Genomic DNA, 121,896 nt, shown 5'->3' on the forward strand with positions numbered 1-121,896 from the left:
AGTTTAGAATAATCATATCCAAGGAGCAGTGGTGGGTTTCAAAAATGTTTGGAACCTCTTCTGTAGGTGTGGCCTGCTTTCCGGGTCCACTGGTGGAACCTCTTCTAACCGGTTCGGTAGATTTGACGAACCCGTTCTACCGAATAGGTGCGAACTGGTAGGAACCCACCTCTGTTCTGTACCTTTTACCAGATGGCAGGAGAATAAAGAGTATGTATGGTGGTGGGGGTGTCAGCCAATATTGTGCCCCATTCTACTACTAGACTAAAATGGGGAGCCCTGGCTAGATTAAGTCAATGCAACAGATAAGCCCGACCCATTGCCAGCAGAAATAAAATGCCCATTTGGCTGAAGAATTACCATATAGGTGCTACAAATACAAAAAGAGGCAGTGTTGTGTAGTAGTTAAGGCAGAGAAACTGGAGAGATTGTGAGTTCTAATGCTGCTTTAGGCAGTAGCTGACCTTGGGCCGGTCACTCTCTCTCAGAAAACAGGCTATGGCAAAGGCACCCACAAAATAAATAAATTTAAAAATCTGCATAAAGATATTAACAGCACAATCCAATGCAGTTTCTACTGAGGAACAAGTCCCTTAACTCAATGACGCTTAACTCAATGAACTTAGGCTAACTCACTAGGTAAGCATTGCAAGAGAGCCGTACTAGTTTTATGGTAGCCAAAAGTCAGGAAAAGTCTAAGGCTAACAATTTTATTATATGGCATAAGCTTTTGTGAGCTTTGGCGTATAATAAAAGTTGTTAGTCTTGAAAAGGTGCTGCATTCTTTTTCTGATTTTTAACTAGATAGAGGTTGTTTATCTGCTTGCCACGTAACCTATCACACAGAATTGCAAAGATTCAGTGAGGGATGGGAAACACTTGTATGCTGTAATAAAACCCTTGGGAGAAAAGATGGCATGTAAATGGAATCAATGCAGAAAAGAACATTTAGATGTGCTGTTCAGAGAACCCCATGCTGGTACTCATCCAGAGCTCTTGTATTTGTAGATAAGCTACTTCTGTATAACAAGTAATACGAATAAAAGCCATGCAAGGCAATGGCATAGAATATTTAAGGTATAAACTAGATTATGTATAATGTATATTAATCTACGTAGGGACAAGGTGGCTCAGTGGCTAAGACGCTCAGCTTGTCGATCAGAAAGGTCAGCAGTTTGGCAGTTCAAATCCCTAGCACCGCATAATGGAGTGAGCTCCCGTTACTTGTTCCAGCTTCTGCCAACCTAGCAGATTGAAAGCATGTAAAAAAAGCACGAAAAATAGGAACCACCTTTGGTGGGAAGGTAACAGTGTTCCGTGTGCCTTCGGAGTTTAGTCATGCCAGCCACATGACCATGGAGATGTCTTAGGACAGCGCTGGCTCTTCGGCTTTGAAATGAGATGACCACCACCCTTTAGGGTCGGGAACGACTAGCACATATGTGCGAGGGGAACCTTTACCTTTACTTATATTAATCTACACATGAAGAGGCATAAAAAGTATGTCTAAAGTGAAAAGTTCTTTGAAAACTGTTCCCTTTTCCATTTTTATCATGCTTAATTACTGTTTATAGCAATATCAATAGCACTGAGACTTATACATCACTTCACAATCCTTTACTTCCCTCTCTAAGTGGTTTACAGAGTCAGCCTATTGCCCCTAACAATCGGAGTTCTCATTTTACCAACTTCAGAAGGATAGAAAGCTGAGTCAACCTTGAGATGGTCAGAATTGAACTCCTGGGAGTAAGCAGTGAGGTAGCCCGCAGTGCTGCATTTTAACCAGTGTGCCACCATGGCGCATGAGTTTATCATCATGGTGGCCACTGTATTCCCTATTTTTACCGAACATCTTTTCTTTTCCAAAACTGACTGGGCAATAAAAGCATTGCCCTTGTTTTTATTTGGCTTCATGATCTCATGTATATAGTTATAAAGCACCAATTTATTTATTTGTTCAGTGTAAATTCTATCTTACCCTGAGGAGCAAAAGAGTCAGAGAGTCAACAGCTGTATTCCTTCTTCTGTAAGTATCTGTAGTCAGGGTTAACATGATTATCCATGAAAATTTCAGAGATAGTGATTCAAGTGATACTCTCTGGGACAGGGGTGTCATACTCAAGATCCACTGGCTGGATCTGGCCTGCAGGATGCTTAGATCTGGCTTACATCTGGAAACAGTGAAGGACCAGCTTACGATGCCCCTATCAGGGAAAATGGAGGTCCATTTTCCCTGGCAGATGGTTGCAGGAGGCTGTCGCAGCCAAAAATGGAGTTCAGCAATCCGTTTTCGCTGGCAGAGCACACGGGCTGCCACAGGGGCCCCTGACATGAGAGACATCGAGCTGGCCATGTTTCCCTGGCCACGCTCCCCCATAAGGTCAAACACAACTCTGCTGTGGCCCTTAATGAAATTGAGTTTGACACCCCTGCTCTAGGACAATGCTGCAAAAGGATACCTAAGAATGGATGAATTTTCATCAACACTTAGCATGATAGACTAGAGCATCTTCTGCAAATCTTGATGGTCTGGCAAAGTGACAATCCAATCTTAAGCAATTCAGGGTCTGAGCCGCAAGACCCTCCCACTCCTCAAATTGGCAGATGATACAGACATTGTGTGACATCCTGATAAGCCACATTAGTTAATTTTACTGCCGTATTTAGCAGTAATGGAAATTTAGGGGCATTTCTCAAGGATAACTTAACAAAACACCGATAGTCAAGATATACCCAATGCTTAGATGAACTCCTGTCAGAGAGAATGTAAGTTCTTGCCTTCATTCATGTAGCAATAGCAATAGCAGTTAGACTTATATACCGCTTCATAGGGCTTTCAGCCCTCTCTAAGCAGTTTACAGAGTCAGCATATTGCCCCCAACAACAATCCGGGTCCTCATTTTACCCACCTTGGAAGGATGGAAGTCAACCCTGAGCCGGTGAGATTTGAACAGCCGAACTGCAGAACTGCAGTCAGCTGAAGTAGCCTGCAGTGCTGCATTTAACCACTGTGCCACCTTGGCTCTCTGTGTCCATGTTATTCATCAGAAAGAAAGAAAAATGGCTAAATAATAATACAGGTAGTCTTCACATTATGACCACAATGGGGTCAGAATTTCCATTGCTAAGCAAAGCACATTGAGTAAGTCACTTCAAAGTTTACAACTTTTTCTCCATGGATGTTAAGCAAACCACTGCAGTTGTTTAGTGAATCATGCAGTTGGGAAGTGAATGCGGCGTCCCCCGATTGATTTCACTTGTTGTAAGCTGGCTGCAAATGATGACCAAAGGACCCTGGGATGCGGCAAACATCATACATACATAATGATTGCCAAGTGCCTGGATTTTGATCACATGACTATGGAAATGGTGGAACGGTCATAAGTGTGAGAACCAGGCATAAATGCCGTTTCTCAGCACCCTTGTAACTTTGAACAGTTGCTAAACGAATGGAAAGAAACCAAGGACTACTTGTAGGGAGCAATGAGTCACTGCCTATTCAGGACATGTGCAGAAAAGCCAGGGTGCTCCAAATTTAGTGTAGGTCCATAACTTGATACATGCTATTTTTTACCTTCTCTGCGACTTCAAAGTGGGTGGGCCCAGGGGAGGGCTTCAAATTTTTTTAGCAAGGGGTTCTCTGCTTGGTTGCTGAGTGGGCATGGCCATGGTGGGCATGGCCTAGTTGGGCTAGTTGGCCTTCTGCACCATGGCGGATGGGTTTTTTTGCCCTCCCTGGACTCCAGAGGCTTTTTTTTTAGCCTCCCGGAGGATGAAAACCACCTCCCCAGGTTCCAGAGGCCCTCTGGAGGCTGGAAATGGGGCCACTTCTGGCCTTTCCGAACTTCCGGTAGGCCCGTTTTTCACCCTCCCCGAGCCTCCACGCATGCCCTGCACTTACCTGCATCCAAAATGGGCTGTGTGGGGACTCCTGGGGAGGGGTGGGCAGGGAAGTGGAAAGTGGAAATGGAATTTGGGGGTTCTCTGAACTGCACAGAATCTTAGCTAGAGGTTTTCCCGAACCCCTGTGAACCCCCAGCAGTCCAGCCCTGGGTGAGTCCCTCCCAGATCTATTTTGTAATCACTCCATCCTCAGATAGAAAGTGGTTTCTAGGACCTGCACATTCAACTCTATCGACTCCATTCCAAGTTCATTGGAGTCTCTCCCATTGATGAGGCAGTCCTTCATGTTCAGCAACAAACTACAGGATTAGAATATCTATATAAGAAAGATATTTCACAGTTTATAGCAGTGGTTCTTAACCTGGGCGACATCGCCCCCCAGGGGGTGATTTCAATTTTCAGGGGGGCGATGGAACGAAAAGGGACGACGCAGGGGTGAAGGAACAGAAGGGGGGGCGATATGGAGGCGATGGAGTGAGAGGTTTTGGGGACACTTTTGAGATTTTTTTCGTACAGTGAACCGCTGTATATCTGCTGTACAAAAACATCAGATCGCTCACTATTAGTGGATTGAACTGTGTTTTAAAATGTTCCTCTAGCTAGCTTCAGTACAGAACGCCGTACATATGTGAATACGCATCGCTCATCTTCATGCGTGTTGCGCAGCAGCCTCTATCACTCTACCCATACAGTGGCGCGCCATTGGCCAGAATGGCCAGTGATGGAGGGGTGAGCGCTTCTTTTGAAACATTGCATGCTGAGTGGCTACCCCCTGTGATGTCAGCTGTTATGTCAACGTAACTGTTGCAACTTGGTTTATCGACGTCCACGTGTGTTTTATAGGGTTCCACAGCAGTCGAAAATTTAATTAGTGCCTTTCGTTTCGAAGACCATTTTTTTTGGCCATTTCATTTTCTTGCAATTGAATTTTGTTTTCAATGGTCATTGCATTTAAGTGTCTTGAATAAATAAGATAATAATGAAATACATGTATCACAAAGTTTGGGAGTAAAGTGATCAGAGTAAAGCATCAGAATTTTTCACACAGTTGAGATATGGGGAAAAGACTTGAAATAAATTATTTGCATCGATATGTCCTGATGACAATTTTAAAGAAAACCAAAAATGGGTTTGCATAAATTGAAGAATTATTTCCGTGTGTTTTTTTTAAAAAAGAATTATTTCCCTGTGTTGTGATTGTGAGGTTATGTTGGGGGAGGGGGCGATGATAACTTCCTCAATGGTTCAAGGGGGCGATTCTTTCAAAAAGGTTATAGGATGGAAGGCAATGCTCAGAATAAACAAGAGTGAAAGGGGTGATTTGATGGGCGCAGCCTGAAGGTTATTTGCTGAGTCTCATAAAAATACAGGAAAGGACATAATACAGAAGTTATGAAAAAGTTGGAGAAAATAATGTGTTACCCCCATTCCAGGGTATTTACAAAGCAATCACATATGCATACGGTATGCTATACACCTTTTCTTGATGTGTATGGCTTGTTCCATTTACAATAAAGCATACAGTGGAAATTTCCACTGTTACTCTCTAGCCAACTCTAGCTTTTAACCCTAAATATCCCGAGCTTCTGTGATTCTTTGTTGCACCGCAAAATGTATTCTCTTCAATAATGATAATGACTTACAATGGGCTTCATTTGTTTCCTGCAGATGGCTAATCATAAGATAATCTTTTCCACAACTTTTAAAAACTGAAATGGGCTCAGCTGCAAAAATCGGAACCAGTTTATCTACTTTTTGCATTTCTGTCGTTGCTGTTTTGTGGTTTTCACACCCACTGAAGGATACTTTATCTAAATCTTGCCCCCCAGGAAAGGCTGGTTGGAATAAATGCAGCAAAAACCTTAGTCAGGTTGCCTCCTAAACAAGAATGCTGCTGTATTATTCACAGATGTTACAATACAATTACTGTATTTTTTTAAATAGGACTAAGTGGGATTTTATATGAATAGTACATATAAGACTTAGTAAGACTGATCAAAAACTGTAAAAAGCTTTATATTCAGAGGCAATATGCTATAGATTACTACGTGATGGGAAAGAATAACAGAATAATTGAGTTGGAAGGGACCTTAGAGGTCTTCTAATCTAACCCCCCACTCAAGCAGGAAACTCTATACCAGGGGTATCAAATTCGATCCCATTGCAGGCTGTATTAGGATTTTGTTTGCCAGAGTGGGTGGAGCCTGGGTGACCGGGGCCGGGGTGGCACGGGGTAGTCCCTTGCCATCTCTGGGATGGCCCTATGGGAAACTCTGGGCCTATTGTAGCCCGGATCAGGCCCGTGAGCTGTGTGTTTGACATGTCTGCTCCATACCATTTCAGATAAATCTCTTCTTAAAACCTCCAGTGTTGGAGCACTCACAACCTCTGGAGGCAAGTCATTCCACTGATTAATTGTTCCAACTGTCAGGAAGTTTTGTTCTTGATTCTAAGTTGGATCTCTTCTTGATTAATTTTCATCCATTGATTCTTGTCCTGCCTTCCAGCGCTTTGGAGAATAGGTTGACCCCCATCTTCTTCACTGTGGCAGCCCCTCAAATATTGGAATACTGGTATCATGTCACCCCTAGTCCTTATTTTCATTAGATATACTTAATTCCTGCAACCATTTTTCATCTGTTTTATTCTCTAGTACCTTCATTATCTTTGTTGCTCTTCTTTCCCAATGGAAAGGGAGCTATTGAATTGATTCCACTTGTACAGTACTTCATCCCTACATCCCTATAGGGATTAAAGCTTGTTTGCCTTACTGTTAAATTGACATTAGGATGGTTGGATGACTCTAGAATATGCTCTAAGTTGCCACTACAAAAATGACCTTTGGCACTAATGTTGTGCTGTTGGGTAGCAGAATATGGATTAAAAGAATTTCTCCTCTGATTCAGACTTCTTAACTATCACGTTTTTCCTAAGTTCTTTCTTAGAAAATAAAAATGCAAACGAATGAGAATGAGGATCGAGGGGAGTCCCATTGTGATCCTGACCTCAGATCAGGAGGTGGAGGTAGAATTTGAAACAGAGCTAGTTCTTCTAACTTCTTCGGCCACAAACTCAAATTGCCTTTCCTTGAGCCCTAAGCAGTCCTGTTGATGCCAACTATGGACATAAAGAGCTGAATGGTGAAGGGGACTCAGATTGCAGGGTTAGGCTCCCAAATTCCCTAGACTAAACTTATTTATCATAGTCTTTTAGATGAGCCTGAGAAATTATTGAAAGTTATACTCTACTTTGAGAAAGTGACCTGTTCCCTAGATATATTAACCTCAGTCTGGACCACACTTGACTTACCAGACTCTTCTTGTATCTAGTGTAGCATTTATTGGTTTTGAATTACTGGATTGGTCCATACTTTGATTATAATATCACAGGAGGGCTGAATTACAAGCTTTCAACCTTGAGAAGGGCTATCTGCATCCTCAATTTCTCCCTGCATCTCCACAGAACACACGACAAAGCAGGTGTCCTCCAGTAGTGGGATTCCAGTTTTTTACTACTGGTTCGTGCACGCGTGACGCTTCTGCGCATGCACAGAAATGTCTGGGCAGGTGGGCGGAGCCTGTCAACAGCCACTCCCAGTTCACCCCATCCGGGTTGAACTGGCAGAAACCCATCTCTCGTGACCTCCATTTATAATGCATTCCAATTATCATAAGCAAAGAATCCTGGAAGGTAAGAGAGAAATGTGTTTCTTTTCTCCTTCAATTCTACCTAAAATATCTCTTTAACAATTGTAAGAAAAGAGTAAAAGTCCTTAACTCTTTTTCTTTTAACCTCTTCCCCATATCAAAGTAGTTTCACATCATTCTTTTTTAAACAACAAAGATTCACAGTGGTCTGGTTGTGACTTTAAACATCATGCAGGGGGTTGCTGAAAAGTTAAATGTTATCCATGTGTCTTTGTTCATTCAGAAATCCTTCCCCACATCCTAGTGTTCAAAACACAACTGTGATGCTGCTATGCAACCAGTCTTCCATGTAGCTCTGTCTGCAAAGATTGGCAGGAAATATTAATCACTTGTTTGCATTCTGATGACACACAGAGCCATAATTCACTACATAAGCTATGGTTTCAACAATGGTTAGGACTCTCCAGATTAACCAGACTCATTATGTATGTTACGTATAGACGTACGTCAGAAATCTACATCAGTTTTCATGCTCGCCACAGATTGGCTAGAATCTACATAAGTTTTCATGCTCACCGCAGATTGGTTAGACTCTACATAAGTTGTCATTCTCGCCGTGGATTGGCTGTCCCAACTGCAGGGAATTTAAACTGCTGTCATTGGCTGGCTGGAGCTCCTTAAAGGGCAAGCTCCGGCAGCCCATCCAGTAGAGCGCAATCACATTTTGCTGGAAATAAAAAAGTGCTGAAATCACCAGCGACTCTCGCCTGCTGCAATCACACCGATCTAACACCAGAGATGAAGGACAAAGGGACCTGAGAACCTCCTCGTGAACCACACAGCTAACTTGCAACAAGGACCTCTGACCACCTGCACGAATGGCATCGCAAGTATCGCCTGCTCCAGTGATCTTCGACCTGCAGATGGAAGACTGGCACACATACATGGGCCATTTCAGAATGTTCCTGGAGGCCAACAATTACCAGGAGAGGCCGGACAACAGAAAGCGAGCATTATTCCTGATCTACTGCAGCACCAAGATTTACAAAATGGCACAGATGCTGATCGCCCCAGCAGATGTGGAGACCAACGCCTGGGCCACCCTGCAACGCGCCCTGGAAGACCACTAAGTACCATCCGCCGCTCCATGGTCAGCCAGAATGAATTTTACCACCGCCGCTAACGAGAGGGAGAAACCATCAATGATTTTGTGGCCAGCCTCTGGGAGATTGCTACCAGTTTATAAATCCCGAAGAAATGATGAAGGACCAGATCATCCTAGGGATGAAAGACCTCTCTTTACAAAAGAAACTGTTGATATGGAGAGGGGTCTCATTCAAGGACATTGTCAAGGAGACCAGGGCTGCGGAATCATCAGACAACTCAGCGACAAACATGAGGAAGACCAGCAGGGTGCACCACACATACCGGGAGCCCGACTGGTCAACCGAAGTCCCTGAGTACGATGATGACTGGGACGATGCAGACCACACCATCCACCGCGTGTACCCAATAAGGCAGCAGAACCCCAGGGAGGTGGAGAGCAGGCAGCCACGTTGCCCGGGCTGCATGGGCTTCCACACAAGAGCGGCTTGCCATTTCCGAGATGCGACATGCCGCCAATGCCAGAAAAAGGGCCACATTGCCGAAGCCTTCAAAGCGCCCCAACCCATTTCTTTTCAGCCAAAGCCTATAGCCCCATCAGGAAGACCAGGGAACCCAAGAGCCGGCCAACAACGGAGCAGACGAAGAGAGGACCAATACCAAGCTCCCAGAGAAATCCATCACACAACCATGGGACACACAGATGCATATGAGCAGGAGAAATATCACACAATATCGTGACCATTGAAGGGGATCCATGCAAAATGGAGCTGGACACAGGGTCGTATTTCACAATAGTATTGTGGCAAACAATCAAGAAGTTGAACCCAGCCGCAAGCAGAAATTTCTTCCTGAGGGCTTACAGATGGATTCCTAGTTAGACGCCAATACATTGAGATGTGATCTCTATAATTGAAATAGAAAGTCAATATACTCCATTAATACACCCAGCTTTTCCCATGCAGTTGCTTTCTTATCTATTGGTTCATACAGTCCCAGAGTTCTCAACCAACCATGAGAAATACTCATTTTCTCTTTTCCCTGAAAAGGAGGACATCAGTACAGGAGGCCTGTACTGTCTGGAGCCATGTGTCTTCCCTCAAATCTGTTTAGAATAGGGATGTCAAATTCAATTTCATTGAGAGCTGCATCTGGACTGTGTTTGACCTCGGGAGGGCATGGGGGCATGGCCAGCTTGACATCACTTGTGTTGGAGGGCACCTGTGGTCGTCCGAGTGGTCTGTCAGTGAAAATGGGTTCCCGAGCTCTGTTTTACGCCACGATAGCCTCCTGCAGCCCTCCGCCAGTGAAAATGGAGCTTGGGGGGGGGGGAGTGCTCCCCCGAGCTCTGTTTTCTCTGGCAGAGAGCTGCAGAAGACCATTGCAGGTGAAAATGGAGTCTGGGAGAGATGTGCGCAGCCCTCCCGAGCTCCGTTTTCGCTGGCAGTGGCATTGTGGGTCGGTCCTTCTTTGTTTCCAAGGTGGCCCTGTGGACCAGATCTAAAAACCCTGCGGGCTGAATCCGGCCTGTGGGCCTTGAGTGTGACACCCCTGGTCTAGAAAGTTGAAGAGTTTCTGGAGCAGATTCAATTGGGTGAAAGAGGACATACAAGGTTCGTGGAGAGTAAAGTTCTACCTGGCGAATTGAAATTTTGGGCAAGCCACCCAGTTTCTTGTCGTTTTCTATTCCTTATGATAATTTGGTTTATCAACCTGTGAACATAGCTTTCTTTTGGGATCATTTCATATTATGCATGTTTACAGTGGTGTTTCGCTTTTTTCAAAGAGTTTTTTTTATTTCTTTCTCCCCATCACACTTCCCTCCCCCCTTTCTGTGCTGTGTCTTTAACATGCGCAGCGGTCTTCTCTACTAGGTAGAAATTGGAACAGAATGTTTCCCTTCAACAATGAGTTGCCCAACAGATTCAGCTGAACGGCTGTGATCTGCAAATGGGTGTGGTTATAATAATCTCCAAAACATGTTTGTTTCTCACCTGTCTTACTTTTCCCTTCTCTTTTCCTTCCAGAAATCAAAGAGTCAAATACAGTATGAGAATGTAAACTGGCCGTTTTTTCTCTCTCTTAATCCTTCCCTGTTTCTTAAATATCTTTTTTTAAAACAAAAATACTTTATTTCTGGGTTATAGAGGCTATTTTTATCATGGGCTCCATTCCCAGCACTGGTAAAAACCACAGCATTTGACCCTCTGAGTTCTCACCCGAGGCCTTTTTTGGGGTTTCCTTTTCCCACCCACCTACTACTTGGTATGTTACAATTTCATGCTCTATTTGTACCTAAATAGACTTTCTTTTTAGGTGTTGTTATAAGCTGTATTTATATTACAGACTAGACCAGAATGCGCTTGTGTCAAATGCGCATAAACAAATACAAATGCTAAATTTAATTATTAGTAATCCTCTTCTGTCTTGACTTTATTGTGCTTATGATCTTAAACTGTCAAAATTTCTAGTGCTTTAGCTGCAGAAACTGACGGATATGAAAATGTAGTGCACACATACAACTGTTTAAATACTTGCCAGACTGGTGAATTGCCAAGCTGAATTTGAAAGGAGAAAGAGAGAAAGGGAGAGAGGGAGAGGGGGGGGGGGAGAGAGAGGAATGCAGTGCTTTTACTCAAAGGACATGATTAAATTTTTAATGAAGCAAAATCTGTTTGTTTATTGTATAACAATTCTGTGCTACCAATTAAGACTTTTAACAAATTTTGTAGACTCTGAAGGTAAGTGCTGACATCTTCTGGCTACTGAGGGTTGGAAAACAAAACCATTGTTGTCAATCCTACACAGTTATGGCTTTGGTTTTGAAAAGTAGATATAAGCTTTGAGTGTGAGTAAAATGCCTGTCACGAGCATTTCTATAAAATGTGGCTAATATATACAACCTAACCATCCCGTTCACACATCCCAGGTGAAAAAAGCTGAAGTTTCCCATGAAATGTACAGGGAGAGGTCCTTCTTAGTACCCAACATTTGAGATCACATCATCCTAGAAATGCATACAGTGTGCCCCTCTCCCCATTATTATTTAAGAAGATGGGGAAAAGAGAGTTCCAGGTAACATCCCCAACTAAAGAAAACTCCGAGGGTTGAGTTTCCTCAAAGTTCCATTTTATTAGAGATGTCCTATTGGCACATCTGGGAAAACCCGAATCTGAAAGTTTCCAAGTTTTCCCCACCCAAATGAAAGTTCATCACATGGCCCAATCAGGCACTGTCCCAACTGGAGAGGCCTCCCAGTCACACCATCGCAGCTGCAGGGCAAAGTGTCCTTGACTCTCTGAGAAAGGAATGTTATTTAGACTATGTATCTCCCATACTCCATATAATCCCCTCTCCCATTTTCCCACAGTAGAAAATGTGGCAGGCCTGAAGGCCCAATGCAAAAGATGGCTCCCAGGCCTGATAGAGAGCTGTCCAGGAAAGCTTTTGTTGTTTAGGTTGGGAGCAGGGGTGGGATTCAAATAATTTAACAACTGGTTCTCTGCCCTAATGACCATTTGGGTAGGCATGGCTCGGTGGTCATGTGACTGGGTGGGTGTGGCCAACTCAACGTCACTTATGTCAATGGGCGCTTCGCATCAACTGTTACAATGTAATAAGGGTTAACCGGAGGCAGTTTCTGTAATCAGGGCAATAAAGATTAGGCTAGAAACAACACCAGAATGTTTCCTTCCTGCCTTCCTTTACAGGGATCAGCCCTGTAAAGTGGAAAAAAAACAAAAGGAGATTTCTTCCATCAACTGGTTCTCCGAACTGCTTAGAAATTTAACAACCGGTTCTCCCGAATAGGTGCGAACTGGCTGAATCCCATCACTGGTTGGGAGATATATTAATGCAATCCTGGTAACTTAGCAATGTACACAGTATGTAATTGTCAACCGCACCAGGTAGGCCAGGCCAGGAAATCAGCTCCACAGGAAGGCTAAAAGTACTTATTGAAATGTGTTACAATAACATAATTTGCAAATCTGATTGTGCCTCAATTCTTTCTTCTTTTACTCCAGCAAACCCACTCAACATCTGTCTGAGTCACTTCCAAATGCTGTTTTGTCTCTCTGGAGTTAAAAAAAAATGCCTTAAACCTTTTCCCCTAAGTATTTTGTACTAATTCTTGCCTATTTCTGTCAAGCCATGTTGCTTACTCTGCCGACTGTACAGTAATTTTACTATATTTTACTATATGTTGGTGGGGGAGGGCAGAGGTGGGTTCCTACTGGTTCGGACCGGTTCAGCCGAGTAGGTAGTAACTCGGCCTACCATGCCCCCGAACCGGTTCTCTTGATGGCACCATTTTTTTTTAGTACTGTGCATGCACGCATAGTGCAAATCAAGCACACACGTTGCATCCTTGAACAAACTGGCAGTAGCAGCAGCCAGAACCCACCATTGGGGGAAGGGTGTCCATGACTTAGAAGTTAAAGACACTGAGTTTGTCAGCTGCAAAACTTAATAGCTTGGGTTCAAGACCTGAGCACCATGCAACATGGTGAGCTCCTATTACTTACCCCAGCTCCTGCCTACCTAGCAGTTCGAAAGCAGGCAAATGAAAGTAGATCAATAGGTACCACTTTGATTTGGAAAGTAACAGTATTCTGTGCACTTTTAGTGTATAGTCATGCTGGCCGACATGATCATAGAAACGTCTTCAGAAATCGCTGGCTCCCTTGGCTAAGAAACAGAGATAAGCATCACCCCCATGAAGTCAGACATGACTGGACAGGGGGACTGTTACCTTTACCATATGTTTTATTTTGTTTGATACACACTTGGAGGTGTCACAGTATAAAATAAACAAGCTATTTGCATTTTTATCTGACACAGAAAGGATAGGGAAATCCTGGTCTACGGTCCAGATTGGGACAACTACCGTATTTTTTGGAGTATATGGCACACCAGAATATAAGATACACCATGATTTTGAAGAGGTAAATTTAAAAAAAAGTTTTTTGCAGGCCTCCCAAACCCTCTGCATGCCTCATTTTTTGCAAAATAATGCTCCTGGGAGTGGGGGAAAAAAAGCAAAAACGGCCCATTTTTTGCTCATTTTGCCCTGCCCAACCCTCAGGAGCACTTTGCAGGCCTCCCAAACCCTCTGCACATCCATTTTTGCAAAGGGGGTGGGGTTTCGGTAGGCCAAAAATGCTGTATTCAGTGTATAAGATGCATCCAGATTTTCACCCTCTTTTTTTGGGGGGGTGCGTCTTATACTTCGAAAAATACAGTAGTTTTCTTCATTCAATATACAAGTGAGGTCTAAATCTTTTCTTGATCAATGGGAAAGCTGAAGTCTGAGCAATCTATTTTCCAGGAGCTGTCACTTAAAGCATTTTGATGTACAATCTTCCAGGCTTTTAAATCCTTACAAACAAGTATAATAAACACATAATAAACACTTTGTCTTATGACGGTTAATGTCAGCTTTCAAAAGACTCTTAGGAAGCCTCCAGATATCAAAGGACTGAAGAAAAGTTTTTGCGGAAGGAACCATCCGATTTACTGACCTCAATCACTGCAAATTCAACAGTTTACTTTGAGCGAAACAAAACAAATATATTAATTTAAGGGAAAGGGGGAGAAAAGACTGTCCTAACTATTTTAGCAAAAAAGGGCTCATCTTTCAATATAAATGCACTGGTTCTTTTTTTTGTATAAGTTACACAAATAGCTCAGGGACAGAAAGTGCTTTCTGCACCCAAAAGAATGGAGTCTATCACACTCAAATCATTCCTTTTTCTGGACATGCAGAAAAGAACTGGCTATGTTTTATAGGAAGTTAGCACCCACCCCTCTCCTAGAAAAATGAAATATTCTAGGAAATATTAAAAAGGCAGAATATTATATTTCCCTGGATGAGAAATGGAGAAACATGTTTTTAGGCAGGAAGCAGACTCACTCCTAATAGCCCCCACCATCCTCAATAGTCCACAGCAGATGTCCACACTTAAGAGATAAAGGGGTAGCTAGGTCTATTCATAGGCAAATGCCCTCACTTACAATCCAACAAAGGTAGGATTAGCCCTCTACCCATCTCACCACATGGCAGCTGGGAAGATTACATCACCCAGCAAGGCTCAACCAAGCCTGGGGCTCAGGACAGCCTACAGAGTTGTCCCTGCATGGCCCCATGGGAGTCTGACAACCAATCAGAATACAAGCTCAAATTCAAAAGCCCAGAGAGGGTATAAAACTCAGGCACTCTCAGCATCTCTTCCCTTTTTCTTTTTTTTTCTTTCTTTCTTTCTTTCTTTCTTTCTTTCTTTCTTTCTTTCTTTCTTTCTTTCTTTCTTTCTTTCTTCAGCCAACATCTTCAAGGCATAGGATCCTGTCCACCATTAAAACCATCTTTCCAAACAGCCACCATGTTACCAGTGTTTTTCCCCCACTTGGAACTGAACCCAGAAGGACATTTCTTCCAACAGAAACAAAATCAAAGACACGTAAAAAAGAGAAAGAGAGAGAGAGACAGACAGAGAGAGAGAGAGAGACAGAGACAGAGACAGAGAGAGACAGATGGGAGAGGAATCCTATGAAAGAAAATTCAGAAAACAAATTAGCTGATATAACTCATGCAAGAAGAACCGGCAGTCTAGGTATTGTTGAGTCTATTGCAGGGAGGAGCTGGTTAGGCACTAAATGGGAGACACATGGGAAATCAACAAAAGTTGCGCTGAGATTTCCCCGGGGGGAAAAAAAGAATTTATCAGCACAAAAAGAATAGGGAGCAATGATGTCAGTCAAGATCGTTGCAGATGACACAATTGATGAATCCTCATTATCGCATACAAGATCACTCAATAATGCTTTCTTGAAATATATATTCAACGGACTTACCAATTTTACTCAAAAAAAAAAACCATAATTTTTTTTCTTAACTCAGTCTGGAAACCTTGCTTATTTTCGTCCACCTGCGAAAGCATGAATAACAAAAGGGGTGCCCTGCTGATTCGAAGCAGCTGCTCTTTGCAGGCCAAAAGTATGGAATGAAAAGAAACATTTCTCATAAAAAAAATATCATGGTGGCTCTTGGGGTGTTTTGGATGGAGGCGACCTAGTTGCCTGCTTCATTAATGGCTGTTGTTTTTCAGACTCTGCACCCTGTTGTGTGTCTGTTTGCTGAAATATGTACAGTCTCTTTTGTTTTGCCAAGTGTACTTCGCTTGTTCACAGTTCAAAGACAGGGCGCAGCATGACACAGTATTTGGTAAGCAATTATAATGGCGTACTATTCTGTATTCCCAAGTCAGAGAAAATTCTACTGAAAATACATCTTTGAAATATGGAGTGTTTGCTTTAGTAGAGTTAACTCTCTTTTTTTTTTCCCCCTGGTCTCAGCATGGTCAGAATTGTAGGCTCATATCGTCACCAGGGAGATGAAGATGCAGATTTCTACAAGACCAAAACAGAAAAGAATAAGCTTCCCGCTGCTGAACTTTATCGGAAATAATGAAAGCTTTCGTGTTTGCATGGGAAAATATGAAGCACGCTGGGCGTTCAGACATATTGGTGGAGCCATCACTGAACCAATAGGCCAGCATTTCTCAACTGTAGTAACTTAAAGATATGTGGACTTCAACTCCCAGAATTCCCCAGGCAGCTCGCCAGCATCTTCAAGTTACCAAGGTTAGAAATACTGGCCTTGGCATAGCTCATTTCTGGCTCTTTTATAAAGAGCATTGAATAATAGGACTGCTTCACAGTAGTTTCCCAGGTACATCCAGAGTAAGTGTCAGGACAGAATGAGTACTGAAAGATAGATTTCTGGTTTCCATTTCCCAAATTCTGCCCATAAAATCCTCCGGTCTTAAAATTATATTTAAACTTATTATCTTCTACCTAAAGGTGGCACTAATGTGCTGCTAAACTAATCCTATTTACCATCCTGCTGGACAAAAATAAAATTATTATCAGGCTGAAGAGCCTTTAAAATAATAATAATAAACACCTGCTATAATTATTGTACTGGCTGCTCCCTTAGGGAAGGCAGCCTTTGACCCTGGGCAATAAAAGAAGTGATTGATGTGTTTCCTACATAAAAATAAGAGATGTTTGGACACCAGAATCCGATTTTTCAAAATGGAAGCCAGCCAGTTTTGTCTGAAGATCCATAGCAAAATAAAATGCCTGGTAGGATGCTGCCAACATGCATACGTGTGAATAAGCACACATTTGTACTTCATGTACAAAAGATCAGAACTATTGAAAACTAAGTGATGAGACATTTCATGCTATAGCCTAAATCCAACAATTGGTTCACATTACTGGAGTTCCCATGTTATTTCAGGATGCCGTGTCAATCTTTTGTTTACTCTTTGTTGTTGTTGTTAGTTGCAAAGTCGTATCCAACCCATCGTGATCCCATGGACAACGTTCCTCTAGGCCTTCCTGTCCTCTACCATCCTCTGGAGTCCATTTAAGCTCACGCCTACTGCTTCGGTGACTCCATCCAGCCACCTCATTCTCTGTCGTCCCTTCTTCTTTTGCCCTCCATCGTTCCCAGCATTAGGCTCTTCTCCAGTGAGTCCTTCCTTCCTCATTAGGTGGCCAAAGTATTTGAGTTTCATCTTCAGGATCTGGCCTTCTAAAGAGCAGTCAGGGTTGATCTCCTCTAGTTCTGACCGATTTGATCACCTTGCAGTCCAAGGGACTTGCAGGAGTCTTCTCCAGCACTCTCCTGTCTGCATTTTAATGCCAGATATTTTTTTCTCATCTTCTACCTCTAATTTTCTTCCTTTTATGTTAGACCTGGCATTTGGACTCTTCGTGTACACACAATCCATGCTGGAGTGCTTTCCACATGCATGTTTTTTGATAATTCTGTTTTTGCTGAGCACGGATGACAAGCAAACAACACAAACAAAACTGCTGTTTGTTGATGTCACCAAAGATGTTGAACTGAAGAAGCCAATGAAAATAAATATTGGCCCCCAGAATTAAAGCCAATCTCAGGGAAAGTGCATACAAATGTTATTTTTAAAGGCAAGCAATTATATTTTCTAGCCATTGTGGATCAGAAATAAGGAACAGTTCTAAAAAGAAAACAGATCATCTTGGACAGGTTTTATTTGCGCATTCCAATGTTTCCTAGTTTTGTAACGGAATATGGCAACTTGCACAATGGGCAGATTTTCAGAGAATCCTGATTCCAGAGAAAAAAATGAAGTTATTATTATTATTTTTGCTTATCAGATTATCTTAATAAGCAGCAATTTACTTGTCACTTGTTTTACCTTCAAACACTGAAAGTAAAATAACACTGTAAATCTCCTTTAATCCTTCTAATTAATCATTTATGAATTCACTGTGTGATTACTGAAAGATGCAACAATATTAGTGGATAATACTTTGAAGAGATATTATCTAGGCAGAGATACTATTATGCATACATTTAAATTGTGTCCCTGACATCTTAAACATGTTGCTATTCAGCTGTTTCTTGTTCGGTCCTATTTCTAGATGCCACTCATTCTTATTTTTTTCCTTCTTCCATAATAGAGGAAGCAACAATTATTTTGGAAAGAGACGATATTTTGAGTTGTTCAAACAGCCTACAAAGGTTGATTGGCACAAGTTATGACTCTGAGGAAATTACTTGGGTGTTATGACGTAGATCAGTGATGGCTAATCTTTTTGTCCTCACGTGCCAAAAGCGTGCATGTGTGCTCACACCCATAATGCAATGTGTGCATGACAAAAAAAACCTCATGCTCCCTGTGCATGCGCACACCTCCTCACGCCCCATTTTGGGCCTAGCAGGCCTCCCCTGCACTCCCCCTGTGCATGCGTACACCCTCCCTTGCCTCCCCATGCATCTCCCGCATGGAGGGCAGAGACCCAAAAATCAGCTGACCGGTGGGAAGCGCGCACACATGCGTGATGTAGCTGAGCTAATTGATGGCTCACGTGCCCATAGAGAGGGCTCAGTGTGCCACCTATGGCACGCGTGCCATAGGTTCACCATCACGGATGTAGGCTATGAGACTTAAATATCAAATGGCTAGAGCCTGAGGTTTGAACCTCTATTGGAATAATGGAGGAAATAGCCTTTGAACAACTCTTGTGATTCCCTTCAGATAAAGTTAGGTTCTCCATTCAAGAAAATTGAATGACCAACTCACCAAACAGAGCAATTGAATTGGCTGAAAATTATATCGACTGGCAGAGAAGATGGAGCACACAGAGGCATTCCTGAATGGCTATTCCTCCTAAACATTGGTGAGCTGGAGAGCTAAACCAGATAGCAAGTTTGAACCCTTTGGTGTGGCAGACTTTATACGCAGGGGTGGGTTCCTGCTGGTATTACTACCAATTTGGTGGTTGAAAAAGTTTGTGCGCGCGTGCACATTTGCACCTAAAAAGTTCTGCACATGTGCACAACATTTTAAAAGGGGAAAAATTACATTTTTTCAATGAAGATTGTTCTGCGCATGTGCAGAACAGAAAATCAAGATGGCGGTACCGAAGATAGAACCGGTTCGGGCGCGTGCTTAGCCGAATTATTAATCTACTCGGCCGAACCGGGCCAAACCGATAGGAACCCACCTCTGTTCATATGGGAAATAACCAGGCTGACCTTTCCCTCAGGCTCAGTCTGGTAATCTCCTATACTTTAGTTCAATTATAACAGTTATTCTTCTCCCCCTTATCCTGGCCACTCTCCTTTGTCATCTCTTAAGCTGCAGGATTCTTTCCCCCTGATTCTAGCACTGCCACTAGCCCTAATTCTAACCTTGCGGTTTTTTAAATCAGGCTCCGTTGTAGAAAGTCTATACAGTAGAATGAATACTAAATTCAGAAACCTGGTTGAAAATGATGTTGATGTTGAAAAATATCTATTTTGATATCATTGGATCATAAGTCCCATCAGCCCCATCCAACATGACCGGTTGGGAATAGGATAGGATAGGATGGGATGGGATGGGATGGGATGGGATGGGATGGGATGGGATGGGATGGAATGGAATGGAATGGAATAGAATAGAATAGAATAGAATGGAATGGAATGGAATAGAATAGAATTCTTTATTGGCCAAGTGTGGTTGGACACACAAGGAATTTGTCTTTGGTGCATATGCTATCAGTGTACATAAACAAAAATAAAATACATTCATAAAGAATCATAAGATGCAACACTTAGTGTAACTACTCATAGTCTTCTATCTCATTTATCTTATAACCAGTTTACCTCATCCCAATAATTCACCCAAATGCATCTTTAAAAATTCAATTTCCAGATCTTTAGAATTACTTCTAAAACATCAAGGCTTTTCTATCCTAAAGCAAAGTCTAAGCATGTCAGCTCCCTGGATCTCAGGCAATGGCAAATATATTCCCTACCCCACCAAAGAAATGTTTAAAATAATAATAATGTGCATTTTGTTGGACTAGGTATGCAGAGAACAAAAAAGATAATCTCAAGACAATGTATGTCCCTGATCTGGATGCTTCCCCAAAGTGATCTCTTGTTCTCCGCTGTAAGAACAAACTGAAGTCATTTTCCATTCAACAATAATTGAGGAGGCTTGGCTCATTTGAAGTTTAATCCATGAGAATCATCCAGCCCCATTGTGCCGGCATTGTTGTTTGTCCTCACAGTGACCTCACATGGTTCCAATTCTCCATCTCAGTATCAATGCAACTCTGTCCAGAGGGGATGGAAACTCCCTAACCTATCTTCAGGAAGCCAGCAAGATTAAATAAAAGATGCAAGATTTATTTACAGAGCCATGTGGGATTCTGCAGGTTTATATTTCTGCATCGCGTGGTTCAAAAAGGTCTTGCCAAACATCATCTTCTACGACAGCAGTTAGAATGATGTAATTTAAATCATCCGTTTCAGAAAAATATGGCATTGGTCTGAAGCAGGAGGCAGAAGATGGGGAGAGAAACCTTTCCAGGCTAAATCGTATATCTGCTTAAATCAGGGCATGCAACTTGGTGAGGGAGTGGGGGAATAAGGTTACATGTGCTTAAATAGTACAGAATATTGGGGGTTGCATTCTTGTACATGTGGAAGGGCAGGGCAAAGAATGAAGTTAGTGTTGTGGCCCGCCAGCAGCCAGTGGAGCTGGCAGCAGAGTCGGATTTGTAAGGAGGTTGGGAAAGAACATGGGCCAGTCCTGGAGGCTGGGGAAGGCTTGGATGAGAGCTCTGCATCGGAGGCAGAGATGAGGCCAAGGCCATCTGGCAGTTCTCAGCTGCCTTCGGAGCTAGATAGCAGTGAGGCAGAGGAACAGCGGAAGCCTGTTCCCATGGTGCATGCGCAGAGCTGCCAGAAGAAAAGAACAGCTAAGAAATCAGGGTCGACTTGGGAGTAAAGCCACAGGTGGATGGTGAATGACCCTCCCTTTGGAAATAAAAGAGGAGCAAAAGGGGAGTGGGCTTTGGCAGGAAACCATTCATTCATTCATTCGTTTCAGGAGTGTGAAGATCTGTCCATGAATCTCAGAGACTCTGTGCCAAGTCTTTCCTTGCACAGCACTGCGTTTGGAAAATATTTACATGGCAGTTTTCCAAGCTAGATAAGGTCTGTGGTCATAACTTCACCTTTGAAAGACTCTTTACCAGGCCTTTCCTGAATGTGAATGACAGGAATTCACATTTGTTTAATCAAAGGGATTATGTTGGGACCAGAAATCTGTTTCATGCTTTTTGGGGAAGCCCAAGTCAGAACAGTTAGGATTAAAAAAAAGCACATTTATTTATTTATTTATTAGACTTATATACCGCTTCATAGGGCTTTCAGCCCTCTCTAAGCGGTTTACAAATTTTTTTTAGCAAATTATTTATTTATTTATTTATTTATTTATTAGACTTATATACCGCTTCATAGGGCTTTCAGCCCTCTCTAAGCGGTTTACAATTTTTTTTTAGCAAATTGAGTCAGCAACTTGCCCCCACAGTCCAGGTCCTCATTTCACCCACCTCGGAAGGAGGGAAGGCTGAGTCAACCTTGAGCCGGTGAGATTTGAACCGCTGAACTGCAGATCACAGTCAGCTAAAGTGGCCTGCAGTACTGCACCCTAACCACTGCGCCACCTCGGCTCTTTTTAAATTTAAATTCACTTCCCTTATATTTAATAATGGTCTCCTTTGGTAAACCTTGACATCATATTCAAAGTTTTGTAAGGGCCATTTTCAAAAGTTTGGAGGGATCCCTCGAGCCCTTCATAATACATTACTATAAAACCATTTCTAAGCCATGATGTAGAAATGTGTTTAGCCAAATAAATTTAATACCAAAAAGCCAGTAAACTAAAAGTCACATTAAGCAGTAGGCTTTAAAAAGTCTCATGCTCCAACATACAGGACCGATTATATTCTCCTTTGAGGTACTTATGATACAACCTAAATGCAACAATCGGTTCACATTACTGGAGTTCCGATGTGGCCCTTGAGTTTAAACTGTATATTAGCTGATTCTTCAGGATACATCAACTTTCAGATTTAGATATTTCAAGACTATCACCAGTTGCTTGTTAGAAGACTTTCTCATAATGGCAGAAATTGTTTGCATCTTTGGAGTCCAAGATTTGCATTGGCAGCAAATCAGTAACTGATTGATTAACTAAAGGAAATCGATGACCTCTCAGAATAAACTGAAAACTTATAGGAAGACAAAAGACTTTGAAGCACAAAACCCTCTAGAATAGTTCAGCAACTCTAAACATTTAATTTCCCTCTTTAAAAAAGAGGAGGGATCTTTAGCAACCTAAAGTGTTGCATTATCACCAGCTACAGTTTATGTTATATATGGACAGTCAGAATTCTTGCCATTTTTACTAAAGGTAAAGATAGCACATATGTGCTACTCATTCCTGACTCTAAGGGGCGGTGCTTATCTCCATTTCAAAGCCGAAGAGCCAGCGCTGTCTGAAGAAGTCATGTCGCTGGAATGACTAAACACTGAAGGTGCACAGAACGCACAGTGCAAGCATGTAAAAATGCAATCTTCCCACCAAAGGTGGTCCCTATTTTTCTATTTGCATTTTTACATGCTTTCAAACTGCTAGGTTGGCAAAAGCTGGGGACAAGTAACGGGAGTTCACGCCACTTCATGGCACTAGGGATATGAACTGCCGAACTGCCAACCTTTCTGATCGACAAGTTCAGCGTCTTAGCCACTGAGCCACCGCATCCCTCTGAAAAGCTGCAAGTATGTGATATTTTATTAAATTCCCTGTTAAATGTTAATTAAAGCTTTCAGCAAGGGTTCCACCACAAATCCGCGGTACACTAAAGCGCGCTCGACGAAAGCGCGTACGTGACGTCATCACAGTGCGACGAAAACGGCACGCTGTGAGCAGTAAATTTAAAATTAATGCAAAAACCTTACCCTAACCCCCCAAACCTAACCCTAAACCTAACCCTAAGCCTAACCCTTAACCTAACCCTAAACCTAACCCTAAACCTAACCCTTAACCTAACGCTAAACCTAACGCTAACCCTTAACCTAACCCTAAACCTAACCCTAACACTTAACGTAATCCTAAACCTAACCCTAACCCTTAACCTAACCCTAAACCTAACCCTTACCTTTATGTGAATCGGCTTGCTTTAATTTAATTTTAATTTTAATTTAATTTATTTTTAATTTTATTTGTCGCGCTGCTGATGACGTCACGTACGCGCTTTGATCGGGCGCGCTTTAGTGGACCGCGGTTTTGATGGGTCACGTTCAGCAAGAGCCCATATTCACGGATGAATTCTTGCCTTATATTACTTTCACTACAGTTTTTGTTTCCCAGTGGACCACAGGATTGGACCACAGATAGTTGTTCATGGTGTTGTGTGCATTCTTAAAAGTTGTTGCTGAATACTTGCAGTATCACATGTTTCTATGATTCCCAAGGTAATTGGGAATTACACAGCCTACCAAATAGCAATAGAAATAGCACTTATACTTATATGCTGCTTCATAGTGCTTTACAACCTTCTCTAAGCGGTTTACAGAGTCAGCATATTGCCCCCAACAATCTGGGTCCTCATTTTACTGACCTGGGAAGGATGGAAGGCTGAGTCAACCTTGAGCTGTTCAGGATCAAACTGCTAGCAGTCAGCAGAGGTAGCCTGCAATACTGCATTCTAACCACTGCGCCACCATAGTGATTTGATAATTGTAGTTCTCAACATATGATCCCAAAGGGGGGCAGAATTTCCATTGCTTAGCAAGGCAATTGCTAAGTCATGCCTGAGTTTACAACAACAAGACTGGACTACTGTAACGCACTCTACATGGGGCTGCCCCTGAAGAGTGTTCGAAGACTGCAGCTGGTCCAGAATGCAGCCGCGCAAGCGATAATGGGTGTACCTAGGTACACCCGTGTTACACCTATCCTCCGCGAGCTGCACTGGCTCCCCATTGGTCTCCGGACACACTTCAAGGTGCTAGTCGTTACTTTTAAAGCCCTACATGGTTTAGGACCTGGCTACCTGAGAGACCGCCTCCTGCCATTTACCTCCCAAAGACCGATAAGATCGCACAGATTGGGCTTCCTCCAGGTGCCATTGGCCGGTCAATGTCGGTTGGCAGCTCCCCGGGGGAGGGCCTTCTCTGTTGCTGCCCCGGCCTTATGGAATGATCTCCCCGTAGAGATCTGGACCCTTAGTACTCTTCCAGCCTTCCGTAAAGCTACGAAGACCTGGCTGTTCAGGCAGGCCTGGGGCTGTTGATTATTATCTAGCCCCACTCTAAACAGTTTGCATGATGTGTAGTTTTTAAAAATTGTATGTTTATTTTTAAATTTATATGTCCCCTTGTCTTCTCTGTAAGCCACCCAAAATCTCTAGGGAGTGGGCAGCATACAAATGACAATAAACCTTAAACCTTAAACCTGTGGCACATGGAGCCCTCTCTGCGGGCATGCGAACAGTCGCCCAGCTCAGCTCTGCAGTCCGTTTTTGGTCTCAGGAGGCTTCAGGGAGGTTTGCTAGGACCAAAACGGGCCATGGGGGAGCGTGGGGTATGTCACCTGTAAATTCGCATGGAGATGGAGCCCATGGAGTGTGTCGTACGTGCATTGTGTTGAGTGTGGGCGTGCGCATGCACGCTGTTCTGTGCGCATGCTTTTGACAAGCAAGGACAAAAAGGTTAGCCATCACTGGTTAAGCCTGTCCGTCAGCCCTCAGATAGAGAGCCAACAGCCCCCAGGTCTGGAGGTGGTTGATGACGAAGAGGAGGAACAGCTGAGTTCAGTGCCTGATGTGCGGCGGCGCAGAAGACAGAGGAGAGGAGAGCGGTGGAAAGCCATGGGCCGATCCTGGGAAAGGAAGAGTCACCCCTGCTAGCGAGGCCCCCTCCCTAGCTCTGTGGATAAAAGGCAGGGGGCAGTGATGAATAGGTGAAGCAGATTACTATTGATCCTCTGGCTGGATGGATTTATTAGTCTGTAAAACATTTTGCCCGGATTGCCGGCATTCCTAGTAAAGGAATCTTTTGAGCTCACATCAGAGGGTTTGCTGTGTTTGGGGAGCTGTATATGTTCAGAGTCAGGTTGTGTAATTTTTAAAATGTTTGTGTGATTTTATATAGGTTCATTTCTTTAATGAAGAAATTACACTTTGGAATCTCTCTTGACTGAACGATTCACTCCATTAGGCATTTACTTTATTAATTATCCCATTAGAGAGCCGAGGTGGCACAGTGGGTAGAGTGCAGTATTGCAGGCTACTTCAGCTGACTGTTATCTGCAGTTCGGTGGTTCAAATCTCACCAGCTCAGGGTTGATTCAGCTTCCATCCTTCCAAGGTGGGTAAAATGAGGACCCGGATTGTTGTTGGGGGCAATATGCTGACTCTGTAAACCGCTTAGAGAGGGCTGAAAGCCCTATGAAGCGGTATATAAGTCTAACTGCTATTGCTATTGCTATTAATTTCACGATGAGTAAACAAAGCAAAGGTGGGTTCCTACCTATTTGGTCTGGTTCGGCCGAATAGGTAATAACTCCGGCGGACACATGACCGTACCAGTTCTATGATCAGGGGCGCCATCTTGATTTTGTGCTCTGCACATGCGCAGAACAATCTTCATTTTAAAAATGTAACTTTTTTGGGTTTTTTTAATGTTGTGCGCATGCACAGATCATTTTAAATGAAAATGTGCGCGCACACATTTTTTTTTACTACTGAACCGGCAGTAATGGCGGCCGGAACCCACCCCTGAAACAAAGCACATGTTTAAATCTTCTGTGGAAGAATATGTGACTTAAACCGGTTTAATTTTAATGAATTTTATCCACTTGGGAGGTTTAAAACGCTGGTAGCCAAATCAACATCATTTGTAGTCATTTTCACAAATTTGGAACTTTATCTCCAAAAATAAATAAATAAAAGGAGAAACGTTAAAGACGAAAATTCAAAGACAAGCTCTGTACTTCCTGTCTTTTTGATTTTTTTCCCCTAACATGTAAATCGTCTTACAAAGAGGATTAACTACCAGAATTGAGGAACTGGACTTCAAACATTCAACCCTGTTCTCTATTCACAGCCAGGCAAGGCTAGGTGTCCAGAATCCTAATGCTGTTTTGGGGAGTTTGAGTTCATCTGATCTGCATACTAAGCACAAATGGTGATTGTTTTAAAACTTTACTTCAATGGTGACTGTAAGAATAGAGCATTTTATTGCTAATTGAACTTTGAACAGCTAAAAGGGAATCTGAGAGCCAGGGGAACGCTTGCATTTTTTTGAAATATAGTTTCGGCAAAAGAATTTTGTTCCGGTGGATTTGTGCAACTGTATTTACCAACAAAATTGGGAAGTTATGAAATTCTTCTACAGTGAACTGGCAGCCTTAACCTGCTTTATTTGAGAATCTACTGTATGTGTTAAACCATTGTTCTATCATGCTTTTTATAACGGAACCCATTTAAATGTATGTGTCAATTTGGATTTGTTACTAAGCAGATGATTAGAACTGAATCACTTAAACTTTTTTTTTTTTAAGTTTTCTACTATTCTAAACACATCACAAATTTCATCTTTTTGCAGTGTTAACAGCGATTACTATTAATAATATTACAAATATTATGTCTCCCTAGCACAGTGTTTTTCAACCTTTTTTGTGCAAAGGCACACTTTTTTCATGAAAAAAATCACGAGGCACACCACCATTAGAAAATGTTTAAAAAAAATTAACTCTATGCCTATATTCAATATAGGCGGGTGTTTTTCCCATGGCACACCTTATACTATGTCACGGCACACTAGTGTGCCACGGCACAGTGGTTGAAAAACACTGCCCTAGCATATATAGAAGAGAAAGATTAAACCTAAAATCCGAAAAAGTTTCATTCTTAAATCAAGGTATCAGTCAACAGTTTTCTGCACACTGCTCAATGTAAGCCTGACTAAGCACAACATGACATATTTCTGAATATTGTTGCAGGTATATTATGTAATGTTGGTCATTACACAATATCAAACTTCAGCGCAATACAAGTAGATTCTTTTCATTTAAGCAGTGGTAGATGTTTACAAGACTCCTTTCAAACTGCGCTGTGATTTTGAGACACTGACATAAGGAAGAGATGATCAAAAATTCTACTGGCATTTTCATATTCACAGTTGTGAATTGTGCTAGCACAAAATATTAGTGTGTCAGTGTTTATAGACGGCAAAACACAAGAGGCACATCCAATGATCAGGTAGCACACAGTAACCACTTATTCACTTTTATTATCAACCTTCAGAAATCTGACACTGTCATGTGCCATAGCCCTGGCACTGCCACTGAATGGCACACAGTAGTGCTATTGTTGTTATCGCAGCCTGGAATCCATCACATTACAGCCACAGCTCTTCTGCATTTAAAGCTCATTGTGTGCAAACACAAATAGATATAAATATGCAGGACGGAAATGCCCAGATTCATCTAGGTGGACTAAAACAGCCCATTTAACAGTTGCTGTAAACATTCGATCTCTCTGACCATGAGTGATCATATTATATAATCTTATAATATGACCTTTGCAATATGTTATAAGAAACTGCATTCTCTTCACTGGTGATGATGTATAACTATGATGTAAATTTTGCAGTTATATTCATGGCTTAGTAATTCCAGCATGAGTTCTAAGGAAGCTTGTGCTCATCACAGTTCAAGTTTTATGTGGTTATTATTATTATGTTAATACAATGCATTCTAATTTTTATTTATGTTGGGAGGAGATAGCCCAACCCTCCACTGTAGTATTGTAGTATCTAGAAATAGAGTGATGTCATTTTAGATACTCTTCCATTATAAAACTATTCGACACCACCAACAATGCTGCAACCCTTCAAAAATACCTTGACTATGTGTCAGAATGGTCCAACAATTGGCAACTTCAAATCTCAACCAACAATCTCAACTGTCTTAAACATTGACAAAAAAAAAAGCAAAAAGCAAAATACAAGCTGGGTGGATTTGACTTCATAGATGACCCCCACTCTGTCAAGGACCTTAGAGTACTCATCTCTATGGTTCTAAGTGCCAGAGCCCACTGTAACAACATTGTCAAAAAGGCATTGAGAGTTCTTAACCTAATCTTGCGTAGCTTCTTCTCTGGTAATATTGTACTGCTAACCAGAGCATACAAAAATTTGCTAGATCAATTCTCGAATACAGCTCATCTGTCGGGAACCTGTACTGCATATCGGACATGAATATAATTGAGCAAGTCCAGAGATATTTCACGAGAAGAGTCCTCCACTCCTCTGCTCGCAACAGAATACCACCAGGCTTGAAATGTTCGGCTTAGACAACTCAGAACTACGCCTTCTAAGTGTAGTACATAAAATTATCTGCTAAAATGTCCTACCTGTCAATGACTACTTCAGCTTCATGTTTATACTTATATCTGTTATCTTATACAAGCTTGAAAAATAATAAATAAAATAAATAAAATAAATAAAATAAATAAAATAAATAAAATAAATAAAATAAATAAAATAATAAATAAAATAAAATAAAATAATAATAAAATAAAATAAAATAATAAATAAATAAAATAAATAAAATAATATAATAAAATAATAAAATAAAATAGATGAGGATAGCTTTGGTCCATTTTGATTCAGAGACTTGCCAGATCACCTTCAGGAATATGAACCATTTATGCAGCAGAGTGTAAAGCACCTGGACTGTTCTCATTGTTCATAGACAAAATGAATGCAACTTTCATTCAAAGGTATTCCTCAAAGTACGATTATCATTGAACCCATAATTACGGTTGTAAATCGTGGTGGAACAACTGGGTAACTAACTTACCATATTTTCCCGAAAATATGACCTGTCCTGAAACTAAAGCCTTGCCACATTTTTCACGTGGGCAAAAATATAAGCCCACCCCCGAAAATAAACCCTCAGGACAACCTCCCCTCTGGCCAGGCAGAGCACCGCTCACCGACATAGCAGTATCCTAAAGGTGCCTAGCCGCAGGAGCCGGGGGGGGGGGGGAGAAAGGCGCTCACATTGCTTGGCGCTTTCAAGATACTGCTAGGTTGGGGAGTGGCGTTCTGTCTGGCCGGAGGGGGGAGTTACCAGGCGGCTGCTCCCTTGCGAACTGGTTCCCGAAGAGCCGGGCACAGCCTCAGGGGCGAAGCAGCCATGAGGTGACCACGCTCACGAGCAACCGCCCAGCAAACCCCCTCTCCAGCCAGGCAGAGCACCATTCACTGACCTAAGGGATATTTCTAAGGCGCCAATCCACGTGGCACTCTGCCCGCTCCCCAGCTCCCGCGGCTTGGCACATTAGGGATACCCTAGGTCAGTGCATGGAGCTCTGCCCAGCTGGAGAAGAGGGTTGCATGAGCGCCTGTTTCATCCCCAGCAGGCATGCCTCCTAGCCTCAACATGTCTGGGCCCAGCTCTCCCTGCAGCAGCTGCTGCCGCGCTCCGAGCATAACGTCTTCTCCGGTTCCCAACTCCGAAACTCAGCTGCTGAGTCTTCCAGCAGCGGCCGCTCTAGGAGTGCGCTCTATGGTTTTGGGCTGGTTGTTGGAACTCTCTGTAAGAGAGTCTTCCAGACAGAGAGTCTTCGGGAGCCAGTTTGCAAGGGAGCAGCCTCCCGGCAACCCCAAAACAATAAGCCATCCCCTATAATAAGCCCAAGGTCATATTTTGTAAGTTAAAAGAAAATAAGACTCTGTCATATTTTTGGGGAAACACGGTATCAACTGCAGTGATTCACTTAACAACTGTGGCAAGAAAGGTTGTAAAATGCGGGAAAACTCACTTAACAAAAGTCTCATTTAACAACAGAAATTTGGGGCTTAATTATGGAGGACTACCTGTATTTAGAGCAGAGGTGATATTCAACAGGTTCTGACCAGATCTGGAGAACTGGTAGTGGAAATTTTCAGTAGTAAATACCACCTCTGACTGGGCCTGCCCCCATCTATTCTCTGCCTCCTGAATCCCAGTTGATCAGGAGGTAATGGGGATTTTGCAATAACTTTCCCCTGGAGTAGGGTGGGAATGGAGATTTTACAGTATTCTTCCCCTGACATGCCCACCAAGCCACGCCCAAAGAACCAGTAGTAAATTTTTTTGAATCCCACCGCTGAGTTGGAGATGGTCCAGACAGACTCGGTAAGAAATTTATTTTACAAGCCATGATGTGGAAAGATGGTACTTTTTTGATAATGTCAACGTCGTTCCATGGCAAACTGGCTCTAAAATTATTTTTTCATAATTGTACCTGTAATAAAATTGATATGCAGTAAAGCAAGAAAAAACTTGTTGCCTAAGAAAATGATTTTCAGGTAAATACTGCATTGTTTAAAGCTCCAAAGAGACATACGGTATGCCCTCACAAAAGTTTCTTCTATTTCTCCCAGGCTTGCCAGATATAATCCTTTACTCCAATTTATCAGCCACTCACATCACATGCCCAATTTGTTAGTAGGAATCTTCTACTTGGTTCAGAAGGGATTAATTGGTTTTCTTGAAGCTCATGCTACGCCTTGTAACCATCTCTAGATTATAATTCAAATATGCACACCTTCTTTCCATTGCTTTTTCTGTGTCCAGTTTCCCAATCATATATTAACATTGGAAAGGTCGTTGTTTTAAAATAACTGCTGTTTATTTTCATCCAGATGTTTTTCTCCTTCATGACATTGTCTAAATCTTTGCCATTGTGTTTCTTCCTAGGATAAATCTCTTATTTACTTCTGCATCCCATTATTTATTCTGGAGATCCAGAAAACAAAACTACGTTGTGTCTTCATTCCTTGAAGATTAGCTATCCGTTCTGTAAATATGCAGGCTGACATTATCAAAATTTAAGATAAAGGATATTTTGTTTTCTATTTTTCATTTTCATAATGAACTTTTCTAAACCTTAGTTACGGTTAGCTATCAAAAGCTGCATTTTGTGTACCTCAAATTGTGATAGTTTCAACTTACAAATTTGGTTCCAGCTATTAACTCTTATAAACCAGTTTTAATATATTTGTCATGTGAGTTAATATGATAATTCAGGTAGTCCTCGACTTACAACAGTTCATACAGTGACCGTTCAAAGTTACAACAGCATTGAAAAAAAGTGACATGACTGTTTTTCACAGTTACGACCGTTGCAGCATCCCTAGGGGATCAAAATTCAGATGCTTGGCAACTGACTCATATTTATGATGATCACCTGGGATCCTGGGATCATTTGATCACCTTTTGTAATCTTCTGGAAAAGCAAAGTCAATGGAGAAGTCAGATCCACTTAACAACCTAGGTGCTAACTTTACAACTGCAGTGTGTCAGGCCTGCAATTATATTCCTTTTAGAATTTTGGCCTGCCACACTTTCTCTTATTTCATTATGCTGTTTCATTAGTATAGTCAATGGGAGGGGGGAATAGAAGGAGTAGGATTGTGGAATGTATTGTTTTCATTCTTTACTAGAAGCCAAGGTCATCCTTTGTCTCCATACTTTGACACCTGACCGGAAGTAGCTGGGTGTGGATGCCAGCGTGGAAGAAGAAGATTGGACCATGTGATGGATTGTGGGTGTGGGGACAAGATCATGAACTTTTAACTGGGTGGAATTCTGATGTCATTTCCAGTATTGGGATTTCATAGCATAATGCCAACATTATGGATTGGCATTATTAAATTGGAACTTTAAGGATAGTTTTGCCTTGATCTCTGATTTAATTCTGCATGATATTTGGAACACTGACACAGTGATTCACTTAAGCATTGTGGCAAGAAAAGTAGTAAAATGGGGCAAAACTCATTTAACAAATGTCTCACTTAACAACAGAAATGTTGGGTTCGATTGTGATTGTACATCAAGGACTACCTGTATATATCTTATTCCCCTCCTGTTCGTTTGCCATTTGTTTCTCCATACACAACTCTATTTTTCAGCAAAATTTGGCTCCCATGAAGAATTTGCAGTGGTTCTGTAATTTGCTCATTCCATCATATCTCTTTGCTTAAGTAGATAGCAGTTTTCCTATTCTTAGTCTACAGTTTTACTTAACGTTTGTTGACACAGGGCTGTTATCACGTTAGTTGGCTCTTGCTGTAAATTGTTGTTTTAAACAGCTCAGTGCACATTTCATTGGACCAGGTGCTTTCTTCGTCATATGTTCAATTTTCCTTAATACATTTAGTAGAATCGGTTCCAGAGGTGGGATTCAGCTGGTTCAGACTGGTTCGGGTGAACTGGTTGTTAAAATTCTGCCCAGATCGGTGGCGCCATTCCCAATTTTGAGCCATTTTCTGGGCCATTTCAGCTGCTTTTGGGGTGAAAAACAGCCTAGAAAATGGCTTGAAAAAAGCCAAAAATGGCTCAAAAAGATCCCAGAAATGGCCCAGAAAATGGCCTGAAAAAGAAAGAAAGAAAGAAGGAACGAACGAACGAACAAACAAACAAACGAACGAATGAAGGAAGGAGATGGGAATAAGGAGAAGGAAGGAGGGAGGGAGGGAAGGAAGGAAGGGGTTAATCCAGCTTTAGCTTAGTCTCTTTCAAAATTGCCTGCCCAGAAGTATTGTCAATCCTTCTCCTTCTGCTATTTATTATTTTTGGGGTGCAAATGGGTTTTAATTGTAAATTGCTTCTGAGGAGTCAATGGGGTTTATTGCCTCTGCCATCTCAGGTGTGAAATGTTGACTTTTATGACACAACATATTGCTTTTTAATAAGCTCAGCCTCCAATGTCTTACTTTCCTTGGTGATGAGAGCAGAATGCTTTGCTGGTCTCTCTCCATCCTTTCACGGGGAGTGGGATTTGCACTAGGAAACTGAGGGTTGGTTAACCCTTTATTTCTGGAGGTGTTGCGTATAAGCCCAAGGCCTGGGAAAAGGGAGAGTGGCTGAAAGGCGGGGCAGGATGTAATGAGTGATGTCAAATTGGCCATGCCTACCCAGTCACATGCCCACTCAGCCATGTCTACCCAGCTAGTCATTAGGGCAGAGAACTGGATGTTAAATTGTTTGAATTCTACCACTGATCGGTTCCAAAAGATACAATTTTCGTTCTGTCGCTTTATATTTCTATTTGACCAAACTTTCACTCACTTCATTTGCCGTCAATCTCTTTTGCAATTACTGTTATTACTATGATAGCAGTAAACGGGGTTTTCCCAAACTTTTCATTTTTGTGTTTACTTCCTCCCCGTATCTTTTTAATTCTTTCTTATTTGATATTGAAAATGTTCATTCATTTATTAAAATCCTCATTCATTCATCCCATGTCTCTCTTGGGCTACCATGATATCCACCAAAGTTTTTCCTGTTTTGATTTTCACATTGTCTCTTTCCCATAGTTCCCTGGGTTCTATTTTGCATAATGTATACATGTTGAATTTGTTCCTTACTTGCTGATCTTATCTTTGGAGCTTATGTCTTTCACATCCAGCAAAGGAGATCCTATTACTCATGAATTCTTGTTCCCACCAGGATCACTCTCCAAGCCCTTGGGGTTATTAAACCCTCCCACTATATCAGAAAGGTCACCCCACCTAGAAGATGCCAGAAGGAACCAGCAATGATAAGGATGGGATGGGTTCTCTATTGATAGTCATCTGTTCTTGGAAAGAAAAAAATAAGTTCTTGTTCTAGAACATCCAGAGGCTAAAACATATGAAGAACGTTTGCAGGAACTGGGTATATCTAGTTTAATGAAAAGAAGGACTAGGGGAGACATGATAGCAGTGTTCCAATATCTCAGGGGTTGCCACAAAGAAGAGGGAGTCAAGCTATTTTCTAAAGCACCTGAGGATAGGACAAGAAGCAATGGGTAGAAACTAATCAAGGAGAGAAGCAACTTAGAACTGAGGAGACATTTCCTGACAGTTAGAATTAATCAGTAGAACAGCTTGCCTCCAGAAGTTGTGAATGCTCCAACACTGGAAGTCTTTAAGAAGATGTAGGGTGACCATTTGTCTGAAATGGTATAGGATTTCCTGCCTTCACAGGAGGTTGGACTAGAAGACCTCCAAGGTCCCTTCCAACTCTTATTTTGTTATTCTATTCTGTTATCATGTGCCAAGCAAAGTATAATATACCCTTATCACCTAAAAAGTTGTCTTTAAGTGACATTGGTAGTATACATATCTAATAAGTAAATACATAAAAGGGCATGGTATAACTGAGGATCTTTTTGTCTTCTAAGGATCGTTTACTTGCATTTTGTAGTATCTGCTGAAGTTCCAGAACTTCTAGGAATTAGCGGTCTTCTTGGCCATCATCCATTTCCTTCTAGAATAAACAGATGCCAGATGGGATAGCAAACTTACTCCGGATCAACCTTGAGTTCAAATCAGGCTGCATTATGAAGCAAAGATAGGCATTCAGCTAATACAGCCAACAGCCTGAGGAAATGAATGAAAAAGCGTCAAGAAATGAAGACAAAAGGAAACCTGTCATGATGAATAACATAGTTGTGCTACAAGATGTCTGTTATGACACGCACAGGCAAATGGGTGGGACAATTTTCAAAAAAAAAAGTGTTGTAAAGCAGTGCCTGTTCTGGTCTATAAAGGAAGCAGCACAGTTCACCGTCTGTTTATTAATAAAGGAAGATAAGGTGAAGGTTAGATTTAATCTCAGAATTTTAGCAAATGGAATCATTGTTTACTAATAATTTTGAATATAAGAATTGCAATAGCAATAGCAATAGCAATAGCAGTTAGACTTATATACCGCTTCATAGGGCTTTCAGCCCTCTCTAAGCGGTTTACAGAGTCAGCATATTGCCCCCAACAACAATCCGGGTCCTCATTTTACCCACCTCAGAAGGATGGAAGGCTGAGTCAACCTTGAGCCGGTGAGATTAGAACCGCTGAACTGCAGATAACAGTCAGCTGAAGTGGCCTGTAGTACTGCACCCTAATGAAGAGTAAGAATTGCTCCATTAACAAAAACACTGATTGGAATTTATGCCTTCAGGTGCAGTGATATGGATACATGATGATGTAGAATTCCAAAAGAAATCTCGTTCATCTGACATCCCCTCAAGAGATTAAACCAAGTGGACATTCAACTTTCTTTGCTAGTTAAGGGAACCATGCTTATACTTTCATTGAAAATGTGTTTGAACAGCCAAGTAATACAAAGTCACATCAACAACAAGTGGAAGAAGGGATCAGACTGGGATGATGGCAATGCCTTTTAATGACTTCTTCAGCTTCAACCACAACAATACATGAGCAGACAATAGATACAAACTCAAGTTAACCACTCCAATCTCAATTGCAGAAAATCCAACTTCAACAACCGAGTGTTCAATGCCTGGAATGCTTTACCTGACTCGGTTGTTACATCCTCAAACCCCCACAGCTTCAACCTTAAACTGTCTACCATGGACCTCACCCCATTCCTAAGAGGTCCATAAAGGGGGCATGCATAAGCGCACCAGTGTGCCTACCATCTCTGTCTTACTGTCCCCATTTATCTGTATTTACTTCCTTTGTTCATGTTCATACCTGTACTTGTTATCTTGTACATGTTTGACAAACAAACAAACAAACAAACAAACAATAAATAAATAAATAAATGTCTCTGTTTTTCAGAGTCTAAAAGAATTCCAACAATCCTAAAATAATCCAAAATATAACTGTTTATTATTATTGACAGTTAATATCTTGTTAACCCAGGTACAAGTTAGGAAAAAAATTATGTCTAAGGTTATTCCAGAAGAGAAAATACCTGGAATGAGTCACAATAATTTGAACTCATCAAGAAGTGATTTTTGTTTGACTGATCTTTTGAATTGCTTCCATATCTGATAACCCCTTGGGATTTGGGTCTCTCCTTTCCCAATTCCCTGACATTTGTTGAGGGTATAAAAACCACACGGATAAATAGTGCATTTCGTCATAGGATCTTCTCATATGTTGCTATATAAACTAAGAAGCTAGCTATGCTTGATGGATGGCAGTAATGCTGAATCACATCTACATAATAGATTTTTAAAAATCTATTATGCTAGGTGGAAACCATTATTCATTAAGAAAATAATCCTAATAAAATGCAGTCTCACAACTTTGGATTTAAACATGTCAGAATTTTTAAACATTTTAATGAAAAGTAGACTCTTCCTTTGTATTTGGTTGACATCCAACACTCTCACAGCCTGAAAAGGCTTCTCAGAAGTATTCTTTTATCTGTCTTTTTTGGATGGAGTGGCATGATTCTTTAAAAAAAAATCTTTTGCTCTTCACTAATGACAGGAATTGCCCATAGGGCAATTCTTTCAGCAAACAGGAGGCTTCAATCACAAAAGTAATTTGTTTACAATTGCTATGGCAACAATGGGACCATGGTAACTATTAATATTCTCTCACTCTTACACATAGAACCCACCCCCACCCCGCCCGGGCAATCCTCTCTGTGCCTTTTCTTACAGCTTGTTCAGAGGAAAATTAAATATTCAGATTTCCACTTCCAGAAATGTGGGGTTGTGTTTCCTTATATATATATTTTTGCTCAGAGCACAGCTTTCATTTTATAAATCTGTTTGTATAACCTTTCAAATATTGGAACTATGTCTAAGTATATACATTATATGACAAACAAACGAGTTTGCTTCTCTTCTGAAATTTCATAAGTGTTGGCTTTGACACTTGTGTGCACCAGCTCCAAGTAGCCTAGTTGTTCTGGCTTCCTGTTGAGAAGCATAATTCTGCCACCAAAAGTAGAAGAGACTTTGGGCTGCCCAGAAAGGGAGACAGGCTTAAGCACAGGGTCCAGCTGCTAAGACAAACACTCTGTCCCCCCAAAGAAGCCAAGGTAAAGCTGTCCTTGGAGAAGAGGGAAGATGAAACCAGACAGAAGAAGACTGAGTAATTGTAGGAGACGACCAGGCTGAGCCCAAGGGAGGAGTCAAATGTGTCATAAATTACGAGTCCCTGCAGCGCCCGCAAGAGTTCTAAGTCCAGCCACCTTGAATTCTTTCCTTAACTCCCCTGCATTTCCCTTAACAGTCTCTTGGCCAGATTCTTGTGGAGAGCTAAGCTTGCAATAAATCTTTATACTCATTTGAACTGCCTGATTTTCCCCGGCGCTTGACAGCTTCTACATCTTGAAGACTGACTTTTGTTCATGGGCCATCTTGGTCTGAAGACTGGTGTATCTCATGCACGAGGAAATTGTATCTTCCCATATTGCTGTCAACAACGAATTTGCAAAGATGCAGATTTGGTAGCCATTCTCGATCTGCTGGTCTCGGGGTTATAAGGCCGTATCACCCAGCATCCCCAGTCAGTGTTTGGTAGGTCGATTCTGAGCAAGTCTGAATTTATTCTAATCAGAAGAGTAATTGAGGAGGCAGTCTGTGCATCTTTATGATAGAAAACCATCAACCTGCTTGGATCTCATGGCCCTGGATAGCTGCTTCACTCAGATTCCCAGTTTCAACACAGTCGGCAGGCTCATTAAACATTGAGTGCACCCTGAGTCTATTAGGACGTTGAATCTCCCCCTGAACTCCCAACTTGGAGACCACAATCCTCATGGGAATAGCAAAGGGGCAGATGGGCTCACACACCATTGGGTCGCTAATAGCAGGGACTCCTGTTACTCACCTGACCAAGCCAGTGAGGCTAGAAATGGGCCAGCATTGGGAGATGAGTCCTTTTGAAAGCTGACAGTAAGTTTAATTGACCTTCAGAGGAAAAATATGTAAAAGGAGAGACACAAGATCTCAAGAATTCGATCCTCAGCATTCTCAGCATCTATTTCAGGATGCTATAGAGAACATTCAGATGAAAATGCCATTCCGCAACAGGTTTTGATTCAACCTGACCGAAATGTATGCTTACTCAAACATAGAATGCTATTTGTTTACATAGAAAAAAATGCCACTGCAAGTAAAGAGAAAACATTCTATGAGCCATATTTTCCCACTCCCTGCCTTGTTTTTCTCTACGAAGTAGATTATTTCAATTGCCATAGGTCAATTAATTTTATCCTGCACTGTCAGTGGCATATTAAGCAAACTGCATGATGCCAAAATGACAATGAGTATGATATTATATCATCCCACAAATGTTGATGTTATATCTTTGAGCCCTGATGTTTGACACATGTGTGGTATTTGTGTTGTGAAGTTAACAATTGTGGGTTTCTCCCCACTTCTGTTCCTGGAAATGTCTGTATGTCTTGTGTGCTCTCTCTATATTCATCTACATTGAGCAGTCAAATTGGAGATTAATCAGGAAGGCAATTGCACATCTGATATTTTTGATGGGAAACTTTATGACAAAATTTGATTTGATTTGATTTGTCTTGTATGCTGCCCACTCCCGAAGGACTCCGGGCGGCTCACAATAGACAAGGGAAAGGGGGAAAACTAGACAAAGACAACACTTTAAAAATAAAACCACAACATTCACAATTTCCGTGGAGCTGGATGTTTCACAGGCCCCCCGGCCAGCTGGAGCAGCCGGGACTTGGTGGCTTTGTGGAAGGCTGGGAGGGTAGTAAGGGTCCGGATCTCAACAGGGAGATCGTTCCAGAGGGCCGGAGCTGCAACAGAGAAGGCTCTCCCCCGGGGGGTCGCCAGCTGACATTGGCTGGCAGATGGAATCCGGAGGAGACCTAACCTGTGAGATCTAATCGGTCTGAGGGAGGTAATCAGCAGGAGGCAATCTCTCAGGTACCCAGGTCCGATGCCATGTAGGGCTTTATAGGTAGCAACCAGCACCTTGAAGCGGATTCGGAGACTAATGGGAAGCCAGTGCAGCTCGCGGAGGATAAGTGTGACGTGGGTGTACCTGGGTGCACCCACAATCTCTCGCGCGGCTGCGTTCTGGACTAACTGGAGTCTTCGAACACTCTTCAAGGGCAGCCCCATGTAGAGCACATTACAATAATCCAGTCTTGAGGTCACAAGGGCGTGAGTGACTGTCTGAAGGGCCTCCCGATCCAGGTAGACAAAATATTGTCTAATAAGTCCATAAGATAGGTGTGCATGCTAAGGTAGGAAGATTTTATGAACCTGCATGCAACGATGCCTTAAACTCTCTAATATTAGGAACCATTCAACAATATAAAAGCAACACAATCTATTTTCAGACTTACAATCTGAACAAAACTATTTTTAAAAATTCTGGGGGGGGGGGAAATCAGCCAAAAGAATAGAAAAAAACAGGTATTACCTGTAAAACAGGACAAACAGGAAGACCTATTTTAAAAATAAATAGTTGTGAAAGGATGAACCTAAATTCCACACTCTTCTTAAAAGTTGGCTTTTAAGTTTGCTTTTCCCAGATCCAGATTTAAATCTTATTGGTTTACTTAATAAAAAGGTTACCTGGCGAATCTGATTCCTCCATCTCAGCGTGTTTACCTTGAAGGGATTGATTAATCTGAATGTATTTTCAAGCAAAGATTTCAGTCAAGGACCCCATGGCCATGAGGCAGCTACACATTCCTGCAGCTTTGAGGACAGTTCCTTTCAAAAAGTAGCAGTTCTTCCTGTTACTTTCTGGTTCAATGCATCCATATTGTGGATTTTAAAAACATGTGTATATGATTTGGTATTATTGTTTTATACAGTAACACCGAAAGTTCTTTGCCATCTTCAGTAGGAATTGGTAATAAATAGCGGACTGCGCGGAAATGGTTAAATCAACTCTCAAACTGCAAGATAAAGAAGGAAAAGAATACTATACACAGTATGGGACAAATTGTATCAGTAGTTAAATAATAGGAATAACGGATGAAAGTAGAATATTGATACATGTAAATATTTGACTATAGGAATTATAAATGTAAAGAAGAAATTGCAAATGAAAAACGAATTGAAAGTATGGAAGATGCTAAACAAATAATGTCTTAGGAATGGGAAGAATGGATGTTGAATTTGATTTTTATGTTTTGTTTTGTAAAAAGCTTAATAAAAATTATATATTAAAAAAAAAGAATATCTGTGATTGCATAAAATTGATTAAATTCCTTATGGGTCAGCTAACCATCGGTAAGCCTATTATTAGCACAGGGGCAGCCTTTTGATAGAGTGCATACAGTGGTAATTCCTTAACTATTGATCTAAGTGGGAACATTCTAACCCATTTAAAGCAGAATAAGTGTTTCCAAAGACGATGCCAGAGTTTGTAGAAGTTTATACGGGAGTACACATTTTTTATCTTACACAAGACTAAAGATAAACTAAATCAAAACCGGTTATTCCCGAATATTCATTTCTAATTAATTTTCACTCTACTGTTGACTACTATAATAGCTTTCACAGGTTTAATAAGCACAATGGCAACCAAAAATATGCAGGGCCCTCCTTCAAGGACGCCACTGAGATTCTGCAGCTTTCCAGTAAATGAACTGACTAATTTCCAGCTCAGCTGTGGCTCAGGAGGGGATGTGAGAACAGCCCTTTAGTACTTAACAATGAAGCCGCAAAAGTAGGTTATTTCCCATTAGTGGGAATTCTCTTCTCAGCCATCCTCCAATTCCTTCACTCTCTCACATCCATCTTCTTTAGCTTCTCTCACACCCCCAAGGTTGGTGATGCCTTGCCAACATTTCATTGCATTTTTTTTTTAAAAAAGGAACAAGCCATTGTTTTTCTTATTTTAAAAGTAAACACAGCAAAGCCATAATGAGGTTGAGGGGTTGCAAGCTGAATTTTACACTCTCTGTGAGACACCAACGGTGAGGACATCTGCAGGCAGTGTGAAAAAGGTGTTTCTGATAGTCCAGAAGCTGGAAATGGGGAGGAAGTGCTGCAGAGCCCAAATATGGCTGGAAGTAAATTGCACTGAACTCAGAGGAGTCATGCATAGGATTGCATTGTACTGTAAAGACCAAGCTGGCAGGAACAGGCAGGACTCTGGAAGAAAGGCTTAAAATACAGAAGGATCTTGACAGACTTGAGCATTGGACCCCGTCTAACAAAATGAAATTCAATGGGGGGAAAAAAAGCAAGGTTGTATGGTTAGGCAAGAAAAACCAAATGAATAGGGATAGTATAGGTCAGTGTTGGCGAACCTTTTTGGCACCAAGTGTGCGCTGGAAACCAGAAGAGTGGCAGCCCTGGGTGCATGTGCGTGCTGGCTGCTCTTCCAGTTTCCAGCATGCACATGCGCACTGGCCACCTAGTCTTCTAGTTTCTGGTGTGCATGCATGTACAAAGAGCAGCCGGTCCATGCACATGTGCACACTGGAAACTGGAAGATCATCTTCCCGGCGGGCACATGCACACCGGGTGACTGCACTTCCAGTTTCTGGTGCTCCCACATGCATGAAGACTAGTTGGCCAGTGCGCCGGGACCTGGAGGAGCAATGGGCAACAGTTTGCATGCCCAGAGAGATGGCTCTATGTGCGATTTCTGGCACATGTGCCATAGGATTGTCATCCCGGCTATAGGTGGTACCTGGCTTAATAGTAGTAATTCTGAGATAGATCTTAGAGTCCTAGAGGACAATCACTTAAATATGAGCCAGCAGTGTGCTGTAGCTGCCAAAAAAAACCTGTCCTAGGCTGCATTAATAGAGGGACAGAATCAAGATGATGTGAAGTGTTAATACCGCTCTATAAGGCATTATAGACCCTTGGTAAGGCCACACTTGGAATACTGCATCCAGTTTTGGTTGCCACAATGTAAAAAAGATGCTAAAACTCTAGAAAGAATGCAGAGAAGAGCAACAAAGATGATTAGGGGACTGGAGGCTAAAACATATGAAGTACAGTTGCAGGAACTGGGTATGTCTTGTTTAATGAAAAACAGGACTAAGGGAGATATGATAGCAGTGTTCCAATATCTCAAGGGTTGCTACAAAGAAGAGGGGGTCAACTTATTTTCCAATGCACCTGAAGGCAGGTCAAGATGCAATGGATGGAAACTAATCAAGGAGAGACACAACCTAGAAGTAAGGAGGAAATTTCCTTGACAGTTAGAACAATTAATCAGTGGAACAACTTGCCTCCAGAAGTTGCAGATGATCCACAGCTGGAAGTTTTAAAGGAGAGATTGGACAACCATTTGTCTGAAATAGTATAAGGTTTTCTGCCTGAGCACGGGGTTGGACTAGAAGACCTCCACGATCCCTTTCATAACTCTGTTATTCTGTAAAGGTGATGGGAACATCAATTTGCATTTACATCTTCTGTTTATACTCTTCACAGGGTTGATTCACTGGCTTCTGAAAAGACAGGATGGATCCAACCTCATGTAGAGAAGGAAGATCGTACAGAAATGATAATGAGAGTATTTCCAGAGAAGTCGCATCTAATGTGATGCACAGATTCACACAATATCAAGAGCCAGTTCTTCAGGTTTTACAGAGGTTCTTTTTGTGAGTCATAAAGTGTATAATGGCTGACATAGGACCCAGGACATACTGACAATACTTAAGTCGGGCATCTTTGCAACAACATGTCTAGACTTAGTGGCTCCATTTCCAAATTCCTAAATTCAGGATTCCTAGATTTCTATCATATGTATGGTTTTCTAAGCCAACTGTAAATTATGTCAGCCACTGGTCCACCTGATAGTATTACACTATAAAGTGATATACTGTAATGTAAAATGTGAGGATATTTTTCTTTGGGGGTTAGCAGATTGTGACATATTGTGAATATGTTTTTGAGAATAATAATAACAACAACATTTGGAGCACAACACGCCAGATATCACGGTTGAGGGCCGAAGTGTACAGTTTATTGATATCACTACTATACATGGATGACTTAAAAATGTATGTGAAAAGCCCCACTGAACTTAAATAATACTCAGCACAGTTCAACTGTTCAGCCGTGACATCAAAATGAACTTTGGACTTGAAAAATGTGCTATACTATCCATGCAGAGAGAAAAAATGGGGAAAAAACCCAGAAGGAATAGAACTGGACAATGGAAATATAGTGAAAGCATTAGCAAAGGATGATGGTTACAAGTACCTAGGTATATTGGAAGCAGATAACATCTTGAACGGAAAAGTCAAAGAGTCAACGCAAAAGGAATATATCAGGAGGGTCCGCAAAATATTAAAATCAAAGCTGAATGCTGGAAACATAATTAAAGCCATTAATACATGGACAGTTCCAGTGATACGCTACTCAGCTGGAATCATCAACTGGACTCTGGCTGAAGTGGAAAACTTGGACCAGAAAACACGCAAACTTTTGAATATGTACCACGCTTTACATCCACGAAGTGACATCCACAGGTTGTATCTGCTAAGAAAAATAGGGGGCAGGGGGCTATTGCAAATCCATCAAACTGTAGAAGAAGAAAAATGAAGTTTGAACGATTATGTGAACCGAAATACATAAAAATTGCTGCAGGCTGTGAAAACAGAGAACAGAATAAAAACAACAGAAACAAAGGCAGAATATAAGGAAAAATAGCTGGATGACAGATTAAATAGATGGAAAACCAAAGCTTTGCATGGACAGCACTTGAAAAACATTGAAGGAAAATGTGATGACAACTTGACATGGACATGGCTTAAGATGGGAACTATTAAAAAAGAAAAGGAAGTTTTAATACTGGCTGCTCAAGAACAAGCACTACAAACTAATTCCATGAAAGCGAAGATACAAAAATCCACTGAGAACCCAAACTGCTGACTTGCAATAACAAAGTTGAAACTGTTTCACATTTAATATGTGAATGCAGCAAAATCGCACAAACTGATTACAAAGCTAGACATGACCGAGTTAATCCATTGGTCATTATGTAAAAAATATGATTTACTTGTATCCAGAAAGTCATGGGAACATTAAGTGGAAAAAGTTATCGAAAATGAGAAGGTGAGGATCTTGTGGGACTTTTGAATACAAACGGATCGTCATTTGGAGCACAACACACCAGATATCACGGTTGTAGAGGGCCGAAGTGTACAGTTTATTGATATCGCTGTCCCTGGAGATGCCAGAGTCGAAGAAAAAGAACTAGAAAAAATAATGAAATCTTGCGACCTGGCCATCGAAACTACACGGCTATGGATGAAGCATGTAACAGTGATACACATTGTCATCGGGGCACTTGGCACCATGTCCAAGAATTTTACAAGATACATCAACAAATTGCAGCTTCCTGCAATAACACCAGCGAAACTGCAAAAAACTGGGCTACTCAGAACATCTTATATTTTAAGAAGGTACTTGGTTGATACCTAGGACACTGGCAGCAAACTGAACTGCTGACTTTTCTGATCAACAAGCTAAGCGTTTTACCCACTGAGCCACCGCGTCTCCTTCTTTGTTTGCAGACAAGGTAGCAAGTCAAGTATCTCTGAAATGAATGGGTTCTGACTATGGGTAGTCTCTGTTCTTTCCTGCTTGCTCTTTATTGTTTCCTAGCAAATGTGGTGTTTGATATGGAATGTCTCTTTCTCTTTCAACAAGCTCAGCATCTTAGCCACTGAGCCGCCGCGTCCCTTATACATGACATATACACATGCAAATTCAAATATGTCCGATATGTTCATTATTCATTCTGCCTGTAAATTAATGCAGAATATATCCAGCATGCATAACAGAAAAGCCTACAGATGATGTGAAGTGCCCATAAGCAATGACCTATTTACACAGCTGTCCTTCTGCTGAATGAGAATAGAGTTATTTTACTAAAAAGATAAATCATAGTGGAATTTCTCATGCTGTTTTTAAACACCATTGTGCATCCTGTCCAGAGGGATCTCGGTGGGAACGAATTCATGAAGATTTGCAAAGGGGCGGGGGGGGGAGCCATTTCATTGTCCCATGGTAAATGCGCCAGGATGAGCAAACAGCTTTAAGAACTGCAGTATTTTGAAAAAGGTATTAGGTGTAACAACATCCAATTGGGGGCATTGAATGCTCACTTTCCTGGCATGTTTATCTTGAACCTTACAACCAAAGAGCATAGAAAAGCTCTGACATGACTCAGAAAATGGAGTGATTTAGCTTTATCTGTAAAAAAAAATGGTTGCTAAAGAGGGATCAGAATTCTTTCAGAAAGAATTATCAACAACCTGGAGAAGGACTAGGGGCAGGGATGGGCTGCTGGGGGTTCACAGGGGTTCGGGAGAATCTCTAGCTAAGATTCTGTGAAGTTGGGAGAACCCCCAAATCCCACTCCTGGTGGCCCCTGCCACTCCTACCCCTCCCCTACCCAGGAGTCCCCATGCAGCCTGTTTTGGATGCAGGTAAATGCAGGATATGCGTGGAGGCTTGGGGAGGGTGAAAAACGGGCCTACTGGAAGTTTGGGAAAGCTGGAATTGGACTCGTTTCCAGCCTCCAGAGGGCCTCCAGAGCCAGGGGAGGCCGTTTTTGCCCTCCTGGAGACTCGAGGAAAGCCTCCAAAGCCCAGGAAGGGAAAAACTCTCGCTACCATGGTGCAGGAGGCCAACTAGGCCATACCCACCAAGGCCACACCCACCCAGCAACTGGGAAGAAAACCCCTTGCTAAAAATTTTGAAGCCCACCCCTGACTGGGGATGACATGATAGCAGTCTTCCGGTACTTGAGGGGTTGTCACAGAGAAGAGGTGATTGACCTATTTTCCAATGAGAGTAGGACAAGAAGTATTGGATGGAAACTTATCAAAGAGAGATTCAACCTAGAGGAGAAATCCCCTATCAGTGAGGATAATGAATTAGTGGAATGGATTATCTCCCGAGGTTGTGAGTGTTCCATCACTGAGGGTTTTTAAGGAGAGATTGGACAGTCATTTGTCTGGAATGGTACAGGGTCTTCTGCTTGAGCAGAGAGCCCCTATCCCTCTGTTATTCTGTTAAAATCTACTTAGGTGGTTGCTGAGAGCCAAGACTTGATGCAACATAATCAATAGCTCTTGCACTTTTCCAAATTTTGCAGTGCAATTCGCATTTCCTCCAAATAACTCTTTCAAGACATCCAAGGTCCCTTCCAACTCTGTTATTCTATATTGTAAACTATTTCTATATTTATTTAAATAATAACCTACTACAGCTACGCATAAAAAAACCATATGGTGTTCTGCATAAAGCTTATAGCAGGCATAAGTAGACAGCATTAGCTATTTCCACAAGAAGCAAAGCTCCCCTTTTCCTAAAGGCAATATAAGGTGGTTGCTTCAATTAGTGGATTTGTGATCTCAGAAATGAATGAATGAATGAATGAATGAATGAATGAATGAATGAATGAATGAATGAATGAATGAATGAATGAATGATCGGGGTCCCAAAGAATGTGGGTTGCCACAAAGAATCCCAGGTAGTAGAAAGGTACAATTTGTAAGAAGCCTTTCTGTGCAAATCTTGCAGAAATAATGGAATCAAATTTTATTATTTTTCCCAATTAAATTGGCATGGGATGGCAATCTAATAGATTTTGCTACAATAAATATCTCCATATCTCATTCCACTGTTCTTATTGATACTGAACTTTGGAGGTGTTTGTAGACTTTGTATATCTATATCCTAAAAATAAGAAATAAGAAAGTATTGTGATTGTCCAAGAGATAATCCATATGTAAAATAAATGTAATACATTATTTGGGGAATCCAAATTCAACTGGGAATACTGTACACACAGGAACTCTTGCTTCAGCATGGAAATGTCCTTAGATGAAAATTAATTAGACTGCTATGCATCTGAATTGGTATCCCAAAGTGAGCTATCTGTTGAGGATGGCTTTGCTCAGAGAACTTGAGAAAACAAACTAAAGGAAACCTATGGAAGGATGGAACACTTGAAGACAAGCCATAGAAAACTATATAATCCTTTTAATGTTCTAATGATGTGGTTGTAAAGACCAGGGGAAAACCGGGGAGATACAAAAGGAAAAAGTAACAGTCGCTTCTACTAGAATTGTCCCAGATGACCGACTCGTGCCAGGGTGATGTCTGCACCAGTGGTGGGATTCAAAATTTCTTACTACCACTTCTGTGGGTGTGACTTGGTGGGCATGGTTTGGTTTGGTGGATATGGTTTGGCTTGGTGGGTATGGCCCATTCCCTCCCCATTCCTGGGGAAAAGATACTGTAAAATCCCCATTCCCTCCCCACCCACTAACCTGCTTTCCAGCTCCATTCTCCTGTGCAAGGCAACAGAAGAAGACCCAGCCGATCAGCTGAGACTCCGATCAGCTGGGACTCCGATCAGCTGGGACTCGGGAGGCAGTGAATAGATGGGGGTGGGGCCAGTCAGAGGTGGTATTTGCCAGTTCTCTGAACTACTCAAAATTTCCACTACCGATTCACCAGAACTGTTCAGAACTGGCTGAATACCACCTCTGGTCTGCACATGCTGTTGCCATGTCCTGACTGCAATATTTTTGCACAATATGGCAACTTTGTTTATGTGTTTACAGTAACCCATAATGACTAATCAGCTTTGCCAGTCCAGCATTGCTATAAACAATAGAAGCAAGTTTGTCATGGGTGACTCCTCACCACAATCTTCCAACCTGTCACTTCCCTCAAGTGCTTGACCCATTGCACAACTTTTCTGCCGTTGTCAGGGCCCCCACAAAAAGTGTTCCTTGGAAATGGAAGTAGATCCATGAGTGACATGCAAAAAAAAAAGTCTTTCCTTAAGTAGCAGGACTTCTGGAGCCAACAGACAAAACAAATAGAACATAAATTTGATACTGATGTCTATATGAAGGGAATTAATGAGGAGGGGGGAAAGCACTTCGGCTTTGGCTGTTATCTTCCCTAAGCCAGGCATGAGGCCAGGTGAAACAAAAGGAAGAGAGATGGATTAGGATAGAGTGGGTGGTGTAGAACCCTAGTTCACAATCAGCCGGCTGACTCACTCAAGAACTGGTCTAATGTGGAGGAAATGCTTGGATCTCCCCTAGCAACTGCTCATTCCTCCCCTAGAGAGTCCCATCGCAAAGTTAATGAAACTGAATTGCTGTTGAAAAGAAAGAAAGAGAAACCTAAGTGAGAAGAATGGCTGCTTTCAACGAAGGGACTTCCCAGTGTACGGAGTGGAGTGAGTCCGGAATACAGTTGAATGGGATGCACTCCCGGAACATTTGACAACAGATCACAAGTTTTCGGCAAACACTGGGTGGTAGACAGAACTCGACAGAGATGCTGGTATTTTCTGGAGCCGGGTTTTATAGAACAGTATTAATGAGCTTACTACCTCTTTTTTCCCATTACACTGCCTATTAAGAGTCTATTTTAGGATGTCTGTCTCATTATTCATAGAGAGAGGTGTACATTAAATTAAACTAAGAATTATTTAGTGCTTCACTCCTTAAGACTGGATATTACCACATCCATTCCTTTAAGAATCTTCATTCCAATGTAAATTATCTCTTCCCCAGAGAGATAATTTTCCCTCTTTTTTCTTCTTCTTCTTCTTCTTCTTCTTCTTCTTCTTCTTCTTCTTCTTCTTCTTCTTCTTCTTCTTCTTCTTCTTCTATTGTCACTCTCTTGACAATATTGTACACTTTTGTTTGTTCCTTAATTCACATGCAGGTCTTTCTATCTTGTCTTGTAATGTGGAGCATATATCTGCCCAAGGCTCTTTGCACCACTTGTAGATTTTGTACCGATTATGAAGTTAGTGTCCATGTTTCATGTTTGGCCAAGCTACTACATCTAATTCTCCAGATAATTTTTTTCTTTCTTTAGTGAATTTATTAACCATAGCTGGCTCTTTGGAGGGTTTATGTTTTTTAAGCCCAATGACCTCTGTTTCAAACCAGCGGTCCTCTCTATCCAAAATGTGGACTTTGCCATCTTCAGAAGAATAGCCTTCTGAAGGCAGAGAAGACCACTGGTTTGAAATAGGGGTCAAAGAGGCCACAACACAATCCTTTCAACAATTCCAAGGAGGCTCCACACAATTTGCACTAATCAGGTGACCCTGATGACACACACATAACCTCCAGGTGGCCTCAACGACACTCTAAAAGAATGCAAATGGCCAGGAGTATAAATCCTTCCATTCCCTACCATCCAGCCAAGCTGAAGAAGCTTCTTGGATGAGAAGTGAAATGTCTTCAAAGAAAAACCAGAAAGTCCAGTTGCCTCTTGAAAAAGCACCTTTGGGAAAACCATGACCTGGATGATTGAGAATCTCCATAGACAGTCTCTAGTTGTCTATAATGAACTAGTTCTCAATATACCTAACACAAAAGGCTGCAATTAAGAGCTACTAATGTTAATCTAATCAAATTAAATATTTTATTAGAGTCTTTGATCAGCATAGTTAAATACACTTAAAGAAAATATGTACAAAGCCTGGTTACCTAGGAATGAGGAAAGCAGCATTTTATTTTTATTTTAGGTAGCCGCCTTTAAGAATCTTTGTGAAATCTCATCTTGAAAACTCTTGAGTATTTTCTATAGTCTTCTAGTAACTCAGCCATGAAAACGTTTTCCACAGATCTTTCTTTCTTCTTCTTATCAAGCTATCAGATTTGCGACAGAAAATTAATTCTCACCATTATGCAATCATTCCATGCCAATGTGCCTCATTCATATTTGCCAAGAATCAATCTAATATACACTTGAATTTTGCAGAAAATCCCCATCAAAAATGGAATGGTTTGAAACCATCCTTAGCATTCTAAACTTGAAGCTGCATTTTCCCTCGCTAAAAATTTACATAGTTTTTCAGAGCTCGTTTCTTTCCCACAATAGACAATACAGTATCCGAATCGCCTGCCAAGGATATGTCCAAATGCTAATCAGTGGCTATAACAGTCATTACTACAAGAACAATTTTGAATTATGAACCTTCTTAAATTACAACTACAGAGAATTTTATGTTTCTTAACGGCTGTGATTAATGATTATACAATTATAAAGATGAACGTTTTATAAATCATGCCACCATTTAGCTACTTAATTGAACATTATTACCTGTGTTTAGTTTTAGTTATTTGTCTCCTTTGCATTTACCACACTGTATATTTGCTGGTGGGTGGCCTGGTGGCTCAGAGGTAAGACATGGGCTTGTCAGCTGGGAAGCCAGCAGCCCAGGTTCAAGTCCCGAGGGCCATGCGATGGGGTGAGCTCTCGTTCTCGTCCTAGCTCCTGCCAGCCTAGCAGTTCAAAAGCATGCAAATGTGAGTAGATAAATAGGTACCACTATGGTGGGAAGGTAACAGCATGCTGTGATGTCATGCTGACCACATGATCACAGAAATGTCATTGGACAGTGCTGGCTCAATGGCCTTGAAACTGAAATGAGAACCGCCCCTATAGTCAGCAAGGACTAGTAGAGTACAATCTGCAGGAACTCCCCTTCATATTTCCTTGTGAAAAACCAACAGAACTGGCTTAAATTTGCTAAGCCAAATTCACAGCTGGAAAAATAAAGATAATCAATGTAAATGTTTAACTCTTTCATCTAGAGCCTGCTATGAAACGGTAGTTCTCTGCTAATTTCAGGTTGTTGGAATTGTCTGGATTTGAAAATATGTAAATATTTAAAATCTGCAAGATTTGTGTTGATATGAACATAGGTAGTCCTTGATTTACGACCACAGTTAAGTCCAAAATTACTTTTGCTAAACAAGACAGTTGTTAAGTGTGAATCACCCCATTTTACAAACTTTCTTACCACAGTTGTTAAATGAAGCACTGCAGTTGTTAAGTTAGTAACACGGTTCTTAAGTGAATCTGGCTTCCTCATTGACTTCGCACGTCAGAAGGTCACAAAAAAAGGATCACATGACCACAGGACACTGCAGTTGTCATAAATATGAACCAGTTGCCAAGCATATTCGTTTTGATCATGTGACCATGGGGATGCTGTAAGTGTGAAAAATTGTCATAAGTCACTTTTTCCAGTGCCTTTGTAATTTCAAACAGTTGCTAAACAAATGTTGTAAATTGGGGATTACCTGTATAACATAAATGTATACATGTCCTGTTACCCCAAAAATAAAACCTCCCTGGATAATGAGCCCAATCGGGCTTTTGAGCGCATGCGCTAAAATAAGCCCTCCCTCGAAAATATTGCAACACAGCAGAAGCCATGAGGTGACCACACTCACCGCCTCCTGCATCTCAAAAATAATAAGACCTCCCCAAAAATAAGGCCAAGTGCTTATTTCGGGGGTCAAAAGAAAATAAATTCCTGTCTTATTTTCAGAGAAACACAGTAGTTGTGGAAGAATTATAATCCTCAGATGTGGAAAGTTAAATGATTTTAAGTTTGCTGAACTTTTTTGTGTGCCTTCAAGTTAATTTTGACTTCAAGCAATAGCAATAGCAGTTAGACTTCTATACCGCTTCATAGGGCTTTCAGCCCTCTCTAAGCGGTTTACAGAGTCAGCATATTGCCCCCACAGTCTGGGTCCTCATCTCACCCACCTCGGAAGGATGGAAGGCTGAGTCAACCTTGAGCCGGTGAGATTTGAACCGCTGAACTTCAGATAGCAGTCAGCTGAAGTGGCCTGCAGTACTGCACTCTAACCACTGTGCCACCCGCTCTAAGCAACTAATTTGTCTGTGCAGTTTTCTTGGTAAGGTTTTTCAGAAGTAGTTTGCCATTGCTTGCTTTCTAGGGCTTGGAGAGATTGACTTTGTGCTAAGGCAGGACTAAAATTCCCAGTCTCCTAGATTCTAGCCTGATGCCTTAATCACTACAAGAAGCTGGCTCTCTATTTGATTGTATCATTATTTGTTATTCATATGTAGTCCCAAATCCTGAAACTATGCAAACTAATAAAAGCAATTATTCAATCAAGTAATCTTTGCAAGAACTGGATTTCAAGTTGATTACCAAACCAACAGGAACCAATTTTCTAAAGGCCAATGACAAGGTGCAATACTACCATGTCCAAAGTGGATCATGGATTCCAGTTTTTCTCTATTTTTTTACATCCCCAGAAGATTCTGGTTAAAATGATAAGATGTTGTTTCCTGATATTTTACTATATAGATTATAATATCACATTCAGTCTTTGGTGATAAGACATTCTCGATTTCATTTTGTTTTGTTTTACTTTTAGATATATTAAAATGTATTGTGAGTTAGCTGTTCCTGAGAATAAGATTGTATTGTATTGTATTGTATTTGGTTTATTTGTATGCCACCCTTCTCCAGGAGGGACTCAGGGCGGCGAACAACTCAAAGGGGAAAAGGAACATAAACAACAGTACACATAATTAAAATACACGAAAATCACACAGCCATACCAGTCGAGAGGGGAGGGGAACTCATCAACCCCAGGCCTGCTGGCACAGCCAGGTTTTGACGGCTTTCCGGAAGGCCTGGAGAGAGGTGAGGGTCCGGATCTCCGTGGGGAGTTCATTCTAAGATGTATCTTAGACACTCTAAAATTTAATTTGCATGTAAATTAAAATTATGAGAAGTGGATGTCTAAATGAGCAGGTCAAAATGCACAATTCTGGTGAATTTACACAATCTATATTAGTGGTCTCCAACCTTGGCCACATTAAGATTTGTGGACTTCAACTCCCAGAATTCTGGGAATTGAAGTCCACAAGTCGTATCGTCACCAAGGTTGGAGACCCCTGATCTCTCTCTCTCTTCTCTCCTCCCTCCCTCCCTCCCTCCCTCCCTCCATATATATAAAATCCCATATATATATATATATATATATATATATATATATATATATATATATATATATATATATATATATATATATATATATATATATATATATATATATATATATATATATATATATATATATATATATATATATATATATATATATATATATATATATATATATATATAAAAATATAATCTGTGTATCTTCCAGCATAACTCTGGAATGCCTCCAGCAATTTCCACCAAATTTGGTGGTACACAGATGACTTACTCTCGGGAAACAATACTGTGGGGCTAAGACACTCCTAACACCCCTCGGTGTGTGTGTTCTGTTAAGATATAGCCTCTTGTGCCTTAAAATGACTTCTATTGTACTGCCGTAAATGGCTTCTACTGTACAACGCAGTGGAGTTTCCATGGTAACAACTTCACAGTATTCTACAAGGGTAAGGGGGAAAATCCAATATTACAAATTACATTTGGTCTGGACACATCCCCCATATAAATAAATACTCAATATGTTTCAGCTTCTTAGTAGGGATATGAATAAGTGATTTCTTGTGTCTGTGCCTTTCTCTTTCTCTATCACAATTTGTTATTGAAGATATTGCTTACTTTCAAAATATGCAATGCTTACTTAGGACATCCCAACAATCTAAAAAGAGGATCCCATAAAAGAAACGTGAAGTTCCCATTTCAAAATCCAGTTTACCTGAACTGCTAGCCAAAAAACCCCAACAAAAAACAATCATACATCACAAGTTGGAGGAAAGGCCCACACAAATAGGTTTACAATTATTACGTCCTTTGTAATCCTCCTCCCAACATTACTCAGCATGCAGACTGGGCCAGCCTGTAGGTGCGCTAGTTATTGGCAGGATGAATGTCTTATGCCAAGTCAAATTTGAAGCTGTAACTCAAAACATTATTGCCATTTTTAACATTCTAGTTGCATGAGATTTCACTCTGTCCCTCCCAGTTTCTGGTCAATTCCTTGCTCCCCAAAAGGGCTTTGAGTCAGTTAATTTAGGTCAGTTAATACAAACAGGCAATGCATGGGTTTCACAGTTCTCCAGGTAAAGAAGCAAAAGTTTCACGCCAGGGCCAGGAATCTTTTTCTGCTTTTCAGTTTTAAGGTGCAAAACTTGAATCAGAAAATATGGAAAAAAAGGTGGAATAAAAAATATATTTTTAAAGGCATCTTTGGGATTTTTTGTTATTAGTTGTAAAGTCGTGTCCGACCCATCTTGACCCCAGGAGATCCTAGTAAATGGATATGATAGTGGGAGAAGTTCAGGCATCTATTTTCTCTCATTATCGTCCAGGACTTTGACAGTAAAAGTTTAACAAGATTTCAAATTGTCCCAAAAGTGCTTTTTTTTTTTCCTTCCCAAGAAGCAACTGGACTTTCTGGTTTTTCTTGGATGAGAAGCGAAACGACTTCAAAGAAAAACCAGAAAGTCCAGTTGCCTCTTGGGGTGGGATGGGGGAAGCACCTTTGGGACAACCATGACCTGGATCACTGAGAATCTCCACAGACAGGATTTCAAGTTATTTCTGAAAGCTTTAAGAGAGAGAGAGGGGGGCGGGGGAGAGAGAATGTTGGAAAAAATGTCCTTCTGGGTTCAGCTCCAAGTGGGGAAAAAGACACTGGAAACATGGAGGCTGCTTGGAAAAATGGTTTAATGGTGGACAGGATCACATGGTTTGAGGTCATGAACAGAAAAGGTGATCACATGCTTCAAGATGTTGAGTGAAGAAGAAAAGAGAGAGAAGAGCTGAAAGTTCCTAGTTTTATACTCTCTGTTCGGCCCCACTTCTCTGTTTCCTGTTCCTGTGTAAGAAATGTATTCTGATTGGTTGCCAGACTCCCATGGGGCCATGCAGGGGCAAGTCTTTAGGTTGTGCTTTGAGTCCAAGTTTGGTTGAGCATTCCCAAGTGCCCTTTGGTGAGATGGGTAAAGGGCTAATACTATCATGCCTTAATCCCATCACTTTGGAGCTGAAGAGGAGGGGTCTTTGTTATGTAGACAGACTGGCCCAGGCTTTTTAAATGGCCCATTAACAAAGATGGGGGCTATTAAGAGTGAGTCTGTTTCCTGCCTAAAGACATGTTTCCCCATTTCTGATCTAGGGAAATATAATATTCTGCCTTTTCCATATTTCCTAGGATATTTCATTTTTCTAGGAGGGGTGGGTGGGTGCTCACTTCCTACAAGAATAAGTTTTGTCTTGCCTGTAAAGAAAAAGGAAGAATGATCCCAGGTCAAGTTCCATCTTTTCTAGGTAGTGCGCTTCTCAAGTGTTGAGTAGCTGAAAAGGTCAAGTTCTCAAGAAGCTCCCAAAGCATTTGTTGGGGAGAATAATGGGCCAATCTCAAGACATGGCACAGTCCTCCTTGTCCAGAGAGCTTTGGAGTCTACGCTCGCACGGCCTTCTCTTCTGTTCCCTGAAGAGGGTGGATAATGCTGGGGAATCCAGCTACAGAGGAACGGGATTCTCGCCTGCCACGTCCAGCCAGAAGAAGCAGCGGACGATGCGTGCCTGCCTTGGCCATCCACGCCGCATCAGCTGAGTTGACCAAGCGTGAATATGGGCTAAAGAAGGGGGGGAGGGAGGAGAAAGAAAGCCACCCGCTTCTAGGGTACCAACGCTCATCAATATTCCCAAAGCTCAACTTTCACCGCTGCCCCCCCCTCCCCACTCTTCCCGAACACACGTTTTACTGTTCTGCGTGTGCCTTCCACCACCCCCCTCCCCAAACTTGGCTTGGTAGACTCCTCCCCTTTCCTTAACTCGCTGCGATTTGCTCCGCGGAGTACACGCTTTTCGCCTAACTTCGTCTCCCTTGACTTTATTGTCACACACCAAACCCCCCTTTTTATCCCATTGGTATCTTCTGGGGAGCCTTACCTTTGCCCATTTGCCCCTCGGAGGACTCCAATTTTGAAAAGGTGGGTGCGTTTATTAATTTCCAATTGTGTGCGTTCCTGTCTTCGCTTTTCTTTCCCCCTTTTTTTTTTCACCCCCGCCCGGTTGGATGCGAGCGCACCTTGGCGTTGACTCGTTTCCCTTTCTCGGGATTTAAAAGAAAATGGGAAGGAGGGTGGGAAGAGTACTTGTAATGCTCTGGATCTGGGACGTGGGGAAAGATTGAATATCTGGTTTGGTTTAGTTTGGGTGTTTTTTTTTTTAAAGCAAATGTTTATGACGCTTTATGCGAAAATTGTATTTTTGTACAGTGATGGATGGAGAGTGGGGTTTTCCCGCCTGCCATCTGAAGTGGGTAGAAACGAATATTTAATCACACAGGCAAAACAAAAGGATTTGATTTTTTGAGTGAGTGCGCTTTATTCAAATTCTGTCATTTTCAGGACTTTTGAGTAGGGGGTGGAAAAAGAAGAGTATTGTTGAGCGAAGAATGAAATCCCAAATGCATAACTGGATGTAGATATTATCGTTTCTGATCTGTTAGAATATTACTGAAGGAGGCTTAAGCAGTTATTAGCCGTAGTTTTCAACTGTTTTGAATCCACGGCACAGTATTGGATATAGCAATAGTTCTATATCTGTATCTTTATTGGCACAATATTGAATATAGCAATAGTTCAATATTCTTTATTGGCCTGAGAAATTCTGCATCTTTTATTGTTGTGCACTACAAGAGTTAGGAAAGAAGGCAAAATCTAGTGGTACTCTAGAAACAAATCTGTGACACACCTGCCATTGAACCGTATTAAAGAGGAATCTTTGACTGTGAAAAAGAATTTTGATTTAAATCAATGAGTTTTTAAAAATCTGTAGATACTGCATGGGGTGTGCGAGGTGTGAGATTTGGTTTATTGTGAGCTACAATAAAGATGTAGCCTCCCTTATAAACACCTCTACTAAAATTGCAACTTTAAATTCTTAGTTGTCCTGTTAGTAAAGTAACTACAGCGTGCACCTGAGACAGGAATGCATACTCAGAACATTCTTCTGAAGTAGCTGAACATGTCAGGTGTAATATATGCCAAATAATCTCAATGGATCATTAGAAACAACATTAAAAACCTAGCATAACTACTGTAACATTGGCCTTTTCTAAGATTGTATTGCATTAAATTAAATTTCATTGACCTTTCAGAGAATGATAAGTATATGCATAAATTTCATGCACATGAGGCCTTGAGCATATAGTGTTTTAGACACATTTGGGGGCATTTTTGTAGAACACAATGTTGGGATGGAAAGGGCTTTAACTTTTAACTTTTCTTTTAGCCCACATGTCTTATTTATTAATGAGAATTATTCATTTCTTCTGTGATTCGATGGAAAATGGGCACATATTGTTAGTAACATTTTTCCAGGTGCATCATGATAAACTCACTGTTGTTTGATTTTCATTTCCATCCTTACTAAGTTAATGTCATTATAATACTGGATTTTTTAAAAATGTTGAAGCTAAATTTGCAAGTCAACTTTATGTAATTTTTGGCTTTTTTGATAGCTAGTTATTAAAAGGTTAACTGCTGATCAGTGAGAAATTTGCTTACCAATATCCCTCTATTGTCTATTTTTAAGAATGTTATTACAGAACATGATTTTTCTTTTTAAAAATCTAGCTAATTATAGATTAAACTCGCATTATTTTTATTTTTCTCTGTAGGTCTTGCCTCTGGTCTAAGATATTTTTTTAATTTACATTTTTTTTTTGGTTCCTTGTTATTACTGAGAAGATTTTTTTAAGAACACAGAAAAGGGAGAATTTTAAAAAAATTCCTGAGACAGAAATGACTAAAGTTAACGGTGAAGATGCAAGATCGGGGAATAGGATGGAGCGCTTCCAGCAAGGGGTTCGGAAACGTACTCTTATGGCAAAAAAGAAGGTTCAAAGCATCACAAAGGAAAGTGTTAAAAGTTACCTACTGAGAAATTTTTTTGTGCTTTTCACTGTCATTGCAGTCATTGTGGGTGAGTAATTTGATCAAGACCAGAATCTTGAAAATTTTGTTTAGACAATGTTATTGCTGTTCATTTCCCTTCCCTGCTGAGAATATATTGTTGCTCCAAAAATTTTTAGTCTGATCCTTCATGCTGGCTAAGCCGTAGAGAAATATTTCCTCCTTTTACAGTTGTAGTTCTGCCTTCCATTACATATCCCATTAATTTAGACCTAAAGGGACCCAACTGGAAAGAAATTACTTAAGCTGTTTAAAGGATCCTATTTTTTAACTAATCCCTAAATTAGGAATTCATTGCAGTATTTCTTGATACTTATTAGAGATCAAAGAAAATCATCTACAGTCTTAGCCCACTCCCTATTTATTTTCCATCATTTCCAAGCTATAGATAATCAGGCACATCAAAGGTCATATTATCACTTAATTCTAATCAATGCCAAACCATAGGAATAAGAATTTCAACTAAAACATTTAGTTCGCTTTCTTTCTTTCTTTTATCAGAGTTGAACTCATACCTTCAGGGTTATATCTCACATATTCTACTTATGTATTCAATCATTGATGGGAGATTTAGTTGGCAAAAATAAAATAAGGGGATTTAGTTCAATATTGTTTGAAAAGTGGATTTCTATAGAGCGCTGTTGGCAAAGGTTTAATATTTCAAATATTTCTTAGTTCAGAAGGAAAAAGGTTGGTTTGGAAAGAATCCTTGCTCCTAGAGACTTTATAGCAACCTAATCCAAAGAGTTGTGTAACTTGTCTATGTGTCAAGAACATGGGTTTGTGTTTTCAATGATTTTCTATTTGTTGATTTGCAAATCCTTTGATTTTTCTTTAAAAAAAAAATTTTTTTTGACAAGGGTAAGATAGGCATTGAGATGATGATGATGAGTTTTCCCTTCAACAGATGAATAGTTTGGATCTTTTTTCATTCAGGATTGCATTCATTCAACTCGCGTTGGGCACAGCTAAAGAGCTTCTTGAACTTTAGTCATTGGGCTTTGCTTTTCAAAAGAAAGTATTTTTATAAGAAGAAAAAAATAAACCCAGCAAAGGAAAGTATTTGAATCAACAAAAATAATTTCTATGATGTATAGTCATAATCTTTATTTTATTTAAAGGGAGTATCAGGTACTTAGATAACATTAAAAACAAGGAAAGAATGTTTGCTTATTGTAATCAAAGGAACTAAGTTACCGTATTTTTCGGAGTATAAGACGCACTGGAGTATAAAACGCACCAAGGTTTTGAAGATGCAAATTAAAAAAAAAGTAGGTAGATAAATAGAAGGAGAGAAAGGGAGAGAAAGAGAGAGAAATACAGTAGGTAGGTAGGGAGAGAGAGAGTAGTTAGGTAGGTAGATAAAGGGATAGAGAGAGAGAAATAGAGAGATAGAGAGAGTGTAGGTAGGTAAGTAGAGGGATAGAGAGAGAGAAATAGAAAGAGATAGAGAAATACAATAGATAGGTAGATAGTGAGAGAGAGAGGGTAGGTAGGTAGGTAGATAAAGGGATCATAAATAGAGAGAGATAAATACAGTAGGTAGGTAGGGAGTGTGTGTCTGTGTGTGTGGGTAGGTAGAGGGATAGAGAGAGAGAAATAGAGATAGAGAAAATACAGTAGATAGGTGGGTGTTTCTGCTGGCACAGCACTTGATCAATGTAATTCTTATCAATCAGTTAAAGAGCTTTCCAAATGGAAAAAAGTTGCATGCACAGTCTTATGGAGGCTTATAGAGTGCTGCTGGGGAGGCAAAAAACGGCCTGTTTTTTGCTCATTTCTGCCCTCCCCAGCCCCCAGGAGCTCTGAAAGCCTCCATAATGGTATGCACAGCCATTTTGGTGAAGGGTGGGGCTTTGGGAGGCAAAAATGCTGTATTCAGTGTATAAGACTCACCCAGATTTTCAGCCTTTTTTTTTTTTAAGGAAAAAAGGTGCGTCTTATACTCTGAAAACTACAGTAGTTTGCTTCATAATCCCCTGTATGAGAAGGACTTCAGAACTATTTCCCTAGAGACTTACAGGAAGAGAAACCATTTTGGGGAGAGGATGTTCAGAACATAATGGTCCCAATGGTCCCAAAGGTAATTTTTTAAAGAGGCAACTGGACTTTTTCTTTGAAGACGTTTCGCTTCTCATCCAAGAAACTTCATCCAAGAGAAGCCAAATGTCTTCAGAGAAAAAAAACCCAGAAAATCCAGTTGCCTCTTGAAAAAAAACACATTTGGGACAACCATGACCTGGATAGCAATAGCAATAGCAATAGCAGTAGACTTATATACCGCTTCATAGGCCTTTCAGGCCTCTCTAAGCGGTTTACAGAGAGTCAGCATATTGCCCCCAACAATCTGGGTCCTCATTTTACCCACCTCGGAAGGATGGAAGGCTGAGTCAACCCTGAGCCGGTGAGATTTGAACCGCTGACCTGCTGATCTAGCAGTAGCCTGCAGTGCTGCATTTAACCACTGCGCCACCTTGGCTCTTAATGACTCTGGCTATATTTTTATTCTCCTTATGCACCAAAGACAAATTCCTTGTATGTCCAATCACATTTAGCCAATAAAGAATAAAGAAAGGATTATATCACAGCCAGATATAACATCCTTCCATCGGTTCTGCTAACTAGCAGGTAGGCCAGTATGCCCCTGTCTCATTTTGATTCTGGGGAAATTGACACAATTCAACATTTCCTTTTTTAATGTATTTTTTATAAGCCAGGGTGTCAAACTGGATTTCTTCGAGGGCCAGATCAGCATTGTAGCTCTCCTCCGCAGGCTGGCTGGCTGGAGCAGAAGATGGGACGGACGCCTCCTGCAGCACTTTGCCAGCCAAAACGGGGCACAGTGGGACTGCAGGTGCCTCCCCTGCACCCCATTTTTTGCGTGGATGGCCTCCTGCAGAACTTTGCCAGCCAAAACGGGGCATGGGGTGGTCACCCGCCCACCTAACCCTGTTTTGACTGCCAGAGGCACCGTGAACTGGTACTTTGCTATTTCCATGCCTGTCCCACGGGCCAGATTTAAGCATTCCATGGGCCTTTTTTGCTAAGTACACCTGGGAGAATTTTTACACACTGGGACTTAAAACCATGAAACCGCCTACACAGTAGCCAAATTTAAAATGAATTAAAATGAAACAACAACTAACATCAAACATAATTGGAAATTCCTTTTTCTTTCTTTTCCTTTTAACTGTTTCATTCTATCAAGTTGTATCTATTGCTGATCTCTGATCATAAGTAATTTGAACTAACTGATATAAAGCAAGGATAGAAGGCAAATCTCCCGTGACATCAGAATTCAACTAGTAAATGTAAATTAGCAAGAAATATTTCCTGCCGTATAATAAAACGACAACAATATACTAGAGCAAACTGTATCGTATAATATTAGCCCTTATAGCAGAAATAAGCTCGAGGTGATTCAGAGGGATATGGCAGGGTTCTCCAATTTGGTTCCCTGCAGATGAGTGATAAAGGTAACACTTAGTACTCCAAACCAACAATTGGCCTTCAGCAGATTACCAAGTTATCTGAAAATAAATATATTTCAGACAAAATAGCTGGTGCTGCACTTACATTACAATCCTTGCTAAAACGATGCAAGATTTAACGTGTGTAAAACAGTGGTCTATAATTGTTAAAGGGGACGCAGTGTCTCAGTGGCTAAGGCCCTGAGCTTATTGATCAGAAAGGTTGGCTCTTTGGCGGTTCGAATCCCTAACGCTGTGTAATGGAGTGAGCTCTCATTACTTGTCCCAGCTTCTGCCAGCCTAGCAGTTTGAAAGCATGTAAAAATGCAAGTAGAAAAATAGGAACCACTTTTGGTGGGAAGGTAACAATGTTCTGTGCGCCTTCGCCGTTTAGTTATGCCGACCACATGACCATGGAAACATCTTTGGGCAGCACTGGCTCTTTGGCTTTGAAATGGAGATGAGCACCGCCCCCTAGAGTCGGGAACGACTAGCACATATGTGTGAGGGGAATCTTTACCTTATAGTTGTTAATCTGTGTGGTCATGACAATCAGTTAAATTAAATTATAGTCTCTTTGAAAAATAACTCTAGTTCAACTAACGATCTATGAACTCTTGTCATGCTACTTTTATTACAGTTCTGAAACATATGAAGCTGAAATGGGGAGGCTTTTAAAAGAGAATTGAAAGATTTGCTTTAATGTCGGACCCACAATATGGAAGAAGACTGTCTTGGACTGATCCTGATCCTATTTTAACGCCACTTCTTACTTGAGCAGTAGCGTAGCCCTTAAATGCCCCAGGCTACCTTTCTCTTGCAAATGTTTAAAATATAGTATTCTTGTTCAGATACAGTGCTCTGCTAATGTATTAGTTGGCTTTAACTAGCTGTGGACAGCAAGAAAGCCAGCAGGAGCTTACATTCAGTGCACTGATTACAGAAAAATTATCTACTTTTGCCAGTGAACAGAAATATTCAGCCATATACACACTACCCCCCCCCTCAAAAAAAATCAGTCAAGTAACATGCCAGACTAGCAATAGTATTTAGACTTATATATTGCTGGACAATGCTTTGCAGGCCTCTCTAAGTGGTTTACAGAGTCAGCATATTTCCCCCAACAATCTGGGTCCTCATTTTACCGATCTCAGAAGGATGAAAAACTGAATCAACCTTGAGCCACTCAGAATCAAACTCCTCGAGCAGGGGTCGGCAACCTTAAACAATCAAAGTGCCACAAAAGTCCTAACTGGAAGCCCCCAGTTCAATTCTGGAGCTGACCAGAATTCCGATTCCCCCACCATAGAGTCTCCTAGCGCATTGTCCTTTTTCCTCTACATGTCCTAACCAAAGGTCCTATCAATTGTGGAGCCGACTGGTGACAGGGAGCCACAGCAGAGGGATGAAAGAGCCACATGCGGCTCCAGAGCCAAAGGTTGCTGACCCCTGTCCTAGAGTGAGCAGGGAGTTAGCCTGCATTCTAACCACTGTGCCACTACGGCTCTTCTAGCCTTTGGTAGAGCAGCCATGAAGGTCTTGGAAGATATTCAAATGTCATATGTCTAATTCTACAAAGGTCAGAATTGTGCAAGCCCATCGTATTCCTTGTGGCACTCTATGGAAGCAAATATTGGCAGGATAGGAAGTGTATGGATACTTTTGAACTTGGGTATTGAAGGAGAATTCCTGAGAATTCCATGGACAGCCAGGGAATCAAACCAGTGGATCATTGAAGAACAAATCAACTCAGAGTTCTCATTCAAAGTCCAAATGACCAGGTCAAATTATCCTATTTCAGACATACTATGTGAAGACACCTCTCTCTGAAAAAGGATGCAATATTGGGAAATTTGGAAGGAAAGAGAAGAAGAGCATGACCAGTAGCAAGGTGGATGGACTGTGGAGATGCTAAAACAGCTGCAGCTTTAAGGGCCAGTCATTTTTCAGCACCAGTTTAACTTCAAGTAGTTGCTGAATGAGCGATCAACGAGAAAGAACTACCTGTATTTATTTTATACTAGCTGGTAACCCGGCGTTGTCCGGGTATTTATAGATGTTGAAGCGTTTGTCTGACAGAGGGCCATTGAGAGGGGGCTTTCTTCCCCCTACTCCCATGCCCATCCTCCCTGCCCTCACCCTTCCCCCTCCCATGCGCTCCTCTTTCCCACCCTGTCTACAATCCTGGCACTTTGCCCCAAATCCATCAGGTGTTTTCCCATTGGTCTACTGGAGGGCGAACATCACGGCTGAGTTTCCAGAGGAAGCTGCAAAGGAACTGACATCACAAACAATTGCCGCTCTAGGACACCACACTCGCTCTCCTTAATGGGCCAGGAGTTCCAGAGTTATGCTGGAACACACAGACACAAACACATACACACACCAGTGGTGTCTTCCCCTTCCCCCAAGTATTAGTTTCCAGAGGGTAAGTCATCTGTGTACCAGGTTTGGTTGAAATTGCTCGAGGTGCTCCAGAGTTATGGTGGAACATACATACATACAGCATTTTTTAAATATATGCAAAATATGTAATAATATAATATGTAATAATATAATATGTAATAGTATAATAATATAAGAATATATAAAATAAAATATAAATAATATATAAGATAAGATAAGAAAAAAATAAGAAGATAGATTTAATGTAATCTTCAATATTTTCTGATTGCTCCAAACTTTCCATCTTCTACTGTTTTAAGACAGCATTTTCACGCTGCCCATTGACAGGATTGATTTGCTTTGTTATAGATTCTGCCTTAAGCCTATACCATATGTCAGCTACTCTGAACCACTTTTTCCATTCAAAGTACTACATAGTTGTAATATCTGGAGTCTCAGAAATTAAATCAAATGATGGGACAGCAGGCATGGTGGCATTTTTAATGCCAACTTCAATTCTCGATTAGCTAAAAGGTGAGTGGTGTGATAGAGATTGCACAGTTGTCCTTCCTTTTAAAATCTTTTTTAGAGGAAAATTTAGAAAGCCAACTTGGATTGGAAACACCAAATCTAAGTGGATGTAGCCTGTACTTTTATTCTCTCCGCCCTCAAAGCATTTGTTTAGAAAAATTGACCTCCTTCTGGTCTAGTAAATGGCTGCAGCCCAAGTCTTCCTTTGGAAATGTGCCACTTTCCCAAGAAAAACAAAGACCAAGTAGTGTAACCAGTGTATCCTGAGGAGTTGGAACCAGAGAAGTTGAAGGGAATCAACATCATTAGTTGCCTTCTAGTAAATAGAACTTTTGTGAGTGAGATGATCAATCATGGCAAACATTTATGGAAGCGCCCATCACATTATATCTCAAAAAATTGTTCCTGCTTACATTCATCCATTGGAAAATTCTTCAGATAATGAGTTTGTTCTTAATTCCTAGTTCTATCCTGGAAGTTAGTTTTCTTTCCCAAGGGATATACATTATCCTCTGTAACTCCAGTTCCTGTCTGTTTCTTCTCTGTTTAGCTTCTTCCTGTGCGCCCAAACTAACTTCCAGCATTGTCTTGCCTGATCAATAGGGGTAAACATCTATGCATTAGAGTATGGTCATTTTAGCCCCGTGTTTTCAGATTAATTGCTTTCCCTTTCAGAACTCTAAAAACTCAAAAAAAATAAACCAAGATCAGATGTAATTGGGATGGGAAACCAAAGGAAAATTAGTGTTATAAGCTACATTGAGAAGTTGAAACCAAATTCAACATAAATAAATAAATAAAGACCTTGCCTTAATGTCAAAGAAACTACCATATTTTTTGGAGTATAAGATGCACCGGAGTATAAAACGTAGCAAGGTTTTGAAGAGGCAAATTTAAAAAAAAAGTTTTTGTACTCTGCAAATCTCCCAAAAACAGGCCTGTTTTTTTTTCAAATAAAGGGCATAAAGGCCCTTAGAAGGCTTGTAGAGTATTCCTGGTGGAGGGGCAAAAATGAGCAAAAAACGGTCCAGTTTTTTGCAAAAACCGTTTTTTGTCAAAAAAAGGAGCATTAGGAAGCTTATAGAGTGCTCCTGGGGGTTGGGGGGGCAAAATTGAGCAGAAAATGGCCCATTTTTTGCTCATTTCTACCCTCCCCAGCCCCCAGGAGCTCTCTGAAAGCTTCCTACAAGCTATGCATGGCCATTTTGGTGAAGGAGCGGGGTTTCAGGAGGCAAAAAAATGCTGTATTCAGTGTATAAGATGCACCCAGATTTTCTTGCAGAGTGCTCCTGGGGAGTGCCCTCCCCCCCAAAAAGCAAAAAAGTCCTGTTTTTTGTCAAAACAATTGCATGCATAGCCTTTAGGAAGCTTATAGAATGCTGCTGGGGGCTGGGAGGGGGACAAAAGTGAGCAAAAAAACAGCCTGTTTTTCACTCATTTCTGCCCTCCCCAACCCCCAGGAGCACTCTGAAAGCCTTCTACAGGCTCTGCACGGCCATTTTGGTCAAGGGGTGGGGCTTCAGGAGGCCAAAAAATGCTGTATTCAGATTTTCAGCCTCTTTTTTGAGGAGAAAAGGTGCGTCTTATTCTCTGAAAAATACGGTATATAGATAAGCTCTATCTAGATATATAGAGAGAGAGCAGTGGTGTCAAAATTGATTTCATTGAGGGACACATCACGGTTGTGTTTCACCTTGGGAGGCCAAGGTGGATATAGCTAGCTTGATATCACTCATGTCGGAGGACACCCATGGTGGCCTGAGTGCTCTTTCAGTGAAAATGGTCTCCTGCACTCCATTTACAGTTGCAACAGCTTTCTGCAACCCTCCACCAGAGAAAATGGGCTCCTGAGCTCCATTTTCTCTGGCAGAGGGTTGCAGGAAGCCGTCACAGCCGAAAACAGAGCTATTTTCCTATTTTCACTGGTAGAAGCACAATGAGTCACACAACGAGTCGGTCCTTTACTGATTCCAGGGTGGCCCCCTGGGCCAGATCTAAGCACCCCAGAGGCCGAATCCGGGCCCTGGCCCTTGAGATGGACATTCTGAACTAGAGTTTCCCTTGAATGAAAAGCATCTGTACTTTTTGAAGAACTAAGCATTGGGACCTCATTTGGAGGAACAATTACAGCACCCTTTATCCATTCCTGTATTTTCCTTGCTGAGGGTAATGGGAATTACTGTCATCTGATAATAGGATGAGCATAACCAACCACTACGTCAGTGGTGGGTTCTGGAACTGTACCTGGTACTCGCAGCAGGCACTGGTACGCCTGTACCCGTACCGGGGTGTACCGGTCATATCCCATCACTGTACTACATATACAAGTAAGGTTGAAAATGATTTCACATGCATGGAATCCATGATGTAATGGATGTGTTACACCATGGTTCTTGGGTAAGTAAAATAATGTAACTTAATGTTACCATGTTTACTTTCATGTTTGCTAGGTTTCAGGTGATCTGTGAACTTAGACATTTCTTTGTAGCTATTTCTTTCATTCACTCGGTAACCTCACCAGCAAAAAAGTAAATATTTATGCAGTTGTTCCACAAACATGTTACTGAAATATGGATTTTGTTGTGGTTTGGATTTATAGTTTGAGGGCTGAGTTGCAAGATAGACTTTGGCCCTGGACAAAATAATTGGTAATTTAACAATAATTTAAAAAATAATATACTGAAGGTAGTTGGTTGCAACCATCCTTGTGGGAGGGAAGCAGGCCGTGGAGAGAAAGGAAAGGATCCCAAATGCTTTTTTTTTATTGGTATCTGGATATTCTCCCTTTCTCTTTTGTTTGTTTTGTAACCAAAGAGGAAAAAGATTGCATGGCATATGTCCCTATAAACTAAAAATTCTGGCTTAATGAAATCAGGATGCAAACAATTCATATGCAGCCAAGTTGCTTTCTTGTTTTGTGACCAGCCATCAGGCTAGGATTGGGTAATAGGACAACTAGAATTTCACATCAGAACTGCGGTGAAATAGTAACAAACCCACACCTCCAAGCTGATTTCTGTCTGTTTGTTTGCAAGTGCTTGCCTGAGTTGTGGGCTCACCACAGCATAAGAAACTACAGTACAGTAAGTGATGTACCTTAGGTTAATAACTACCTTTGCAGAATGTGGAGTAGAGTGACTGCATACCAGTTGTTTATATAGATCAGGGGTGTCAAACTCAAGGCCCAAGCTGTGGGGTGCTTAGATCTGGCCCGTGGGGCTGCCCTGGAAATAGCGAAGGACTGGCTCACAGTGCTGCTGCCAGAGAAAAGGGAGCTCGCGAGGGCTGTGTGTGGCCCTCCCGAGCTCCGTTTTTGCTGACGGAGGGTTGCAAGATGCCGTCACAGGGAAAAACAGAGCTCGGGAGCCCGTTTTCACTGGCAGAGTAGGCCATCACATGCACCCCCCAAAACAAGTGATGTTATGCTGGCCACCCCCACTCCACCCCCCCACCCCCGCGAGATCAAACACAACCTTGATGCAGCCATCAATGAAATCGAGTTTGACACCCCTGATATAGATTATGGTTATTGCAATAATGAATAATAATTGGGGAAACATAAGCTTGTACTGTCAGAGAACTACAGTATTATAAGATAAGCACAAATGTTGTTAAATATAAAATACTGTATGCAATTCTAGATTTCTCATCAGATGAAAAATGCTGCAGAGTATAGCTCTAGAATCAGGCTCAGTGGAATTCTAAGACATTATGGACTTATTATATTTTAAGTTCAACAAAACATTTTGTACATTTTTCTTCAAGGGTGGGCTGGCTGATGTGACAATTGAATACTGTCAAAAACCATATTCTCAAAAATCATATTCAGAGTAGTCATCAAGAGCCAAACCACCAAACCATAGAGAAGTATTGAGATATCTCAAGGTTCGGTTATGATCCTCTACTCATCAATAGTTTTATTAATGGCGTGGATGAGAAGATGGAGAGAATATTAATTTTATTAGATCAAAAGAAAATACAACATTGGGATAGATAACAAAATACCTTGAAGAAATAAATAAAAGTCAAGATAATCTTAGTAGGCTAAAGAAAATAGATGAAAATAATAAAGTACACTTAAACATACTTAAACATGATCAATGCAAAATTATTCAAATAATGAGTATGTAACTGCATAGATACAGCATGATAAAATACCAAGATTAGCAATAGTACATGCAGAAATAATGTTGCACTGAGTGGATAAAAAGAACAAAATGAGTCACCCTTGAGATGTGATTGCAAACAATGTAAATGTGATTTTAGGCTATATTAATAGTGGTTCCTAATCAGTAATAATATCACATTCTCATTGTCTATGGAGATTCTCAGTCATCCAGGTCATGGTTATTCCAAAGATGCTTTTTTCAGAAGGTAACTTGGACTTTGTTTTTCCTTAAAGGCCTTTCGCTTCTCATCGAAGAATCTTCTTCAGTTCAGAAAAACAAAGTCCAGTTGCCTTTTGAAAAAGCACCTTTGGGACATCACATTCTTGCATTGTTTCAAAGCATTGCATGTTAGAAAGGTTTCAAACCAACTGGAACTAGTTCAGAGAAAGGTAACAAAGATATTCAGAGGAGAAGGGATTATTTTCTATGGGAAGAGGTTGAAAGAACTGGGAATATTTAGTCTGGAGATATGAAGAAGAGGCAGTATATAATGGCAGTCTTCAACTAGCAAGTTTTTTCCCCCAGAGGATGCATTTAAGTAGAGGTTGGATAGTCAATTGTCTTGGATTCTTTCTTTGGACTCCTGCCCAAACCAGGTACACTAATATAAACTCAGTGTCTAAATAGCTGCTACCAATTCTGTGATTATATTTGACTGGGGAAACAAGGCACATATAATTGAAGTTTAGACCATTATGAAGGGCATATTCTGGAGAACCGGTAGCAGAAATTTTGAGTAGTTCAGAGAATTGGTAAATACCACCTCTGACTGGCCCCGCTCCCATCTATTCTCTGCCTCCCGAGTCCTAGCTGATCAGGAGGGAATGGGGATTTTGCAATAACCTTTCCCTGGAGTAGGGAATGGAGATTTTACAGTATCCTTCCCCTGACACGCCCACCAAGCCACGTCCACAGAACCAGTAGTAAATTTTTTTGAATCCCACTGCTGATTTGGAGATGGTCCAGATAGGCTTGGCAATAATATTCCCCTGGAGTGCGATGGGAATGGAGATTTTACAGTAACCTACCCTTCCATGTCCACCAAGCCATACCCACCAAGCCACACCCACCGGTTAGTAAAAAAAATTGAATCTCACCACTGATATATATGTATGTGTGTATGTATGTATATATGTATGTATATTAAAAACTGCTTTGCTTGATAACATTCATTAAAATCACAGTGAAATGGTTGTTGAACATTTTTTCATGGAAACAACGTGATGCTTGAGAGAACAGCCACCTCACAAAGACGAGAACTGACATTAGAGAGTGCATGGGAAGCAGGTTTTTCAAATACTGCTGTTTATGAATATTGAAAATATTACCAGTGTTTAGTATGTGCGTATGTGTATGTCAGTGTGGTGTGAAGGGTGGGAGGGCGGGGGGGGGGAGACAGGGATAGAGAGGGAGGGAGGGGGAGAGAGAGAGAGAGAGAGAGAGATCTCCAAAGCAACTTTTCAAAATTGAATCCAAAGTTCTGCACAATCCTATGTTTTTATTCATGTGTAACATATTTCTCAGTATCGAATAATGTGCTCCTGACCCATTCCCCATCTGCAACTGAAATTTAAGTGGAATTCAATAAGTTTTAGTTCTTCGACAAAGTTAAACTTTTGAATTTGTAAAGTGAGATTAAGTTTTGGAAGGATTTGTTGGGTTGTATGTGTGTTTACTTTGTTTGTTTCAAAAAGAGTGGTCTTGGCATGCCATATAAAGAGCTAGTGTGGCCGGTGGTCCAAAAATATTTTCCCGTTACTCCAACAGCAGAAAACAATACTCTGTGTTTGTATGTCTTGTTGTTGAAGAACGTCTTGCTAGTTTTAAAATGAGATGATCCTTTGGCATAATCAGTTGTCCCTATGTTCTTACTTTCTTACTTTTCTTGTTGGTCCATGAAAGGCTCCTGGATGACCTTAATGGAAGTTTACTGATGTTATCTCATCTCGTTTTTATTTGTGTGGTTCTAGTATTTAAAAAGTATGCTTTCCATTGTAACATTGTAAGGAGAATTAAACTGATTGTAAAAAGATGGTTTGGACATGCTGATACCCCCATTACTTTTGGTTCATGATTTGCCATGAAATCTGCATCAGGCAAGCAGTGTATTAAAATAGAGTAGAGTAGAAACTTTATTGTCACTTTAAACATATACTAATCAACATACTTTAAATTAATTTTTGTTGCATTACATTTGTATGTAAACTTGACAGTTCACCACCATAGTGCAGTGTTTTTCAAGTTTGGCAGCTTTAAAACATCTGGATTTCAGCTCCCAGAATTCCCCAGACAGCACACTTTCATTCAGAACCAGCTATATGACTTTGGACCAATCACTCTAAACTTGTTTCTGACTTCCGGTGGGCCCGGTAGGTCCATTTTTTGCCCTCCCCAGGCTCCAGAGGCTTTCTAGGAGCCTGGGGAGGGCGGAAAAGGGCCCAACATGCAAACCGGAAGTTCGGGAACAGACTTCCGGATTGCCTGTTGGGCGGTTTTTCTCCCTCTGGAAAAACAGCTGAACACACAAACCGGAAGTCCATTCCCAAACTCTGGTTTGCGCATTGGGTGATTTTTTTGTCCTCTGAATGCTTCAGGGAAGCCTTTGGAGGGCGAAAAACAGGCGAAAATCAAGCCCAAAAATCAGCTGGCCAGTGCACGCTTGCATGCATGCTGGAGCTGATAGGGTAAATGCCTCGCATGCCCTCAGAAATGGTTCTACGTGCCAACTGTGGCACGTATGCCATAGGTTGGGCCTAGACAATGGGAGAGTGTCTTAACTTTTATAGCAAGAATGTAACTGGACCTCAAGTGGTGAAGGTCCTTGGTGCTCTCTGAGCTTGGTTCTTTTCTTGCGTGACCCGTCAAAACCGCACTCGACTAAACTGCGCCCGATTAAACCGCGTCGCTGATGTCATCAACAGGGTGACAACAACCAGCGCGAAGAAAGAAGGGCGCTTTAAATAGCGCTTTGAAAGCAAGCCGATTCAACTTAAGGTAAGGGTTAGGTTTAGGGTTAGGGTTAGGTTTAGGGTTAGGTTTAGGGTTAGGGTTAGGTTAAGGGTTAGGTTAAGGGTTAGGTTTAGGATTAGGTTTAGGGGGGTTAGGTTTAGGTTTAGGGGTTAATTTTAGGTTTAGGGTTTACAGTGTGCTTCTGTCTCCGCGCTGTTGTCGCCCTGTTGATGACGCCAGCGACGCGGTTTAGTCGGACACGGTTTAGTCGAGCGCGGTTTTGTGGTGGAACCCTTTTCTTGCAGGTTTTTCATTACCAAACTAGATAACAGCATCAGTGCTGTGCAGAGCCCTAGTATCCGAAGTCACTCAGTCTTGCTTGGCTTGAGTTAAAACCTGTTATTCCCCAGCCAAATCATCAGTCTCCAGACAGAACCTTCACATCACTTAGTTGATCTAAAGTAGATGTATAAAAAGAGAGTATCATCCACATACACACTACTCTCATCCTACTCCTAGCAGAGGTCATCCAAAAGTGCAACCAATGCAATTTTATGTCTTACTTTGCAGATAACGTAATGTTGGTTTATCAGCTAGACAAGATCAGGTATCTGCAAATACCACTGATTACAAAGGGAATTGTAAGTAATAGACCTCATACTTCTTTTAAATCATCCATTAATTCTTTGATTTTGTCTTGCAAACGTGAATAGTTGTTGAATAGAAAAAAGGTTGCCGGGTAAGCCAATAGACTGTCAATTTCTGAGATACAGAATGGATGTAAAGTCAACTATACACATTTGTAGAAATGTGGATCAATATGTGAATAATTGATTTCTAGAATGTGCGAATTGACATAGCAGTTAATTTATTTACAAGAGTTTCTCATTTAACCAAGTTAGAAGACCAACAAGCAGTATTGTCTCATAGTCTTGAGATATAATTAAGATTTGATGTAACTGAAAATAATGTTAAGTTTGAGGACTGTTCTTTGATTTTGTGGCTTTAGCTTTTGGTCAGAGGGAAATGCTCAAGGAAAATGTAGAGGTGCCATATTGATAGAAACACACTTATATTCAAACATAAACATGTATAGACATCATATCACACTGATTTCCCAAAAAGAAGTTACTTTAGTTTCTAGCAACCTAGAAAATATCAATTTGTGACATTATCAGTTATAATTGCCTTATTATTGTGTTGCCATTAAAATTCTTACCTGTCTTCAGCTTCTTCAACTTAAATCTCAACTTAAATTCCAAATTTTCAGTTGTTTCATGTCAAATTCTTTATCTTTGTTTCTTTGTACATACATATTGGAAGACCTTATCTAGAAATAGATTTTCCCAGTCTGCCGCAGGCTCCTTGACAAATAGTATAAGAAGTCAATGAATACAAGACTAAAAGAGAAAACAGAACAGAAACATCCAAGAATAACATAAGAAGCAATTGAAGGTTATTCTTCATTTTTTTCAATATTTAATTTCAAGCCTGGTTGACATAGTCATTTCTAAAAATTTTGGCACGTGAGCCAAAAAAGGTTTGCCATCACTGGTATAGTGCAATATCAGGTTTTCAGTTTCAATTATATATAATGTAAAGGATGTATGTTTGTGTTTCTATTTTTATAGTTATAATGTACACTGAAGACTAGATTTAATTTCATTGTATCATGTGCAATGACAATAAAGTAAACTAAACTAAATTACACGAAGAGGTTTTGAGCAGATACAGCTTTATGCTCTTATCAAAGGTGCCATATCAAGCTTTCTCCTCCATTATGTAGATGGTAGTGGAGCCAGTTCATAGCGGCAGGAGAGGGGAAGCCCACGTCAGGAATCCCACACCTTTTGCCTCTGGAGTGATTTCAGCTGTATAAGCAAAAGAATCATTAGCATTCCTCCGCCCCCCCCCCCCCCCCGGATATATCTGATAAAATGCAAATGAAGTAGATGGGGAAAGCTCAGGAAATATAAGCACATTTCATACATTTTTAATATCATGAAGGACTGTAGGTAGTCCTCGATTTACGACTGCAATTAGCCCAAAAATTTATGTTGGCTAAGTGAAAAATCTGTTAAGCGAGGTTTGCCCCATTTTACGACTTTTCTTGCCAGGTTTGTTAACTGAATCACCGCAGTTGTGAAATTTGTAACACGGTTGTTAAGTGAATGTGATTTCCCCATTGAGTTTGCTCGTCAGAAGGTTGCAAAAGGAGATCACATGACCTTGGGGCACTGCAACCGTCATAAATGTGAGTCAGTTGTCAAGCATTTGCATATGAATCACATGACCATGAGGATGCTGCAATGGTCATAAGTATGAAATATGGTCATAAATCATTTTTTTTCCAGTGCCGTTATAACATCAATTAACTGTTGTAATTGGATGTATATAATTGTGTCTGATATAGAGTCAGATATCTCCTTTTGTCTAGTTTAAGAGAAACAAAGTTCTTGATCAGTTTCTTGATTTGATTTACCTTCCACGTTTTCTCTGAGAGACTAGGACATTACTTTGACCAAAACGTCCCAATCTTTTTCCTTTCACATTCAAAATTGCTATCAAAAAAGTCCTATTTACCCAATGTGAGCAAAACACTTTAAGTCAATTTCAATGTCCCTATTGTGATTGGGTAATAGTTAATGTTTCATTACCAAAAGAAAAAAAATCACTTTTACCCAAATATGGATAATTTATCCAGTTGGGAAGCACTACTTTATAATGCTAAGGCAGGGATTTTTTTTAAAATAACCCAATTTGTTAAGCAAGAAATAATAGTTTCATATAATGCCAAACCATAATAGGTAAATTCCAAGGTTTTAACACTGTGGGAATGCACAATAATAATGAACAGATCAATATTGGTTGAGTGCTTTGGGCAAGAAGCAATTATTTAAGCATACAATTGGCGAAATTTGTTTTCATGGAAATATTGTAATTTTATTCCTTTTTCCTTTATTTTGGCTTGCAAATAATAGTAAGAAAGCAATTTTTGACATTTGTGCTTTGGATATCAATATTAGTTTGTTCCAAATTTAAATGCCATAGATTGGTGTTTTTTCCAAACTTGGCAACTTTAGGATGTGTGAATCTCATTTCCCAAAATTCCTCAACCAGCTTCCAGTTGAGTTGAAGTTTATATTATCTTAAAATTGCTAAATTAGAAAAATACTGCCAGAGTGCAACCTATCTTAAGATTGGTGTTGACATCTATAGGTTTATCATGCAATAACAATATGTTCCATATATTGCTTCATGTTCTCCTAATCAAAAGATTTAAATTATTAATTGAATTTAGCAACGAAGCAGAGTTGCATTTCAGAATTCCGCGTTTATATTTCCCTTTTAACATGAAGATGTACAAATTAGAATCAAAAATCTGCGTTTGGTTTGGTGATTATGTAGAGCTACATCTTGCAAGCTTTTTCATTTTTGTCTTTGTTTAGACTGCACACCTGGGCAGTTTCTTTTAATGCATCATTCTGAAAAAAATCAGGGCATCAGAATTTCTTTGTCTTTTTTTTTAATATGTGCTCCCCCTGTCTTCTTTTGGAATGCTTGCTTCCTCTCTTCCCCCCTACCCCCTGTAAAAAGTCAGGAGAAAACCTGCAGAACAACTTTTGGAGATTTCTTAGTGGGCTTTGTTCCACAGATAGGCTCACAAATAGTTAGGAAACTTAAACCTTTGTAGAGGAGGGGTATTCTACCTCTACATAGAATCTATAGGAGCCCCTTTGATTTCCAACCCGCCTTGCTTGTTATTCTATTTTTTTACCTGCAGTCATTGCTCTGTTGTCATCTATGGTGCCTTTAATGAAATGAAAGACAATAACCAATTCATCAGTGAATTGGTATTTTAATTGCAAGAACTCAGAGAGGAATTTGTAAAGTTCCAAAACTTTGCATGGAAATTTTTGTGTGTCTCTGTGAGTCTTTATTCATTTATAAAATTTATATGCTGCTCATCTTGTGGTTTCATGTCTTGGAGTAAGTTTTTTTTAAAAAAAAAACTCTTGTGAATTGCATAGAGTCGTCCTTGAAGTGTTATTGGCAAAGTTTTTCAAAAGTGGTTTGCCATTGCCATTGCTTTCCTTGGGCTGGGAAAGGGCCCAAAGTCATCCAGCTGGTTTTATGCCTAAGGAGATCTTGTGGTCTCCCAGTTTGTAGCCTGATACCTCACCCACTTTAACCAACTGGTCTTTATTTTTGTCTGGGTTACTCCTTGTACTCATAGCAAAAAGGAGGGTGCTTGTAGTTTCAGAATAAACTTGCGTTCACATGTGCTCTTTTAAGTCCCCTTGTTGCTTAAGACTGGCTCAACTGCTGAAGAGTATAAAATAAAATGGTCGTACATTCATTCAGAACTGTACAGCTGCATACCAACTGTTCCTGCGGTCAATGGAAAGGAAGCAGGGACAACCATGAATGGCCTACAAAGGCCTTTCCCTCACTTCCAATCAAAAGAAAGGATGGAGAGAACTGTTTTTCTTCCTAAAACACAAACAGAATTGAGTAACATCCAGAATTTGCAATTCTCTCCAAATGAAATGGGAATAAACTTCACTGCCCTCTGTGGGGCTTCTGAATAGCATAGGGGACTGTGTCTTTAGTACGGTATATGGCTGTAATGGCGAACCTTTTTGGCACCGAGTGCCCAGACCAGTACGTGTGTGTTTATGTGTGTACCCGCAGTGGAGTGCTGGAGACCCAAACAGCAGATAGCTGGCACATGGATGTCTGTTTTTGGAGCATCTTTTGGGTGTTTTCAGGCTGTTTTTTGGGCCTTTTCCAGGCCAAATTTCAGCCTTTTTTGGGCCAAAAACTGCCTGAAAAAGGTCCCAAAACCAGTCCGAAAAATGGCCTGAAAATGGTCTGTTTTTTGGCTGTTTTGGGGGCTGTTTTCAGGCCATTTTCTGGTGCTCTGGGACCCATGAAGACCAGCTAGCAGGCAAGCACCGTAAACCAGAAGAGCGGTTGGTGACAGCAGGCATGTCCAGAGAGAGGGTTCTGTGTACCACCTCTGCCATGCGTGCCATAGGTTCGCCATCACGGGTATATGAGTTATTCTACTTTCTGGTTGAAAAGTAAACTACTGAAAAGAATATGCGTACAATGATCATCAATGATCAATAGCTTGATTGTACATCATTTTTTTTCAGAATAAAATAAGTTTATGTGAGGATTTCTCTTCAGGGCAATCCCTAAGTGTGCAAAGTCCAAACACACTCATAACCTCAGGAAAATCAATTTTAGATTATTTCCTTCTTTTCTGGCAGTCATGAGAGCGAGATAATTCAGCAGAGAATATTTTGTTGCCTCACAAATCCCATAGTCTACAAGCTTAGTAGCAGCCAACATCAAATTGGTGAGAATCTGTAGTTCTGCCCTCAGTGTATCTATGAATGTCCTTGTCAGTTACAGCTGTACCAAATCTATGTGTTTAAATAATGCTTGCAGAAGAATAAAGCACCATGGTTTCTTTTTTTCTTAGGTATCATCCTTGGCTTTTCTCTCCGATCCTATCACTTCAGCTACCGAGAAGTGAAATATTTTTCCTTCCCTGGAGAACTGTTAATGAGAATGCTGCAAATGTTGGTTTTGCCTCTCATTGTATCCAGCTTAGTAACAGGTACTGGTGTAAATTATTTTCTAATTTCTTTTTGTGTTTTACTACTGTCATTCAAGTTTTAACATTTCTCTTTGGGTGTATATGTGTATTGTTTAAAAAAAAAACCAGTATCTAAGGATATTCTCTAAGCCCGTCAAAGAATCTAGAATGTGATGTTATAACGTGTCAATTCATGATAGTGATTATTCGGTCAAAAATAAGCTCTTTTAATGAAAGGATAAAAGTTCTGTGGGAGGATATTTGCTTGCATAAAGAAGCTGAAAGATTCGGTTTCCAACAACATTAGTTAAAAACTGAGATAAAATATTTATTCATTAATTGATTACAATTGTAAGGTGAATGGCTGCAGATAGTCCTTTGTTGTGGTAAGTGGTTGTAGTTGATAAGCAAGGTTGCCTTGTTCAATGACTGCAGTCCTGACTCTCCCAGTGGCAGTCATAAATGACAGTGCAGGTCATTAAGCAGAGAATAGGGTGCCTCAGGGTACGAGAGGCCTGGCGCAGGGCAATACTCTATTTTAAATTCCAGGCATACACTGCAGCACATGCCTAGCTTGCTTGCTTATTTATTATTTATTTGCTTGCTTACTCACTCACTTACTTACTTGACCTCTAGGCCTCCCACCTCACCAGAGGCAGCTCTAGGCAGCTTACAGACAGTCCATTAAAAATCACTACAAAACTATACGACTATAAATAAGTTATCATAAATTTTAATACAAGCCTTCTGCTGGGCCTCCGAGGACCTCCCTCTGAACAGTTTCCACCCTGCCAGATTGCACAGACTTGGGCCTGCTTTTTGACCTGTTGGGTCTTATAGCCTAGGGCCTGCTTCCCCGTGACCCGACAAATGCGCGCACGACAAAAGCGTGCTGACAAAACCGCGGTGAGAAAACTGCGAGGTCGAAATCACGCCCACAACAGCGCGCCCACATCAGCGCGCCCACAACAGCGCAATTAGGGTTAAGGTTGGGGTTGAATTATTATCTTGTTTTTGCGTTGTTTGTTGATGGCGCGCTGTTGTCGGAGCGCTGTTGTCGGAGTGCTGTTGTGGGCACGATTTCGACCTCGCTGTTTTCTTGCCGCAGTTTTGTCGGCGTGCTTTTGTCGTGCGCGCTTTTGTCAGTGAACCCTGCTTCCCACCCTGCCTGATCTCACACAAGCTTGGTCCTCCTCGTACCTGCCGTGTCATGTTTTGTTCCTCTTACTTCTTCCAAATATCTTTCTGAAAAAATGTCCAGCCTATATGACACCCCCCCCCCCAGCCTTCCTACAGAGGCCACCGTTCTAGAGGTAGCCACCATTCTCTGAATCTCTCAGGCAAACACGATTTTCCCAACATCGCAGAAAGAGCTTTCTTCTCCAACGACTGCTCCAACTAGGATAATTATTTATCTCCTGCATATTCCTCTGAGTTACAGCTTTTTTTAAAAAACAACAAGAAAGGATTTCCTTACAATATTGCAACCAAACTGCATATAAAACTAAATCTGTAGCAGGTTCTCTTGGAGAATACTTGCAGAAAACTCTCAGAAACTGGAAGTTGGCCTCAGGGTGCTGTTTTATAGGGAAAGATGTTTAATATTATTGGCCACCTTCTATCAAGGGGACCCCCAAGGTAACTTGGAATTATTTGAAAGCAGCTGGTAGGATTTCCTACTTCCCCCTTCCACAAACACAGATGGGTAACTTATGCACATTTCAGTTCTGAAAAACACTGGTGTGTGAGCTAAAGAAGGAGAGAGTATAACTGCCAGTAAAACACATGGAGATTTTTAGAGTGGGGGAAAAAAAACAAATGAAAGGGAAGATTACTTTGAAAGTAATGACAATAATATTGTTGGATTTTGCAAGAGCATTAGATGAAAAGATTCTAATGCTGTTTTAAGACTGCATGTTTTCTGTACAAGCCATAATGTTCAGGTAGCCATTTTTTTAACCATTTTTAATTCTTAGGAAGGGTGGGTACGATCCTCATGCCCATGCTTTATTATTGAAGAGGAGAGTGAGAGAGATGTAGCATGGCTAAAATGGTCTCTGGCAGAATTTGAAAATAATTGGGTTTTTTTAAGTTGTTAAAATTACAGGTATAAAAAAAAAGTAGAGTGGTAAAAACTGAACCTGTTTTGCATCACTTATAATTATCCTAGTTAAAGCAACTGCTGGAGAAAAAGGAAGCTCTTTGTTGGATATTGGAAAAATAGTGTTTACCCTGAAGAAAGAGTCTATGTGAGACAGATTGTTTTCAATCACACTCTGAACCTGGATCTTTGAATTATTAAGCATTAGATGGTTCATGCAATACAGGCAGGGGTGGGATTCAAAAAATTCAGCAACCAGTTCTCTGCCCGGCGTGGCCATGGTGGGCGTGCCCTACCCAGCCTCCTCCACCATGGGGGGAGGGGTTCATCCTACCCAGGCTCCGGAGGCTTCCTTTGAGCCTCTGGGAGGCGAAAAAGCCTCCCCTGTTTCCGAACTTCCGGGGGGGAGCTGTTTTTTGCCCTCCCAGAGCCTCCACATGGGCCCTGCTCTTACCTGGCATCCAAAACGGGCTGCATGGAGACTCAGGGGAGGGGAGGGATGGGAGCAGCCAGCCAGGCCTTGCAACTACTGGTTCAGCGAACCAGATGTAAAATTAGCATCCAGTTCGCCCGAATGGGTCCAAACCGGCTGAATCCCACCCCTGTATATAGGTGATCCTCAACTTATGATCATTTGTTGAACGTTCAAAATTAGGACAGCCTTGGAAGAAGCAATTTATGACCTCCCCTTGCACTTACAAATGTCACATCACCCCACAGTCACATGATCAAAATTGGGCGCTTGACAATCAGTTCACATTCTCAACCAGTTGCACCATCCTGCAAACATCTGATAACCATTTGCAACCTTCCCACCTAGTTTTTGAGAAAAACATAAACTAGGGAAGTTGAATTTGCTTAACGATTGCATGATTCACTTAACAACTGAGGTGATTTGCTTAACAGCAGTAAAATAGTTGTAAGATTGGGTCATCTTACAAATATACCAACTTATGATAGAAATTATTATCCCAATTATCCCAATTGTGGTCTTGTGGTCATAAGTTGAAGACTATCTGTACATTGAATTATAAACTTACCCAGTAACTAACAAACGTAGCCAAAAAGCCCTACTTAAGGTTAACACCAAGCTTAGTGTACTATGTGAATATAACTGCTAGATCTTTGATGGTTACCTAAGTTTAACTACTGTATTTTTGGAGTATAAGACGCACTTCCCCCCTCCCCCCTAAAAAAAGGATGAAAATTTTGGTGCGTCTTATACTCCGGAGAGTCTTACACTCTGAAAAATGCGGTATATGAACACACCCAGAGTCAGCTGTATAACTTCAGAAGTCTGTTAGAAGAGCAGAATCAAATGGAGTTGAGCAGCATTAGAACTAAATCATAGGTTGGGCTCACACAACACACTAAGGCTCTCTCACACACAAATCTTATGCCCAGCATCTGCTATACGGCATTATTTGCCGCTTGTGGAGGTAATTCATTTGTCATCAAATAAATTTCCCACTATAAACTTTATTGCATCTGCTTCTTCATAAATTTTAGCCACTTCATTTCAAAGTATTGTACCCATAGTAGGAGGCTTAAGGTGTTATTCACCTTCTCTGGCACTTCCTGTGGTTTTATTAGCCAATCACTGTGAATGGTTTTTAGCATCCTTCTTCTCCATTCTAGAAGCCTAAGATCAGCAGAGTCTTGTAGGATCAGACCAAGCACCTATTTAATCTAGTCTTCTGTCTTGCCATGGATGCATTTAGGAAGCGGAGAACTTAAGGCATGCTTAGGACATTGCTTCCTTGTTGAAAGGAAGGCAAGAGGACCATTATGCACTTAAACTTCTTTTTGTATGCCAGAGGTGTCAAACTTGATTTCATTGACAGCTGCATCAGGGTTGTGTTTGATCTCAGGGGGACAGTGTGTGTGGCCAGGGGGCATGGCCAGCTCGACATCACTCCTGTCAGGGGCACCTGTGGTGGCTCCAGTGCTCTGCCATTGAAAACAGACTCCCAAGCGCCATTTTTAGCTGCCAGGGCCTCCTGCAACCCTCTGCCAGTGAAAAATGAGCTTGGGCCGTCCGTTTTCACTGGCAGATGGTTGCAGGAGATCATAGCATCTGAAAACAGAGCTCAGGAGCCCGTTTTCGCTGGCCTGAAGCACTGTAGGTCAGTCTTTTGCTGTTTCCATGGAGGTCCCGTGGGCCAGATCTAAGTACCACGTGGGCCAGATCTGGTCCCCAGGCCTTGAATTTGACACGCCTTCTCTATGCAGTCTGACTGCCTCGTCTGACTTTTCTTCTGCTGCCTTAAGTCAGGAATTCCGCCAAGGCTATAAACACTGACCTATGTTTCCAGAGGTCAAAACATAGTGGCTAACTGTGAACCTGGAGATCTGGTTTGCATTTGACCCTGCAACCCTTTGCCTTCCTACAGAGGAATAGCTTCATGGCTCATGTTTTTCAGGAATGCATCTCATCACTTGCCTTACATTCTTGTTTCCAACTTCCTTGTGCCATTATCATCATCACTGTTGATCGTTTTTTCCCTATATTTGGAAAGAAGGAAGGAATAATAAATAACATTTGAATAGGCTCTCCTTGGCTTGTAAACTAAAATAAGCTCTCCATTTTGCTACCACATTCAAATGATGCAAATGTGGGAAATCAGTAATAAACTTACCCTCAGTGATTAGAATGTTCCCAAAGTTGTAAGAGCACATGATTATCTCACCAAACTATATAAACTGAGGGACAAGAAGTCAGTATTTATATAGCCAATCAGAGTGAGCACAATATTTGTTAAAATGTTTGTTCTTATCCTAATTCTAATGAGAAGTGCCTAGTAGCCACTGGGCTATCATTTTCCTGTTGTCAGAAAGCCAGATATGAGTTGGTGGGGATATTTGTAAATATTTTTAAAACGAGTTCTGAAGAAAAAGACTTTTTAAAAATAATACAAACCTGTGGCCTTTTTTTAACTCTGATGAATTTGGAAGTTCTTGAAACTTGTTTCTTATCAACCTGGAACAACGTTTTATTTAGATTAGCTTAGAACAGTGTATTTTAAACTTGGCGTACCGGCTGGGAAATTCCTGAAGCTGAAGTCCATACATCACCAAGTTACCAAATTTTGAGAAACACTGGCCTAGAACAATATGTGAACTCAGCCAGTTGTGGCATAGTTACAAAGCATTCATAAACCATGGTTTAGCCCTGCCTATGAAACCACTGGGGGGCTAATATGTATTGAGCAATTAAGAAAAGCATTATTTAAATAAAAGACACTTTATAACATCTGAGCATTTACCATATCTGTGGATGGATAAATTGGGAGGAAAGGAATGGTGTTTCCTAGCCAAGTTAATGTGCTAATCTTTTAATCAGATTTAAATCTGTTATTATTGTAACAGATTGGGGAAATGTTGCAGATGTATTACTTCAGACCCCCCCCCCCTTCCAATACTGGTTTTCCTGCTAATTTGCTATGCTTCAAGAAGTTTGGTTGGCTTGGGAAGTTACTTTGATGGACTTCCCTCTAATTAAATCATTGTGTTTCACTGTGTTACTTCAACATTAGGGAATCCAGCAAAATCATCAAGTGAAAGTCCTTTTTTTTCAGAAGCTAATGGGCTTTGATTATACATCATTTACTTTCTTATCCTCACCCAACTCATAGCCCAGCTACCAGAAAAGGCCATTTTAAGCCAATTAATGATATGGGAAAATGCTTTTATAGGAGAGCAGGTTAATTTAAGTGTCACATCCATCAAAGGATGGTCTCTTCAGGTCTCTAGCAACAGGTATTGGCTGCCTTTAGTTAGCGAAAAATTTTGGGCTGCTATTTCTGTGAGCCTTCATTTCAGATTCTTGGCATTGGGACAGTTAGTTCTTTGTGCTCTGGTATTACAATGAGGCAACCCAAGAGAAAGAGGCTCGGTTCAAGGCTGTCAGCTGTTACTAATCACCATTCTATGGCTTGCTGTGAATCCCTGCTAGTCCTTACCTCCTGCTCTGCTTAGCACACATAAAGAAGATAAATTACTCCCTTAGTTTCTCTTCAAAAAGCATATTGTGTGGTGAATTCCAATATCATGAGGAAAAGATGGAATAATGCAAAGAGTTAAAGTGGTATCTAAACAGCCCACACAGTAGGCTCCTACTCTGGCAGATGTGAAGAACAGGAAATGTGCCACTGACTTGGATATCTAGAAAATACTGCGTTACTTTGCGCTTGCAAAGTTGGGAGTAGAGATATGGGATGCAGCTCTCGGAAAATGGGCCTCGGGGTTTGTGTGTGTGTGTCTGTGTTTGCGTTTCGACTAGGCTATTGCAGTATTTCTCTACCTCAGGAATTTTAAGATGGGTGGACTTCAGCTCCCAGAAGTCCCTAGCTAGCAAGACTGGTCGGGGAATACTGGCAGTTGAAGTCCACCCCCATCTTAAAGTTTCCAAGGTTGAAAAACAGAAGGGTATTCCAATTGTGCAACCTGGCATCAGCATCAAGGGCTGTGAGAAGTTACAGCAAAAGACAAAATTACTTTTGAGCCTGAAGAAAATAATTTCCACAAATCTCTGAAGAGTCAGAGGTAGTTCGCCAAATCTGGGGAATGGAGTACAGTTGAGTGGTAGTGATACAAGTGACAAATTCTGAAATGGAAAGGAACAGGCAGACGAGTTACTTCCTCAGACTTACCCTAAGAACTGAATTACAAGTTACAGGTAGTCTTTGAGTTATGACCAGTCACTTAGTGATCATTTGAAGTTTTGACAGATCAGGACATACAACCCAGATTCAAAATTCCAATGGTTCTGTCCACCATGGTCATATGACTGTACTCCAGGCATTCAGCAAGTGGTACAGCTGTTTGTGGCAGCCCGCAATCACGTGATCATATTTTATGACAGTTTTGCCAAGAACTGATATTTACTTCCAGTTTTCAGCAAAACCTGCCCATAGCAAACCATGGGTGCACTTAATAACCACAGCATTCGCTTCACAACTGACACAAAAAAGGCTATAAAATTGTCATGAGTTACATCCATGATGGGCACGCTCCATTATGGATGCAATCTGAGGATTACCTCTAAAATATATACTTTTAGCTTTATTTGTATCTAAAACGTCCCAACTGGATTAATCAGGGGAACATTTTGGTTTTTTTTACTGTAACTAAGAACTATATTCCACCCCTTGTCATTGGGACAGTGCAATGTTTCCGATTCAACTAATACTTTGCTTTAAGCAGTTAGAGAGAGGTGTTATATTTATGCTGTGAACCTTTTGGAAAGTGAATCCAATGAGCTGCGCAAACCTAGTGTGCGTGCATATAATTGCAAACAAGAATGCAAAAACAGTTCAAAACAAACTATGATGCAGCATCTTGTTTCCTAAAAATGCCGTCTACTCTTTTTTTTTTTTTAAATATATTTTATTCATTTTTCACATTCCATTTGCAATCACTTATATACAGGGTATTTGCTATAAAAAAAGAAAAAAAAAGGAAATAAAACGAACAAATAACAAGGAAACGCAACTCATCATTCACAACCCCACCTAACCCTTCCATCCTCCATACACCCCATCTACCCACTCCAACTTTCCTTTCTCCCTCTAGCACTCCCCTCCTACTTCCCTTTCCCCTCAAGCCTTCCTTCTCCCCTTACTCCCCACACACCCTCCTTACATTCCCCTTACTCCTTCCTTACTCCTCCCTCTTCTTTCCCTCTACCTCCCTCCTTGGTGTATGTCTTTATTCGAGTGTTGTTTAATCTGATAAAAGTAAAATGAACCAAGGAAAAAAAAAATAAAAAAAAAATAAAAGAAAAAAAGAACCACCGTATATAAATACATTCTTGTTCTTATTAAGACTATGTTAACACCCCCCACCCCCCCCCCACAAATCCCCATCCCTAATCCTCCCGACTTCCCAGGGCCCACACCTGGCACTACCTTCTGTCTAAAATATCTTGTATACATATGGATTAAAAAATAAAAGTAATATGTCAAAAGAAAGAAAAACAGAAAAAAGGAAGAAAGAAAAGAAAAGAGAAAAGAAAAAAAAAGAAAAAAAAAGAAACCACTCTTTGTGTTGATCTCAGCCCCCCATCTTTATCTATGCTTAAATAGTATAAATCATTCTATCTATATTTTATTCTCGACTCTTTATTAGCGTACCCTTTGCAGAGACCGGGGAGAGGTTTGCAAAAGATAAAAGCATTTTGCTCTTTTTGTACTTGTGTTGTGAGATTGCACGCGTGTACAAAAGGAGCGGACCTTGCTTTGCAGCTGAGCAGCTCCGCTGTCCTCACTTTAATAACGCCATCAGACCTGTGGACACTTAAGCTTTAATCTTAGAAAAGTTAGGCATCCCTACTGTAGGCAAAACGATTTCACGTCTTCCAGATTTGTTAGATTTTTAACTTCTATCCTAACCCAGCAACAGAGCTGCTCTTCCTGTATGTATGCACCACATTTCTGCTTTCGTTGCGGGGTTGAAATGTTAGGGAGCACTATAGGAATCCCTTGGTTATATTTATTATTCTTTGATTTAAAAGCCAGTGATTTGATTCCACCCTGGATTCCTTTTCAGATACAATTTAATTACCTGTCAGTTTGTGCCATTTGCCAAGCTGCGTTCATTTCATTTGCATTTTTTCAGGTATTTCTCAGACCAGTGAATCTTTATAGAACTTGTATATTGAGGAAGCAAAAATCCACACTTTGAGAAAATGTGCCTATAACAAAATGAATGTTCAGGGTAACAACATGTAAAAACAAATAAGATTTCCTTGCAGTTGGAAGGAAAAAAACCTACAAAATTATATAGAATTTTGATAGAATGAAGTAACAGCTGAAGGTACATGACATGCATAAAATGGATATAGGCTACCTGTACTGTCATTAATATTTAATTTCAACAAAACCAGGTGAGTTACAATTTGTTCAGTAGCTTTCCCTAGCAGTTTCCGCAGGTAGCCAAATATGCTAGTGAGATATTGCTATGTTTCTAATAGTAATTTTATTAAAAATTGCAATTAGATAAAAAACTAATACAAATTTTAAAAAAATGAAAATGAAAAATATAAAGTGCAGAAAAGAAAAATATAAAAATAAGAATATAGTAAAGAAAAAGAAATGAAATATATATATAGAGAGAGGAATGGCTGCCCCATTCATCACAATTATAAAAAGTTAGTAACTTGTCACCTTCTCTTAAAATGCTGCAAAATTCCACATCCCATCTTTTATCTATAAACAAATCCTTAAAGCGTTGTCATTTCAGTATCCATTAAAGGTTACCAGAACTAACATGCCTATTTTAACCTTGATCTAACAAGCCAACTTTATATTCCTTCCTTTTAATTTAACAATCTCAATCTTCTTTCAAATAACATCCTAAGAACTTGATTTCTTTTCGTTTTCTTCTTTGTCCCTTCTCACAGAATTCTGCAAAGCTTTAACAAATCTCTTTTGTAAATCTAATATAGAGAAATAATCCGGGTCACTCACTTGATTTACTATTTGTATAACCCTTTTAATTATTAAGCATTTTCCTACAGGAGACATTCTTTGAATTAATTCCCAAAATTCTTTTTTTCAAATCCATCTGGACCCTTAGTCTGTTTGCAGTTTTCCAAAATCAAAGTTCACCCTTTTGCTGTTTATTCCCCACCCAAATCTATACAGAAATCCATACACAACCTCCCTAGGTCTCAATCTTATTATAGGATTTGCCTGGAAGACACCTGCTTAAATTAGTCAAAGGATTGATTGCTTAGTTTTTATTTTTCTTTATGTACACTGAGAGCATATGCACCAAAGACAAATTCCTTGTATGTCCAATCACACTTGGCCAATAAATAATTCTGTTCTGTTCTGTTCTATTCCATTCCATTCCCCTCCACTCCATTCCACTCCACTCCATTCCATTCTATTCCATTCCATTCCATTCTATTCTCTTGAATTCCCTCTTTCAAAGTTAGTACCACCTCTCTGGGGTGGATTTTGTCTTCAAGTTGCTGATGAAGAGTAAAAATAAGCAACATTGCTCAGATATTATGTGTGAGAGAAAAAAGGTGAAAACATCCCTTTCCCAATAGTTCAAATTGTGGAATATATTGTAGATGCAGATAGTTAAGTGTTGAATCTAGCAAGATTTTGTCTATAGGTGCAACAATAAAGAATTCAGCTTGGAAAAATCACCATGTACGATTCTTGGTTTTGGGCCCGACATCAAGGTTGCGTTGCTTCTTGTCTCATTCCCCTCCTTGGAATGTGCACTCTCCTTCCTTGGAAATTGCCGCTTCTTTGTAGTCCAGCACACCATCTCTCCCTCCATGGGCACCATGATCCCTCACACATAATTGCCTGAGTGCCACCTACATGTTAGCCAATATGTTACAGTAGTTAGAGTGTTGGATTGGGCAGCCATTCCATTCATCTATCTAACAAGGTGGTTATTGTGAGGATAAAATGAGGGTGTGTTCAGGATCACCTCTGTTAATTTAAAAGAGTGGTAACATATTAATAAGGGATGTGGTGGCTCAATGGCTAAGATGCTGAGCTTGTCGATCAGAAAGGTCCGCAATTCGGCAGTTCGAATCCCTAGCACCGTGTAATGGAATGAGCTCCAGTTACTTGTCCCAGCTTCTGCCAACCTAGCAGTTTGAAAGCATGTAGAAAAATAGGAACCACCTTTGGTGGGGAGGTAACAGTGTTCCGTGTGCCTTCGGCATTTAGCCATGCTGGCTACATGACCACGGAGACATCTTCGACAGCGCTGGCTCTTTGGCTTTGAAACAAAGATAAGCACCACCCCCTAGAGTTGGGAAGGACTAGCACATATATATGAGAGGGGAACCTTTACCTTTACCTAACGTATTAATGCAAGAAATATATAATTGAATGAATAATAAATGAATATGAATCAAATAATTAAAACAGGAAATCTATTACCAGCAAAGAATGGGCATATTTGTGGAGAATAGTCAAATGTGAAATGCTAAAGGTAAAATTAATTGCTATAGCTGAAATTGAAATATAATAGAATTGATCACAGTAAGGTAGATAAATATTCTGTGCCTTCTCAAAGCCTATTTGTTTATTTCGTAAAGTTATATGCTGCCCTTCTCGTCTAAAGGCAGCTTACAATCATAAAAACAAGATAAAACCTTAAAACATTACACAATTAGTCCTCGACATATGACTGTAATTGAGCCCACAATAACATTCATATGTTGAGAGGGTCACCACATAAACACACTCAATTTTATGATCTATTTTGGCAGTCATTAAGCAAGGACCATTGTTTTCTTCATTATTATTTTTTTGCTGGAAACTGAAAGTAAATGCCTAAAACAGGAAAAAAAACCACCAAAAGCAATCATATGACTGCAGAATGCTGCAAATAGCCACAAATGTGAGCCACTTACCAAGCACCCCAAATTTGATCATGTAACTGTAGGGTGTATGTGTGTGTGCAGCTACTTGAACTCCAGAATTGGGTTATAAGTAGCTCTGAAGAGGTGGGTCATAACCTCAAAGAGTCATAAGCAATTGGTGGTTAAGCAAGGACTTACCTTAATGGGTATAATTGTAAAGAATTTCAGTCTTAATGTTCCTCACGAAGCTTTGAAGAAGGACCAGACAAAGAGGACATTGAGGGTGAAGGCCATTCTTCTGCAAAGAAGGTTAAATTTCTGAGATGTATGACTCTAACTTTCCCCTTGTGCATCCTTTGTGTTAGGAGTGGCTGCCTTGGACAGTAAAGCATCAGGGAAAATGGGTCTCCGAGCTGTGGCGTATTACATGTCCACCACAATTATAGCTGTCCTGATTGGGATAATCATGGTAGTCATCATCCATCCTGGGAAAGGGTCAAAGGAAAAAATGCACAGAGAAGGCAAGATTGTCCAAGTGACAGCTGCAGATGCCTTTCTGGACTTAATCAGGTAAGCAGCATTTTTCTGCATCTTGGCTCCTTTGATTGTGTTAGATCACAGCCTCTTAATGCAATGCAGTTAGTGTGAATTGTAGGAGGGCCTTCCTGGAGGAAAGCTATTCACTAAATAAAAAAGATGCTTCGCGTGTGATAATGTAAAGCTAAGGAAATGAGGTCCGATGGAACATCAAGGTGGCCACCTCAGCTTGGAAATAATTCTGAAACATAGTCCAAAAATAGCCGGATAGCCACATATCATAGTTGAACAACCTTTTGTGACTGTGGGCAGTACCATTTTTGTGCCCCCCCAGCCCCCATGAGCACTTTATAAGCCTCCTAAAAGCTATGCATGACCTTTTTTGACAAAAAATGGGCCTTTTTTGCTTGTTTCCACCCCCTCCCCCAAGTCCCCAGGAGCACTCTACAAGTCTCTTAAAGATTATGCATCCCCCCCCTTTTTTTTTTACAAAAAAGGTCCCGTTTTTGCAAAAAAACAGGCTGTTTTGGGGAGGTCTGCAGAGTGCAAAAACTTTTTTTTATTTGCCTTTTCAAAATCTTGGTGTGTCTTATACTCTGGTGAGTCTTATACTCCGAAAAATACAGTACTTTATTTTTGGGAAACCTGAGAGCCACAGTTTGCAAAAGTTTTGCACACTTAAACAAAGTGAGTATAGCTTAGCTCAAGCTGAGCAAGTTCACTTTCACCATTACTGTTCAACATTGCATTAATTCCACTGACAATAATACTACGAAACACAAAACTGGGATACCAAATCTCAAGTCAACATGGCAAGATAAACCATCTACTATACATGGATGACTTAAAAATGTATGCGAAAAGCCCCACTGAACTTAAATCAATACTCAGCACAGTTCAACTGTTCAGCCGTGACATCAAAATGAATTTTGGGCTTCAAAAATGCGCTATATTATCCATGAGGCGAGGAAAAATGGAAAAAACAGAAGGTATAGAACTGGGCAATGGAAATATAGTGAAAGCATTAGCAAAGATGATGGTTACAAATACCTAGGCATATTGGAAGCACATAACATCTTGAATGGAAAAGTCAAAGAGTCGATGCAAAAGGAATATATCAGGAGAGTCCGCAAAATATTTAAAACAAAGCTGAATTCTGGAAACATAATTAAATACATGAGCAGTTCCAATGATACACTATTCACCTGGAATCATCAACTGGACTCTGGCTGAACTGGAAAACTTGGACTGAAAAACATGCAAACTTTTGAATATGTACCACGCTTTACATCCACGAAGTGACATTGACAGGGTGTACCTGCCAAGAAAAATAGGGGGCAGGGGGCTATTGCAAATCCATCAAACTGTAGAAGAAGAAAAGTGAAGTATGAATGATTTTGTGAACCAAAGTACAGAAAAATTCCTGCAGGCTGTGAAAACGGAGAACAGCATAAAAACAACAGAAACAAAGGCAGAATATAAGGAAAAACAGCTGGATGTCAAATTAAATAGATGGAAAACCAAAGCTTTGCATGGACAGCACTTGAAAAACATTGAAGGAAAATGTGATGACAACTTGACATGGACATGGTTTAAGATGGGAACTATCAAAAAAGAAACCGAAGATTTAATACTGGCTTCTCAAGAATAAGCACTACAAACTAATGCCATGAAAGCGAAGATACAAAAATCCACCCAAACTGCCGACTTTGCAGTAACAGTCGAAACTGTTTCACAGTTAATATGTGAATGCAGCAAAATTGCACAAACTGATTACAAAGCTAAACATGACCAAGTTGCTAAATTAATCCACTGGTCACTATGTAAAAAATATGATTTACCTGTATCCAGAAAGTCATGGGAACATAAAGTGGAAAAAGTTATCGAAAATGAGAAGGTGAGGATCTTGTGGAACTTTCAAATACAAACGGATCGTCATTTGGAGCACAACACACCAGATATCACGGTTGTAGAGGGCCGAAGTGTACAGTTTATTGATATCACTGTTCCTGGAAATGCCAGAGTCGAAGAAAAAGAACTAGAAAAAATAATGAAATCTTGCGACCTGGCCATCGAAACTACACGGCTATGGATGAAGCATGTAACAGTGATACCCATTGTCATTGGGGCACTTGGCACCATGTCCAAGAATTTTACAAGATACATCAACAAATTGCAGTTTCCTGCAATAACACCAGCGAAACTGCAAAAAACTGCGCTACTCGGAACATCTTATATTTTAAGAAGGTACTTGGTTGATACCTAGGATGCTGGCAGCAAACCGTATCAACCATTAGCACCAGTCACTGGTATTTGTAATGCATTTTTTAATGTTCAGTTGCCTGTTTCATGTTTAATGAATAAAGTATAATAATAATAATAGTGATGATGATGAGGAGGAGGAGGAGGAGATGATATTTCTGTATGTCTTAGGTGTCATTCCAATTTCAGTGGGGCTGGTTGACATTGGGCATACAAGTCAACATTCAGAGGGACACTATCTTAAAAATCAGAACATTGGTGTTCTTATTTATTATACTGTTTATTATATTCTGAATGAAGGAAACACTTCATTGAATATGTGTGTTGGTGAGAGATTTAACTGGTGGGAGAAATTTCAATTACAGGAGGATAGCATAATTTGATTCAGGGTATGCAAATCATATGAGGAGCCACTTTGCTTACAAAGAAGCAAATCTGATTTTGAAGCAATGAAGCAGCTAAGACTATGAGGATACCTGACAAGTGACTCAAAGCTTTTTCATTGTTTTCTGGGCCTGCCTGTACATGGCCAGAAAACACTTCTACTGACCAGGTTTCTGCTATCAGCGACCAAATTATCCAACCCATAAAATGTGGATTTGGATTGTACTTTGTATTTAAAGGAATATTAGGGGGGAAAAATGATTGTTGGTCCTTAGCGTGATCCTGATAGGATAAAAAATTATGGCCAATAGATAAATACTATTTTTTTCTTCTTTACAGGAACATGTTTCCTCCAAATCTTGTAGAAGCATGCTTCAAACAGGTAAAAAAAGATTGAATCCCTTCCTATATGTGGGTATATTACATGTCCAGATTCATTTGGAATTACACAAAGACCAAGCTTATAATGCAGGGAATTGTTATTCATTGTCTCCCAGGGAGAAGCACTTACAGCGTCTATAAGATAAGATTCCAAAAGGTTGTATTATCTGGATTCAGGACCCAACCAAGATTAGGTTTTCCAGTTACTTTTCTGAATGGATATCTGGCTTATCAAAAGTATAAAAATACTCCCATGGTTATTGCTGATGTTCTAGTAACCATAGATGCAGAGAAGACAAGTGCTTCATTATTATTAAAAGTACATCATAATATTAGAAGCCAGCAGTGTTTAGATTAGAGATTAACATATTGAAATCCTTTAATTTCACAACATATAGACCGATTTAACCATAGTTTCAATTGGGAACATGTGACTTTCCTACACCAAGCCAAGTCCAAAAATGGTGGGGAATTTCTAGAAACTTGGCACTCTGACAAATTAATCATCAATAGACACAGAGACATTAACAATATCTATAGATTACGCAAAGAAGACAATCAACCAACCAAAAAGGGAACAAAAAGATCCAAATACCACTCCATCAGCAATCAGCACCCAGATCAGCATAGATTAACTCCAAGGTTAATATCAGACCAACAATCAACTAAACCAGGAGTCACCAACCTTTCAGACCTCAGGGACTTTTAAAACCCGCAGACCATTAATATGATCTGCTTAATGACTGGCTGTGTGGGCTTGGTTAGGTGGTCATGTGACTGGATGGGTGTGGCCAACTTGATGTCACTCACGTCGAGGGGCGCCTCGTCAGTCTCTACTCACCCCTCCCCTCCCATCCACTTCTCGCCTGCCCGCTCAGGCTCCTTAGGGTCCCAACAGGAAGCAGCCACCAAGAGAAAGAGTTGGCAAAACAGCTGGCTCAGTTCAAATTGGATCTGACCGAGAAGGAGGCTGAACAGAAGCACCTCCCTGAGGACTATGAGCATAGGCTTTCCAAGCAGAGGGAACACCTGTGGGAGGGCAAAGCCACATACGGCACCTGGAGGCTCAGTGGGCTGAGATGGTCAGCCAGTTCCAGGCCATGATGCAGTCCCACTGGAACAAGGCCCTTAGCTCTTTGTCACCAGCGGCGCTTCCCTCCAGCCTTCGCCCAAAGCCCTGCACCAGAAGGCTGAAGCAGACCACAAGTTGGAATTTCTGCCCTTCTCCAACCCGCACAAAAAGACCCCGAAGGGAGAGTCTCTACAGCAACACAAGCATCCATTGCATGTATCCAGCCCAGGGGCGGTAGTTTGAGGACACCTGATTTAGTGCAATATAAAAAATGCAAATAGTTTTTCTGCAGACCGCCAACATTTTCTCACGAGCCACCCGTGGTCCATGGACCACCAGTTGGTGACCGCTGAACTAAACAACACCCCAATCAAAAAGCTGCCAAAGAAGCTGACAGTAAACATCCCAACCAAAGAGTCTCTTAAGATCACCCCCACCAATACTGACAGGGCAAGCCACTAGAATATAAACTGACAGCAAACTGCACCCCTTACTTAGCACTGATGATGTTACCCAGTTCGGGTAATGAAAGGTTTTCAAGAAAACAAGCAAACTCAGAGAGCACCAACCCCCCCCCCCTTATTTAGATTATTTCTGTCTTCATCCAGAGAGGTCAGACAAATATTTTGATAATTTACATTTGGGCAGTTAGAAAGAAGTCTTCCAGAATTCCTAACACATTAATGTAATATTTGTCCTTCTGACCATCCTTAACAGTTCAAAACAAGCTATGAAGAGCATACCCCTCATCATGCACATGTTGATTCTAACGAAACGTCGGTCCTTGCTGGCATTATAGCTAATGTAACAGAAGCTGTGGAAAATCTAACTCAGCTAAAGAAGGAGATGATCCCTGTACCAGGGGCTGTGAATGGCGTGAATGCACTTGGACTGGTTGTCTTCTCCATTAGTTTTGGATTAGTGATTGGCAATATGAAGGAACAAGGTCGAGCCTTGAGAGACTTCTTCGACAGCCTTAATGAGGCTATCATGCGGCTGGTAGCTCTAATAATGTGGTAAGTATTAAATTCACTGTGCGACTATTACCTGGTTTTGATCCCTCACACCTCTTTACTTTGAGGTCTAAGATGAGTTTCCTTCTTGGTTGTTCTAACAGTTTCTGGGATGAAAGTTCAAGGAGGTGGATACAGATCCGACATTAGAAAGAACTACTTGATAATAACAACCATCAATCAGTGGAATAAGTTACTGCATGGAGCGGTTTCTTCTTCACTGGAAGTTTTCAAACAAAGGCTATAGACATTTGTGGAGATGTAATTGAATCTTGGGGACGCAGTGGCTCAGTGGCTAAGACACTGAACTTGTTGATCATAAAGGTCGGCGGTTCGAATCCCTAGTGCCGTGTAACAGAGTGAGCTCCCGCTACTTGTCCCAGCTTCAGCCAATCTAGCTGTTCAAAAGCATGTAAAAATGCAAGTAGAAAAATAGGAACCACCTTTGGTCAGAAGGTAACAGTGTTCTGTGCGCCTTCAGCATTTAGACATGCCGGCCACATGACCATGGAGACATCTTTGGACAGCGCTGGCTCTTCGGCTTTGAAACGGAGATGAACACTGCCCTCTAGAAACAGGATCGACCAGCACATATGTGCGAGGGGAACCTTTACACTTACCTAATGAATCTTGAGAGCCAGTTTGGTATAGTCTTTGAGGTACCAGGCTAGAAACTGGAAGATCATGACTTGTAGTCCTGCTTTGAGCACAAAGTCAATTGGGTCAGTCCTAAGAAGGAGACAATGGCAGATCACCTCTGAAAAACCTTGCCAAAAAAACTGCAGGGACTTGTCCAGGCAGTCTCCAGGAATGTGGCACAATTGAATGGAAAGAAAAAGAAGATGTATCCTCCAATGTGCAGGGAAATGGACTTGATTGCCTCTTCCTTTCTGTGATCATAGGGGATCCATATATATGAAATGAAAAGATAATCCGGGAATCAACTCAGAGTCCTTTTTCTAAGAATTGTTGAATTCCCATATGGTGCATTATCTTGTGAAATGGATATTCTCATTCCTCACCAATAACTTCTGTCATCTTCCTCCAGATTTTGAACAAAAAGAACCTGGAAATGATTCCAAGTCACTTTAGCTGTACTCCAATTCAGCTAATGAGGAGTGGGAACCTGTGACATTTCAGATGTTGCTGAACACAAACTTTCAGTTGTCCTAAGAACTATATAAAGCCCAGGTGGTACAGTGCAGTGATTAGAGTGCAGCGCTGCAGGCTACTTCAGCTGACTGCTAGCTGTAGTTCGGCAGTTCAAATCCCACCAGGCTCAAGGTTGACTCAGCCTTCCATCCTTCTGAGGTTGGTAAAATGAGGCCCCAGATTGTTGGGGGCAATAGGTTGACTCTGTAAACCGCTTAGAAAGGGCTGTAAAGCATTGTGAAGCGGTATATAAATCTGATTGCTATTGTTATAAAGGATTCTGGGAGATACAGTAAAATTTAGCAAAATTATGAATATACTTGCTCATCTTCAAAACGGAATTTACTCCCATCCATATTGGCAACACTGAAGAAAGTCCGTGTCCAACAGAACTTTCCATTTAATCAAAGCCATACTGGTCCTTTATTAATTACTCTTATTAATCATGACACTTTACATGATATTGTATTAAAAGCCTGAAAGTCTGATGGTCTGTATTTCAAGATTGGTGTATAATGGAGAAAGGGAAGAGGAAAATATTGAGGGAAAAGAAGGAAGAAGAATGTACAGTATTCCAGTGATGCCTACTTAAGCAAAGTTATAGGATAACAGCATTCCTGTACATGATGTCTTAATTTTATTTATTTAATTTGTATACAATATTTGTGCAGCTGTATATCTTAAACTAAATTCTGGGCAGTTTACAATCACGAATAAAACCATAAAAACTAAAAACAATAAACCAGTAAAAAGTCTCGGATCATTTCCTAAACTTCCCTGATTCGCATGATTACACTGACTAAGAATTCTGGGATTTGAATTCCAAACAATCAGGAGGACTCTAGATGGGGGAAAGTGTAAGTAGGAACTCAGTTTTGATGAGTGATTAGTAGGGAAGAAATGAAGAATCTTCACACAGTTGTTTCAAAAGCGATTATAACAGCAGGAAGCAAAAACAGGGGTTCTTAGAATAGGAATTTATGATGGTCTCTATTGGAATATAAGATTAGAAATATGAAGCTAAAATAAATTCTGAATTTAAAAAAAATCAGTATCACTAACAAGCCGCCTAGTTCTTATATTTGGGCAGAGTTAGTTTAATTCGGTACTCTATTTATAGACTGAATTACAGCCATACTGTACAAGATCTTGTGTAACTGGCTTCAGAATTCATTATTTCATCAAAATAATATTTTACCCAACTAGAATGTGATGAAAAAATTTAAAAAGTATTTTTTTTAAATAAAAAAACATATTTTGGAATAAAACACACCACCCACGATTAAAGTCTGTCCATAATGAATTGGTATCTTCATATTCTCCTTTGTTTGCCACTAATTTGCAGCGTTCATTTTAAAAATAAATTCTATTGAGTTCAGAGAGACTTCCCTTTTGGTTCATAGACTGCTTTTCATCCAAAGGATCTCCATATATTATAATATACAAAAGCATACTGGGGACAATATATTTAATGTCACAGTCTCTGTATATATAGAGTGCAGCAATAAACTTCCAAGTGCAAGAGAATAAAGATACATTACACACAAGTAGACTTGCAGGATAGTTACAAAGCAATGCATTTATCTTTCTCTGTCTCTCTCTTACTCTCCCTGTCTCTCTTTATCTTTCTTTTTTTCCAGGTATGCACCACTTGGTATTTTGTTTTTAATTGCTGGGAAAATTGTTGAGATGGAAGATATGGGTGTGATTGGAGGCCAGCTAGCCATGTATACAGTTACTGTTATCATTGGTTTGCTCATCCATGCAATTATTGTTCTCCCACTTCTCTACTTCTTCATTACTCGGAAAAATCCTTGGGTCTTTATTGGAGGATTGTTGCAAGCTCTCATCACAGCTTTGGGAACTTCCTCAAGGTAGGTTTTCACAATCAAGTAGCTTGGGATACAGGAGTTTTTACTGTGTATATACTGCCTGTACATATGCATCAGCCAAGCATAATAGGTCCCAAAATACATACACCCCCCCCCCAAACTGGGTTCAGCTTATCTACAGATGTCTATATAGATTCTCAGTCATTCTGGCCCCAAAGGTGCTTTTTCAAGAGGCAACTGAATTGCTTGTTTTTCTTTGAAGACAAAGATATATCTTTTAGCCTAGTAATGTCTCCAGGTTAGACAGACATCAATGAAATGAAAGGCATTGAAAATATGTAGGCACCATGCATGATCTAGCTGTATTGTATGGTCTTTCGTAATATATATCCAGGAATCCAAATTGGGTATAGATTCCTTCAAATTTGGAGCATTGTCCGAAGGTTAACTATATGAACAAACTCTCTCTCTGTACATACATACATACATACATACCAATGGTGGGTTGCAGGTGGTACGCCCTGATACGGGCGTACCGGAGCCTGCCCGGAGCACCGGATACCATTCCGGTATGGTACTCCAGAGGGCCCACCTGTCCTTACTGGTCCTTTAAGTCTTCGCCACTTCCACACATGTGCACGGCGTGTACAGCGTTGCACGACGCTCCGCTGAGCCGCTGGAACATCACGGAGGCGCTAAGACGCATGCATGTGTGCTATGCACGTCCATGTGGACACCATCGGGCCCGTTCCAACCGTACTGGTTGGAACGGGATCCGGAACCCACCACACATACATACATATATACATACATACATACACACATACATACATACATACATACATACTAATGGTATCTTCTTGGTTTTTTTCTGATTTCAGTTCTGCCACTTTGCCTGTCACTTTTAAGTGTTTGGAAGAGAACAATGGAGTGGACAAACGCATTACGAGATTTGTCCTGCCTGTCGGTGCAACTATTAACATGGATGGGACAGCTTTGTATGAAGCCCTGGCTGCAATTTTCATTGCACAGGTTAACAATATGGATCTAAACTTTGGGCAAATTATCACTATCAGGTTTGTAAACCCTGCAAAAAATATATATCCTTGTATACCTATACAAGGAAATAAAGCTAGAAAAGTTGAAATGAGGGGCATTTCTGAGTGGAGTGCACGGTAACACAGGGGGACAGGAGGATGATAAAGTAAGGAGGTCATGAACAATTCAGAAATCACAGAATATTTCATTTTGCAATGCAAATTATAATATCGAGACCTAATCCAGATTGAGACAGCTACATAGACCGCAGGTGGTCTTCCTATTCTGCTAATTATTGCTTTTAGAGTAATATAGAAGTAAGGAAGGTAGAAATTAGATGAAGAAAGAGTACTATATTTAAGTAAAATATGAATATTGTTTATAATTATATGTATCGGGTGAATTGCTGCCGGCATTACTGCCGGTTCGGTTCGCGTGCAATTTTGCTCCTTAAGCTTCCACAGCTGCCAAGAAATAGTTCTGCGCATGTACAGAACATTAAAAATGATTATAAAAACATGCCACACTAACCAGGGAACTGGTTCAGAGGCATGGCAGGCCTGGGCCGCTGCCAGTTCTGGTAACGCAGGCCGGCAAACCACTACCAGTTCAGCCAAACCTGTCCGAACCAGTAGGAACCCACCTCTGATATGTATGCCAATATATTTATTAGGAACATAAATAAGCGAATATAATTATAAATGTGGTTAGAATTATTTTGTTACATTATTATTATTGATATCAGTATATGTGTTATCTTTTTTTCCTTTCCTTTTTGTAGAAATGGTATGCCCAGACAATACGTTGTATTCAAAATATTTATATATAAATTTTAAAAACTTGACAAAAAAAAGGAGGGAGGGAAGGAAGTTAGGAAGGAAGAAGGAAGGAAGGGTTAGGAAGGAAGTAGGAAAGAAAGGAAGAAAGGGTTAGGAAGGAAGAAGGAAGGAAGAAGGAAGGAAGTTAGGAAGGAAGAAGGAAGAGAAGGAAGAAGGAAGGAAGGGAAGGAAGTTAGGAAGGAAGTTAGGAAGGAAGAAGGAAGGAAAGGAAGGAAATTAGGAAAGAGGAAGGATGGATCACAATCTGAACATCTAAGATATCTAGAAAATGCCAGCTTGGGGAAGACTAATCTAACTCATGAAGCTGAATACATGGATGGCTTATCTAGCTTAAGCATCACATTTTCTTGTAAGAGAAATGAAAGGGGAAAGACTTGATTGTGCAAACTAGCAACTGATTCCAACAAAGACTCTAGCCAACAACTTCTTCAAGGCTGAAAGAGTTTTATGACATAAGGACATGTTTTTAAAAAAATAAAAATGACAATATGATTGGTTTTATATCTCTTTCCTTGTAACAGTATTACCGCAACAGCTGCCAGCATTGGTGCAGCGGGAATTCCTCAAGCTGGCCTGGTCACAATGGTGATTGTATTAACCTCTGTTGGTTTGCCTACAGATGACATAACACTTATCATTGCGGTGGATTGGTTTCTGTGAGTATTTCTCTATATGAAGTAGACTAAAGAGACAAGTGGAAACCAAATGCCATTGTAGTTCCTTTCCTGAAGAAATGTATTGGGTCTCTTTGAAACAATACTTGGTTACGACATACAAATGTCAAACTGTCATCTTATACAAAAAGAAGAGTAGAAATAGGATAGTGATGAGGATTTTGGGGGCAGAGGTATTAAAGTTATTCAATCTCTGTTCACCTTCCAAGCTGTAGTTTTTTAAAAGATGCATTATTCAGTCTCACCAGCAACCGTATTTTCAGCATGCAAGCCTTAATTTCCCTGTTCTTTTTTTTTTAATGAACCCTTTCCAATGCTGCAGCTTTCATTTTTTATTTATTTTGTCAAGCATGTATAAGATAACAGCTATAAGTATAAACATGATTATGAAATGGATATGAATAAGTAGGGACAGTAGGACAGGGACAGTAGGCATGTTGGTACACTTACATACACCCCTTAAAGACCTCTTAGGAATGGGGTGAGGTCAACAGTAGACAGTCTAAGGTTAACATTTTGGGGTTTGGGGATGAAACCACAGAGTCAGGTAGTGAGTGCACTGTGCTTGTGACAAGTTAGCTTGAATCTCCTTATGTGAGAAGGAAAGAGGCCCCAAAGAAAACATGAATGTTACAAAACCCCTGTGTGTTCTTCCTTCTTGGAACTGATATTTAATTTTTAAATATGGCTGTTATTTCGTTTCACTATTTATTTATTTATTTTTCCCATCAGTCCAGTAACATTTTCTCTTTACTACTGTGCAAATATTGAAGCACATGTTATTATATTGCCAATGTAATTTTAAGGAAAGAATGTGGACTTGAGTTATATCTTCTAGTGAAAACTTTCACTATGTTGGTAAACAATGACTTAATTTCCAACGTCTTCCCCAGGGATCGTCTGCGCACTACTACCAACGTTTTGGGAGACTCCATTGGTGCAGGAATTGTCGAACACTTATCCCGCCATGAGTTACGGAACAAGGATGCTGAAATGGGCAACTCCGTGATTGAGGAGAATGAAATGAAGAAGCCTTATCACCTGATTTCACAAGAGAGTGAGAATGAAAAGCCCGTAGACAGTGAAACCAAGATGTAAGGTAGAAGAAAGTTGACACAAAGCACTAGAGATATGGAAAATGTACACTTTCTTTGGTCCTTCTGCTTGTTCCTCATTTCTTCTTGTACTCTCAAAGCACTGAAAAGATTTAAGGATGAACTAGATATTACGAGACACATAGAGTGTGTGACCTGTCTCCTTTGCCTTGTGATAGGTTAGAGCAATGAACAACAGCAGGCTGTTGCTCCACATGCCTCGCCTTGTTCCTTCCCATAAGGAAGGCCAGAGGAAGGCAAAGCAAAGCACAGTATTGCCATGTCTCATATTGTGTTTACCTAGACATATTTTCTCTGGCCTGATGCCTTCCTGGTGTGAAACTACAACTCCCAGAATTCTTAGGAAATATGCAGCAGACATGCTGGTTAGAATTCTGGAAGTCATAATCCACTACATCTGGGGGACATCTGGCTGAAGAAGGCTGCATAATCTGTGCAGGAGAAAACAGTGAGGAGCTGAGCTGCGCATTTTTCAAAATTGGTGAAAAATATTCCAAATTCGTGGCTATGTGCCATTAAAAAAATATAGGCGTTACACAAAGTGATATGCAACATTTTAATGGGTGATAAATATTTTATCAAATTAAGCAAGCTTATTCAAGAATATATTTCTTTATCCTGTTAATGTGATCTCATTTAATATAAGCTGAAATAGCAAACAGAAGAAATCCTGAAAGAGGCTCCATTTTGCTCAAATGCTACATGTTCTTAGCACCATCAAGTCAACCTTTGACATTTCATGCTATTCCGAGAGAAATTAATAGCAGATTTTTATTTCTTTTTTTAAAAAGATAGCGTTACCTTATTTCATTGCTGTTAGAACAGCACAAGTACGAATACATTTTTCCCCCTAAAGAATGAAATAAGTGAATCGTATTACCCACAGATCATTATATTTATGAATTAAGCAAAAACTACTAATCATGTGTTCATTTCTAACCAATGGGATATTTTAGTATCAGAAAGAGGCTCGTGCTTCTTGGTACTGTGCACCTTCAAATCCCATTGATTTTGTATATCACAAACCTGCAAATACCTCTGTCTATGTGTAACATTATGACTCTCTTTTAGATGATAGTATTTAGCACAAATACTGCTACTCATACACACTGTTTTTTCTTTCCAGGATCAGAAATCAAATGCACACACTTTAAAAACATATGCACTTTGGAACAGGAAATTTATCTTAGCTGCTTCATTGGTATGGGCATATTGAATTATTCCTATCACGGCAATTGTGATGTCATTATTTGATCAAACAACTGTAAATATTCTTCTGATTTAATCTAGTGAGGCTTAGATAAATTATAACCCGTTCATCATATATAGTTTTCAGAAAGTAACTGCTTTTGCTTCCTACAGAAACTGTAAATATGGGGGGATTATAAACATTTAGGCTCCAGGAAGATTACCGTGGTTCATAAATTGTCCTGACTTAAATCTCAATTTCCACTGAGTTTTCAATGGGAATTGAGATCCTTGCTGATTTATATCCATATGGCATTTCCAATCAGTCATGGGAATTATAGTTTAGTCTGACATTAAGAATCTTATTGAAGATCCTTAGCCTACACACACACACACACACACACACACATACACAAACAAACAAACAAACAAACATACACCCAACTTAAATTTACATGAAAGAGAAACCAACTTTCAGCCAATTAGAATTTTTGGCAAACATTTAATCGAACAGTTCATCATCACCATTGCAACTCTCCTGAATTGAATTTAGCATCCTAAAGGCCTAGGTATGAATTCTAAAACATCCATATTTTAAAAACAACCCAAATGAAATAAAAATCCCTTGTTTCCAGGCAGACTTTGCTGGGCGTTATGCGCAATGCTAAGCCATCCTTATACAGATGAGCAAAAAGATCTCAAAAACAAAGAGGTAGCTCACACAGAGGTGATCTGTTATGATCACACTAAGAAATAAATTGGGATTCTTTTTCTCTTAGCAGCTTGCTTGCTTGCTCGTTATATAGGAACTAGAGATTGAAGCTGAAAAGAAACTTACTATAACCTAGCAAAAAACACGAGACTTTGCTGTGATATAGTTTATTTAATAATAGATTGCAAGTTATTTTAAACCACAATTCTTGATTGCACATAAAGGCAAGCCACCAGGAATGTGCTAAAAATTAGGATTGATTTGTCCTTCCTTGTTGTGTAGGAATGGCTCTCCCCAAAGTTCTTTCTTCTAGTGATGTAGTCCTTGACTTACGATCAAAATTGAGCCCAGAATTTATGTTGATAAGTGATAATCCGTTAAGTGAGTTTTGGCCCATTTTATGACTTTTCTGGTCACGGTGGTTAAGTGAATCACCGCAGTTGTCAATTTAGTACCATGGTTGTTAAGTGAATCTGGCTTTCCCATTGACTTTGCTTTGTCAAAAGGTCGCAAAAGGTGATTACATGATCCTGGGACACTGGAACCGTCATAAATATGAACTGGTTGCCAAGCATCCAAATTTTGATCCCATGACCATGGAGAGGCTGTAATGGTTGTGTGAAAAATGGTCACTAAATGAGTGAATGTAAATCAAGGACTACCTGTATTAATTTGTAATTTATACTGCCTGCAATTATAGCTACTATGAGTTTAAATTAAACTTCTGCAGCTAAATTGTCTGCCAATCCCTGTGTATAACCCTCTAGCATAGGGCCGTCAAACTCAAGGCCTGTGGGCCGATGCAGCCCACAGCGTGCCTAGATTTGGCCCGCAGGCCCACTCTGGATACAGCAAAGGACTGGCCCATGGTGCCTCTGCCAGCGAAAACAGCTTGGGGGGGGAGGGCATATGCATGCCTCCTGGGCTCCATTTCCGGCCACAACGGCAGCCTCCCTGGCTCCATTTTCACTGGCAGAGGGCTGCAGGAGGCCATCATGGCCCGAAATGGAGCCTCAAGTAATGTCAATCTGGCTACACCCACCCTTGCCACGCTCACCTGCCCCCCTGAGGTCAAATACAACCCTGATGTGGCCCTCAATGAAATCGAGTTTGACACCCCTCCTGTAGCAGGAAAGATTTGGGAATCTCTTGACACTGTTAAATATGGACATAGAGATGGAACTCTAGACAGCAGTGCCTACAAAACATATGACAAGGTTCGGCTACATTTGTGCTTTCATAGTGAAACTACAGAGCCAAAAATGCTTTCAGGAAGGGGAGTCTTCCAAAATTTGGTTAAATACATTTTTTTAAAAAACTGCTTTAAAGACTAAACTTTCTATTCCACTACCACTTTCTCTGTGTTAGCAGCATCCATCTGATAGACCCTGCTCACACAGAGAGGAGATGACTTTGTATAAAATAATACTAACCTGGTGCTTGATTATTTTTTATTAAGAGAAAGAGTATATAAAGAGAATAATGAAAACATTTAATAAATATCAGAAATATAAAAGACCCTTTTTTAAAAAGAGGTCTTCGGGACTAAGAAAGGACAGTTTTTTAAAAAAAAACAAAAATTGGGATGAGATTGTGATTTTTGTCCATTTGAAGCTTGCTGTTTCACAGAGCCCGTTTATTTTTTAAAAAATTTAGATTTTTAAATTATATTTTGCATGCATGGTCATAGGAGACAGGAAGGAAAGTTTTAGGCAAGCAGAATAATCTCTGCAATGGGATGCTTGAAGGAAGAGATTAGCCTTTGTGACCTGTTACGTTCCATATGTGGGGACAGGGGTGTGATCCTACCAGTTTAACAACCGGTTCGCTGAGCATGCGTGCACACGTCTTACATGCCTTCCATGTGCTGCACACATGTGCACAGTCACAGGAAAACAGAGTGGATTGCCGTGCCTGTCAGCTGGGCTAAAAAACCAGGAAATATAGGTGAGTATAGCCTATAGGACAGGCCTACCTGAAGGTTGGAGCGAACCATAGCTGATCTTTGGGGCTACCCGTTTGCCCAAACCGGGTCGAACCTGTAGAATCCCACCCGTGATATGGGGCTCCTAAACCATTATTCCTTTTTCTGCTAGTCAGCAATAATGGGAGAGTCCCATGTTTGAATGAGTCTGACTTCATAGGATGGTGTAAACATAAACATACATTGGTTGTATAGTTGTTGGAACAGTATTTTAATAGCATCTTTGTAAAATAGGACTGAGTTATTCCTTATAGCTGCCAATCTGATATTTCAAGGTTCATTCATTTGTTTCCCAAGATTGTAAAACTACCGAAAGCTACGTTTCATCCTGGCTAATCCTCAGAATTCTGCGGTTATGCCCTGATTTTTTTATTTTATTTCTACAAAATGGTTATTTCATGTAAAATTTGACATTATCCAGTTTAAGCTAAGGTAGCTGGCATTATCTGATGAAACAAAAGACACTTTCAAGGTTCAATCTCTCAGTTAGATTCAGAGCCACCAAACACTACAGACAAATCTAGGCAGATTAAAAGAGAGATGATTTACAATCGAATTCTCGGATTCAGTGTTGAAATCTTAAGTAAACTGCTGGTCTGAGGGGGAAAGGTTTAGGTTTCTGAGTTTTGACGATCAAATGTTGGAATTATATATTCAGGCTTATAGCAGACCAACTCATTTTTCATCAGCTGCTGTTCAGAGTTTACAGTAGATCTTTACTATCCATCCCCTCTCCCCTTTATAAACCAGTATAGTAAACACTATATTGCTTAATAAAGGGGAATAGGCTCTCTTGTGCTTTTCTAATCTCTCAATTTCTATTCCTTTTGCCTACTCGTGGAATAATTCTCAATGGAAGTAGTTTACTAACGAACAGTCTGTGCATTATGGCTAGTGAAGAGTCCTTCCTCACTTCTAAGTAGATTTAACATAAGCGAGGCCTGCCTTATCTGGGCTATGGAAATCCAGACAATCACAAGACAGCAGCAAAGAGTTGGAATTTTGTATACTTCTTTGTTTTCATTGTGGATTTTTATAACCCAGATCCAGTAATCCTAACATGAACCACAAACCACTCACAAGCCTGTACTTCCACTGGATGCCTCCTGTCATGTTCCAGGCCAGGGATGGGCAATTAATTTTCCCAAGGGGCCACGCGAGAAACGGACTAACCAAAAGGCCTGTGGAAGGACCTACCCAATAGGCCTGTGAAAGTGTGTAGGCATGCCCGCACGCACATACATAAACTGGGGACGAAAATAGCAGCCACTCTCAAAATAACAGCAATGAAGTTGTATTGCGTGCTTGGCATATACTTATTTATATTTCATTTCTAATTTCCAATTGATCTCATTTGAGCTGGACAGGGACAGCCAAAGGGCCAGATGTGGCCCAGAGGCCATAAAGATCTGTTCCAGACTATATTACAAATGCAAGAATGATAGACTTCCACATGATAGCAATAATGCCCTTTCCAGAGGTAAAACCACCACTACCCTAGATTCTTGCTGTTGCTCAATGGCGCCTTTTGAAGGACATTGTCAAACTGATAACACACACACAAAAAAGCTGGCTTGAAGTTTCTGAAACACATTGAGGATTATCTTAAAAGTGCAACAGGTGAATAAAACCCTCGAAGATTTAAAATTTGGGAATTGTTGAGGTTGTAGTGCAGGTATAAAATCTTCTTACCTTCGCTCCCAGTTCAGAACTGGAGCGCTCGCCTGTGGCGCTTCTACACATGTGCAGAACCTTCTGTGCATGCGCACAGCATCCGTGACAGTGGTGGGTTCCTACCTGTTCAGCCGAACCAGTAGTAACTTGGTGGCCTGGGTCACTGGAACCGGCAGTGACCCAGGCCTGCCATGCCCCAGAACTGCTTCTTCTGGTGATGCCTCCATCTTGTTTTTTTTCTTTTGCGCATGCACAGCAATTTTTGTTCTACCGTGCATGTGCACGCTGTGTGCATCAAGCATGTGTGCATGGCACGTCCCTTAGAGAACTGGCAGTAGCGGCTGATGGAACCCATTCCTGGTCCGTGATGATGTCTGGGCGGAAGGGCGGAGCCTCCCATCACCGCCACTACTGGTTCACTTGAACCGGGGCGAACCGGAAGAATATCTCCTCTGTTGTAGTGACAGTCTCTGAATGGTGAAAGTAAGTAGGCAGGACACTCGCTTAGCTTCTCCTTGGAAAAAGAATAGGAATTAACTCAGTGTGTCTGATGGTGTTTAAAGTAATGCAAAGCTCTTATGTAATCTCTGACTGTACGCAGTAAATGGATGTGCCTTTTTTAATTATTTGTTTCTTGTTTGCGCTAACAAAAAGAAAATCTAGATTAGAGACTGGTGTTTTCTGAAATGTAACTAGAGATATTTTTATAGCGGTACTGTAATGTGTACAAAGTTAATATTACATTGTATGGAATAACTTTTACTGTGGTTTGCTTTTGAAAGGATACTATTTTTGGAAAGGGGCTGAAAAGATTTTCATGTAAAGGACTATCATTCCGTGCTGTCACTTTAGGAGAAAATGGTATTACAAAGGGTGACAGTTCTTTAACTTTATACTAACTCTGTTTCTTACAGAAATCATGAGCCATAGAATATTCTCTCTTTGGTGCCTATTCTGAGTTGGCAATTGATGCACCCAGGGTGTGGCTTGAGAAATATTACTTTGTAGGTGTATTTTCAATTAAAAAGCAAATAGTTTTACATTATTCTTTTTGAACAGTGTGGTTTTTTTTCTCCCCGGTGAATAATGAGTCTTGAGGTCTGCTAGAATCTACTCCAGGGGTGTCAAATTCAGGGCCCGAGGGGTGCTTAGCTCTGGCTTGCCGGGCTGCCATGGAAACAGCGAAGGACTGACCTGCGATGCAACTGCCAGCGAAAATGGAGCTCAGGAGGGCTGCATGCTGGTCCTCCCGAGCTCCGTTTTCGCTGGCAGGGGTTGCAGGAGGCTGTTGCAGGTGAAAATGGAGCCCAGAAGCCCGTTTTCACTGGCACAGCATTTGGGCCACCACAGGCACCCCCAAGACGATTGACGTTGAGCTGGCCACACCCACCCCATCCACACACCCACTCCGGCCCCCTGAGGTCAAACACAACCCTGATGCAGCCCTCAATGGAATCGAGCTTGACACCTCTGATCTATACACTTGCTCACACTTAGAATAGTTTTTTATTATACATGTTGGCCTCGGTACTAAGAATGCTCACCCAGACATAAACCTGATTTCATCCAGGAAAGATAAAGGTAAGGATGCTCTTTGTCAACTGATTGCTACATTTTAACGGTTTTTTTTGGGGGGGGGGCAGAAATTATTTAGCACTGCAGTCTTCCAAAATGTTTTCTTTCAACTTCAGTGTTACTCTCATCATAGCTGAAAAATAACTCTACAAAATGCAGAAAGCAGTAAAGAATTGCCTATATCTGTGCTTCAAAATATTATTTATTTGCACCCAGGTAAGAGACAAGACAAGGTGGAATAATGTGATGTATGTTAACTTACATTAAGCTCTGTTATCTGCCATTTCCCTTTCCATATGCATAAACAAACACAATCTTATTTACACATCACAAAAAGAGAGTGAGCCAGTTTGTATTGCATTCTAAGCCAAGGTGAAGCAATTAACCATGATTTTACTCATGATTTAGTTGTTAGCTTACCTATAATCATGATCTTATACGTGTTCCAAACTTGAGGAGTTGATCTATCATTAATACCTTATTTCAGTGTCTGGACAGAATCAGTAGCTGAGACTATTCGAGGTGCAGTAGTAGTTTCATTTCACTGGTTCTGTTTTGAAATTTGGGCATTGGTGGGCTGCAAGGAAATGGAAATCCCAAGAGTGTACAAAGATGCTGGTTTCATATGTCATGACTCCAACTTGATTAAGTTAAGTTCATTCATGAATGGGGGAGTGGAAATATCACCCTATCACCAACCATGAAGTTGGCATAGATTCTGGAGTGGCCAAAAACTGCAACTGAACTTGAGTTGTTATGTCATCTGGCATGGAGCCAAGAATAAATCTCTTAACTATGATTTATACTAAGCTTGACATGTAAACATGCCTTGAATGCATTTACTGTGTTTTTCTGGAAAAATGCATCCCATATATATCATATTGAAAGGAACGTCTTGCCTTTTATTAGCACAAAACCCTATTTCTCACCATATTCCAGAATAATAATACCCTATTTTCATTCCAGTATTTTATCAGAAACCACATGGGAAAAGGTCTAGATTTTGTAGATTGCGCTACAAAAATCCTGATGACCGCTAGGTGGCAACAACAATGCAGAAAGTTCTAGCTCCGTACTGTCATCTAATAATCATTTGAATATCTGCAGGCAACCTTACCATAAGATCTTCAGTTAGTCCATATAACCACCCGGAGTTCTTTAGAAAATGACTTCCTCCCAAGTTATGTACCAGCGAGCATAATGCAAATATTCTATCTATATGCAGTCAGTGAAGTGTCTGAGCTGAATCTGATCTTGGTGATAACATCCTTCCTGTTTTCTTAATATGTGTTTTGCTATTTTCTTCTTCCAGGTTGATTTTTCACATCTAGATTGATTGTGATAAAATATAAACTTGGTTGCTGCCTTTTACAGAATATTAATATCTCAAACTTTATTAGGTGTTAGGAAATATTAAATTAGTTAAGTACTAACAATATTATTAACTATAGTATTAAAGCATCTGCAGTATTGTATTCTAGTAAAGCAGATAGGTGTGTCCAGATATATTGGATTACAACAAATGTCATTTTTTCTGGCTGGAATTCTATATTGTCATTACATCACATTTGAAAGAAATAATAGTCTCCCTTAAGAATAGCAAAAGACAACTTACAAGATCGTCTGCTATTTGCATATATGGAAGAATAGAGAACTCCCCCTGGAGTCCTAGAATAGCAATAGCCCTTAGACTTATATAGCGCTTCATTGTGCTTTACGGCCCTCTCTAAGCGGTTTACAGAGTCAGCATATTGCCCCCAACTATCTGGGTCCTCATTTTACCGACTTCGGAAGGATGGAAGGCTGAATCAACCTTGAGCCGGTGGGACTTGAACTGCCAAAGTGCTGACAATCAGCAGTCAGCAGAAGTAGCCTGCAGTACTGCACTTTAACCACTGTGCCACCACGGATCTTCCCTCTGTGCACCAATGACTGCATCTCAAAAGATCCCTCATGTTAAAATACTGATGTTTGCAGATGATACAACAGTGATTGATCTCATTCGAGAAAACGATGAATCTGCATACGGACGTGAGGTTGAACAACTAGCCTTGTGGTGCAACAGAACAATCTTGAACTAAATACACTCAAAACTGTAGAAATGGTGGTAGATTTTAGGAGAAACCCTCCTATACTACCACCTCTTACAATAGGAGACACCACAGTATCAACAGTAGAGACCTTCACGTCTCTAGGTTCTATCATTCTAGAAGGATTAGAAGGACTCCTGGATTCCACAAATTGTAATATTCTGTTTTTTCAACTTTATTGCCAAATAGTATATATTTACTGTATTTTCAGAAGCATTGAATCCTGTTCATCCAACTTGTCTTCTTTCAAACTAACAATAGATTTATATGCTGTTTCATAGTGCTTTACAGGTCTCTCTAAGATGTTTACAGAGTCAGTGTAATGCCTCCAATAATCTGGGTCCTCATCTGGGACCTCGGAAGGATGAGTCAACATTGAGCCATTCAAAACCGAACTCCTAGTGGTGAGCAGTGAGTTATCCGGCAGTAGTACATTCTAACCACTGCACCACGCCACCAAGGGTTTAGGTTTAGGTTTTATTTGACTTGTATGCCGCCCTATTCCCGAAAGACTCAGGGCGGCTAACAATCAGAAGGGGAGGGGGTACAAAAATAAAAATAGAAAACAGAAGTTTAAAATACAACAACAGTCATAACCTCAAAGGGGGCTGGATAATTCAACAGCCCCAGGCCTGCCGGAACAGCCAGGTCTTAGTTGCTTTGCGGAAGGCCGGAAGGGTGGTAAGGGTCCGGATCTCAACGGGGAGATCGTTCCAGAGGGCCGTAGCAGCCACAGAGAAGGCCCTCCCCCGGGGAGTCGCCAGCCGACATTGGCCGGCAAAGGGTGCGGTAGGAAGTAGCTATTATTCCAGTGGTGGGTTTCCAATTTTTTTACTATTGGTCCAGGCAGGTGGGCGGAGCCTCCCGCCACTTCTACTACCGGTTCGCCTGATCCAGGTCAAACCGGGAGCAACCCACCTCTGTATTATTCTTATAAGTTTCAGAACTTTTTATAGCATGCTTTCATAAAACAAGAAAAAGCGTATTCAAAAGAAGTGATTTCAGTGGGACATATTCTGAAGTAGATTTTCATACAAGGAAACGTATATAGGAATTGATGATAAGTTGTTGCAGTACATACAAGTTCATACCAGCTTAAATCAGAGCTGAGCCAACAGTTCGGTGTTCTCAATGAAGAACATCATAAACCTTTTGTTATTCTACACACACACCCCAGCTACCCAATAAATGCTAATTTTATTCATATTGACTGCATTCACTCAACACATTGAACTCAGTTGTGGAATCAACCCCGTTTCTGTATTCATAAAGTACACTGAAACATAAAGGCAGAGCTTGCACCGCATCCTGAGGCACAAAAAAACAAGTTTAGCATTAATCTATGTAAATAAAAGCAAAAACCGCTCACGCTGAGATCACGAAATCTCCAGAACTGTAAAGCCTACAAATTTGAAATGTGACACGTATGTTCCTCTTGGCTTCCTCTTGGCTTCTAAGAAAGGATTTTTTGAAATTACCATCAGATCATGAGTATTTCTTATATTATTATTAACACACTCTGATGCTAAGGAGTTACACATTCTACTCCCCACTTCCAACCTGAAAATAACTTGGAGTGAACGGGGTAAGATAGGAGAGGATTCTTTGGGGCGCGCCTGAGGGAGAGAACAGGATAGGATAGGAGAGGCTTCTGGGCGGAAAGCCTGAAGGAGAAAATGGGATAGGATAGGAGAGGTTTCTGGGGGGGCAAGCCTGAGGGCGGGAAGGGGATAGTTTGAGTTTATTGGTTTTGTATGTAGGACTCCGGGCGGCTCACAATAAACAGGGGAGGGAATAAATAAGACAATACAAACAATTTTAAAATCCACAACAGTCACAATTAAGACGGGGCTGGGTGCTTTAATAGCCCCCAGCCTGCCGGAACAGCCAGGACTTAGTAGCTTTACGGAAGGCCGGGAGGGTAGTAAGGGTCCGGATCTCCACAGGGAGCTCGTTCCAGAGGGCCGGAGCAGCAACAGAGAAGGCTCTCCCCCGGGGGGGTCGCCAGCCGGCATTGGCTGGCAGATGGAACCCAGAGAAGGCCAAGCCTGTGTGACTGAATTGGTCTTTGGGAGGTAATTGGCAGGAGGCGGTCTCTCAGGTACCCAGGTTAGGATAGGAGAGGCCTCTGTGCAAGTCTGAGGGAGAGAAGGGGAAAGGATAGGGGAGTCTTCCGTGGGGCAAGCCTGAGGGAGAGGCAGATCATAACTACCCATTAATTTTCAAACTGTAAGTGTTGATTTATAAAGCCCAATCATATAGTTTCATAGCAGAGCACTGGTATTCAGCTAGTCAAACATATTGTGTAAATCCTACTGGGTACTTTGTCTTATTTCAGTAAGTGTGTTGCCTTTCCCCCCTGTCTTTATTCTAGTTTATGTGCCACTCCAATCTTGAAAGTCTTAGGGGGTGTTCATGATTATACAATAAGTATTAAGTTCATTTACTTTCCCCAAGCTTATTTCATTCACTTCCTATTAAAACCCCATTGTTCCTTGTAGTGTGCCCAGAAAACCTGAAGGAAAAATAGAGGGAGTTTACACTGGGCAGAGAATGGAACTTATTCATTGGGCTGTATCTCTTCTTCTCCCCAACCTGCTTATGTGCCTCCAGATAACAATCAACATGAATTCTTCCTATCACTATATATATACAAAACTTCAAAACATCCCAGAATATTGAAGAAATAACAAGGAGTGGACCATTGTACGAAGAAGTAAACAATACCGAGGAGTGAACTTTCTACATCAAACCTAATAATTACTTTTGCCAACACTGAGTGTCATGGAACATGTTTCAACGTAGTTCCATTAAAGAACATGGGATGCTTTTAGTATTTTAGATGAATCAGAGCAGTGCATCTTTTGACAAGGAATACTATTAAAGTGGTTGCCTAAATTATCCTTTAAATGTAATATAAAAATTCAGATCAGTTGTAATATACACTTTTTTAATTGCCTCACTACAAGAGAGGCTCATCCCCATTAAACAGATTGATATTTTAAAATCATTTGTGGCAAGTGGAAACCCCCTATTTGTTTTGTACTCAAAATTCCAGATTCGGTTACTGGAATGTTAACTATGGATGCAAACAAGTGGCAACATATCTATAGAATATTCAATTAACCTTTGTGTAATTACATACATACATATTTTTAAAAGTCTGGTCTAAGAAAGACCAGAGGGAATTTAAATCTTAATTTCAAATTACACAAACCTTCAGGGAGCTTTTCATAAGTGTCTGATCAGCTGTACATTTATTTTACATGATTCGAGTTACTTGTTATTTATAAAATTTATAGCTCACTTTTCACCTTAGGCAGATTTTTAAAATGATTTAAGATTATAAATATCATGTAAGTAGTTGGCAAGATCATTTTCATGTAAATAACCACTGAGAGTTGCCAGATTACAGTAGGATAAAAATAAAATCAGTGCAGCCAATGGCCTGAAAGGGTATAAGGCAGTGATGGTTAACCATTTCGGCACTGAGTGTGTGTGCTAGAACCCAGAAGAGAGCAGCTGGCCAGTGTGCATATGCGCTGGACAGATGGTCTGGCACACATACACACCAGCCAGCTCTTTTCTAGGTTCCAGCTCACGCATGCGCGATGGCCAGTTGGCCTTCATGCAAAAGCCAGCTGGCCAGCGCACATGCATGTGCCAGAACCTGGAAGAGAGCAGCTGCCCTCTGCATACATGCACGCCAGACCCGCTATCCGGTGTGCATGTGCGTGGCAGAACCCAGAAGAACAGCTGGCAATGGTGCACGTACCGTCAGAGAGGGCTCTGCATGCCACCTCTGGCACACGTGCTAAAGGTTCGCCATCATGGGACTAAGCCACCAAAGTCTCTTCCAACCTTACGGTGTTTCCCCGAAAATACAACAGGGTCTTATATTTTTTGACCCATGAAATATGGCCTTGGGCTTATTAGACAGGGAGGGCTTATTGTTTTGGGGTTGCCGGGCGGCTGCTCCCTTGTGGCTGGGCTCCCGAAGAACCGGACACAGCCTCAGGGGCGAAGCATGAGGTGACCATGCTCACAAGCAGCCACCCAGCAAACCCCTTCTCCAGCTGGGTAGAGCACCATTCACTGACCTTGGGAGTATCTCTAAGGCACCAAGCCATGTGGCGCTCTGCCCGCCTCCCAGCTCCCGTGGCTTGACACATTCAGGATAGCCCCTAGTTGAGTGCATGGAGCTCTGCCCGGCTGGAGAGGGGGGGGGTTGCGCAAGCACCTGCTCCACCCCCAGCTCTCATGCCTCCAAGCCTCACCATGCCTTGGGCCAGCTGTCCTTGCAGCTGCCACCGAGCTCCGAGCAAAACTTCTTGTCCGGCTCCCAACTCGGCTTCTGATTCTTCCAGCAGTGGCCGTTCTAGGAATGTTTTCTATGGTTATGGGCAGGCTGCCGGAGCGGCCACTTCTGGAAGAATCGGAAGCCGAGTTCCAGAGTTTGGAAGCTGGACAAAAAGTTTTGCTTGGAGCTCGGTGGCGGCTGCAAGGACAGCTGGCCCAAGGCATGGTGAGGCTGGGAGGCATGAGAGCTGGGGGCGGAGCAGGCGCTCACACAACTGCCCTCTCCAGCCGGTTAGAGCACCATTCACTGACCTAGGGCATATCCCGAATGTGCCAAGCAGTGGGAGCTGGGGGGAGTAGGCAGAGCGCCACATGGCTTGGCGCCTTAGGGATACTCCCTAGGTCAGTGAATGGTGCTCTGTCTGGCTGGAGAGGGGCTTTGCCAGGTGGCTGCTCATGAGCATGGTCACCCCATGGTTGCTTCGCCCCTGAGGCTGTGCCCGGCTCTTTGGGAGCCCGCTCGCAAGGGCACAGCCGCCCAGCAACTCCCCCCTCCAGCTAGGCAGAATGCAACTCCCCATCCTACCAGTATCCCGAAGGTGCCAAGCAACCTGAGTGCCTTTCTTCCACCTCCCCCTCGGCTCCGGCAGCTTGGCGCCTACAGGATACCACTAGGTCGGTGAGCGGTGCTCTGCCCCACCAGAGGGGGGGGGGGTTGTCCAGGGGACTTATTTTGGGGGCGTGGGCTTATATTTTTGCCCACCCAAAAAATGTGGCAAGACTTTAGTTTCAGGACATGTTGTATTTTCGGGGAAACACGGTATTATTCTATGTTCTTTATAAAATCCATAGATAAGCAACCACTCCCACAATTAACTTAGAAAACAGCTTGTTGGTGTCTGAAGTTGGTCCCAGCAGCAGAGCAAAAGGCACATGATACAAGGGTGTTTCTAAATGGAAACTGGGATTGAATTCTACAGATCGGGTGGCAGCAAAAATTTTGTGGTCAGCAACCAGCAGGTAATTGTGAAGTGAGATTGTACGTGTGGGCAGGGACACAGTTTTCCAGCAGTGTGTTTCCTGTGCTTTGACAGAGAGTGTGGGGTTGCTTTAAGCCTGTTTTAGAAAATACGCTGCAGTTGATGGGTGTTTCGTAACTCAGTAGTTGAAATTTGCTGCCAATTAATGCAACTGTTCCCAGAAGATCTGAGGTACTCAAATTGGATTAGGGCACTTTTTTTCCTCCCTGGAGCCTCTGCTTGACTATCTTTTTGCCAGAAACAAGAACTCAGTTATAGAAGAACCCGGGGGGTGGGGAGAGGGATAGCCTTTCATCTATTATGACCGTGATGGCGAACCTATGGCACGCATGCCACAGGTGGCACGCAGAGCCATTTGTTAGGGCACAAGAGGCACTGCCCTGTCAGCTGGCCAGCATGCATGCATGCGCTGGCCAGATGATTTCGGCCTGATTTTGGGGCCATTTTTGTGTGAAAAACCAGCCTTATGGGCAAACCGGAAGTTTGGGAACGGATTTCCCATTTGGCCATAGAGTCATTTTTTGCCCTCCGGAGCTTTCAGAAGGCTTCCCTGAAGGCAAAAACCAGCCCTACGAGCAAACCGGAAGTCACAATTCCCAAACTTTTGGGTTCCCCATAGTCCATTTTTTGCCCTTTAGAATCTTCAGGGAATCTCCTAAGGCCTCCGGAAGGTGTCCGGGGGGCGGGGGCACTGATTTCGCCCTCCCCAGGCTCCTAGAAAGCCTCTGGAACCTGGGGAGGGCAAAAAAACCATGCCAAAAGCAAGGGGGATGTTTGCTGATCATGCACGCATGTGCGCAGGATATGTGTGTGTCACAAACATAGCATTATGGGTATGTCACGTCCACGCACTACCCCCCCACGCTCCCCCGCTTTTGGCACTGGATCGAAAAAAGGTTCGCCACCGCTGTTTTATGAAAACTATGCTCTCTAGCAGAGGTGATATTCTGATGGTTTGGACCGGTTCACCCAAACCAGTTGCAGAAATCGTGGCTCGCTCTGCCTACCCACCCCGGCTTTATAGCATCCCATTTAGTCTTTTTTTTTTTTAGCCAAATCGCCTGCGCAGAAGGCTGAACACATGCGCGAATGTACCACAGGCGAGCAAAGCGTGGGCATGCGCACATGCACTCACATTTGCGAACCGGTAGGGAAGGTAAGTGAATACCACCTTTGTTCTCTAGCTATTCTTTTAAAACATCGTTTTAAAATCAATTATGCAGCTAAAAAACACCTACAATGCTTTTTTTTTTGCCAGAGTTCACATGGAAATAGAAAGGATCTGTCAGCACTATATTTACTGTTTCTATGTTTTACATGTGGATGAGGCTGCATCCAGGTATTTGTGAACAAAAGTTATAATTAGCTTAATTAACACAGAGGCTCACCTACACCCAGACATTCTCACTGTGCAATTAATCACTAATAACAGTAGAGCAGAGAGATTCAGAAGACTAAATATAAAAGCTTGGCTCTCGCTTCTGACACACTTATCCATTGAATATATGGGTTTTTGTGAAATAATAAAAATAAACATTGAATACCATTTTATAAGCAATGTTTTAAGAAATATCCTGAAAAAAGTGCTGTATGGAAAATACATCTCCTGGAAAATACGTTGTAATCGTCTTCAAAATGTAGACATGTTGACTAGGAAGGAAGAGGCTAGTGTAAATGCAGTTGGATTATAAACTTGTACAAAAGGTAGGAACAGTTTCATTGATGTTCTCATCCCAAATATCACTAATATAATGAATGCTGCAATGGCAATAGCACTTAGACTTGTATACAGCTTCATGGTGCTTTATAGTCCTTTCTAAGCAGTTTACAGTGTCAGCATATCGCTCCCGAGTCTCGTTCCTCATTATAGCAGTTAGCAATAGCAATAGCAGTTAGACTTATATACTGCTTCATAGGGCTTTCAGCCCTCTCTAAGCGGTTTACAGAGTCAGCATATCGCCCCCACACTCTGGGTCCTCATTTCACCCACCTCGGAAGGATGGAAGGCTGAGTCAACCTTCAGCCAGTGAGATTTGAACCGCCGAACTGCAGATAGCAGTCAGCTGAAGTGGCCTGCAGTACTGCACTCTAACCACTGCGCCACCTTGGCTCTTCCTCATTCTTTCCCTGATGAGATTTTTGGTGAAAGAGGAGATTTGTAGCTCAGGTTTGAAATGAAATTAGCGCTCTTTGAGCTTGGTTGTTTTCTTGCAGATGTTTCATTACCCCAAACTAGGTAACATCATCATGAGCAATGATGATGTTGTCTAATTTGGGTAATGAAACATCTGTGAGAAAGCAACCAAGCTCGGAGAGCACCAAGGACCCCTTAGTGCAGGGGTGTCAAACTCACATCGTCATGGCGGCGTCCATCGATGTTATCGGGAATTTTTTCTCCGTCGCTAAACCAGGCATGGGGATAACCAGTGCATGATGCATCCAGCCCATGGGCCGGGAATTTGACAACCCTGCCTTGGTGGTTCTTTTTAAACTATATTTGCTCAGATTATGCATAGAAAGTTGAACAGAATAAAAACATTGTTCATGTATTGATTTCTGCATTAATCCTGCTTTTTGCATGATTGTTGCAAGATACTATAAAAATTAGGGTTAAGATGAAAAGATGTGGCTTGCATGACACAATCAAAGAGAGGGAGAAGTTTCCGGGGTACAGCCATTCTATCTGTTAAACAGTTAAGCTCCCAAATGTTGCCATCTTTGCAGGATACTGTATAGAATGGAATGGAATGGAATAGAATAGAATAGAATAGAATAGAATAGAATAGAATAGAATAGAATAGAATTCTTTATTGGCCAAGTGTAATTGGATCAGGGGTGGGTTTCTCGCCCCGTTCCAACCGGTTCGGTTGAAACGGGGCCGGCGGTGTCCTCGTGCACGCGCGCGGTGCATGCATGCGTACTAGCGTCTATGCGATGCTCCAGCTGCTCCTGGAGGACCGCGCAGGCGCTGTATGCGTCCTGCGCATGTGTGGAAGCGCAGAACTCGTCAAAACCGGGTAAGGAGCGCAGGCGGGCAGGTGGGCCCTTCGCCGTTCCCGGAAGTTACTTACTTCCGGGTTCGCCGACCAACCGGTTCGCAGGGACCGCCGCGAACCGGTTGAAACCCACCCCTGAATTGGATACACAAGGAATTTGTCTTTGGTGCAGATGCTCTCAGTGTACATAAAAAGACAAGATACATTCATCAAGAATCATAAGGTCCACACTTAATGATAGTCCACACTTTAGATAGGGTACAAATAAGCAATCAATATAAATCATAAGGACTCAAGTTATTTTAATGTTTAAACACCACTGTTATATGGAGGCTCAAGGATATAAGGAGCAACTTATTCAAAGATTGTTTACAGATTAACAGAGTTGGGAGGGATCTTGTAAGTCATCTAGTCCAACCCCTACCACAAGCAGGAGACCCTACATCATTTCTGACAAATGGCAGTCCAATCTCTTCTTGAAAGCCTGCAGTGATGAAGCTCCCACAACTTCTGAAGGGAAGCTGTTCCCTTGGTTGATTGTTGTCACTGATAAAGGAGGGAATTAATTCATGGGGTGGCGAAATTAAATACAAATTTAGCAAAGTGTTGTTAGAGAAGGCTTTTTTTAACTATCAAAAAAAAAATCCAGAATGAAATTTGTACGCCAAGTATACTTGTCAATAATGATTCCCAGCTCATTCAATTTCTCATTCTATGCAGTTGCTCACTGCAGTAAGAAAGTACCATATTTTTCGGAGTATAAGATATACCTTTTTCCCTCGAAAAAGAGGCTAAAAATCTAGGTTTGTCTTATACACTGAATACAGCATTTTCCCCTCCCCAAACCCCACCCCCTTCACCAGAATCTCTAGGAAGCTTTCAGAATGCACCTGGGGGCTGGGGAGGGTAGAAACAAGCAAAAAAAAGGGCTGATTTTTGCTCAGTTTTGCCCCTCAGCACACAGGAGCACTCTACAAGCCTCCTAAAGACTATTCATGCCCTTTGTTTGATGAAAATGGGCCGGTTTTTGCTTGTTTTGGGGGGGCACCCCCCAGGAGCACTCTACAAGCCTACTAAAGGCTACTCATGCCATTTTTGTGAAAAACGGGCCATTTTTGGGAGGTCTGCAGAATGCAAAAACTTTTTTTTTAATTTGCCTCTTCAAAATCTTGGTGCGTCTTATACTCTGGTGCATCTTATATTCCAAAAAAATACTGTAGAATATGCTTCTGCCAAACAATCAGTGCCTCTTTCAGGTTGTCTTGCATTATGAGTTCGTTTTAGGGAACTAAAAACAATAATCAAGTCAAAGTTGGTTTTTGGAGACTACTTGGAGATTTTTCAGCAATGTACCAAAATGATTTGCCATTGAACTATCATTATAACTGATAATAACTGGTCTCATAACTGGAGGGAACGAATCAGCATACGGGGAAGAAGTCCAGAAGGTATCCGCAAGGTGCTCAAAAAACAACTTCCATCTAAAAACTAGTAACACAAAGGAGATGATGCTAGATTTCCGGAAGCACAGAGAGGAACCTGCCCCACTGTATATCGAGGGGGGCTTTGTGGAGAGGGTTTCCTCTTTTAAATTCTTGGGAGTGCTTATTAGTCAAGATCTCACCTGGAAAAACAACACATCTCTGGTGATTGGCAAGGCCCAACATTTCCTTAGAGTCCTGCAAAAAAATCAGGTGGAACAACGGCTGATGACCTCGTTCTATCTGTCCACCATAGAAAGTGTCCTCACATACTGCATTACAGTTGGGTATGCTGGTTTAACAGTTGCGGACAGGAAGGCACTACAGACAGTGATCAATTTGGCACAAGAAGCCATTGATTGTCCTCTAACACCACTGGATGACATCACCAGGTCTTGCTGCTTTAGCAGAGTAAGGAAGATACTCAGAGATGATTCACACCCTGGTCAGTGTCTCTTCGCACTTCTACCATCGGACAGAAGACATCAAAGCATAGCATAGGTTTAAAAATAGTTTCTAGCTTTGGCTGTCAGACACTACACACACACACACACACACACACAGTTGGTCTAAAACCAATTTTATTGCATTTACTTTGTACAATGACAATAAAGGCTATACTATTATAAATCACACAGAACATAAAAAGGTCTCACAACAGAGTTGCACAGCACGATATAGAAAAAGGCGGATGTGTGGCTGTTTCACACAAGGCACTTAAGTCATTATTGCTTCACTCTGGCTTGCCAAACAAACCACAGTTAGCTGGGATCACAAATCATGCTACCATATCTGTCATGATGCAGTGTTGGATTTCCCTGGCTTTCTTCTGTTTGTGTCTCCCACGACAACCATAAACCAACATGCAGCAGGACAACACTGGATCCAATACTCTGTTTTCACAAAACTAGTAAGCTGACCTATGGTGCCCCACATGCTGTTCAATAGGTACATGATACCACCACATGGATATCATCCAGAACTTTGAACTGGGTCGCCTTTAGTAGACTGGTTACACATAGCAACAACTCTCCTTATTATCCAGTCCAAGGAAGCAATTGGCACATTTGGCACATTTGAATACTACCCAAGTTTAATAATTGGATGGATGAGGAAGAACAGGCTGAAATTAAGAAAGGAAGGAAGGAAGGAAGGAAGGAAGGAAGGAAGGAAGGAAGGAATGAATTTTCAGTCTTTAAACCACCATATAGTTACTATTTGCTTTCCAAGAGCAATATATGTGTAAATATTTACACATGATAGTTCACCTAGATCTTTTAATTGATTTATTTTTACTTTTGTTGAACTTTTTAAATACTTTAGTCCTATCCCCTCCACCCCCATGTAGAGATAGTACTTGGAGTTATATACCACTTCACAGTGTTTTACAGCCCTCTCTAAGCAGTCTACACATTCAGCCTATTGCCCCCAACAATCTAGATCCTCATTTTACCAACCTTGGAAGGATGGAAGGCTGAGTCTACCCTGAGCCTGGTGAGAATCGAACTGTTGGCAGTCAGCAGAATTAGCCTGCAATACTGCATGCTAAACAGTTTGCCACCACAGCTGCACGATTTACTGTCGTATTATTTGAATAATGTTTTAGAATTTCTTGCATTGCCTTCCTGCAATGCCAATTACCTCCCTACGACCAATTAGATCCCACAGATTAGGCCTCCTCTGAATACCATCAGCTAGCCAATGTCGACTGTCGACCCCTCGGGGGAGGGCCTTCTCTGTGGCTGCTCTGGCCCTTTGGAACGATCTCCCCGTGGAGATTCGGACCCTCACCACCCTTCTGGCTTTCCGCAAAGCCATCAAGACCTGGCTATTCCGGCAGGCCTGGGGCTGATGAGTTCCCAGCCCCACTTGAATTGCTGTAACTGTTGTGTTGTTTTTAATCTGTTTTGTGTATCTTGTTTCTGTCTTGTTTGTTTTTTGTATTTCCCCCTTCCCCACTTGTTTGTTAGCCGCCCTGAGTCCCTCGGGAATAGGGCGGCATACAAGTATAATAAACATCTAAAGATCTAAACATCTGCTGTTTCTGTATATCACCTTGACTTCTCACGCGAATAGCCAATACCCTAAATAAAAGGATAGCCAAGTTCATTATGAAGTCATTTGTAAGGCACATATCATAATTGGTGGTAAGTGAAATGTCTCAGTTCTATAAGGAAAGTGTACAGCGTTTTCAGTTTAAGACAATTGATTCGTATTGGGTAGTTTTGAGATCCCTCTGGAGTGGCGATTCTGCATGGATTTAAAATGACACACAAGATGGAAATTCACCCAAAATTTCTTGCACAAGAAACCTGGGGCTGATGAGAACAAATCTCTCTAGCTTGGTGAGAACAGGTGCTGTGTGTGTTCCCATCGGACTTTTGCTCGCTATTTATCGTCAGCTTTGGCCTCTGCATCTTTTCTAACGATGTCTGTGCCAAGCTGCACAGTCATTCTGTGAGTTGCATGAAT

The 121,896-nt window shown here is 41.0% G+C and overlaps 1 protein-coding gene and 1 pseudogene across 3 annotated transcripts; both read left to right on the top strand.

Moving 5' to 3' along the window:
• Positions 1-55,388: 55,388 nt before the first annotated feature.
• Positions 55,389-106,988, top strand: SLC1A3 (solute carrier family 1 member 3). Of its 3 annotated transcripts, none has more exons than XM_087715419.1 (10): positions 55,411-55,541; positions 57,236-57,540; positions 76,529-76,666; positions 88,452-88,656; positions 91,609-91,651; positions 93,440-93,738; positions 96,528-96,761; positions 97,601-97,795; positions 99,118-99,252; positions 100,164-106,988. In XM_087715419.1, the coding sequence occupies exons 2-10, from the start codon at positions 57,360-57,362 to the stop codon at positions 100,366-100,368; spliced, it is 1,635 nt and encodes a 544-aa protein (XP_087571545.1). In that variant the 5' UTR covers positions 55,411-55,541; positions 57,236-57,359; the 3' UTR covers positions 100,369-106,988. The 3 variants fall into 3 exon arrangements, with proteins under 3 accessions (XP_087571548.1, XP_087571545.1, XP_087571546.1); XM_087715420.1 differs by lacking the exon at positions 55,411-55,541 and adding an exon at positions 55,745-55,926; XM_087715422.1 differs by lacking the exons at positions 96,528-96,761; positions 97,601-97,795; positions 99,118-99,252; positions 100,164-106,988 and having other exon boundaries at positions 55,389-55,541; positions 93,440-93,742.
• LOC148045301 (uncharacterized) lies at positions 89,860-90,931 on the top strand (annotated as a pseudogene).
• Positions 106,989-121,896: the final 14,908 nt, after the last annotated feature.

Source organism: Thamnophis sirtalis, unplaced genomic scaffold, assembly GCF_051295495.1.
Source record: "Thamnophis sirtalis isolate CommonGarterSnake01/CBP01778 unplaced genomic scaffold, rThaSir2_p1.2 scaffold_5, whole genome shotgun sequence".
In the NCBI taxonomy this organism is placed as follows: Eukaryota; Metazoa; Chordata; class Lepidosauria; order Squamata; family Natricidae; genus Thamnophis; species Thamnophis sirtalis.

Bases quoted from the DNA above. Each gene is read 5' to 3' on its own strand.
- SLC1A3 (XM_087715419.1), top strand. From the start codon at position 57,360: ATGACTAAAGTTAACGGTGAAGATGCAAGATCGGGGAATAGGATGGAG. The intron at 76,667-88,451 runs GTACTGGTGTAA...CCTTTGTGTTAG, and splicing joins TGTATCCAGCTTAGTAACAG to GAGTGGCTGCCTTGGACAGT. The intron at 97,796-99,117 runs GTTTGTAAACCC...TCCTTGTAACAG, and splicing joins GGGCAAATTATCACTATCAG to TATTACCGCAACAGCTGCCA.